The sequence below is a fragment of the Cherax quadricarinatus genome, unplaced genomic scaffold, assembly GCF_038502225.1.
Source record: "Cherax quadricarinatus isolate ZL_2023a unplaced genomic scaffold, ASM3850222v1 Contig820, whole genome shotgun sequence".
Classification (NCBI taxonomy): Eukaryota; Metazoa; Arthropoda; class Malacostraca; order Decapoda; family Parastacidae; genus Cherax; species Cherax quadricarinatus.
The window spans coordinates 22,501-129,403 of record NW_027195846.1 but is presented as its reverse complement, the minus strand read 5'-3'; the positions used below and the strand labels follow the sequence as shown (position 1 = coordinate 129,403).

Genomic DNA, 106,903 nt, shown 5'->3' with positions numbered 1-106,903 from the left:
GGTTAATGCTTTTGTTCAATAAATGTATGAAAGAGGGGAAAGTACCTAGGGATTGGCAGAGAGCATGCATAGGTCCTTTATATAAGGGTAAGGGGAACAAAAGAGAGTGTAAAAATTATAGAGGAATAAGCCTACTGAAGATACAGTAAGGCCCTGCTTTACAGCGTTTTACCTTACGGCGTTCTGCTAACACGGCGATGTCAAATTATGACTAAAATTTGCTATACGGCAAGCGGTGTTTTAAATACGGTGGCCCCCACCCGGTTCGTTTACATTTTCCGTGACCACATCTATTATGTCAGGAAACTTTCCAAAATTTCAAGTGTTTTAAAGTTACTGCATATTTTATATGTACTCTGATAATTATACTTATGTGTACCTGTACTTAAATATACTTACACACTGTGCTGGTGTGCAGGTACAAATTAAAATCGCTAAGTCTCTACTCATGACGCCAATACTACGTAATAATAATCACTCTTGGGCACACTAAATGTCTTATTTTACATCAATATAGGCATTTTCATTAATCCATCTATGATATTTTCCTCAAAATTATATATGAAAGCCATTACATAGCATGTAAACATGATACATACACTCAGAATAAAAATTGATGTAAATATGAGATTTGTTTACAAAGCAGCTGTGTAGGTAGTGTCGAAAGAATTACGTTTTCTCTAGTCAAACACTGGAAGGTGACTGTAGAAAAATATTCTTTTCGTATGCCTTTACTCTATGTATAGCAATTCACGACCCTTGTGGGTTTAGTGCTTTTTATAATTAATAATAATAATTATTGTTATTATTAATAATATTATTATTATTATTAATATTAATAATAATAATAATTTTATTATTATTATTATTATTATTATTATTATTATTATTATCTTCATTCACTCTAAAAATGGTGTGTTGCTGTTTGTTTATTCTGAACTAACTTGTACAACTTGTACACAATGTAAGAGTATTTGTATTGTGAGGTAATTATTATTAAAATAAAAAAATATTGAGGTAAATGTTTTACAAACTCTTACAAGTGGACGTGAATAAACTAAAAGTAGACACATATTAATACACATTTATTTCACCTGACCAAGTGATCGTCCACTACCTGTTCAGTTTGTGTTCTTACATTGTCTCAAGTCTGTATCTTGTTCTCTCTCTCGTTTACTCTTTCGTTAACTAGTTGGCTCTCATTGACGATGGCGTCTAAGGTTAGCTGTAATAAAAAGAGAAGTAGTAAGCCTCTTGCTTTAAGTGCCAAGTTAGAGGATGATGGTGTGCCATTCTGATTTTATTCAATAAACACCCTGCCACTCACCTATCACACATTATTATTAATATTTTAAGGTAAGTAATAAGTGTACTCTGTGTGTATCTTACCTTTTATTGTGTTTTTAATGCCTATGTATTTTGCTAACTTAATATAAGTTAGTGTAAACTTGTTGTCTGGCATTTATTGCATATTTTATATGCTCTGATAATAATACTTGTGGAGCTGTGTGGTAGCCGGGTGGAAGGACAACATTACGTTTTCTCTGCTCAGCCATCAGAGAAAACGTGTATGAATCTGTGTTTGGCCCAGCCACTCCCCCACTCCGCTTTTGTTTACAATTTTCAGCATTAATTATTCATTACTTCTACCTTCGTTTATGATGGCATCTAAAGGTAGTTGTTAGAAATGATTAAATTCAGTGAACAAGGCATGTCGATGTTAATAATATGGCTCTTGGCCACAGTGTAGGTAGCCGGTAGGTGTAGCCCAGGCACTACACCTACCGGCTACCTACACTGACTTTATACAAATAAATACTACTCACCTATCTTCCTATATTAAGACTACACATTTTAAGGTAAATAATGAGTGTACTGTATGTGCATTTTACCTCTCTGGGATGTTTTAAATATCATATATTAAGTATAAGACGGGGAGCCAGTGCTACCTACACCTGGGCTACCTGCACCTGACTTCCTACAAATAAGTACTACTCGCCTCTCTCCCTACATTAAGATTACAAATACTTTAAGATAAGTAATGAATTTACTGTGACTGTATTTTACTTTGTGTGTTTTTAATTTAGGGTCTGTCCCGTAGATCTACAGCTTTACGTTCAGGGTCGAAACCGTAGATCTATGCCAAAATTCTAGCGGCGCCAAATTTAGCACGAGAAGGCTGGTAGGCCTACATCTGAGAGAATGGGTCTGGGTGGTCATTGTGCACACCATAGAAAAAATCTGGACGCCCACATGGCATTGTGGGAACGCCGGCAAAGTAGCTTTGTTCATAGTGCCTGGCGGCAAGGAAGCTCTCACTCCCCACTCACTCTCGGGGCAAATTCTGACTCTCCTCTTCACAACTTACAGTTCTAAGACTGATGGAAGTGGAGCTGAAGACGAATTCTATGGTTTTGAACCATATGGTACCATTGTGCCATATGGTACAATGGTACCATATGGTACAATGGTGCATGTCATACAATTGTATCATATGGTACAATGGTATCATATGGTACAATGGTACCATATAGTACATTGTACCATATGGTACATTATACCATAGGGTACAGGGACCCTAATGGAAATAAGTCTGTCTGACTTTTGTGGGTTATCCTAGGTTCTCCAAACATATGCTGCTAAGTATGATATTCTATGTAACTTTATTTGTGTATAACTAAATAAACTTACTTATGATGCCACATGCACTTGAGAAAGTTTATTCAGGTGTACAGAAATACAATTGCGTAGATTATCATACATAGCAGCATACGTATAAAATCCTAGGATAACCCAAAAAAGTCAGGGTGACTTATTTCCATAGGGATCCTTGTGTCTGCACCATATGGTGTCCTGTACTGTATTGTACCCTGTACCATATGGTACCCTGTAACATATGATACCATGTACCATATGGTCAATAGGTGTTGGTGGCACGAGACACCAGCCAAGACTGAGTGGCGACGCAAGCTAGCTACTGACTCCACAGTTTCCGAGACAAAGTGCTTTGTCATCCACCTCAAGGAACACGTCAGGTTCATGTACATTTGTAAATATATAATAGAACATTACTATTATATAACATTTTTGCATATTTTTGTTGTAAACAACTATTGTAAACAAAATAATAATGAAAATATTAATGTTTATTGTGTTGAATACAACAGTACCCTATGGTACAATGAACCATATGATATTGTACTGCATGGTACAATGTACCATATGGTACCATTACACCATAAGGTACCATTACACCATAAGGTACCATTACACCATATGGTACCATTACACCATATGGTACCATTACACCATATGGTACCATAAGGTACCATTACACCATATGGTGCCATAAGGTACCATTGCACCATATGGTACCATTGTATCATATGGTACCATTGTACCAAATGGTGCCATTGTACCATATGGTACCATTGTATCATATGGTACCATTGTACCATATGGTACCATTGCATCATATGGTACCATTGTACCATATGGTACCATTGTATCATATGGTACCATTGTATTATATGGTACCATTGTATCATATGGTACCTTTGTATCATATGGTACCATTGTCATGTGCCATTGTGCCATATTGTACCATATGGTACCATTGTATCATATGGTGCCATTGTACCATATGGTACAATTGCACCCTATGGCACCATTGTACCACATGGTACCATTGTATTCAACACAATAACCATACTAATATTTTCATCATTTTGTTTACAATAAACTTGTAAACAAGTTTTGTAAGCAATATAATGATAAATTAGTGCAGTTATTGTGTTGAATACAATGAGTGTACACTCATACAATATACATTATACTGGTCTCACAGGCCACAAATGTTATTAGAAAAAGAAAAAATTAGAAAAGAAAAGAAAAAAGTATAAAAAACGTAAAATAAAAAAATGGGATTTTGCGGAAGTCACTGATGTTGCCGCCACCCGGTCATTTTGGGTCAACTTCCCGCCACTGTATCTCGGTAAGTACTGATCAGAAATTTTTGTTTTTTGTCTTATTACCTTCACAAAAATATACTCTTTAATTCTGTAAGAAAAAATATTTTTTTTTTTTTTTTTTCAAAATTTCTTGGACACTGGAGCACCACTTCAGATTTTGGCCTTGGACCCTCAAGGGGTTAATGCCTAGTTCTATTACTAACTTAATATAATTTAGTGTAAACTTGTTGTCTGGCATTTATATGCATTTATAAATGGAAAAAAATGGAGTTCTGCCTTCCGGCGATGTCTGCTTTCCAGCGACAGCCTGGAACCTAACCCACCGTATAAGTGGGGCCTTACTGTACCAGGTCAAGTGTATGGTAGAATTGTTATTGAAAGAAGTAGGGATAAGATGGAGAGCAGGATCACAGATGAACAGGGAGGCTTTTAGTAAGGGTAGGGGACGTATAGACCAAGTGTTTACATTGAAGTATATAAATGAACAATATTTATTAAAAGGTAGGGAAGTTTTCATCACTTTTTTTGATTTAGAAAAGGCATATGATAAGGTGGATAAGGGAGCAGTGTGGCAGATGTTGCAAGTATATGGAATAGGTAGCATATACCTGGAGAGGGTTTTGGAGGTCAAAGCCCCCATGACCCGGTCTGTGACCAGGCCTCATGATGGATCACAGCCTGATCAACTAGGCTGTTACTGTTGGCTGCACGTAAACTGACATATGAAAAACAGCCCGGCTGATCAGGTACTGACTTTAGGTGCCTGTCCAGTGCCTTCTTGAAGACAGCCAGGGGTCTATTGGTAACACCCTTTATCTATGCTGGGAGGCAGCTGAACAGTCTTGGGCCCCTGACACTTATTGTGTTGTCTCTTATCGTGCTAGTGGCACCCTGCTTTTCATTGGGGGAATGTTGCATCGTCTGCCAAGTCTTTTGATTTCATAGGGAGTGATTTTCGTGTCCAAGTTTGGTACTAATCCCTCTAGGATTTTCCAAGTGTATATAATCATGTATCTCTCCCGCCTGCATTCCAGGGATTACATGTTTAGGAACTCAAGATGTTCCCAGTAATTTAGGTGTTTTTTCGCACTTATGAAGGTTCTCTGTACATTTTCTAGGTCGGCAGTTTCACCTGCCTTGAAAGGTGCTGTTAGTGCGCAACAATAGTCCAGCCTCAATAGAACAAGCGACCTAAAGTGTGTCATCATGGGCTTGGCATCCCTAGTTTTGAAGGTTCTCATTATCCATCCTGTCATTTTGTCTAGCAGATGCAATTGATACAATGTTGTGGTCTTGGAAAGTGAGATCCTCCGACATTATCACTCCCAGGTCTTGTATATTAGTTTTTCGCTCTTTTGTGTGGTTAGAATTTGTTTTACACTCCAATGTAGTTTTAATTTCCTCGTGTTTTCCGTATCGTAGTAATTTAAATTTCTCATCATTGAACTTCATATTGTTTTCTGTGGCCCATTTAAAGATTTGGTTGATGTCTGCCTGGAGTCTTGCAGTGTCTTCAATGGAGGACACTTCGTGCAGATTTGGCTGTCATCTGCAAAGGAAGACACGGTGCTGTGGCTTACATTCCTGTCTGTGTCAGTTATGAGGATGAAGAACAGGATGAGGGCAAGTACTGTGCCTTGTGGAACAGAGCTTTTCACAGATTCTGCCTCAGACTTTACTCTGTTGACTACTACTATTTATGTTCTGTTTGTTTGGAAATTATAGATCCATCTACCAACTTTTCCTGTTATTCCTTTAGCATACATTTTGTGTGCTATTACACCATGTTAACACTTGTCAAAGGCTTTTGCAAAGTCTTTATATACTACATCTGCATTTTGTTTGTCTTCTAGAGCATCCAGAACCTTGTCATAGTGGTCCAGTAGTTGGGACAGGCATGAGCAACCTGCTCTAAACCCACGTTGCCCTGGGTTGTGTAACTGATGAGTATCTAGACAAGTGGCGATCTTGCTTCTTAGAACCCTTTCAAAGATTTTCATGACATGGGATGTTAGTGCTATCGTTCTATTGTTATTAAATGCTGTAAAGAGTTTTTATGAGGCTAGTGAGGCTCAGGTTAGGGTGTGTAGGAGAGAGGGAGATTATTATTTACCAGTAACAGTCGATCTTAGACAAGTATGTCACTGTAGTTGTTTAACCCGTTAACTGTTCAGACATAGATCTACTTTCTCTCTCCCAGCGCTCCAAATACAGTGGACCCTCAAATTTAGTAGTGCCATTTCTGTATGCAAAACTATTTTTATCTATAAAATGTATTTTCTGTTATTATTTTTGGGTGTCTGCAATGGTTTAATTGAATTTACATTATTTCCTGTGGGAAATATTAACAAAAAATACATTTTATAGATAAAAATAGTTTTGCATACAGAAATGGCACTACTAAATTCGAAGGTCCACTGTATTTTGAATTTTTTTTTTTTTTTTCTAAATTTAAGAGGGCAATTTTCTGTGTGTAATAAGACCAGAAACAAAATTTTAGGGTCAGTACTTACCGAGATATAATACCATGAAGTTGACGCTGGATGCTCACCTAATGGCAACATAGAGTCCTGCTGCTTGCAGAAATATTGCCGATGAAGATAGGGAAGCTGTGATTTCGTGTATAGGGCAAGGAGGAATAACATCTTGTAGGAGTGAGGAAGAGCCAGTTGTGAGTGTGGGGGAAGTTCGTGAGGCAGTAGGTAAAATGAAAGGGGGTAAGGCAGCTGGGATTGATGGGATAAAGATAGAAATGTTAAAAGCAGGTGGGGATATAGTTTTGTTGTGGTTGGTGCAGTTATTTAATAAATGTATGGAAGAAGGTAAGGTACCAAGGGATTGGCAGAGAGCATGCATAGTTCCTTTGTATAAAGGCAAAGGGGACAAAAGAGAGTGCAAAAATTATAGGGGGATAAGTCTGTTGAGTATACCTGGTAAAGTGTATGGTAGAGTTATTATTGAAAGAATTAAGAGTAAGACGGAGAATAGGATAGCAGATGAACAAGGAGGCTTTAGGAAAGGTAGGGGGTGTGTGGACCAGGTGTTTACAGTGAAACATATAAGTGAACAGTATTTAGATAAGGCTAAAGAGGTCTTTGTGGCATTTATGGATCTGGAAAAGGTGTATGACAGGGTGGATAGGGTTGCTATGTGGCAGATGTTGCAGGTGTATGGTGTAGGAGGTAGGTTACTGAAAGCAGTGAAGAGTTTTTACGAGGATAGTGAGGCTTAAGTTAGAGTATGTAGGAAAGAGGGAAATTATTTCCCAGTAAAAGTAGGCCTTAGACAAGGATGTGTGATGTCACCATGGTTGTTTAATATATTTATAGATGGTGTTGTAAGAGAAGTAAATGCGAGGGTCTTGGCAAGAGGCATGGAGTTAAAAGATAAAGAATCACACATAAAGTGGGAGTTGTCACAGTTGCTCTTTGCTGATGACACTGTGCTCTTGGGAGATTCTGAAGAGAAGTTGCAGAGATTGGTGGATGAATTTGGTAGGGTGTGCAAAAGAAGAAAATTAAAAGTGAATACAGGAAAGAGTAAGGTTATGAGGATAACAAAAAGATTAGGTGATGAAAGATTGGATATCAGATTGGAAGGAGAGAGTATGGAGGAGGTGAATGTATTTAGATATTTGGGAGTGGACGTGTCAGCGGATGGGTCTATGAAAGATGAGGTGAATCATAGAATTGATGAGGGGAAAAGAGTGAGTGGTGCACTGTTACGTTGGTTTCCCTTATTTCTTGGATGGTAAGGTTCTCACTACATGTTCTAGTGTGGGGTAGCTTTTACTTAATGGCCTTATTTGTCTAGGGGTAATACTTACATCATGGCTGATCATCTTGAGTGTCTCTGATACCCTTTCACCAGCCCTCTTCACAGGTTATGTAAACTACTACTATAAAAATATAATTGTATTCTCAATAGATATGTACAGAATATACAATCACAGCCTCCATTTTCAAAACAAAATCTACACACTCCATGCCTGTGCTCCACATGGTGTGTTGCAACAACTCTTGTCCTTCACTCTTCCTGACATAACTCTGGGCTAACCAGTGTTTTGACACACTTTAGTCACCCTGGGTATGGTGGCCAAAACTTAAATTATAAAAACTCACCCCTGGAGCACACATGATGCCCCAAAAGATAGGAGAAGGACCCAGAGATCCTGCCAGGTTGAAGGTCACCCACAGAGAGAGAGAGTCAGTGAGAGGGAGAGAGAGAGAGAGCCTGGCTAAGCTCCTCCCACCAAAACAAAAGACTGTTGCCAAGCACAATTCTCCAGTTTCCACAATTCTACCACCTCTTAATTTTACTTTTACAAAAAGAAATACAACTTTATAAACTACTTATTTAAATTGTGTGTTTATGTGTCTATAGTATAACCTATTATATTGAGAAAAATAGGTTTGACCCAGCTGCCTCTCAGTCATAAGGTTGATCAGTCCTTCCGACATTTAGAGCAAAGTCCCCATCAATTCAATATAATTAGGTATTATTATAGTAACTGTTACTTATAAATACATGTTGGGTCCTATAGCCCCATAACACCCCCACCTCCAGACGAAGTCTCACAAAAGCTAGCCGTGTCCCTCAGGATACGGCTAGTAAAAAGTATATTGCTTAAGTCTGAAGGCGGTAAACAAGACTACTAGAAATGCTACATATTTCCTAGCACCATAACTACTCTTCTCTTTACTGTTATTTACAACAGATTGCAGAATTTTTTAGAAAAGCATTTTAACCATACCCATATACTCAAGGGTGTAACTATTTACAATTTTAGTGGCTTTTAAACAATACACATTACAATGCAAAAATTTGCACACAATGCCCACTGTGAAAGCCCGCACCAACAGGCCTGTGCCTCTGCTACGGTAATCCAGCAAGCAACTGGTACTCCAGGGTGGCATCTTCCTGATCAGGAGACGAGAGTAGAGCCAAACCCAGAGCAGTCAGGTGTACACCAGGCAGGAAACTTCACAAAACATGTCAAGGTGTCTCTCACTTGGTGGCCGAACCAAACAGTGAGACTTCCAGTCAACACTCACGATCCTTAACATGGTCAGGCACTCAAGCCCATCTTCCGAGGTCCCACTCCACACAGATCCTCCAAACTTATGAAGAGGAGGCTGACATAGAATATGGAGGGGTCCAGGGGACCACAAAGGCAAACCGTCGGGCCGTTTTGTATATAGAGCACACCAAGACACAACATCACATACCTTCCTGAACGTCTCATGTTACCGAAGGTTGTCAACCACTGCCTCAACTCACATTTAAGTACACCCTGACCCTCGTCACACTTTTGGCTCTGACTCGACTCCTTCACAGTCAGATGGCTGGTAGAGAGTACTCAGGCTCACTGAGAGTTCACCACTGCAAAAACAACAAGGTCAGCACAAGACAAACACTATGTACAAAGTACGCACCATGCATCTACATGAAACATCTAGAGAGAGCATCAGCAACCACATTCTCTGAGCCTTTTATATATTTGACTTCCAAATTAAAAGGCTGTCGGAACCAAGCCCATTCTAAGAGTCTGATTTTAGTCACCATACACAGGAACAGGATGAAGAGATCCTGAGACATGTACAAATGCTGAATAGCCAGCCCCAAAATGAAAATTTTCTTTCCTGTGGTAAAATGTTGACATTTAAACTTAGAAGGTTGTTCATAGACAGTAACAGTTCTGCAACCTCTTGCAGTGCAACAGCAAACACCAAAGACATCTCTTTGCACCCAGGTTGGATACATCAAGTTTACACAAACACCATCACGTTCCATCTCACACACAAATTTTAAACACACAATGAACACAATTTGCATTACACACATTAAAATGGTGCTTGAACACAGACCATGGAAATCACATCTTCCATGTTTTAGCTTATTTAAAATGTTTGCATCTTTTAGTGCATAAGTATCAATCTTTCTAATTCTGTAAACCTTAGTTGTTAAACGTACTCTGTGGTAGTCAGTGTTTATGCCCAGGGTGCCATCTAATTTGGGAACCATGAAGCATGGGAATGCCCACTGACTCTCACTAAGCACTACAAACTGGTGTTGGAAGAATTTCACTTCTTCCTCCATCTCCAATTTTTCATACAGATTTTTCCCACACAAAAATTGTTGAATTGGCTCAGTTTCCTTAACAATTTCCTCATGGAGTTTCAATTTTTCCCCAATACTGACATCCCAAACTTTTATAAAGTTCCAAGGTGGCTGAGCCAACTCTCCAACATTTTTCTCATTAAACCCAAGCATGCATTTCCCAAAATCTTTTACACACATGTTATTTCTTAAATACGCTTTTGGTATTTCATACAGATTATTGTTTTGCAGCCCTTTACATTCCATTAAAACATTGGTCTCTCTGAATTTTTGACAGAACTTCAAACCCTTTGACCGGTTACTGTGTACATTATACTCATTCTTTTTCTGCTCAGGGGTGTGGGTTTTATATCTAACCCCTGGGAACTTCCCCCACAACATGTTCAGCTCACAGCAACTTGCCATACAGATTTTCACATGAATTGGCTCCAGTATCAGCACTTCCTCTCCAGCCTCCAGAGTATTATGGTCCACATTATGGTCCCACATCATCATCCTGGTCTGGTTGATGAGCACGTTCACTGGTACCATCCACCTCATACGAGCCAAACAGTATCTGAAACTGAGAAAAAGCTCCGAGGGGGGAGCATCACCATCCTCCCCAAGCCAATAGCTCAGAGATTCCAGAGTGCTTCCCCACTCAGCAAATACAAAGAAAGGGATCCTCTCATCCCAGTTGTTAGTATTGTCTATACCATAGGCTTGCATCATTGTCTTGAGGGTTTGATGTAATTTCTCTATTTCCCCTTGAGATGGAGAGTGATACACAGTTGAACACTGAGGCTCTACTTTTAGTCCCTTCAAAACATTTCTAAAAGACTTTGAGGTAAAGTTAGATCCTTGATCTGTTTGTGCTGCTTGAAGAAAACCAACATGACAAAAGAACTTCATCAAAACCCTTAAGACTACATGAGCAGTTATCTTATGCAGAGGGACTGCTTCCAGGTACCTGGTAGTGGAGCAAATTATTGTTAGTAAATAATTATTTCCCATTCTGGTCCTTGGGAGTGGGCCAACGACATCCACTACCAGCTTGCTGAAGGGTTCACCTGGTGCTGAAATCGGCTGAAGGGGAACAGGTTTAATACTTCGACTAGGTTTCCCTATAATTTGAAAGGCATGATAGGTCTCAATATGCTCTCTGACAGTCTCCCACAGCTGAGACCAGAAGAAATGCCTGGAAACCTTGGACATCACCACCTGGGGACAAAGCCCTTGTTCTCCTTCCATCGATACTGCAAACAGAGGTGAATTCTTTATAAGAGTTTCCTCCCTGAAATGAAAACACTTATTTAACTGTAAAATCTCTTCCTCAGCAACAGCGACATTTTCCTGCACAGAAATTAATTGCACCCTAGCAGGTGCAGCCTCTCTCACACTATTTAACTGATCCATTCTCCAATCATGCTCAGCTCTGGCTGGAACATCCTTTTCTTCAGTAGACTGCAGTTCAACATCAGAAAGCAGAGTTACCAAACTTAAGCCCTCACCATCCTCATGAGAAATATCATGAAGACTGTTGGTAGCATGATCATGAACCATACTTCTCATGGTGGAACCATCAGGGAGAAGGTCTGGCAGGGTTTTCCTAGCCATTTCCTCCCAACATTTCGGACTTGGTTTCCCCCAAACTAGTTGTTCCTCACTGTCTAACAGGCCCATAACATTATTCCCTAATAAGAGGTCGACCCCTTCGAAGGGAATTTCATCGGAGATACCTACAGGGAGATAGCCAACTTGGTATGCAGATTCTACCCATAATTTGTGTACAGGTGTCCTTATGGTTGAACCCGTAATACCCTTCAACAATATATCTACCCCAGTATAGGTATCCTTAGACACTGGCAGCACTCCAGCACGTAGCAAAGAGTAGGTGCTACATCCATCTCTCAAGGACAGTATGTTCTCAACTCTGCCTACATCCTTTTGCAAACCAACTGGAGACCTACTAGAAAATATACACATCCTGGGGTCTAGATCCAAAGGTTCCTCCTCACCTTGCCTTGAAGACCTAATGCAGGCAACTGGATGTATCTCTGCAGTTAGAGTCCTCTGGGGTGGTTCCTCCCTTTCCTGATCTCGCCGCCTTGACCAGCAAAACTTTTGAGTGTGTCCAGTTTTGTTACAGTAATAACAGATAAAACTCTTAAAGGTATTTTTACCATTTGGTGTAGGACTGGTACTGTTTACTCGAGGACCTGAAACATTATCTGATTGTCTAGGTAAACTTTGAACTCCAGCTGACTTACCTTTTCCTTCTATTTTATAGGGCACCTCAGCCTTCATTTGTTCCTGAAAATTCTTGTCCCACTTACCTTTATGACCATAGGACTTGAAATAAGGTTTAGAACGAGTGGGGAAATTTTCAGAAGCAGCATGACTGTTTTTACTTACCAATTCCCTGCGAGCCAAGAATCGGTCACCTAGATCCAGTGCTTCTGAAAGATTTTCTGGGTTTTTGTCCTCCAAATATTCTCTGAGGTCAACAGGGATTGTATTGTACAATTCCTCATGAACCATCAGATCTACTAATTTGTTATAGTCTTTATTAACTCCTTTGGAACAAACCCATTTCTTAAAAAGGAACAGTTTCTCATTCCCAAACTCAGTTAAGGTCTGCCCATCCTGAAATTTTTGATTCCTGAACTTTTGTCTATATTTCTCAGGTATCATTTGGTATGCAAGCAATACTTCCTGTTTAATCTTATCATAATCAGAAAAATCTTGCCCCTCCAGAGTCTCTACTCTCTGGAATCCTTTACCCACAAGTTGTGTGCGAACTAGGGTAGCCCACTTCTGTTTGGGCCATCCTTGCTCCAAAGCAGTCTTCTCAAAAAAAGAAAAATATCTATCTGGGTCACTCTCTGTAAACTTAGGGACAAAATTTGCAGCTTTAGTTATGTTAAAGTACTGCTCAGGCTCTTGTTCTGAACCTCCTAACCTCTGACGCTCTTCCTCCTTAGCTTTCATTAATTTCATTTCAGCCTCTAGTACAGCTAATTTCAGTCTCATTCTCTCCATTTCCATATCACCTGGAGTAGGTGATCCCTCATGTTCACTGTTAACAGGCATGTTTACTGATGAATTATTACCTTCTTCCCTGAAGCCTAAAAAATCTGAAGACTCATCTTCTGACATAGTTTTATCTTTAAACACTTGCTTCCCTCTTACAGTATCAGTGGACAAAGTTTTCCCACAGGCACATAAAATAACACAAATTGAATGTAAACTATGCACATAGCACTTACCATAACCACAACAAAAATGTGTTACTCCCTTTCCCCCACCTTAGGAGAAAAACAACCTGTAAACTAATATATGAAAACAACACTTCCACTGACACCACCTTGGTAAATCTTCTACCAGAAACATGCAACTGTTATTACCCCATACCAGCACATATAGTTCAAAGAATGTTTTGAGTTATTTTAGCAGTCAAATAACTCTCCCGGTCAAGCTCCCATGTTACGTTGGTTTCCCTTATTTCTTGGATGGTAAGGTTCTCACTACATGTTCTAGTGTGGGGTAGCTTTTACTTAATGGCCTTATTTGTCTAGGGGTAATACTTACATCATGGCTGATCATCTTGAGTGTCTCTGATACCCTTTCACCAGCCCTCTTCACAGGTTATGTAAACTACTACTATAAAAATATAACTGTATTCTCAATAGATATGTACAGAATATACAATCACAGCCTCCATTTTCAAAACAAAATCTACACACTCCATGCCTGTGCTCCACATGGTGTGTTGCAACAACTCTTGTCCTTCACTCTTCCTGACATAACTCTGGGCTAACCAGTGTTTTGACACACTTTAGTCACCCTGGGTATGGTGGCCAAAACTTAAATTATAAAAACTCACCCCTGGAGCACACATGATGCCCCAAAAGATAGGAGAAGGACCCAGAGATCCTGCCAGGTTGAAGGTCAGCCACAGAGAGAGAGAGACAGTGAGAGGGAGAGAGAGAGAGAGCCTGGCTAAGCTCCTCCCACCAAAACAAGAGACTGTTGCCAAGCACAATTCTCCAGTTTCCACAATTCTACCACCTCTTAATTTTACTTTTACAAAAAGAAATACAACTTTATAAACTACTTATTTAAATTGTGTGTTTATGTGTCTATAGTATAACCTATTATATTGAGAAAAATAGGTTTGACCCAGCTGCCTCTCAGTCATAAGGTTGATCAGTCCTTCTGACATTTAGAGCAAAGTCCCCATCAATTCAATATAATTAGGTATTATTATAGTAACTGTTACTTATAAATACATGTTGGGTCCTATAGCCCCATAACAGATGGGTCTATGAAAGATGAGGTGAATCATAGAATTGATGAGGGGAAAAGGGTGAGTGGTGCACGTAGGAGTCTGTGGAGACAAAGAACTTTGTCCTTTGAGGCAAAGAGGGGAATGCATGAGAGTATAGTTTTACCAACGCTCTTATATGGGTGTGAAGCATGGGTGATGAATGTTGCAGCGCGGAGAAGGCTGGAGGCAGTGCAGATGTCATGTCTGAGGGCAATGTGTGATGTGAATATAATGCAGAGAATTCGTAGTTTGGAAGTTAGGAGGAGGTGCGGGATTACCAAAACTGTTGTCCAGAGGGCTGAGGAAGGGTTGTTGAGGTGGTTCGGACATGTAGAGAGAATGGAGCAAAACAGAGTGACTTCAAGAGTGTATCAGTCTGTAGTAGAAGGAAGGCGAGGTAGGGGTCAGCCTAGGAAAGGTTGGAGGGAGTGGGTAAAGGAGGTTTTGTGTGCGAGGGGCTTGGACTTCCAGCAGGCATGCGTGAGCGTGTTTGATAGGAGTGAATGGAGACAAATGGTTTTTAATACTTGATGTGCTGTTGGAGTGTGAGCAAAGTAACATTTATGAAGGGATTCAGGGAAACTGGCAGGCCGGACTTGAGTCCTGGAGATGGGAAGTACAGTGCCTGCACTCTGAAGGAGGGGTGTTAATGTTGCAGTTTAAACTGTAGTGTAAAGCACCCTTCTGGCAAGACAGTGATGGAGTGAATGATAGTGAAAGTTTTTCTTTTTCGGGCCACCCTGCCTTGGTGGGAATCGGCCAGTGTGATAATAATAATAATAATAATAATAATAAAAAACATCTTTTTTCTCATTTTTTTAATTTATATAATTTTTATGTTCAGATAATTACAATTTGTAGTAGTCCTTGTTATTTCATAGCCAATGTTTGTTCTGACACTAAGTGTAGGATCTGAAATTGTTCTCAAATAGTCAAAGACACACTGACAAGTTGAGCATTTTCACCTGCCTTAGTCACATACTATTGTCTAGAAATATATAAAGTATTTAAAGGTCCCAGCAATGTTTTAGACATGCTGGAGTATACATATATATGAAACTTCTTGAAGCACGGTACACTGAGTGTCACCCCCACTGCTAACAGTGCAGCAGTGGAGTGACACTTGATGATCGTGCACTGCATGGCTTTGTTTGTTTTCACAGTTACATATAACTTGTCTGTCTGTCTGTTTGTTTGTCTTTTTGTCTGTCTAGCTCTGGCTCTTTATCTCTGCTTATCTGTCTTTCTGTCTTCCTGTCTCTCTGTCTGCTTGTCTCTCTTTCTGTCTCAGAGAGTTTCTCATGAATCAACAGGTATTACACATGTTGCAGAGTCGTCACATCTGATTCCTGATCAAATGAAAATGTGTATTATTTGCCAGTCATGCTTATTATGCCTTATATCTACAAACACAGTATAGCAATTTGTCTGGATTTTTTGGGGCTATCCTAGGTAATTTACACTAAGTCTTATAACTATTTATGTGTACCTGTGAGACAGAGACAAAGATACGGAGACAGGCAGAGATTGATACAGACAGAGATAGAGACAGCCAAAGTCAATCAGCCACCCACCCAGGCAGCCACCAAGCAGCCAGCTACATGGCCAGCCAGCCACCCGGCCAGCCAGCCACTCAGCCAGCCAGCCACTCAGCCTGCCAAACACGTATTAAACATGTTCCAGAATTGTTTCTCTTTATTTAGGGCATAGGTTATGGGACATTCTGGCAGGATGACACTACCAGTAGTATCAAAATTGAAATGATGTTGCACAAATGTTGCATGTAGGTTATTATCGAGGTTTTTGATATTTCCTCGGCCACTTGTGGTCACATCCACCTCAAAGTCACTAAACTCAGAGTCAACATCACTTTCCTCTTAACCCTTTCACGGTCGGCAGGCCCTCTCCTAAACTTGTTCTCAGGGTTGGAAATTTTTTGAAAAAAGAAAAATTAGTTTTTCTTTTGAAATGATAGAGAATCTTTTCCCGATCATAATGACACCAAAAGTATGAAATTTGTTGGAAAACTTATGGAATTATGCTCTCACAAAGTTAGTGGTCTCGACGATGTTTACTCATCGGCAATTTCGCCCACTTCAAGCCTTATTTTCGGCCAATTCCAATGTATCAGTCAACAAAAATCATACCTATTTCGCTAGAACATCATTTTTTTCTATGGAATGAGTACAAGAAACCACCCATTTACTGATTTCAGCTATCTATTAAAGTGGTCAGAATTTGGCAATTTCACACAAATTTCAAAAGATGCTAATTTCCAAATAGGGTCCAGAATAAACAAGACAGACATTCCTGGCACTAAAATAACATTTCATCTGTTCATTACTCACATCCCCGGGCCTCTGTTACATTTCTTTTGCTTTCCACTTTGAATTTTTATTCTCACAAAAAATATTTATTTTTTTATTTTATGTCTTTGCAAACAGTACATTGAGATTTTATATTTACAATAGTGAGTTGCAATGCAAAGAGAGCCTCTATTATGCCTAGGCATTATGGGCCAACTTAACATTATTGGCTTACAGACTACTTAACACTAAGGATTTTATCATAGTTGTTCAGTAGGACAGTAATTATTTCACAGTTAAACAGTAGATTATTAATTATAAGTGAATTAAATTTTTTAAGAAAAAGGATATATTCTTATAGTCTAAAATGCTTCTTGTGGAAAACAATGGTTCAATTATATTCCTGTCAACAATGGATAAAAGGTTCAAAGTGATTGTTGAAGTTATGATGTGGGAGTACGTAAGTGAGTATGTGTGTACTGAGTATTTAGCATTTAGTCTTAGGTGATTAAGTAGCTTTTGAGAAGAGTCTTCAACTGGTTTTCAGACTAGGTTACTTTAATATCTTCTGGTAATGAATTCTATATTTTGGGGCCCTTTATGTGCATAGAGTTTTTTTCACAGTGTGATATGGACACGAGGTATATCAAAAAGAGATCTGTGTCTTGTGTTGTGGTCATGTGTCCTGTTTAGGTTGGTGAGGAGAAGTTTGAGTGGAGGGTTTATATTTGCATGTATTGTTCTGTGTATGTAGTAGGCACATGAATAAGTATGGATGTTCTTAATGGTGAGTAGATTCAGACTTTTGAAAATTGGTGGAGTGTGCTGGCAGGAGTGGGAATTCATTATCATTCTTACTGCTGCCTTTTGCTGGGTTATGAGGGGTTTTAGGTGATTGGATGTTGTTGATCCCCATGCACAAATTCCATATGTAAGATAAGGGTATATGAGTGTATGGTACAGTGCCAGAAGAGCTGATTGTGGAACATAGTACCTTATCTTTGATAGTATGCCTTCAGTCTTGGAGATTTTCTTGGTGATTTGTTGTATGTGTGTCTGGAACTTAAGGCTACTGTCAAGGTGGATACCTAGGAATTTTCCTCTCTGAGAGTCTTGTGACTGATGATCCATTTAGCGTTATGTTAATCGGATCATTTGCAGCTTTGTTTCCAAACTGAATGAAATAGGTTTTATCAGTATTCAGGGTGAGTTTATTAGTTATCATCCAGGCAGATATTTTCTGCAATTCGGCATTGACTGTGTTTGCTAGTATGACCGTGTTTGGGTGGGAAAAGACATATGTAGTGTCATCTGCAAATAATATGGGTTTGAGTAGCTGTGATGCATTCGGTAGATCATTGATGTAGATGAGAAAGAGGAGTGATCCAAGGATGCTTCCTTGTGGGACTCTTACTGTGATTGGTTGGGTGGAAGAGTTTGCATCATTTGCATACACATATTGAGTTCTGTTACTAAGGTATGATTTTAGGTAGTTGAGGGAGTGGCCTCTGATACCATAGTGCGTTAATTTGGAGTACAGCAATTCATGGTCGACTGAATCGAAAGCTTTACGTAAATCGACAAAAATGCCCAGCGGGACTTCTTTCTTTTCGAGTGCGGTATATATTAGTTCTAGCATGTGTATGATAGCATCATTTGTGCTTTTATTATTCCTGAATCCAAACTGACAAGGGTTTAATATGTTGTGTGAGATGAGGTAGGAATAGATCCATCTATGCATTAATTTTTCAAAGATTTTAGAGAGCAGTGGTAAGTTAGATATTGGTCTATAGTTATTCAAGTCAGCTTGGTCACCTCCTTTGTGGATCGGAGTGACCCTCGCTATTTTGAGGATTGTTGGGAAGGTAGCTGATTCAGTGGATTTGTTAAAGAGCGTTGCAATAATTGGTGACAATACAGTGGACCCCCGCGTAACGTTGGCATCGCATAGTGTTAAATCAGCATAGCGATACATTTTATCACTAAAATTTTGCCTCCCATAGTGCTAAAAAATTCGCTTAACGCGATTCGTCCGAGACACGTCCATGCGACCTGAAAAAGCCTCACTTGTTCTGCCAGTGGCATTGTTTACAAGCCAGCCTCCGCAGTAACATTCAAGCATACAATCGGAACATTTTGTATTATTACAGCCTTTTTATAGTGATTTCACCTGAACAATAAGTGACCATGGGCCCCAAGAAAGCTTCTAGTGCCAACCCTACAGGAATAAGGGTGAAAATCACTATGGAGATGAAAGAGATCATTGCTAAGTATGAAAGTGAAGTGCGTGTCTCCGAGCTGGCCAGGTTGTATAGTAAACCCCAATCAACCATCGCTTCTATTGTGTCCAAGAGAACGGCAATCAAGGAAGCTGTTCTTGCCAAAGGTTTAACTGTGCTTTCGAAACAGAGATCACAAGTGATAGAAGATGTTGAGAGACTGTCATTGGTGTGGATAAACGAAAAACAGATAGCAGGCGATAGCATCTCTCAAGTGATCATAAATGAAAAGGCTAGGAAGTTGCACGAGGATTTAATTAGAAAAATGCCTGCAACTAGTGGTGATGTGAGTGAATTTAAGGCCAGCAAAGGTTGGTTTGAGAGATTTAAGAGGCGTAGTGGCATACATAGTGTGATAAGGCATGGTGAGGCTGCCATTTCGGACCAAAAAGCAGCTGAAAAATGTGCATGAATTCAAGGAGTACATAGACATTGAAGGACTGAAACCTGAACAAGTGTTTAATTGTGACGAAACAGGCCTGTTTTGGAAGAAAATGCCAAGCAGGACCTACATTACTCAGGAGGAAAAGGCACTCCCAGGACATAAGCCTATGAAAGACAGGCTTACTCTTCTCATGTGTGCCAATGCTAGTGGTGATTGCAAAGTGAAGCCTTTATTAGTGTATCACTCTGAAACTCCCAGAGCATTCAGGCAAAAGAATATCCTCAAGGCTAATTTGTGTGTGCTGTGGAGGGCAAACAATAAGGCATGGGTTACTAGGGACTTTTTCTATGACTGGTTACACCAAGCATTTGCCCCCACTGTGAAAAATTACCTAACTGAAAAGAAATTAGACCTTAAGTGCCTCCTGGTGTTAGACAATGCCCCTGGTCATCCTACAGTCTTGGCAGAGCGACTTTGTGGGGACATGAGCTTCATTAAGGTGAAGTTTTTGCCTCCTAATACCACTCCTCTCCTGCACCCCATGGACCAGCAGGTTATTGCAAACTTCAAAAAATTGTACACAAAAGCTCTGTTTGAAAGGTGCTTTGTAGTGACCTCAGAAACTCAATTGACTCTAAGAGAGTTTTGGAGAGAGCACTTTAATATCCTCAATTGTGTAAACCTTATAGGTAAGGCTTAGGAGGGAGTGACTAAGAGGACCTTGAACTCTGCTTGGAAGAAACTGTGGCCAGAATGTGTAGACCAAAGGGATTTTGAAAGATTTGAAGCTAACCCTGAGAATCCTATGCCAGTTGAGGAATCAATTGTGGCATTAGGGGAGTCCTTGGAGTTGGAGGTTAGTGGGGAGGATGTGGAAGAGTTGGTGGAGGAGGACAATGAAGAACTAACCACTGATGAGCTGCTAGATCAACTTCAACAGCAAGAGGCCACACCTGAGGAAATTGCTTCGGAGGAGAGGAGAGAGAAATTGAAGAAGTTGCCTACTTCAAAGATTAAGGAAATCTGTGCAAAGTGGCTTGAAGTGCAAACCTTCATGGATGAAAATCACCCTCAGACAGCTATTGCAAGCCGTGCTGGTGACTATTACACTGACACTGTTGTGAAACACTTTTGGAAAGTCATAAAGGAATGAGAGGTACAGGCCATTATGGACAGATATGTTGTGTGACAGAAGTCCAGTGACTCTGAAGCTGGTCCTAGTGGCATTAAAAGAAGAAGGGAAGCTACCTCAAGTGCTAATGGAAGGGGATTCCCCTTCTAAACACTAAAACCATCCAGTCTCCCCTCCTCCCATCCCATCAATCATCACCACATCTTCAATAAAGGTAAGTGTCATGTAATTGTGCATGCTTTCATAAGTTTGTGTGTATTAAAATTAATATTTCATGTGGTAAAAATTTTTTTTTTCATACTTTTGGGTGTCTTGCATGGATTAATTTGATTTCCATTATTTCTTATGGGGAAAATTAATTCACATAACGATAATTTCGCATAACATTGAGCTCTCAGGAACGGATTGATAGCATTATGCGGGGGTCCACTGTACTTGAGAAGCTTTTTTGTACATAAAAGCATGCAAGCTGTTTATGTCTCCTGCCTTGTTTTTAAGGGTGTTTATGATGAGTGTAACTTCTATAGGGTTGGTTGGAGCTAGGAATAGTGTATTTGGTTAGGTACCTATGAGGTAGTCTGATGGACAGGTGTTTACGCTTGGTATTTTGTTCGCTAGATTTTTACCTATGGTGGAGAAGAAAACATTAAGTCTATTTGCTGTTTCAGTAGGTGTGAGTAGGGGTTCATCTGATTTTGTTGGTTTGATTGTTTTGTTTTTGGATAAATTTTTATTTCCAAGAATTTCAGATAGAGTTTTCCAGGTTTTTTTCATATCACCTTTGATGTTATGTAATCTATTTTCATAATACAATTTTTTTAGATCTTCTTATCAGGCTGGTAAGTGCTGACGAGTAATGTTTAGACTGTTCTCTAGTTATTTGACCCATTCTATACTGTTTTTCATATTTGTGCTTTGTGTTAATGGATTTGAGGATGCTTGGTGTTAGCCAGGGATTATTCAGTCTCTTTGCTGTGATCTGTTTAGTTTTCTGGGGGCAATGTTTGTTATAGAGGCTTTGGGCTTTGTTTAGAAAATTATTTATACATTCATTCATATCTGTACATGTTTCGAGCTCATTTTGCCAATCGATGTTATTCATAGCTGCTATAAAGTTGTTAACTGCTGTCTCGTTATGTAGTCTGAAGGTTACTTTAGTAATGTCTTGTGGCAGTTTGCCCAAATTAGTTATGAGAAAGGTTGGGTTGTGGTCTGTAGTGTTGTCTGTGATTATGCCTGATTTTAAAGGGGATACGATGTTTGTCTAGATGTGGTCTATTAAGGAGATACTTGTCTCGGTGATTCTTGTAGGTTTAGATATTGTTGGTAGCAGCAGGCAGTTACTCATTGTGTTTGTGAATTCGGTTACTTGTGGGTCCTGGTCATGTAGTATGTTTATGTTGAAATCTCCTGTTAGTAGTAGGTGGTCTTTATTCATGTGTGCATCAGTAATCATGTTTCCTAGTTTTTCACTAAAGTGGTAAATGTTTGACTGTGGTACTCTGTATATATTTATAATTGTGAGGGGTTTTTGCAGGTCTTTTGATTTAAATTTAGCTATGATATATTCTCCATGTTCATCTCTTGTGCAGGATTTATCGATGTATTCGAGTTGATTTGAGTAGTATATGACTGAGTAATGTCTTTGCTTGGTCTGCTGTATAGTAATTACAGTTGCTGTTTGATTCGTGTAATTCATTTAGTAAAAGGTTTACATCAGGGTCTATGTCTGTAATCATAGGATGAGAGTAATTTTACAAACTACATTTTCTGAGTAAAATAATATAAGAGTTATATTGAATCTACAACTAGACTTATGAATAAGACTCTGTAATTATTCTAAAACTTGTAAAAATTTAAAAGAAAAAGGGATTATTACAGTACAGATAATTCAGTTATACACTGAAGCATCTAATAGCACCTTAATTGTTTCAATAAATGTGAGTTTATGAACTACGATAGATATTTACAGCTAGAATAAAGGAGCTAGTGAATATAATAATAAAAGAATGTATTAAAACAAAATCAGTAGCACCTGAGGTAGTCAGTAGCACCTGAGGTAGTCAATAGCACCTGAGGTAGTCAGTAGCACCTGAGGTAGTCAATTGCACCTGAGGTAGTCAGTAGCACCTGAGGTAGTCAGTAGCACCTGAGGTAGTCAATAGCACCTGAGGTAGTCAGTAGCACCTGAGGTAGTCAATAGCACCTGAGGTAATCAGTAGCACCTGAGGTAGTCAGTAGCACCTGAGGTAGTCAATAGCACCTGAGGTAGTCAGTAGCACCTGAGGTAGTCAGTAGCACCTGAGGTAGTCAGTAGCACCTGAGGTAGTCAGTAGCACCTGAGGTAGTCAATAGCACCTGAGGTAGTCAGTAGCACCTGAAGTAGTCCATAGCACCTGAGGTAGTCAGTAGCACCTGAGGTAGTCAGTAGCACCTGAGGTAGTCAATAGCACCTGAGGTAGTTAGTAGCACCTGAGGTAGTCAGTAACACCTGAGGTAGTCATTAGCACCTGAGGTAGTCAGTAGCACCTGAGGTAGTCAGTAGCACCTGAGGTAGTCAATAGCACCTGAGGTAGTCAATAGCACCTGAGGTAGTCAGTAGCACCTCAGGTAGTCAGTAACACCTGAGGTAGTCAATAGCACCTGAGGTAGTCAGTAGCACCTCAGGTAGTCAGTAACACCTGAGGTAGTCAGTAGCACCTGAGGTAGTCAATAGCACCTGAGGTAGTCAGTAGCACCTGAAGTAGTCCATAGCACCTGAGGTAGTCAGTAGCACCTGAGGTAGTCAGTAGCACCTGAGGTAGTCAATAGCACCTGAGGTAGTTAGTAGCACCTGAGGTAGTCAGTAACACCTGAGGTAGTCATTAGCACCTGAGGTAGTCAGTAGCACCTGAGGTAGTCAGTAGCACCTGAGGTAGTCAGTAGCACCTGAGGTAGTCAATAGCACCTGAGGTAGTCAGTAGCACCTGAGGTAGTCAGTAGCACCTGAGGTAGTCAATAGCACCTGAGGTAGTCAATAGCACCTGAGGTAGTCAGTAGCACCTCAGGTAGTCAGTAACACCTGAGGTAGTCAATAGCACCTGAGGTAGTCAGTAGCACCTCAGGTAGTCAGTAACACCTGAGGTAGTCAATAGCACCTGAGGTAGTCAGTAGCACCTGAGGTAGTCAATAGCACCTGAGGTAATCAATAGCACCTGAGGTAGTCAGTAGCACCTGAGGTAGCCAGTAGCACCTGAGGTAGTCAATAGCACCTGAGGTAGTCAATAGCACCTGAGGTAGTCAGTAGCACCTGAGGTAGTCAGTAGCACCTGAGGTAGTCAATAGCACCTGAGGTAGTCAGTAGCACCTGAGGTAGTCAGTAGCACCTGAGGTAGTCAATAGCACCTGAGGTAGCCAGTAGCACCTGAGGTAGCCAGTAGCACCTGAGGTAGTCAATAGCACTTGGAGTATTTTAATAAATGTGACTATAAGGACAAGAGGGAAAAAAAAAATATTGAATCTCCTGAAAGTTACTCTTTAACTGTTGTTAGAACTAGGAGTATAGCAATTACTGAATAAAGGACAGTACAATGTATTGGTATATAGAGAATTATTTCAGGAGAAATGTAAAAAGGGACTAAATTAAGTAGTGGTAAAACAACCTTTAAATAGATTGACACTATGATATGAAATTAATCTGAGAGTAGGATTTACCTTATAACATAAAGTTTGAGCAATTAATATCACTAAAGAAATATTATTTGAGGTAGTTGATACTAGTTAGTGGAAGATGGTACAAGGAATTGCACAGTAGTGTAGTAGGAACATATACTAGTTGGTTATTTGTAGTTTAGGAGCAAAGGGAAAATTAGGTAAGATTATATGAGAATTATAACAGTGCTTAAGTAGGAATAAATGGTAATACAGATATTATTAAAGAGTATCTTATTAACAAGTAATAAATTGTGAAAGGGAAATCTGGGAAGATAACACAAATTGGGTCACACAAGGAACTGTGTGGGACACCTGGGATAATGAGGTAGTAAATACTATCCAGGAGGTGATAGTACAGGGATTAGTTCAATAATGGCATAACATACACTAACGTAGTATACATGATTTGGTCACTAATATCAGTCAGACTCGGTAATGCTTGCATCATGAAGGAAGTTTGCTAGTTCATTTTCATTTGTAATGTAGTACACACAGCCTACATTTGTTTTTCTTACTAGAATTTGTCCATCACGTACAAAGCACTGGTGAATTTTATCATTATTCTCACGTTTCAGTTTTCTCACTCTGTACAGGAGGTTCTGTTGTTTTCTTGTGAGACTCATTTATGTATATATCTTTTTTGCTTTAATAGATGAACTTATTAGGTCTTTTTTTCTGTCTTGTGTGTGAAATCTGTTCATAACACTTTTTCTCCCTTGGTTCCCTAGTATCCGTGATTCTTTAATTTCTGACACTGGCACATTAACCTGTAGGTGGTCGTGTATGATCTGGAGAGCTGTAGCTATGCAGTTGGTATGGTTTAATTTACTAGGAAAGAGTTGACTGTTAATTACTACTGCATTGGCTAGCTTATCTTGCTCTGCCTTGACGTCTTGGTAAGCAAAATAATTGTTCAGTTGGGTATCCATGTTTGTTTTCCAGCCCTTGACAGCATCTTCAATCTTCATGTTTAGGGAAGCTATTTGATCTGTGTGACTGGCTATGACTGATTGGAGGGTCTTGCCAAAATCAGTCGTGCCAGTTGATGTTAGTTGTTGTTCAAGGTTGTTGATATTATTCTCAAGGTGAGGTAACTTAGATTCATGGTTCGTTATTGTTGCACGGAGAGACTTATTTTCAGCACGAAGATTCAAGTTATTCGCCGTTAGGGTGGTGATGTAATTCTTTAGAGTGTCAGGATCATTAGTCAGTAAAGCAACAGCAAAGAACTACAGACCAATAGCACTAACATCCCATATCATAAAAATCTTTGAAAGGGTCCTAAGAAGCAAGATCACCACCCATCTAGAAACCCATCAGTTACACAACCCAGGGCAACATGGGTTTAGAACAGGTCGCTCCTGTCTGTCTCAACCATTGGATCACTATGACAAGGTCCTAAATGCACTAGAAGACAAAAAGAGTGCAGATGCAATATATACAGACTTTGCAAAAGCCTTCGACAAGTGTGACCATGGCGAAATAGCGCACAAAATGCGTGCTAAAGGAATAACAGGAAAAGTCGGTCGATGGATCTATAATTTCCTCACTAACAGAACACAGAGAGTAGTCGTCAACAGAGTAAAGTCCGAGGCAGCTACGATGTAAAGCTCTGTTCCACAAGGCACAGTACTCGCTCCCATCTTGTTCCTCATCCTCATATCCGACATAGACAAGGATGTCAGCCACAGCACCATGTCTTCCTTTGCAGATGACACCCGAATCTGCGTGACGGTGTCTTCCATTGCAGACACTGCAAGGCTCCAGGCGGACATCAACCAAATCTTTCAGTGGGCTGCAGAAAACAATATGAAGTTCAACGATGAGAAATTTCAATTACTCAAATATGATAAACACGAGGAAATTAAATCTTCATCAGAGTACAAAACAAATTCTGGCCACAAAATAGAGCAAAACACCAACGTCAAAGACCCGGGAGTGATCATGTCGGAGGATCTCACCTTCAAGGACCATAACATTGTATCAATCGCATCTGCTAGAAAAATGACAGGATGGATAATGAGAACCTTCAAAACTAGGGAGGCCAAGCCCATGATGACATTCTTCAGGTCACTTGTTCTATCTAGGCTGGAATATTGCTGCACACTAACAGCACCTTTCAAGGCAGGTGAAATTGCTGACCTAGAAAATGTACAGAGAACCTTCACGGCGCTCATAACAGAGATAAAACACCTCAATTACTGGGAGCGCTTGAGGTTCCTAAACCTGTATTCCCTGGAATGCAGGCGGGAGAGATACATGATTATATACACCTGGAAAATCCTAGAGGGACTAGTACCGAACTTGCACACGAAAATCACTCACTACGAAAGCAAAAGACTTGGCAGACGATGCAACATCCCCCCAATGAAAAGCAGGGGTGTCACTAGCACGTTAAGTGACCATACAATAAGTGTCAGGGGCCCAAGACTGTTCAACTCCCTCCCAGCATACATAAGGGGGGTTACCAATAGACCCCTGGCAGTCTTCAAGCTGGCAATGGACAAGCACCTAAAGTCGGTTCCTGACCAGCCGGGCTGTGGCTCGTACGTTGGTTTGCATGCAGCCAGCAGCAACAGCCTGGTTGATCAGGCTCTGATCCACCAGGAGGCCTGGTCACAGACCGGGTCGCGGGGGCGTTGACCCCCGGAACTCTCTCCAGGTAAACTCCAGGTAATACCTGGGAGCATATCAGATGGGTTAAATCCTATGAAGGTAGTAGAGGCAGAGAGGGAGTCAGTCACGGTTGGTGTTGTAGTCGAGATGCCTGGGTTGGTGGGTGAGGGTGAGTCGACCATGTTTGTTGTTGGTGATGCGTCGCTCTGGGTGGTGAGGGGGGGGGTGGATGAAGCACCGGCATCCTGCTGGGTCGTCTTATGGAATAGTCGGTTTCTAGGTGCTGCCTTGCTGTTCTAGTGCTCTTTCTTCTATGAGTTGGTCTCATAGTAGTACAGGAGTTGCTATGGTTGGTTGAAGAAACTGAATTAGTTAAGAACTTGGAGTTGATAGTCATCTGGCAGCGGGGCTGTGCTTGGAGTTTGAGGGGCAGTCTTCGCTTCAATCGGTAATTTTTCGGTTTGTAGGTATCACTGTTGTTTATCTTGGGTCATACTGGGTTCTACATATGTTAGTGCAGTTATGATTGCAATTAGGCCATCACAGAAGTGTTGATGGGCTCTGCAGATGATAAAAATGACAGAGCTTGCTGCCGCTGCCACTGCCACAATAATGATTTATGTTATGCATACTACTGCATTAGTGTACAAATGGTATAAATAATATCAGCGTACTTGTGAAAGAATATTAGACTCATCAGTTGACGTGTATTGGATGCGTGGCATGATTTGTTTACCTTTGAACTTTGGTAAAAATCGAACATTTCTGCTACTTTGAGCTCAGTTTCAAGGTACTTTTCATTGTGAAACCAATCAAAATCATCTCAATTTCCATAATGTCTTCCATTCTATAAAATGAGACCAGGAAAACTAGAATACAACCATAAATAGCATACGAAAATACACTGCAAAGTAGCTGTTTTAAACCAAAAACACGGTCGGAGTTTTTTTTTCTCATTATGCACTGTGTGCTGCAGGATTTTTTTTTATACTGTGCACACTGACCACATAGACCCATTCTTTCATATGTAGGCCTACCAGCTTTCTCTCACTAGATTTGAAGGCGCTAGAATTTATGCGTACTAGTACTACACCAACCCAGAGAAGGTTAAAAGGGGAGTGTTAATACGACATGACATCAGTGAATCCCTGGTGTTTGCCATGCTCTTTGCTCTAGGTGGCACCCAATTGAACTGGTGCTCCCACAAGATACTAAGTGGTCCCAGATTTTTTTAATGCTGCACACACCAAGTGTTAAGACCCATTCTATACTGACCAGGCATCTCAGGCCAATCCTGCCAAATTTGGAGGCAGGAAAATTAAACATTGATCTACGTTTGGACAGTTAAGGGGTTAACACACAGTGGAACCCCGGTTTTCGTCCTTAATCCATTCCAGAAGGTCAGTCGAAATCCAAAATGGACGAAAACCGAATTAATGTTCCCTTAAAAAATAATATAAATGCAATTAATCCATTCCAGACACCCAAAAATATTAACAAAAAATACATTTTATAGTTTTACATACAGAAAATAATGAGAAAGAAATATAAATGACTAATTTTAATGGATAAATGAACATTTAAATCACTATTACTTACCTTTTTTGAAGACTCTTGTTGGCGTATGGAAGAAGGCTAGGAGAAGGAGAGGGAGGAGAGGTTATTGTTTGGAAGGGGAATCCCCCTCCATAAGGACTTCAGGTATCAAAGCCCTATCCGGAGTTACTTCCCTTTGTCTTTTTCTGACACGAGGACCAGCTTGAGAGTCACTTGGACTCCTGTCGCACAAAAAATCTGTCCAGAAAGCTCTGTTTCTTGCATCTCTTTAAGATTTGCCTAAAATGGGACAAGGCATTGTCATTGAACATGTTGCAGATATGGCTTGCAGCAGTTTTGTTAGGGTGATAATTCTCCACAAAACTTTGCACCTCACTCCACTTAGCAGAACTGTTCTAAATCACTGAAGGCACATTCTCCCCTCTCTCTTCTCCTCCTCTGAAGCAATTTCCTCAGCTGCGATCTGTTGCTGTTCCAGTTGAAGGTCTTGCAGCTCTTCAGTAGTTAGCTCTTCCCTGTGGTCCTCCACCAACTCTTCCACATCCTGTCCACTCACATCCAACCCCATGGGCTTCCCCAAAGGCACAGCACATTCAGGGTCAGCCTCAAAACGTTCTCGAGGACACATTCTGGCCACAATTTTCTCCAACTTTCTTTGGCCCCATGGTGGCATTTTTTTGCAGTCGCACTCAATAAACAAGCACAAAAAAAATGGCTTATTACAAAATGTTTCGGATGAATACGAGGAGTATTGCTCATTGAACAAGTGACAGAGGCAGACTGAGTCATGTATGTGTGAGCGGCCACGTCCTGGGTGAGTGGACGTATCTGATACAGACAATTTCCGAGCAGAGGTATGAAACCTGGGGTAAAATTTTGCCCAGAAACGTAGTCAAAATCCGAATTGTACAATATCCGCACTGGACAAAATCCGGGTTCCACTGTATTTATAGATAGGGTTGTAAAAGTATGCCCAGGTGTTGGAGAAAGGTGTGGGATTAAAATATGTGGATTTTACTGGAAAATGGGAGTTTTCACAATTGCTTTTTGCTGATGATACTATGCCTTTGGGAGATACAACAGAGAAGTTGCAAAAGTTAGTGGATGAGTTTGGGAGTGTGTGTAATGGAAGCTGAAAGTGAACATAAATAAGAGTAAGGTGATGAGAGTATCAACCAAGTTATTTAATGAAAATTTGTTTATCAGATTGGAGGGAGGGAGTATGGAGGAAGTGATTGTGTTCAGATATTAGGAAGTGGACGTGTTGGCAGATGGGCATTTGAAAAATTAGGTAAACCATAGAATTGATACAATACAATTTTTATTTCTTTGCAAGTTTACATTGAGATTCTGTAGTTACAGTAATGACAGTAATGAGTTGCAGTGCAAAGAGAGCCACTATCATACCATGGCATTATGGGCAGACTAAATTAATTCAGTTAAATTAAGGACTTACAGACTACTTAATACTACTAGAGAAATTTATTATAGTTTAAGTTGTACATCTGTTTTTATTTAAAGCAGACAGTAAGTTTACACAAGTTACAATCTCTGGATATTACATTAGGACATTTTGAAAGTACTTTGTAGTTTGTGTATTTTTTATTTTATTAACACATCGGCCGATTCCCACCAAGGCAGGGTGGCCCGAAAAAGAAAAACTTTATCAAATTTACTCCATCACTGTCTTGCCAGAGGGAGGCTTTACACTACAGTTATAAAAATGCAACATTAACAACCCTCCTTCAGAGTGTAGACACTGTACTTCCCATCTCCAGGACTCAAGTCCGGCCTGTCGGTTTCCCTGAATCCCTTCATAAATGTTACTTTGCTCACGCTCCAACAGCACGTCAAGTATTAAAAACCATTTGTCTCCATTCACTCCTATCAAATACGGTCATGCACGCTTGCTGGAAGTCCAAGCCCCTCGCACACAAAACCTCCTTTTCCCCATCCCTCCAACCCTTCCTAGGCCAAACCCTACCCCACCTTCCCTCCACTACAGATTTATACACTCTCAAAGTCATTCTGTTTTGTTCCATTCTCTCTACATGTCCGAACCACCTCAACCCCGCTTCAGCCCCCTGGATAATAACTTTGGTAATCCCACACCTTCTCCTATTTTCCGAACCACGAATTCTCTGCATTATATTCACACCACACATTGCCCTCAGACATGACATCTCCACTGCCTCCAGCCTTCTCCTCGTTGCAACATTTATCACCCATGCTTCACACCCATACAAGAATGTTGGTACAACTATACTCTCATACATTCCCCTTTTTGCTTCCACGGACAAAGTTCTTGGTCTCCACAGACTCCTAAGTGCACCACTCACCCTTTTTTCCTCGTCAGTTCTGTGATTCACCTCATCCTTCATAGACCCATCTGCTGATATGTCCACTCCTAAATATCTGAATACATTCACCCCCTCCATACTCTATCCCCCAATCTGATATCCAGTCTTTCGTCACTTAATCTTTTTGTTATCCTCATAACCTTACTCTTTCCTATATTCACTTTTAATTTTCTTCTTTTACATACCCTACCAAATTCATCCACCAACCTCTGCAACTTCTCTTCAGAATCTCCCAAAAGCACTGTATCATCATCAGAGAGCAACTGTGACAACTCCCACTTTGTGTTTGATTCTTTATCTTCTAACTCCGCACCTCTTGCCAAGACCCTAGCATTCACTTCTGTTACAACCCCATCTATAAATATATTGAACAACCACGGTGACATCACACATCCTTGTCTAAGGCCTACTTTTACTGGGAAATAATCTCCGTCTCTCCTACATGCTCCAACCTGAGCCTCACTATCCTCTTAAAAACTCTTCACTGCTTTCAGTAACCTACCTCCTGTACCATACACCTGTAACATCTGCCACATTGCCCCCCCTATCCACCCTGTCATATGCCTTTTCTAAATCCATAAATGCCACAAAAACCTCTTTACCCTTATCTAAATACTGTTCACCTATATGTTTCACTGTAAACACTTGGTCTACACACCCCTACCTTTCCTAAAGCCTCCTTGTTCATCTGCTATCTTGTCTTACTCTTAATTCTTTGAATAATAACTCTACCATACACTTTACCATGTATACTCAACAGGCTTATTCCCCTATAATTTTTGCACTCTCTTTTATCCCCTCTGCCTTTATACAAAGGAACTGTGCATGCTCTCTGCCAGTCGCTAAGTACCTAACCCTCTTCCATACATTTATTAAATAATACAGTGGACCCCCGCATACCATTGGCCCTACATAACGTTAAATCCGCATACCGATACATTTTGTCGCTAAGATTTTGCCTCGCATACCGCTAAAAAACCCGCTCAACGCTGTTTGTCCGAGACGCGTCTAATGTGTGGCCTGAGCCAGCCTCACATGTTCCGCCGGTGGCATTGTTTACAAGCCAGCCTCCGTGGTAACATCCAAGCATACAATCGTAACATTTCGTATTATTACAGTGTTTTTGGTGATTTTATCTGCAAAATAAGTGACCATGGGCCCCAAGAAAGCTTCTAGTGCCAACCCTGTGGTAAAAAGGGTGAGAAATATTATCGAAATACGTACTGTGGTACCATGGTCAATTGCTGATGCTGCTGCTGCTGTAGCACTGTCAGCTGCTGCTGCTGTTGTAGTACCGTCTGCTGCTGCTGTAGTACTGTCTGCTGCTGCTGTAGCATCATCTGCTGCTGCTGTAGCATTGTCTGCTGCTGCTGTAGCACTCAGCTGCTGCTGCACTGTCAGCTGCTGCTGCTGCTGTAGCACTGTCAGCTGCTGCTGCTGCTGCTGTACCACTGTCAGCTGTTGCTGCTGCTGCTGTTGTAGTACCGTCTGCTGCTGCTGCTGCTGTAGTACCGTCTGCTGCTGCTGTAGCATCGTCTGCTGCTGCTGTAGCATCGTCTGCTGCTGCTGTAGCACTGTCAGCTGCTGCTGCTGCTGCTGCACTGTCAGCTGCTGCTGCAGCACTGTCAGCTGCTGCTGCTGCTGTAGCACCGTCAGCTGCTGCTGCTGCTGTACCACCGTCAGCTGCTGCTGCTGCTGCTGCTGTACCACCATCAGCTGCTGCTGCTGTTGTAGTACCATCTGCTGCTGCTGTAGCATTGTCTGCTGCTGTTGTAGTACCATCTGCTGCTGCTGTAGCATTGTCTGCTGCTGCTGTAGCACTGTCAGCTGCTGCTGCTGCTGTAGCACTGTCAGCTGCTGGTGCTGCTGTAGCACTGTCAGCTGCTGCTGCTGCTGCTGTACCACCATCAGCTGCTGCTGCTGCTGTACCACCATCAGGTGCTGCTGCTGCTGTTCCACCGTCATCTGCTGCTGCTGCTGCTGCTGTAGTACCGTCTGCTGCTGCTGCTACTGCTGTTGTAGTACCGTCTGCTGCTGCTGTAGCATCGTCTGCTGCTGCTGTAGCACTGTCAGCTGCTGCTGTAGCACCATTGTTGGTGTGGCTTATTGAGAATACCAAGAAACAATTAACCCCAGAGGGTTAGCCACCCAGGATAACCCAAAAAAGTCAGTGTCATCGAGGACTAACTTATTTCCATTGGGGTCCTTAATCTTGTCTCCCAGGATGCAACCCACACCAGTCGACTAACACCCAGGTGAACAGGGAAAAACGCCTGGAACTAGTGCTCATATTGGTGAATTTAAAGCCAGCAAAGGTTGGTTTGAGAGATTTAAGAATCACTGTTGCTGGATCAGTCAGCTGTTGCTGGACCAGTCAGCTGTTGCTGGACCAGTCAGCTGTTGCTGGACCAGTCAGCTGTTGCTGGATCAGTCAGCTGCTGCTGCACCACAGTCAGCTGCTGTTGCACCATCAGCTGTTTCTGAACATGACTCGTCCCGAACCTGTCCGTCCAGCCTGAGCGCCTGCCTTGCCGTCATTGTTTACAAGCCAGGGTGGCTGGTTGCATGCATACATTCGATACATTTTGTATTATTCCATTATTTATAGTGCTTGTAACTGCTAAATAAGCCACCATGGGCCCAAAGAAAGCTTCTAGTGCCAACCCTGTGGTAAAAAGGGTGATAAATACTATCGTACCACAGTCAGCTGCTGCTGCACCTCAGCTGCTGCTGCACCTCAGCTGCAGCTGCACCACGGTCAGCTGATAAATTAGACCAGTCAGCTGTTGCTGCACCACAGCTGCTGCTGCTCCACAGCTGCAGCTGCACCATGGTCAGCTGTTGCTGCACCCAGCTGCTGCTGCACCATGGTCAGCTGCACCACAGCTGTTGTTGTTGCTGCACCACCATCAGCTGTATTACTCGAAGATGTGGAGAGTGTGTTGTTGGTGTGGCTTAACGTGAAACAATTACAGAGAAACAATTAACCCCAGAGGGTTAGCCACCCAGGATAACCCAAGAAAGTCAGTGCATCATCGAGGACTCTCTAACTTATTTCCATTGGGGTCCTTAATCTTGTCTCCCAGGATGCAACCCACACCAGTCGACTAACACCCAGGTGAACAGGGAAAAATGCCTGGAACTAGTGCTCATATTGGTGAATTTAAAGCCAGCAAAGGTTGGTTTGAGAGATTTAAGAGTCGTAGTGGCATACACAGTGCGATAAGGCCTGTTCTGGAAGAAAATGCCAAACAGGACCATGAGTACTCAGGAGGAAAAGGAACTCCCAGGACACAGTGTCTCATCAGTCATTGCTGCATCTTCAATTAAGGTAAGTGTCATTTATTCTTCATTTAGTAGAGTAGTACATGCACAATATATATTGTGCATGTACTACTCTACTATTGTGCATGTATCCTTCTCTTTGTGTGTAGGAAAATGTATATTTCATGTGGTAAAATTTTTTTTTCATACTTTTGGGTGTCTTGCATGGATAATTTGATTTCCATTATTTCTTATGGGGAAAATTCATTCACATAACGATAATTTTGCATAACAATGAGCTCTCATGAACGGATTAATATCGTTATGCGGGGGTCCACTGTAGCACCAACCACTCCAAAACTATATCCCCTCCTGCTTTTAACATTTCTATCTTTATCCCATCAATCCCAGCTGCCTTACCCCCTTTCATTCTACCCACTGCCTCACGAACTTCCCCCACACTCACAACTGGCTCTCCCTCACTCCTTCAAGATGTTATTCCTCCTTGCCCTATATACGAAATCACAGCTTCCCTGTCTTCATCAACATTTAATAATTCCTCAAAATATTCCCTCCATCTTCTTGATACCTCTAACTCTTCATTTAATAACTCTCCTCTCCTATTTTTAACTGTCAAATTCATTTGTTCCCTAGGCTTCCTCAACTTATTAATCTCCTAAACTTTTTCTTATTTTCAAAAAATTTGTTGATAACATCTCACCCACTCTCTCATTTGCTCTCTTTTCACATAGCTTCACCACTCTCTTAACCTCTCTTTTTCTCTCCATATACTCTTCCTTCCTTGTATCACTTCTCCTTTGTAAAAACCTCTCGTTTGCTAACTTTTTTTCCCTTGCTACTCTCTTTACATCATCATTCCACCAATCGCTCTTCTTCCCTCCTGTAACCACAAACTTCTGCTGAACACTCTAACACTACATTCTTAAACCTACCTCATACAACTTCAACCCCATTGCCTATACTCTCACTAGCCCATCTTTCCTCCAATAGTTGTTTATATCTTACCCTAACTGCCTCCTCTTTTAGTTTACACACCTTCACCTCTCTCTTACTTGCTGCTTCTATTATCCTTGTATCCCATCTACCTTTTACTCTCAGTGTAGCTACAACTAGAAAGTGATCTGATATATCTGTGGCTCCTCTAGAAACATGTACATCCTGCACTCTACTCAACAGCCTTATATCTACCAATACATAGTCCAACAAACTACTGTCATTACACCCTACATCATATCTTGTATACTTATTTATCCTCTTTTTCTTAAAATACGTATTACTTATAACTAAACCCCTTTCTATACAAAGTTCAATCAAAGGGCTCCCATTATCATTTACACCTGGCACCCCAAACTTACCTACCACACCCTCTCTAAATGTTTCTCCTACTTTAGCATTCAGGTCTCCTACCACAATTACTCTCTCACTTGGTTCAAAGGTTCCTATACATTCGCTTAACTGCTGGTCTTTCCTCCAGAACTGCCCAGCATCAGTGTAGGTCCTTCCTCCAGAACCACCCAGCATCACTGTTGGGTCCTTCCTCCAGATCCACCCAGCATCAGTGTAGGTCTTTCATCCAGAACCACCCAGCATCACTGCTGGGTTTTTCTTCCACAACCACCCATCACTCCTGTCTAACCAACTAAGCCAAACAACAAACAACTTCATTTCATTTTACAGTATACAAAATGTAGTTTACATGTTATAAAGTATTGTTAAGCACAAAGAAAGCCATTAATATGCTGTGCATTTTAGGCAGACTAATCCTAATGTTTACACACTACATAAAAACTAACATACTAATGCAATATAAAAAATAAATCTGGGTTTTAACCAATCTTTACCATAAATTTGTGAGGTCTTCATACATGTTCTCTCTACATCAAAATTAATTCTTAAGTTGTCCAAATGTAAATCTACGCTTGTACTATTAGTGCTCCAAACATAGATCTATGTTTTATTTTTCCTGCCTTTAAATTTGGCATGGTAGGCCAGAGTGGCCTAGACATGAGAGAATGGGTCTGCACACTCAGTGTGCACAGTATGAAAAAATCAGGGATGCCGCAGTACCACATGGTACCACCAGTTAGTTTCATCTGTATCTTGAGTCAACATCGTGGCAAACCCCTGTGATTCACTCACATCTCGGTGTATTAACACTCTCTTCCTCAAGGAAAGTGATACAGAATGCAAGTTTAGTGGATTTGGCTCCAATATGGCCACTAATGATCAAGGAATTAGTGAAAATGTTGGTGATAACCCAGATGACCCTCAGCCCAGCACTTCTGGGGTGGCCAGTGTGGCGAATGTGGCCAGTGTGGCCACAACACACCCTCAGCCCAGCACGTCTGGGGTGACTAGTGTTACTACCGAAAGGCAACTACACAAGGAGAAATTGTCATTTTCCCACGGTTTTGGTGTTGACGATAGTGAAAGTGATATAAGTGATGATGAGATTGATTTTATGCCCTTAGAGGATTCGTCGAGTGAAAATGATATTTATTATTCCCCAGTGAAACATACTTTTAGGCGTCATCGCCTACATTCAAGCAATGTGCCGTATGCAGTCTGCAAGGGTTGTGGGAGGTTAGGATCCAAAACCCTAGCCACTGATAGTGATACTGATCATGAAGGAGAATATGCTGGGATGGAGGAAGAGGAGGTGGGTGGCATGGTGCCTGGACGTCATGGCATGGTGGGTGGACAGACAAAGGACCACCCGGCACCCTCTCAACCATGTGCTGCCTCAACTCCTATCCCTCCTCCTGCTCCCCCACACCCCATGCCTCAGGTCCACCCTGCACCACCAGACTGCGAATGGAACTTGACAGAAAATACACCATTTGTGCCACATCCTAGCAGTTTTTATGCCAGTGGAAGTGGCATTATGCCAGAATGTCCCATCACAAATGAGTCTACAGGATTAGACTATTTCCATCTACACTTTGATGAGCCTATAATGAACTTGATTGTCACCCAGACTGACAGTTGCTACTGGTATACAATTGTCAACACAGAAATATATTTATTCCTTGGCACTGTCATGCTTATGCCACATACATACAAGCACAATATAGCACACTACAGGTGCACAGACTACTTCATCAGTACTCCAGTCTTCCGTGACCTTCCCTGCAACAGATTTACTCTGTTGCTACAAATGTTGCACTTCTCAGACAGAAATACACCGAACAGAAATGACCGATACAAAATCCGGAATGTGTTTATGTATCCGAATAAAAAATTCATTGCCTACTTTTATCCATTCAAGAACGTTGTTGTTGAGTCCTTGGTTCTGTTTAAGGGACGACGGTCATTCCAACAATATTATACCAAGCAAACATAATCGCTTTGGTATAAAATTCTGTTATGTATGACTGTGAGACTGGTATTGTGTTGGATGTCATTATCTACACAGAAAAATACACTCAACGATACCAAGCGGATGTTGGGCATTTCTGGGGATGTTGTTCACAAGATGATGGAGCCATACCTTGGCAAGGGTCATACATTATACACAGACAACTGGTATACAAGCCCTATGCTCGCTGATTTCCTCCGTGTGAAAAACTTATATATGTGGAACAGTGAGAAGTAAAATGAACATATGCCAAGGTTCACTGGAGGCAGTGCTGAAGGTGCAGTGCAAGTGACACATGCCAATGACATCATGGCACTGATGTGGCATGACAAACTGGATGTGACGTTGCTGTCAATCATCCACAGAAACAAGATGGTACAAACATACAGAGTGAACAAGGACACCAATAAACATATTGTAAAGCCAGCTGCTATCATCAACTATATGAGCAACATACGACTAGTCAATAAGTGTGACATGCAAATATGGTTCGTTGATCGTGTGCATAGGAGTCACAAGTGGTATGTGAAAGTGTTTTTCCACCTTGTAGACATTGCAATGTTCAATTCTTTCAACATGTATGAAATAAAGAATTGGAATCAACAACACTGCAGAATTCACCCTCAGTTTCATAAAGCATATAGTAAAAAAGTATGGTACCACACCTGTACCTGTCTCTCAACAGCAACCTGTCCCCCCACCACAACCACAGGGTGACGTGCCAAATCGAATAATTCCTAACAGTCACTGCCTGATACAGATACCATCTACTCCAAAGAATAAGTATTCTCAGAAAAAGTGTGTTGTGTGCAAACACTAACAAAAAGACACAAGATTCATATGTCAGCAATGTTGGGTGGCACTGTGTATGAATCCATGCTTCATAGAGCATCATACAATATGGGGTGGCACTGTGTATGAATCCATGCTTCATGGAGTATCATACAATGTGGGGTGGCAATGCTTCATGGAGTATCATACAATGTGGGTTGTCACTGTGTATGAATCCATGCTTCATGGAGTATCATACAATCCATGCTTCATGGAGTATCATACAATCCATGCTTCATGGAGTATCATACAATGTGGGTTGTCATTCTGTATGAATCCATGCTGCATGGGGTATCATACAATCCATCCTTTATGGAGTATCATACAATCCATGCTTCATGGAGTATCATACAATGTGGGTTGTCATTCTGTATGAATCCATGCTTCATGGAGTATCATACAATGTGGGTTGCCATTCTGTATGAATCCATGCTTCATGGAGTATCATATAATCCATCCTTTATGGAGTATCATACAATCCATGCTTCATGGAGTATCATACAATCCATGCTTCATGGAGTATCATACAATCCATGCTTCATGGAGTATCATACAATGTGGTGTGGCACTCTGTATGGATCCATGCATCATGGAGTATCATACAATTCATGCTTCATGGAGTATCATACAATCCATGCATCATGGAATATCATACAATCCATCCTTTATGGAGTATCATACAATCCATGCTTCATGGAGTATCATACAATCCATGCTTCATGGAGTATCATACAATCCATGCTTCATGGAGTATCATACAATCCATGCTTCATGGAGTATCATACAATCCATGCTTCATGGAGTATCATACAATCCATGCTTCATGAAGTATCATACAATCCATGCTTCATGGAGTATCATACAATCCATGCTTCATGAAGTATCATACAATCCATGCTTCATGGAGTATCATACAATCCATGCTTCATGGAGTATCATACAATCCATGCTTCATGGAGTATCATACAATCCATGCTTCATGGAGTATCATACAATCCATGCTTCATGGAGTATCATACAATCCATGCTTCATGGAGTATCATACAATCCATGCTTCATGGAGTATCATACAATCCATGCTTCATGGAGTATCATACAATCCATGCTTCATGGAGTATCATACAATCCATGCTTCATGGAGTATCATACAATCCATGCTTCATGGAGTATCATACAATCATGCTTCATGGAGTATCATACAATCCATGCTTCATGGAGTATCATACAATCCATGCTTCATGGAGTATCATACAATCCATGCTTCATGGAGTATCATACAATCCATGCTTCATGGAGTATCATACAATCCATGCTTCATGGAGTATCATACAATCCATGCTTCATGGAGTATCATACAATCCATGCTTCATGGAGTATCATACAATCCATGCTTCATGGAGTATCATACAATCCATGCTTCATGGAGTATCATACAATCCATGCTTCATGGAGTATCATACAATCCATGCTTCATGGAGTATCATACAATCCATGCTTCATGGAGTATCATACAATCCATGCTTCATGGAGTATCATACAATCCATGCTTCATGGAGTATCATACAATCAGTGCTTTGTGGAGTATCATACAATCCATGCTTCGTGGAGTATCATACAATCCATGCTTCATGGAGTATCATACAATCAATGCTTCATGGAGTATCATACAATCCATGCTTCATGGAGTATCATACAATCCATGCTTCATGGAGTATCATACAATCCATGCTTCATGGAGTATCATACAGTCCATGCTTCATGGAGTATCATACAATCCATGCTTCATGGAGCATCATACAATCCATGCTTCATGGAGTATCATACAATCCATGCTTCATGGAGTATCATACAATCAATGCTTCATGGAGTATCATACAATCCATGCTTCATGGAGTATCATACAGTCCATGCTTCATGAAGTATCATACAATCCATGCTTCATGGAGTATCATACAATCCATGCTTCATGGAGTATCATACAATCCATGCATCATGGAGTATCATACAATCCATGCTTCATGGAGTATCATACAATCCATGCATCATGGAGTATTATACAGTGTGGGTTGTCACTCTGTATGAATCCATGCTTCATAAGAACATAAGAAAGAAGGAACATTGCAACAGGCCTACTGACCCATGCATAGCAGGTCCATGTCCCTCCCCCCTGGATTAGCCCAATGACCCTCCTCCCCCGGATTAGCCCAGTGACCCCGCTCCCTGGATTAGCCCAATGACCCACCCAGCCTGGTCACCTCCACTGATGGAAGGAGCATGACACCAGACCCAGCAGCACAAGCTAGTCAGGTCCAACTCGCACCCATCCACACCCACTCATGTAATTATCTAACCTATTTTTAAAACTACACAACATTTTAGCCTCAATAACTGTACTCAGGAGTTTGTTCCACTCATCCACAACTCTATTACCAAACTAGTGCTTTCCTATATCCTTCCTGAATCTGAATTTTTCCAACTTGAAACCAATGCTGTGAGTCCTCTCTTGGCTTGAAATTTTCAGCACGCTATTTACATCCTAGTGTGGGGTGGCACTGTGTATGAATCCATGCTTCATGGAGTATCATACAATGTGGGGTGTCACTCTGTATGAATCCATGCTTCATGGAGTATCATACAATCCATTCTTCATGGGGTATCATAAAATGTGGGCTGGCACTGTGTATGAATCCATGCTTCATGGAATATCATACAATGGTGGACTTCTAGAAACATAAATGAGACCTGTAAATACCTTGTACTATACATGTACAGAGGACCCCCGACCTACAATGTCCCCAACCTACATTAAAACTGGCTTACTATGTTTTACAGTGTAAAAATGCGACCCCGACGTATGTTGAAAAACTCCATCTACAGCATTCTTCCGGTACGCGTCCACGTGTCTGACTACCCTGAGCGCACCTGAGCTGGTCTGCCTTCAGTTAGTGTGCCAGTGTTTACAAGCTAGAGAGGTCGCTCCCATGCATACATTCGGAACATATTGTATTATTCGAGTGTTTTTAGTGCTTCTAACTGCTAAATTAGCCAGAATGGGTCCAAAGACAGCTTCTAGTGCCAACCCTATGGTAAAAAGGGTGAAAATTACTATTGAAATGAAGGAGGAGATAATAAATAAATAGGAAAGTGGAGTACGTGCCTCTGAGCTGGCCAGGTTGTACAACAAACCCCAATCAACCATCTCTACTATCCTGGCCAATAAACAGGCAATCAAGGAAGCTGTTGTTGCAAAAGGTGCAAATATCTTTACGAAACACAGATCACAAGTGCTCGAAGATGTTGAGAGACTGTTATTGGTGTGGATAAACGAAAAGCAGATACCAGGAAATAGCATCTCTCAAGCGATCATATGAGAAAAGGCAAGGCAGTTGCATAACGATTTAATTAACCCTTTCAGGGTTGACAGGCCCTCTCCCAGACTTGTTCTCAGGGTCGACAAATTTTCAAAAAAAACAAAAAAAAATTTTCTTACGAAAAGATAGAGAATCTTTTACCAATCATAATGACACCAAAAGTATGAAATTTGATGGAAAACTTACAGAATTAAGCTCTCGTGAAGTTAGCGGTCTTGACAATGTTTACGCATCGGCGATTTTGCCCAATTTAAGCCCTATTTTCGGCCAATTCCAGTGTACTAGTCGACAAAAATCATAACTATTTCACTAGAACTCCATTTTTTCTATCGAATGAGTACAAGAAACCACCCATTTACAGATTTCAACTATCCAATAAAGTGGCCAGAATTTAGCAATTTTGCAAATTTCACACAAATTTCAAAAGATGCCAATTTCCGAATAGGGTCCAGAATAAATAAGAAAGACATTCCTGGCACTAAAATCACATTTCCTCTGTTCATTAGTCACGTCCCCATGCCCCTCTTACATTCTTTTGCTTTCCACTTTGAATTTTTATTCTTACAAAAAATTGATTTACTGCTATGCAGACTACTGCATTAGTGTAGAAATGGTATATATAATATCAGAGCACTTGTGAAAGAATATTAGACTCACCAGTTGACGTGTATTGGATGCGTAGCATGATTTGTTTACTTTTAAAATTTGGCAATAATCGAAAATTTCTGCTACTTTGAACTCAATTTCAAGGTACTTTTCATTATAAAACCAATCAAAATCGTCTTAATTTCTGTAATATGTCTTCCACTCTATAAAATGAGACCAGGAAAACTAGAATACCATCATAAATACCATACGAAAATACAGTGCAAAGTCACTGTTTTAAACCAATAACACTGTCAAAGTTTTTTTTCTCATTACGCACTGTGTGCTGCAGGATTTTTTTTATACTGCGCACATCAAAGTCGAGAACAACATCCAGTATTGGGCCCCTACTTAAACAAGATGGGTCCTACACAGATGACAGGAAGGAAATGAGTGACCTACTCAAGTCCTAATATGACTCAGTTTTTAGCAAGCTGCTAACCAGACTGAGAGTCGAAGATCAAAATTAATTTTTTTATGAGAGAGCCACAAAGTTTGGTTAACACAAGCCTATCTGATATTATCCTGATGCCAAATGACTTCGAACAGGTGATAAATGACCTGCCCATGCACTCTGCCCCAGGGCCAGACTCATAGAACTCAGTGTTCATCAAGAACTGCAAGAAGACCCTATCACAAGCTTTTGCCATCCTATGGAGAGGGAGCATGGACACGGGGGTCGTCCCACAGTTACTAAAAACAACAGACATAGCCCCACTCCACAAAGGGGGCAGTAAAGCAATAGCAAAGAACTACAGACCGATAGCACTAACATCCCATATCATAAAAATCTTAGAAAGGGTCCTAAGAAGCAAGATCACCACCCATCTAGATACCCATCAATTACACAAGCCAGGGCAACATGGGTTTAGAGCAGGTCGCTCCTGTCTGTCTCAGCAACTGGATCACTACGACAAGGTCCTAGATGCACTAGAAGACAAAAAGAATGCAGATGTAATATATACAGACTTTGCAAAAGCCTTCGACAAGTGTGACCATGGTGTAATAGCTCACAAAATGCGTGCTAAAGGAATAACAGGAAAAGTTGGTAGATGGTTCTATAATTTCCTCACAAACAGAACACAAAGAGTAGTAGTCAACAGAGTAAAGTCTGAGGCAGCTACAGTGAAAAGCTTTGTTCCACAAGGCACAGTACTCGCTCCCATCTTGTTTCTCATCCTCATATTTGACATAGACAAGGATGTCAGCCACAGCACCGTGTCTTCCTTTGCAGATGACACCCGAATCTGCATGACAGTGTCTTCCATTGCAGACACTGCAGGACTCCAGGCGGACATCAACCAAATCTTTCGGTGGGCTGCAGAAAACAATATGAAGTTCAACGATGAGAAATTTCAATTACTCCGATATGGTAAACATTAGAAAATTAAAACATCATCAGAGTACAAAATAAATTCCTTCCACAAAATAGAGCAAAAAACCAACGTCAAAGACCTGGGAGTGATCATGTCGGAGGATCTCACCTTCAAGGACCATAACATTGTATCAATCGCATCTGCTAGAAAAATGACAGGATGGATAATGAGAACCTTCAAAACTAGGGATGCCAAGCCCATGATGACACTCTTCAGGTCTCTTGTTCTATCTAGGCTGGAATATTGCTGCACACTAACAGCACCTTTCAAGGTAGGTGAAATTGCTGACCTAGAAAATGTACAGATAACCTTCACGGTGCGCATAACGGAGATAAAACACCTCAATTACTGGGAGTGCTTGAAGTTCCTGAACCTGTACTCCCTGGAATGCAGGCGGGAGAGATACATGATTATATACACCTGGAAAATCCTAGATGGACTAGTACCTTGCACATGAAAATCACTCACAACGAGGGCAAAAGACTCTGCAGATGATGCAACATCCCCCCAATGAAAAGCAAGGGTGTCACTAGCACGTTAAGAGATAATACAATAAGTGTCAGGGGCCCGTGACTGTTCAACTGCCTCCCAGCATACATAAGGGGGATTACCAATAGACCCCTGGCTGTCTTCAAGCAGGCACTGGACAAGCACCTAAAGTTGGTACCTGACCAGCCGGATTGTACGTTAGATTGCGTGCAGCCAACAGTAACAGCCTGGTTGATCAGGCTCTGATCCACTAGGAGGCCTGGTCACAGACCGGGCTGCAGGGGCGTTGACCCCCGGAACTCTCTCCAGGTAAACTCTAGGTAAACTGACCACATATACCCATTCTTTCATATGTAGGCCTACCAGCTTTCACTAGAGTTGAGGGCGCTAGAATTTAGGCGTACTACTACATCAAAAACCCTGGTGCGTAAGTCGTACTAGTACATCAGAAACCCTGAAAGGTTTAAGAAAATGCCTGCAACTAGTGGTGATATGAGTGAATTTAAGGCCACTAAAGGTTGGTTTGAGAAATTTAAGAATCGTAGTGGCATACATAGTGTGATAAGGCATGGTGAGGCTGCCAGTTTGGACCAAAAAGCAGCTGAAAAATATGTGCAGGAATTCCAGGAGTACATAGAGGCTGAAGGATTCAAACCCCAACAAATGTTTAATTGTGATGAAACAGGCCTGTTTTGGAAAAAAATGCCAAATAGGACCTACATTACACAGGAGGAAAAAAGCACTCCCAGGACACAAACCTATGAAAGTCAAGCTTACTGTTTTGTTGTGTAGTAATGCTAGTGGGGATTGCAGAGTGAAGCCTTTACTCATGTATCACTCTGAAACTCCCAGAGTGTTCAGGAAAAACAATGTTGTCAAGGCTAATTTGTGTGTGATGTGGAAGGCAAACAGTAAATCATGCATCACTAGGGACTTTTTCTATGACTGGTTTTAACATGTGTTTGGCCCCACTGGGAAAAATTACCTCCTGGAAAATAAATTGGACCTTAAGTGCCTCCTTTTATTAGACATTGCTCCTGGTCATCCTTCAGAATTGGCTGAGCGAATTTCAGGGGACTTGAGTTTTATCAAAATCACGTTCTTGCCTCCTAATACCACTCCTCTCCTCCAGCCCATGGACTAGCAGGTCATTTCAAATTTCAAAAAATTGTACACCAAAGCAATGTTTCGAAAGTGCTTTGAAGTGACCTCAGACACTCGGTTGACCCTAAGAGAGTTTTGGAAAGATCACTTCAGTATCCTCAGTTGTGTAAACCTTATAGGTAAGGCTTGGGAGGGAGTGACTAAGAGGACCTTGAACTCTGCTTGGAGGAAATTGTGGCCACAGTGTGTACAAGAGAGGGATTTTGAAAGGTTTGGGGCTTACCCTGAGGAGCCTGTGCCAGTTGTGGAATCTGTTGAGGCATTGGGGAAGTCCATGGGGTTGGAGGTTAGTGGGAAGGATGTGGAAGAGTTGGTGAAGGAGGACGATGAAGAACTAATCACTGATGAGCTGCAAGAGCATTTGCAACAGCAACAGGCCAGACTTGAGGAAATTGCTCCAGAGGAGGGGAGAGAGAAATTGAGGATGTTGCCTTCTTCAAAGATTAAGGAAATGTGTGCAAAGTGGGTTGAACTGCAAACCTTTATGGAAGAAAATCACCCTGACACAGCTATTGCAAGCCGTGCTGGTGACTTTTACAATGACAGTGTTGTGAACCACTTTAGAAAAATCTTAAAGGAACAAGAGGTACAGAGCTCTATGGACAGATTTTTGGTGCGACAGAGGTCCAGTGACTCAAGTTATTCCCAGTGGCATTAAAAGAAGAAGGGAAGTAACCCCAGAAAAGGTCTTGCTACCTAAAGTCCTAATGGAAGGGCATTCCCCTTCCAAAAAATAACCTCCATCATCTCCCCTCCTCCCATCCCATCACTCATCAACAGATCTTCAATAAAGGTAAGTGTCATTTATTCTTCATTACACAATAATATATATTATGCATGTCTCCTTATTTTGTGTACTAAAATATATATTTCATGTGGTAAACATTTTTTTTATATACTTTCGGGTGTCTGGAACGGATTAATTTGATTTCCATTATTTCTTATGGGGAAAATTAATTCAACCTATGATCATTTCGACTTACGATGGGCTCTCAGGAACGGATTAATATCGTAGGTCGGGGGTCCACTGTATATATGTAGACAATAGTATGTGATTGAATCAGGTGTACAAATTCATCTATCAGTGTGAACATGTGTGTTTTGACAGTATGAATACTAATTCAGTACCAAACATTTGTGTCTAAGCAACAGTTGGCTATGAAATCAAATGATCTGCAACAAAACATTATTATCATGACAAAAACTATGAAAATTATGAAAGAATTGAAAAAAAAATGATAAATCTTCAACATTTCTGCAAGTGGCAGCACTCCATGTTGCCGTCACCTGAGCATTCAGCACCAACTTTGCGGGTTTATATCTCGGTAAGTACTGACCATAAAATTTTTTTTTATCTTGTTACATATAGAATAATGCCCTCTTCATTTAAAATATTCGGAGCGTTGGGCAAGAAAATGTAGATCTATGTTTGGACAGTTTAAGAGTTAATAAGCATACACAAAATTTGACTGTATCTGGTTAAAAATTATGGGAAAAAAATTGTAAATCATCTCTAATAAAAACATAAGTATTTTTTGTACAGTTATTGTTGAATCTTTAACCAACAAATATGAGTCATCTGTACAGACATAAAATAACCATCAAAAAGTATGAATTCATTTGGTGAACACTAACCAAAAACATATATTTATAATTCATTCTTAAGAACAACATAAATGCATGTATTGTCATTCTGACATTGTAAGAGCGAGAAATTGCTTGCAAGTAATTACAGTGGTACCCTGAGTTTCAAACTGCTCCCAACTTTAACAGTTATGTAAGTGTATTTGTGTAAGCGCATTTGTAAGTGTATTTTTGGGGGTGAGTCTGAAATGGACTAAACTAATTTACATTATTCCTTATGGGAACAAATTCATTTGATATTGGCACTCGAACAGCATCCTGGAATGAAATAAGTTCGAAACTTTGGGTACGACTGTAATTGGTTCCAAAATGCCAGTGTCTAAATACAAAACCTTGGGACTCAGAACGTTTTAAGTCAGGACCCCTACTGTATGTTTGGTATGAGTTCCTACATGTTTGGCTTGTTTTTATTGATGTTGACAGCAGATGGTGGTGACTACTGATGCTGCCAGCCACATGTTTGTACATACACTGTAAAGGGCCACACCGATCTCTTCATACATTTAAAGATCAAGGTGTAATGGAAACTACAATGTAAGACATAAAATTTAATAAATTATATCATCTTAAAAAACTTTGGCATTTTTGGAGGTATTTGAAAATCAACCTGTATACTCTTTGGTTCACCTAATGTTATTTCTCTTATAGTGGAGGTTTTCAGTAATGTAATCTTCCTTTTAATTAGCATTCTGCTGTATTAATATTAGGCTTTATTATCTGTGCTTTCAGTTCATCTATTATATTTTACATGGGAGAAATAAATATTGTAAAATTGACATGATGTGTTTTAGGTTGTGGCGTAAATCTGTCAAACAGTAACCCAACATACTGTATAAATGATGCTGTTCGAGAGTACAACAAGGAGCACAACACGTCTCTCCCTGAACTTGACAGAGAAACATATTTGGCCAGAGTCTTCAACTATTTTGAAGATCTTATTGATATTTTCCAAACCAAAGGTCCTGGAGCAGTTCAACCCATCTATTACAAGTACTGGCTACATAGGTAAGACATATTCTTGTTCTTCAATGTATTACTTTGCATTTTCCTACATTCTGGCCTCAAGGAAAGCCAGGGTTATTTGTGGATTGTTATACCTAGTGTGGTGTACAGTAGGTGTCATAAATATGCATGCCCATAAGTATGCCTTTAGTAGACTATTTGCTGACAGTTTTGAGAAATGCCGTGGCAACTTTTGTATGCCTTAACAACTGGCCTGGTAACTCGCCAGACTTACATCCAGTAGAGAACATGTGGAACATTATTAAGCATAAGCTTCATGACATGAATATGTCCTCTATCCCCAAACTATCAATTGCCATTAAGAAGGTGTTAACAGATTGTCAGTTAGCAGTTTGAGAACAATATGAAAAGAACTGACACCAGTCAGTCCATCTAGCATTCTATCATGCAGGAGGAGCCATATGTCTGTGGTGCATCCAACAAAATAAGCAAACTCTCGGACGTCACTACCGCCCAGCTCTGGCTGGGTTATAAGTATCTTTGGCAGGCTAAATCACCACCACCAGATGATGTAGAACAAACGAAATTTAAACTTTGCCAGATGGACTATTGTCATACCCTGCATCATTATGTACTGGAGTGCAATAAAATTAATGAATTCAGAGACAACTCACTCAGTAATGTTCAAGAAATTGCAAAGTATTTTATCCGTGGTGTATTTTAAACCATTCTAGAAAAATACCCTGACCTTGCTCACTGTAAATAAAGCATTACCAGTGTGTGTGTGTGTGCACGTGTGCTTGTGTGTTCATGTATGTGTGCTCGTGTGTGTGTGTGACCCATTTAATATTTACACTAATAGCTCATTACAGTTGTGACCAGGTGTGGACATGTGAATGACTCATTACTTTGTAATTTGTTCATGATTGTGACCAGATATAGACATGTAAAAGTTCATTACCATTGTAACTTGTTTGGCTATTAAAACTTTGGGGCCTAGTCCCTGGACCCATTATGTACTTCTGTAATCTTTTGACTACTGCCGACAGGATGGGTATGGGGTGCATAATAAAGATATTAAACTAACTAACTAGTGGGTAGTGACTTAACTGTTCTGCATACTTTAGCTTTATCAGTGCCTAGGAGATTATAAGGAATGCTTCAAGAGGAAGGGTAATATTATGAAATACTGACTCAGGTGAGTAACTCGTACATATTTCAGTATTTTGTTTAAAACAATAATTTACAGTTGAGATTTCTTATTATCTATGTGATGAGTTTGTGTGTGCATGTATGTGATGTGTACTGTACTTAGCTGCTTTCACTGTCTCCATAATGATGCCTTATTTATTAGTACTTATTTTCAGTACTAAAACCAATCAAAATCACCTCTATTTCTGTAATATATCTTCCATTCTATCAAATGAGACCAAGAAATCGCAAATACATCTATAAAAAACATGCGAAAAAACACTGGAAATTCGCTGTTTTAATAAAAAATTAAGGTCTCATTTTTTTCTCTCATTATGCACTGTGTGCTGCAGGATTTGTTTTATGTGGTGCACACCTACCACATAGATGCATTCTCTCATATCTAGGCCCAAATTTACCGCTTACAGCTTATCTGAGTGAGCTGAGCTCATGGCGTAGATCAACGGTTTGGACCCTCAACAAAAAGCCTTAGATCTACGGCACGGACCCTGAAAGGGTTAACCCTTTGAGGGTTTCAGCCATACTAGTACGGCTTACAACCCAGGGTTTTTGAAGTACTAGTACGCCTAAATTCTAGCGCCCTCAAATCTAGTGAGAGAAAGCTGGTAGGCCTACATATGAAAGAATGGGTCTATGTGGTCAGTGTGCGCAGTATAAAAAAAATCCTGCAGCACACAGTGCGTAATGGGAAAAAAAAAACTTTGACCGTGTTTTTGGAATAAAACAGCGACTTTGCACTGTATTTTCGTATTGTATTTATTGTTGTATTCTAGTTTTCTTGGTCTCATTTTATAGAATGGAAGACATATTAGAGAAATTGAGATGATTTTTGACTGGTTTTACAATGAAAAGTACCTTGAAATTGAGCGCTAAAAAGCAGAAATGTTCGATTTTTACCAAAGTTCAAAAGTAAATAAATCATGCCAAGTGTCCAATACACATCAACTGGTGAGTCTAATATTCTTTTACAAGCGCGCTGATATTATTTATACCATTTCTACACTAATGCAGTAGTCTGCATAACAGTAAATCTTCTATTTTTTGTAAGAATAAAAATTCAAAGTGGAAAGCCAAAGAAATATAAGAGGGGCCTGGAGATGTGACTAATGAACAGAGAATTTGTTATTATAGTGCCAGGAATGTCTTTCTTGTTTATTCTGGACCCTATTCGGAAATTGGCATCTTTTGAAATTTGTGTGAAATTTGCAAAATTGTTCAATTCTGACCACTTTATTGGATAGTTGAAATCAGTAAATGGATGGGTTCTTGTACTCAATCCATAGAAAAAATGGCGTTCTAGTGAAATAGTTATGATTTTCGTCGACTAGTGCATTGGAATTGGCTGAAAATAGGGCTCAAAGTGGGCAAAATCGCCGATGCGTAAACATCGTCGAGACTGCTAACTTTGCGAGAGCATAATTCCATAAGTTTTCCATCAAATTTCATACTTTTGGTGTCATTATGATTGGGAAAAGATTCTCTATCTTTTCATAAGATTTTTTTTTTTTTTTTTGGCCGACCCTGAGAACAAGTCTCGGAGAGGACCTGTCGACCCTCAAAGGGTTAAACAAAATAATTTCTTTTATATGAAATATACATTTCCCTACACAGAAAAAATGATACATGCACAATAAACAATACTGAAATGACACTTACAGGGACTCCAATGGAAATAAGTCACTCTGACTTTTTTTTGGGGGTTATCCTAGGTTCTTCACACACATGTTGCTATGTATAACCTATGTAACTGTATTTATGTATACAGTGGACCCCCGGCATTCGATGGCATCGGTATACGTTAAATCCGGTATACGCTACATTTTAACGCAAAAATTTTGCCTCGCCCCTCGTTAAAAAACCCGCCACATGCGATTCGTCCGGGACGCGTCCACATGTGGCCTGAACTGCCCCGTGTGTGCCAGTGTTTACAAGCCAGCCAGTGTGCTCGCATCTAAGCATACATACGGTACATTCCATATTATCACAGTGTTTTTGGTGCTTGTTTCTGCAAAATAAGTCACCATGGGCCCCAAGAAAGCTTCTAGTGCCAACCCTGTGGTAAAAAGGGTGAGAATTAGTTGTGGAATCCATTGTGTCTACTTCAAAATTTAAGGAAATGTGTGCAAAGTGGGTTGAACTGCAAACCTTCATGGATGAAAATCACCCTAACACAGCTATTGCAAGCCATGCTGGTGACTAGTATTACAATGACAGTGTTGTGGCCCATTTTAGACAAATCTTAAAGGAACGGGAGGTACAGAGTTCTATGGACAGATTTGTTGTGCGACAGAGGTCCAGTGACTCTCAAGCTGGTCCTAGTGGCATTAAAAGAAGAAGGGAAGTAACCCCGGAAAAGGACTTGGTACCTCAAGTCCTAATGGAAGGGGATTCCCCTTCTAAACTATAAGTTCGAAACTCTTCCCTCCTCCCATTCCATCAATCATCACCAGATCTTCATTAAAGGTAAGTGTCATGTATTCTATTGTTAGTAGAGTACTACTAACTGTGCATGTCTTCTTCAGTTTGTGTGCATTAAACTTAATATTTCATGTGGTAAAACTTTTTTTTTTCATAGTTCTTTTGGGTGTCTTGCACGGATTAATTTGATTTCCATTATTTCTTATGGGGAAAATTAATTCGCCTTCCGATAATTTTGGCATACGATAAGCTCTCAGGAACGAATTAATATCGTATACTGGAGATCCACTGTACTTGAATAAACTAACAAACTTACGATACCACATGCGCTCAGGTAAGTTTATTCAGGTATACACAAATACAGTTACATAGATTATCATACATAGCAGCATATGTGGAGAGATCCTAGGATAACCCAAAAAAAGTCAGAGTGAATTATTTCCATTGGGATCCCTGTATCATATGGTACAAAGTACCATATGGTACCCTATACTATATGCAGTTCCAAGGGGACTGAGTATATCCCATGGCTCTACACTTGGAATAGACAGTGAAAGTGACGATGACGTGACTATAATTGGGATGGATAGACCACATGCACCAGTAGGTGGTGGTGGTGCCACCAGCATGCAAGTGTGCAGCATGTGGCACCAGCCCAGACTGGGAGTGAATCTGGGACCCAAGCTGCTGACTCAGCAGTTCCAGGACAAAGCTCATCTTCATCCACAAACAACAAACAAACAAAATTTATTTCTTTGCAAGATTACATTGAGATTATGAAATTACAATAATGCGTTGCAGTGCAAAGAGAGCCACTGTAATGCCTAGGCATTATGGGCAGACTTAATGGCTTACAGAATACTAATAAATTTATCATAGTTTGTTGAAGTTGTACATCTTTTTTATTTTTATAATTGACAGTAATTTTACTCTAATTAGAATAGTTTCAAAAATAAATATTGAAATTATATTATGGGAATATAACAGTGTGAATTGTTGAAAGTTGTTTACAGTATGAGAATGCTACAAATTGGGTGTAAGGCAGTATTGTTTTGGGTAATACGTAATTGGGAGATTTTTGGTAAAGTTAAATACTAAGTATTGAGTATTTAGTTTAGGGTGAGTAAGTGGGTTTCAACCCTTTGACTGTCGCGGCCGTATATATACGTCTTACGAGGTACCGTGTTTGACGTATATATACTCATAAATTCTAGCGGCTTCAAATCAAGCAGGAGAAAGCTGGTAGGCCCACATGTGAGAGAATGGGTCTGTGTGGTCAGTGTGCATCATATAAAAAAAATCCTGGAGCACGCAGTGCATAATGAGAAAAAAAAACTCCGACCATTTTTTTTTAATTAAAATGCCGACTTTGTGGTCTATTTTCGTATAGTATTTGTGGTTGTATTCTCGTTTTCTTGGTCTCATTTGATTGAATGGAAAACATATTATAGAAATAGAGGTGATTTTGATTGATTTTACTATAAAAAGAACCTAGAAATGGAGCTCAAAGTAGGGGAAATGTTTGATTTTTGCCAATGTTCAAAAGTAAACAAATGATGCCATTGTCCAATAAATGTCCAACTAGCCATTCTAATATGCAGTCATGAATGGGTTGATGTTATTTATACAATTATTACAGTATTGCAGTAGTCTGAATAATAGTAAGTCTTCTATTTTTTGTTTGAATAAAAATTCAAAATAGAAAGCAAGAGTAATATCAGAGGGGCCTGGAGACATGACTGATGAACAAAGAAAATATTATTTTAGAGCCAGGAATGTCTGCATTGTTCATTCTGGACCTTATTTTGAAATTGTCATATTTTTTAGTTTTCGTGAAATTGGCCAAATTGCAAATTTCTGACCACATTATTAGGTAGTTGAAATCGGTAAATGGGCAGTTTCTTGTACTCAATCGATAGAAAAAATGGAGTTCTAAAGAAATAGCTATGAGTTTGGGCGACTGGAACAATGGAATTAGCTGAAAATAGGGCTCAAAGTGGGCGAAATCGCCGATTTGTAAACAGCGCCGAGGTCGCTAACTTCGCGAGAGCATAATTCCGTCAGTTTTTCATCAAATTTCGTTTTTTTGGTGTCATTACAATCGGGAAAAGATTCTTTATCATTTCATAAGAAAAAATAATTTTTTTTTTTTTTTAAATTTTGCGGAACCAGGAGACACCTCAGGATTGGGGGTTGCGACAGTCAAAGGGTTAAGAAAAGCCTTAAATTGGTGTGCAGACCTGGTTGCTTTAGTATTTACTGGTAATGAATTCCAAGTTTTGGGGCCCTTTATATGTATAGAGTTTTTACAGTGAGATATGGACACGGGGTACATCAAAAAGAGATCTGTGTCTTGTGTTGTGGCCGTATGTCCTGTTAAGGTTGGTGAGAGGAAGTTTGAGTGGAGGGTTTATGTTTGAGTGTAGTGTTCTATGTATTTATTAGGCACATGAATAAGTATGGATGTTCTTAAAGGCGAGCAGTTTTAGACTTTTGAATATTGGGGGAGAATGCTGTCTAGAGTGGGAATTTGTTATTCTGACTGCAGCCTTTTGCTGGGTTATTAGTGTTCTTTGGTGATTTAATGTTGTTGATCCTCATGCATAAATTCCATATGTGAGATAAGGGTAGATGAGTGAATGATACAGTGCAAGGAGAGCTGATTGTGGAACGTAGTACCATATCTTTGATAGTATGCCTACTGTCTTAGAGATTTTCTTAGAAATTTTTGTGTGTGTCTGGAATTTGAGGCTACTGTCAAGGTGGATTCCCAGAAACTTTCCCTCTGTGAGTCTTGTGATGGGTGATACATTTAGCATTATGTTTAGTGGAACATTTGCAGCTCTGTTTCCAAACTGAATGAAATAGGTTTTGTCAGTACAGTGGACCCCCGGTTAACGATATTTTTTCACTCCAGAAGTATGTTCAGGTGCTAGTACTGACTGAATTTGTTCCCATAAGGAATATTGTGAAGTAGATTAGTCCATTTCAGACCCCCAAACATACACGTACAAACGCACTTACATAAATACACTTACATAATTGGTCGCATTCGGAGGTGATCGTTATGCGGGGGTCCACTGTATTGAGTGTAAGCTTACTTGTCATCATTCAGGTAGTTATTTTTTGCAATTCGGCATTAACAGTGTTAGCCAGTATGACTGGGTTTGGGTGAGAAAGACGTATGTTGTGTCATCTGTAGATAATGTGGGTTTGAGTAGCTGTGATGCATTCAGTAGGTCATTGATGTAAATGAAAAAGAAGAGTGGGCCAAGGACACTTCCTTGTGGGACACCAACTGTGATTGGTTGAGTTGAAGAGTTTGCTCCATTTGCTTATACATATTGGCTTCTGTTACTAAGGTATGGCTTTAGGTAGTTGAGGGAGTGCCCTCTTATACCATAGTGCGTTAACCCGTAAATGGTCCAAACGTATATATTCGTTTTTTCAACATTTGAAAGTATGTAAAAAAAGTAGATCTTCTTTTTGTTTTTTTTACATTTGAAAATGTGTAAAAAAACTTTGATCTTTTTTTTTTTTACATTTGAAAATATGTAAAAAAAAAGTTGATCTACTTTTGTAGCACTACACATGTGAACGTAGATCTGCTTGGACCATTTATGGGTTAATTTAATGTGCAGCAAATCATGGTCAACTGTATCAAAAGCTTTATGTAAATCAATGAAGATTCCCAGCGGGACTTCTTTCTTCTCGAGAGTGGTGTATATTAGTTCTAGCATGTGTGTAATAGCATCTTTTATGCTTTTATTAGTCCTGAATCCAAACTGACAAGGGTTGTGTGTGGTATGAGATGAGGTGAGAATAGATCTGTCTATGAATTAATTTTTCAAAGATTTTAGAGAGCAGAGGTAGGTTAGATATTGGTCTATACTTATTCAAGTCAGTTTGATCACTTCCTTTGTGGATCAGGGTGACCCGCTCTATTTTGAGAATTGCTAATTATGTTATTGTTGGCTCTGAGTAATGTCTTTGCTTGGTCTGCTGTAAAGCAATTACAGTTGCTGTTTGATTTGTGTAAGTCTTTTATAAAAAGGTTGAGATCAGGATCAGTGCTTGTAATCATAAGATTGTAAGTGACTCTACAACTAGACTTTTGAATAAAGTGTTAGGTTAAACTTAATAATTATGATACTAAGCTAATTTATCTTACTAGCTAATGGATTGTTACAAGTAGTTTTAAAAAAATAGAGACACAGTTTACTCTTAATATGGTACCGATTTGATGATTTAATATTGAACGGTTATAGTTTTAGAGGTTGACAAAAGTTGCAGATATAGGATAGAAGTTTACTGAACACAATAAAATTGCTTAGTACTGGAAGTACTAAGCAATTTTAGATCTATGGCTTTACGTTGAGGGTCCAAACTGTAGATCTACGTCATGAGCTCAGCTCACTCTGATAAGCTGTGAGCGGTAAATTTGGGCCTAGATATGAGAGAATACATCTATGTGGTATGTGTGCACCACATAAAACAAATCCTACAGCACACAGTGCATAATGAGAGAAAAAACTGAGACCATAATTTTCGATTAAAACGGCAATTTTGCAGTGTTTTTCGTACGTTTTTTATAGATGTATTTGTGATTTCTTATTCTCATTTGATAGAATGAAAGGTGTATTACAGAACTAGAGATGATTTTGATTGGTTTTAGTATCGAAAATGGCTTGAAACTGAGCTCAAAGTAGCGGAAATGTTAAATTTTTGCCGATGTTCAAGAGTAAACAAATGACCTCACACGTCTAATACACGCCAGCTGGTGAGTCTAATATACGTTTACAAATGTGGTGATATTATTTATACAATTATTACAATATTGCATAACAGTAAATCTTCTATTTTTTGGTTTGAATAAAAATTCATTATGTGAATTAAAAATCAAAATGGAATTAATTTGTAAAGCCTGAAAATGTAACTGATGAACAGAGGAAATGTTAGTTTAGTGCCAGGAATGCCTGCATTGTTTATTCTGGACCATATTTTGAAAATGGAATATTTTGAACTTTGCATTAAATTGGCCAAATTACCAATTTCTGATCACTTTATTTTGTACTTGAAACAGTTGACTTGGCAATTTCTTGTGCTGAATCAATAGAATAGAAGTAATACTAGTGAAATAGCTAAGAATTTGGTTGACTGGAATAATGTAATTGGCCTAAAATGGGAGTCAAAGTTGGCAAAATCGCCGTTGCGTAAATATCCCTGACACATCAAAATTCGCGAGAGCATAATTTCGTGAATTTTCCATCAGATTTCGCTTTTTTTTATTATTGCCTTTAGAAAAAGATTCTCTACCATTTCATAAGAAAAAATAAAATTATTTTTTGAAAATTCTTGGACACTGGTGTGCACTTTGAAATTTGGCCTCTGGACCCTGAAAGGGTTAAAAGTCTGCAGGTAATGATAATTATAAGGAAATAGGAGAAAACAAAAATGATAGTTTATAATAGTAGATTATGCTAACTCTTATTATGGCACAAGGTTGACAATATAATATTGCACTGGTTATCAGTTCTATAATAATAGTTTATAATAGTAAGCAAGTAATGGTAAATTAAAAATTGTACTGAAGTAAAACTTGTAATAAAGTAAAATGGACTAATAGTAAATATAGTGGCGAACAAAATTAAAGTAAGTAATATTAATTAAAAAATATAAAAAAAGAAAAAATAATTTGTTACAAGTATTATATTTTTATTAACAACTATTAGGATTCAGTATTTCACTGGTAGTAATAATAGAGCTTGTGAAGGCAATACAAAGTATTTAAAAGTAAAAAACTACACTAAGAAAATAAAATGAATAATTGTATAAAGTAGAACGTACCTGATAGTAAATGTGGTATTAAAACAAGTTTTTAGCAGGTAATGGTAATTAATAATATGTAAAAAGAGTACAAAAGTAAAATGGACTGATAGTAACTGTGGTATTAAAAAGATTTTTAGCAAGTAATAGTAATTAATGGTATTTAGAAAATGGGGTTGCAAAATGGACAGATAGTACAGGTCCGCCATCACAAATCCGGCAATCAGTTATTCGGTTCCTTCAGTTATACGGCACTAATTTTGGCTAGTATAATTTCAAATTTCCAGGGTCGCCACACCAACCTGCTGCTACTGTTTGGTGGCGCTACTTGCTGCATAAGTCATTCCAATTTTTTTTCTCCATTTATTGTTTTAACCTGCTTACTTTTAGCCCTAGCCATGGTTCCAATGAATAAAAGAAATGCTTCTCATTATGTAAAGCACTGACACAGTACATTATCCATTAACCCTTTGACTGTCGCGGCCCTATATATACGTCTTACGAGGTACCGTGTTTGACGTATATATACTCATAAATTCTAGCGGCGTCAAATCAAGCAGGAGAAAGCTGGTAGGCCCACATGTGAGAGAATGGGTCTGTGTGGTCAGTGTGCACCATATAAAAAGAATCCTGGAGCACGCAATGCATAATGAGAAAAAAAAAACTCCGACCATTTTTTTTTAATTAAAATGCCGACTTTGTGGTCTATTTTCGTATAGTATTTATGGTTGTATTCTCATTTTCTTGGTCTCATTTGATAGAATGGAAAGCATATTATAGAAGTAGAGGTGATTTTGATTGTACTCAATCGATAGAAAAAATGGAGTTCTAAAGAAATAGCTATGAGTTTGGTCGACTGGAACAACGGAATTAGCCGAAAATAGGGCTCAAAGTGGGCAAAATCGCCGATTTGTAAATATCGCCGAGGTCGCTAACTTCGCGAGAGCATAATTCTGTCAGTTTTCCATCAAATTTCGTTTTTTTGGTGTTATTACAATCGGGAAACGATTCTCTATCATTTCATAAGAAAAAATAATTTTTTTTTTTTTTGAAATTTTGCGACGCCAGGAGACACCATAGGATTGGGGGTTGCGACAGTCAAGGCATTAAAGATTAAAGATAAGGTTGGTTACCATGAGCTCAGTCTCATGAAGCAGGAGAATATGCTTTATTATTATGCTAATATCAACACTACAGCTTATTTGCCTATCACAATTGATCTAATATGACATAATAAACGATATAAATAACATAAAACATGTTAAATACTCCAGAATGAATAATATTTGGCATAATACCGAGCAGTTCGACGGAGATATTGTAGACAGCCTGTACTGTCTGCACAGACAGCCCATGCTGTCTGCCAGCTTAGTTCATATTTCGCGCCATGCTGGTGCTGCCACCTATAGGCACTGCCACTTCAGCCTGCCTGCCCTTGCCTCGCTCTCACTCACACAGCGGCCTAGCAGCAAGACACAAGGCCTACTCTTAGCTCTCTCTCATGGGATGGCCCTGCCCGGGTCATGGGCACAACACACAAGCCTGTGTACCCACCACGACTTAACAATAAAGTAAGAAGCCTCCGAAGAAGATATATCATTAACCACCCACTACCAGAATACCAAACAAGCTCGTTTTAAATGGTGGAAAGCGGTGGTCGCAGCAGTTGTTTGCCCAGAGAGAGGAAGGAAGAGGTATGAAGTCATCTTCACTTCATCATCCCATACAACAAGCATCCGCCTCTCAACGAGTTATCCTGATGTCGTGTCTGCACGTTTGAGCATCCAGACACAGGTACAAGCAGGATCCAGGCCGAAATTTGCCAAAATTCTCCGAGAATTGTAAGTGACCCCACGCTACAGCGTCCCACGCTGTTTCTCAAGTCACATGTTCAGCGTCACTTGTATGTTGCTGTTGTTGTTCAGCTCAGCACAGCTGCTTCAGCAAGCCAGAGGTGAGTTTCGTGGTGATTTCTGTGTCCAGTGTGTTTCCCTGTGTTTGTGGGTGGGAGGAAGAGGAATGGCCAGATGCTCCCTTGCCACACACTCATCCATGCTCCTCGCCACCACACTACCATACACCACTCACCACTACTCACTCCCTCTGCTGTGTTTTCTGCTGTTTTCTGTGTGAATTCATTGCCAAAGATGTGTATCCGAGTGCCCGAGGCCACTCGAAGCTACGTGGATCAGCATGCCACGTAGACCAGCATGCCATGTAGATCACGACGCCACGTGGATCCCGATGCCACGTTGGGTGTGGGCGATGTCACGTGGATCTACCAGCCACGTGAGTTACCAGATGTCCCAGGCTACATGCTGTGGTCTGCTGCCCGCATCACATTGACGTCACCGACGATGCTGCCCGACTTCATGACGTCACGATGTCTGCCTGACGTCACCTTGAGATGTCTGCTGACGTCACCTCGCGACATCACGCCTGACATCACATGATGTCACCATCGAGTGTTCAGTAATTATTAAAATATTGTCGAGAAGACTAAGAGAAGATATATGTCGTTTGTTAATTAATTCCTCTCAGTCAGTGTTCTCACATTTTAGTATATGTCTTAGTGTCAGTTTTATGCACATAAAAGCATCATTTGCTAGTTTAAGCCATGTTGTACCGCATGTACCGCGGGTGTGTTTAAAGTTTCCGTGTGTCCAGTGAGGTCTGAGCCAGACCTGAGTAGCACCACTGTGCTAAGTCACCCGATGTGACCAGTGTGTATGACAGCTGATGTCAAGACAGCCCCGAGTGACCGAGCCCTCTTGTACAGAAAGCTTTTATGCTCATCACTCATGATGTTCTGCAGAATCGTACCTGCTACGATTCCCATCGAGATTTGTTTCACTTCACCTCCAGACCTTCAGAATGCAGTTATATGTAGAGAAACAAGTCTGGGGATGCTTAGACTAACCTCTGTTATAACTCCAACTGTCGAGAGAATGACACACTGTGTCAGCCTCGTGTCACAAGCTTCAGTGAGCAGCCTGCACAAAGAAGATGTCACTTTGACTGCTAGCTCTCTCACTGCAGTCTCGTGTATGATGTTACGACTCCCAGATGTTTCACCCAGTCGTCTCTGCCATGACTCGCTCCACAACTCACTCCACGCTCGCCGGCAGTGACAGCCCAGCGACAGTACCAGTCGAGAAGTGTCCTCCTGAGTCACTTGCCAGAAGTCCTGCCCAATTGCCGAGTTTTGTCGACGCCTCACTCGAGGTCACCAGCATGTTGTGCCCCAGGTTGAGTGAAAACCTGCAGCGACTCCTACTATGACTGCTTCACCGTTCCAGAGGAGACCGTACCCTGTTACGTCACAGCTCAGCCGCAGCGATGTCTCCTGTGTTGCAGTACCTGTCCAGACGCAGGAAGGCGTGCAGTGATGCCCTTCGACGCTCACTGCCTTTGACCACGATGTTTAGCACACCCCACATGTTTTTTTCTTCCCTCCCTGTAGGAAGTTTTTTTTCCATGTCCATATGTATATATATGTTTTTATTTTGTGTTCTGTGCCGTGTTCCTACGAGAGAGAGACCGAGTTCCTTTTACCACCAGTATTGTCGCGTCGGGACGACGTGCAGTAGGTGGCCGAGCGTATGTAGACAGCCTGTACTGTCTGCACAGCTTAGTTCATATTTTGCGCCATGCTGGTGCTGCCACCTATAGGCGCTGCCACTTCAGCCTGCCTGCCCTTGCCTCGCTCTCACTCACACAGCGGCCTAGCAGCAAGACACAAGGCCTACTCCTAGCTCTCTCTCGTGGGATGGCCCTGCCCAGGCCATGGGCACAACACACAAGCCTGTGTACCCACCACGACTTAACAATAAAGTAAGAAGCCTCCGAAGAAGATATATCATTAACCACCCGCTACCAGAATACCAAACAAACTCGTTTTAATATGAAGAGGATATGGTATACAAATACCATTCTCCTATCCCTGTCTGTCTTTTTTTTTTATTAACACACTGGCCGATTCCCACCAAGGCAGGGTGGCCTGAAAAAGAGAAACTTTCACCATCATTCACTCCATCACGATGGTGAAAGTTTTTCTTTTTCGGGCCACCCTGCCTTGGTGGGAATTGGCCTGTGTTAATAAAAAAAAAAAAAGACAGGGATTGGAGAATGGTATTTGTACACCATATCCTCTTCATACCTCCGTCGAACTGCTCGGTATTATGGGGCTTATATTAGAGAAAGCGGAGTATAGCACAGGGCTAACTGTGATATACACTCATACTGCACCATAAACCTGAAACAAAAAAGTTATTTTCTCTATGTAGATTATCACACATAGCAGCATATGTGTAGAGAACCTAGGATAACCCAAAAAAGTCAACATGGCTTATTTTTAGTACCTGGCTTGGGTTAGCCATATTTGATTTTTGGTAAATATTCGATTCCCAGCCAGGGTAGAAACATTAGGCGTGTTTCTTTACACCTGTTGTCTATGTTTACCCATCAGTAAATGGGTACCTGGGTGTTAGCCGACTAGTTTGGGTGTTATCCTGGGACACTGACCTAATTTTCTTGAAATACAGTGGACCCCCGGTTAACGATATTATTTCATTCCAGAAGTATGTTCAGGTGCCATTACTGAACAAATTTGTTCCCATAAGGAATATTGTGAATTAGATTAGTCCATTTCAGACCCCCAAACATACACTTACAAATGCACTTACATAAATACACTTACATAATTGGTCACATTGGGAGCTGATCGTTAAACGGGGGTCCATAACAAGCGGCTTACTATATAGTAGTATGTCACTGATGTCAGTTAGGCCTGTATACCTTGTACATGTACGTGTAGTAAATAAAGATATTACAGTAGGGCCCCGCTTTATGGCGTTTTGCTTTACGGCGTTCCACTAATACAGTCATTTCAAATTATCACCAAAACTCGCTATGCAGCTCCCCCACCTGACTTTCTAATATGGTCACCATGCCCCACCCGGTTTGTTTACATTCTCCATGAGATCCGTAAGCACTAAGTCTCTCCATTATGTCTGGAAACTCCAAAATTTCAAGTGTTTTTAACCCTTTGAGGGTCGACATGCCCTCTCCGAGACTCGTTCTCAGTGTCGGCCAAATTTAAAAAAAAAAAAAAAAATGTGAAAAGATAGAGAATCTTTTCCCGATCATAATGACACCAAAAATATGAAATTTGATGGAAAACTTATGGAATTATGCTCTCGCGAAGTTAGCGGTCTCGGCAGTGTTTACGGATTGGCTATTTTGCCCACTTTGAGCCCCATTTTCGGCCAGTTACACTGTACTAGTCGACAAAAAACATGAATATTTTGCTAGAACTCCATTTTTCCTATTGAATGAGTGCAAGAAACCACCCATTTACCAATTTCAACTATCCAGTACAGTGGTCAGAATTTAGCAATTTTGCCAATTTCACACAAATTTCAAAAGATGCCAATTTCCGAATAGGGTCCAGAACAAACAAGAAATACATTCCTGGCACTAAAATGACATTTCCTCTGTTCATTAGTCACGTCTCAAGGCTCCTCTTACATTCTTTTGCTTTCCACTTTGAATTTTTATTCTCACAAAAAATAGAAGATTTACTGTTATGCAGACTACTGCATTAGTGTAAAAAATGGTATGAATCATATTGGCGCACTTGCAAAAGAATATCAGACTCACCAGTTGACGTGTATTGGATGCTTGGCATGATTTGTTTACTTTTGAACTTTGGTAAAAATCGAACATTTCTGCTACTTTGAGCTCAATTTCAAGGTACTTTTCATTGTAAAACCTGTCAAAATCATCTCAATTTCTATGATATGCCTTCCATTCTACAAAATGAGACCATGAAAACTAGAATACAACAATAAATACCATACGAAAATACAGTGCAAAGTCGCTGTTTTATTCCAAAAAAATGGTCAAAGTTTTTTTTTCCTCATTATGCACTGTGTGCTGCAGGATTTTTATACCGTGCACACTGACCACATAGACCCATTCTTTCATATGGAGGCCTACCAGCTTTCTCCCACTAGATTTGAGGGCGCTAGAATTTAGGCGTACTAGTACGTCAAAAACCCTGGGTCGTAAGCCGTACTAGTATGTCCGAAACCCTCAAAGGGTTAAAAGTTATTTCATATTTTATATATACACCTACCATCCGACTTAGGACTGAGTTCGGTTCCGAGAAACCGATTGTAAGTCGAAATGGTCGTAAGTCGAACTTTACTACTGAATATCAACAAAACATTTTTGTAAAGACTTTATTTTATTGTTTTATTTTGGTATTTCATGTTTTACTTTACTTTTTATGTTGTTAGTATTGTATTTTATACTATAAGGTTTAGGATAAACACTGTGTACAACACAAATAGTTGTTTATTTCCCAGAAATTTGGCATAAAAAACACGGTCGTAAGTCGAGTGGTCGTAAGTCGAGCAGGTCGTAAGTTGGATGGTAGGTGTACTCTGATAATTATACTTATGTATACCTGTACCTAAATAAACTTACATACTGTGCTGGCATGCAGGTACACATTAAAATTACTGAGAGTGTCTTGTGTCTCGGGATGTCATATTAGCAATAATAATCACCGAGTCTTATTTAAATGTCGTATATTACGTTAATATACACATTTTCATTAATCCATCTATGATATTTTTTTCAAAATTATATAATAAACATGCTGCATAACATATAAAGATGATAAATACACCCCACAGTAGAATAAACATAAATATGAGATGTGGTAGCCAGACAACTTGCACAAATGACGCCATATTTGAAATAATAATAATAATAATCACCGAGCCTCATTAAATGTTGTATATTACGTTAATATACACATTTTCATTAATCCATCTATGATATTTTTTTCAAAATTATATAATAAACATGATTCATAACATATAAAGATGATAAATACTCCGCACAATAGAATAAACAAACATAAATATGAGATGTGGTAGCCAGATAACTTGTACAAGTGACGGCAAGAATAACATTTTCTCTAGTCTAGCATAAGAGAAAATGTGTTAATGGGGGTAACTGTAGAAAATTATTCCTTTTTTATGTATTTATTTCTTTATTTATTTATTTATTTATTTAATAATTTAAACATACATACAGAGGTACAAAAAAATACAGGTAAGGGCAGCATGCCAAAGCCACTTGTATGCATAGCATTACGGGCAGGCTTAAAATTAACTTAAGATTAACTAAGCAATGCAATCAGAGATAAAACATTATTGTAAACAGATAACAATAAAGCGCAAGTGAGTATTACAAAGGCAGGTCATATGGTTGCATACATTGCTGTACATTCAGTAGAATGGAGTAATCTGTTAGGTAGTGTATTTAAAAAAATAACAAAGTTAGATTGGGTCTTAGGTTTAACATTTATGTGATATAATTGTGAGAAACATTTAAGATATACAAATTATAAGGTTCAGTTATTCAGTATTTATTTGGTTTTGGGTGAGTAAGTGATCTTTGAGAAGAGACTTGAATTTATAAACAGGTAGTGTTTCTTTTATATTTACAGGTAATGAATTCCAGATTTTAGGGCCTTTTATGTGCATTGAGTTTTTGCATAGCGTGAGATGGACACGAGGAACATCAAAGAGTGATATGTGCCTTGTGTTATGGTCATGTGTTCTATTGAGGTTGGCAAGATGTGTGAGGGGAGGGTTAATATCTGAGTTAAGTGTTCTATGTATGTAATAGGTGCAGTAATAAGTATGGATGTTTTGTATGGTGAGTAGGTTTAGTGTTTTGTATATTGGTGGAGTGTGCTGCCTGTAGTGGGAATTTGTTATCATTCTGACTGCAGCCTTTTGTTGGGTAATTAGTGGTCTGAGATGGTTAATTGTTGTTGAGCCCCATGCACAAATTCCGTAGGTGAGATAGGGGTAAATAAGAGAGTGATATAGGGCCAGGAGGGCTGACTGTGGAACATAGTACCGTATCTTCGATAGTATTCCTACAGTCTTGGAAATTTTCTTAGAAATTTGTTGTATATGTGTATGAAATTTGAGTCTATTATCAAGGTGGATTCCTAAGAATTTTCTCTCTGTTAGCTTTGTGATAGGTGATCCGTTTATCATTATGTTAAGAGGGACATCTGTAGCTCTGTTACGAAACTGAATGAAGTAGGTTTTGTCAGTGTTTAGAGTAAGTTTGTTAGTCCTCATCCATGTAGATATTTTCTGTAATTCGGTATTTACAGTATTGGCTAGCATGACTGGGCTCGGGTGAGAGAAGACGTATGTAGTGTCATCTGCAAATAGTGTGGGTTTGAGTAATTGCGAAGCATTTGGTAGGTCATTTATGTATAGGAGAAAGAGAAGAGGGCCAAGGACACTTCCCTGTGCGACACCAACTGTAATTGGTTGTGCAGAAGAGTTTGCCCCATTTGTGTACACATATTGGCTTCTGTTGCTGAGGTATGACTTGAGGTAGTTGAGGGAGTGCTCTCTTATACCATAGTGTGACAATTTTATGTGGAGCAAGTCATGGTCATCTGTATCAAAAGCTTTACGTAAGTCAATGAAGATCCCCAGTGGGACTTCTTTTTTCTCTATTGCAGTGTATATATGTTCTAGCATGTGTATAATAGCATCATTAGTATTTTTATTAGGCCTGAATCCAAATTGGCAGGGGTTGAGTATGTTTTGGGAGATAAGGTAGGAGTAGATTCATTTATGAATTAATTTTTCGAAGATTTTTGAGAGAGGGTGTAAGTTGGATATTGGCCTATAGTTATTCAATTCTATTTGGTCTCGTCCTTTATGGATCGGGGTGACCCTTGCTATTTTGAGAACTGTAGGGAAGGTAGAGGATTCAATGGATTTGTTAAAGAATGTTGCAATGATTGGTGATAGCACTTGTGACACTTTTTTGTATATAAAGGGTGGTAAGGTATTTAAATCTCCTGCCTTGTTTTTTAGTGTGTTGATAATAAGGGAGACTTCATATGGGTTAGTCGGCGCTAGGAACAGTGTGTTCGGGTAGTTGCCAGTGAGGTAGGCATTGGGTGGGGTATCTGAGCTTGGGATTTTATTGGCAAGGTTTTGTCCTGTAGTGGAGAAGAAATCATTGAGTCTGTCTGCTGTTTCTATTGGTGGGAGTTGGGGTTCATCTGATTTTGCTAATTTAATTTCGCTATTTCGTGATACCATTTTTGTTCCTAGAATTTCTGATAGGGTTTTCCAGGTCTTTTTTATATCACCTTGTAAGTTGGATAATCTGTTCTCATAATACAATTTTTTTGCCCTTCTTTTCAGGCTGGTTAGGATTGACAAGTAACGTTTTGTTTGGTCTCTGGTTATGTGACCCATTCTGCACTGTTTTTCATATAGGTGTTTTGTATTTATGGATTTGAGAATGCTGGGTGTTCGCCAGGGACTGTTCAGTCTCTTAGCTGTCATCTGTTTAGCTTTTTTCGGGCAGTGCTTGTTATAGAGGTATTAGGTCTTTTATAGAAAATTATTAATACATTCATCGATATCTGTATAGATTTCTAGCTCAGTGTGCCAGTCAATGTTTGTTACTGCTGTTGTGAAGTTATTAATGGCTGCCTCATTGTGAAGTCTGAAGGTGACTTTAGTAGTGTCCTGGGGTAATTTACCAAGAGTTGTTATGAGGAAAGTAGAGTAGTGGTCTGTGGTATTGTCTGTAATTATGCCTGATTTTAAAGGGGATATGGTGTTGGTCCAGATGTGGTCAAGTAGGGAAACACTAGTCTCTGTAACTCTTGTAGGTTTTGTTACTGTTGGTAGCAACATGCAGTTACTCATTGTGTTTGTGAATTCAGTAACGTGTGGGTCCTGGTCTTGCAGGAGATTTATATTGAAGTCACCTGAGAGTAGTAAGTGATCTTTGTTCATGCATGCATCAGTTATCATACTTCCTAGGTTTTGACTAAATCAGCTAATGTTTGACTGTGGAACTCTGTAGATGTTTATCAATGTGAGAGGTTTTTGTAGGTATTTGGATTTGAATTTAGCTATTATATATTCCCCATGTTCATCCCTTGTGCAAGTATTAGTAATACATTCTAGTTGGTCTGAGTAGTATATAGCTGTGCCACCCCCTTGTTGGTCTGGCCTACAGTTGTGTATGGCTGTGTAACCAGGAATGGCTTAGACATCTGTAGTATCAGGCTTTAGCCAGGTTTCAGTTAGTGTAATGATGGACATATTGGCATGCAAGGAATTTAGTAATGCTAGGAGGTCATCATAATGCTTGCTTAAAGATCTGATATTGTAGTTAAAGACAGTTATGTTTTTGTTGGCTCTGAGAAATGCCTTTGATTGTTCTGCTGTGTAGTAATTACAGTAACTGTTTGATTCATTTAAGTCATTAAATAAGAGGTTGGTATCAGGATCAATGCTTGTAATCATAAGATTTGTAGTGAATCTATAGTTAGAATTAAGTGTAAAACAAAGTAAATATTCTAAAGCTAAAAAAATAGCACCTGAATTATTTAACAAATGTAAAAAAAAATGAGCTAAAGTAGTTTTTTAAAGCTAAAATAATGGAAACAATATAAGAGTGACTAAAATAATTTGTGGAGAACAAATAAAGTGATGATCAAATAAGCTAAAATAAAGGAGACAATATAAAAGGGACTAAAATAATTTGTGGTGAACAAAAAAGTGATGATCAAATAATGGAGCTTGGGAATATGATAGTAGGTAGTACTTTAAAGGTAATTCTTTAAAGTTAGAATTAGGGAAAACAATATAAAAGGGACTAATATAAGTTGTGGCGAACAATAAAGTGGTAATCAAATAAATGAGTTTAGGAATATAATGGCAAAATTGTGAACTTATTACACTTCAGCAAGTAAGTTTATTCAGATATACACAAATACAGTTACATAGATTATCATACATAACAGCATATGTGTAGAGAACCTGGGATAACCCAAAAAAAAGTCAGACAGAGTGACTTATTTCCATTGCCTTCACTCAGAGTGTCATTTCTTCTAAAAATGGTGTTACATGAGAATGGGAGTGTTCTTCTTTATTTATTCTACCGTATCAATGTAGAGACAACTTGTACACAATGTAACTTGAACACAAACCAGATGTGTACACTTTGTCTGTTTACAAAACTTACGTTCGCCTCTTTTGTTTACATAACTCTGCGCCTGTCCTCCCTCGTGTACTCATTCTCTCTCTCAATTATTCGTTTTATCTTGTTTACTCACCCCTGACCCTACATTAAGACTACAAATATTTTAAGGTAAGTAATGAGTGAACTGTATATGCATTTTATCACTCTGGGATGCTTAAATATCGTAGAATAGTATGTGCGGGTGGAATGGCCTGGTATGGTAGCCCGGCTGACTACCATACATACCACACTTGATTTACAATAAATACTACTCATTTCATCCTAGATTAAGACTACAAATATTTTAAGGTAAGTAATGAGTAAACTGTATATGCATTTTATCGCTCTGGGATGCTTAAATGTAATAGAATATTATGTGTAGGTGGGGTGGCCTGGTATGATAGTCCGGCTGACTATCACACTTGATTTCTTACAATAAATACTACTTGTCTCACCCTAGATTAAGACTACAAATATTTTAAGGTAAGTAATGAGTGTACTATGTGTGTATTGTACTTTTTTATTGTTTTTGATGCCTAGTTCTATTGCTAACTTAATATATGTTAGTGTAAACTTGTTATCTAGTATTTGTATGCATTTATAAGGGGAAAAAAGGGGTGTTCCACTTCACTGCGATTTCCGTTTTACTGCGGTAGCCTGGAACCTAACCTGCCATATAAGTGGGGCCCTACTGTGTTATTATTATTATTATTATTATTATTATTATTATTATTATTATTACTATTACTATTATTATTATATTTTCTCAGTTGTTTATTGGGTTATCTTATTCAAACTTGGGCAATGTATGATGGAAAGATACTTCTTAGCGTACACCAAAAATGAAAGAAATCAGACCATAAATAGCGGAGTTCACTTCTCAGTCATTAGCGGCCCCTTAGCAGTATATTTTTATATGTTTTTTTATGGTTATACGTATTCTCATTTTTTCGGTCTCATTTGATAGAATGAAAGGTATATTATAGAAATAGATATGATTTTGATTTCTTTCATGACGAAAAGTACCTTGAAATTGCACTCACAGTAGTGAAAATGTTCTGTTCTTTAGCGAAGCTCAAGAGTAAACAATACCTGTCCAATACCTGTCTGCCTGCCAGTCCAAATTCCAATACGTAGTCAAGAATGGGTTGACATTATACGATTATTACAATAATGCAGCAGTCTGCATAACAGTAAATCTTCTATTTTTTTGTGAATAAAAATTCCAAATGGTAAGCAAGCGTAATATAAGAGGGGCCTGGATTCATGACTAATGAACAGAGAAAATGTTATTTTAGTGCCAGGAATGTCTGCATTGTTTATTCTGGACCCTATTTTGAAATTGGCATCTGTTGAAATTTGTGTGAAATCGGCCAAATTGCCAATTTCTGACCACTTTATTGGGTAGTTGAAATAAGTGAATGGGCGGTTTCTTGTACTCAGTTGACAGACTAGAAGTAAATAAGTTTATTCAGGTATACACAAATACAGTTTCATAGATTATCATAAATAGCAGTGTATGTATAGTGAACCTAGGTTTACCCAGAAAAGTCAGACAAAGTGACTTATTTCCAGTACGTACCTGGCTTGGGCTTGCCATATATGATTTTTGGTAAATTTTTTTTTTTCCTTGGTTGTTTGTTGGGCTATCTCATTGAAACTTGGGCAATGTATGATGGAAAGATGCTTCTTAACGTACAACAAAAATAAAAAAAAAAAAGACGGACGATAAATAAGGGAGTTCATTTCTCAGCCATTAGCCGCCTCTTTGCAGTATATTTTCGTATGGTTTTTATGGTTGTATTCTCATTTTTTGGACTCATTTGATAGAATGGAAGATATATTACAGAAATTAACATGATTTTGATTGCTTTCACGACGAAAAGTACCTTGAAATTGAGCTCAAAGTAGCGGAAATGTTCGATTTTTGCCGATGTTCAATGAACTTCGTGTAAGTCAAGTTGGTTAATTTTATTAAGTGTATTCTAACCTAACCACTCTGTAATCCGGCAAACTCAGTAATCCGGCACACTACAGGTCCCAATGATGCCGGATTTATGATGGAGGACCTGTATTTATTAAGCAAATTTTAAGCAAGTAATATTTTAAGAAAAATAATAACATAAGGTAGCTAATTCTCACTAGTAAAATCACATATACTGAGGTAGTTGATTTTGATTATTAAGAGATAGTACTGTGAAATTTGTACAATAATGGAGCAAAACATACACTTCATGTAGGCTTTTGGTTTGGACATTGTTTAATCAGTCTGTAAGATTAGTATCCCGAAGGAATCATGAAACACCTACCATCCGACTTACGACCAAGTTCAGTTCCAAGAAACCGGTCATAAGTCGAAATGGTCGTAAGTTGAACTTTACTACTGAATATCAACAAAACATTTTTGTAATGACTTTATTTTATTTTTTTATTTTGGTATTTCATGTTTTACTTTACTTCTTTTGCTGTTAGTACTGTATTTTACACTGTAAGGTTTAGGATAAACACTGTGTACAGCACAAATAGTTGTTTATTTCCCTGAAATTTGGCATAAAAAACACAGTCGTAAGTCGAGTGGTGGTAAGTCGAGCAGGTTGTAAGTCGGATGGTAGGTGTAGTTCATTCTCATTTGAGATAGTATACAGTTGGCCTACTTTTATTTTCTTCACTAGAATTTTCCCATCCCTTGTGAAACATTGGTGGATTTTTTCAGTGTTCTCCCGCTTAAGTTTTCTGACTCTAAACAGGAGGTTCTGCGTTTTTTGGTTAGACACTCGTTTATGTATATCTCTTTCTTTGCTTTAATAGATGCACTAATAAGGCCTTTTTTCTTGTCAAGTCATTCAGTAACTCAGCCAAGTCATTCAGTCAGTCAAGTCATTCAGTAAGTTAGTCAAGTCATTCAGTAAGTTAGTCAAGTCATTCAGTAAGCTAGTCAAGTCATTCAGTAAGTCAGTCAAGTCATTCAGTAAGTCAGTCAAGTCATTCAGTAAGTCAGTCAATTCATTAAGCCAGTCAGGTTGTTCAGTAAGTCAGTGAAATGATTCAGTAAGTCAGTCAAGTCATTCAGTAAGTCGGTCAAGTCATTCAGTAAGTCAGTCAAGTCATTCAGTAAGCCAGTCGAGTCATTCAGTAAGCCAGTCAAGTCATTCAGTAAGTCAGTCAAGTCATTCAGTAAGCTGGTCAAGTCATTCAGTAAGTCAGTCAAGTCATTCAGTAAGCCAGTCAAGTCATTCAGTAAGTCAGTCAAGTCATTCAGTAAGTCAGTCAAGTCATTCAGTAAGTCAGTCAATTCATTAAGCCAGTCAGGTTGTTCAGTAAGTCAGTGAAGTCATTCAGTAAGTCAGTCAAGTCAGTCAAGTCATTCAGTAAGTCAAGTCATTTGGTAAGTCAGTCAAATCATTCAGTAAGTCAAGTCATTCAGTAAGTCAGTCAAGTCATTTAGTAAGTCAATCAAGTCTTTCAGTAAGTCAGTCAAGTTGTTCAGTATGTCAGTCAAGTCATTCAGTGAGTCAGTCAAGTTGTTCACTCAGTCATTCAGCAAGTCAGTTAGTTAAACAAACTTATATTTACCTCTTTTTATGTGTACAGTGGACCCCTGCATAGCGACTTTAATCCGTGCAAGAGGGCTGATTGTTATGCGAAATGTTCGGTATGCGAATGAATTTTCCCCATAAGAAATAATGGAAATCAAATTAATCCGTGCAAGACACCCAAAAGTATGAAAAAAATTTTTTTTTACCACATGAAATGTTAATTTTAATACACACAAACTGAAAAAGGCATGCACAATTACATGACACTTACCTTTATTGAAGATCTGGTGATGATTGATGGGATGGGAGGAGGGAAGAGAGAGTGTTAGTGTTTAGAAGGGGAATACCCTTCCATTAAGACTTGAGGTGTCGAGTCCTTTTCTGGGGTTACTTCCCTTCTTCTTTTAATGCCACTAGGACCAGCTTCAGAGTCACTGGACTTCTTTCGCACAACATATCTGTCCATAGTGGCCTGTACCTCTCGTTCCTTTATGACTTCCCTAAAGTGTTTCACAACATTGTCAGTGTAATAATCACCAGCACGGCTTGCAATAGCTGTGTGAGGGTGATTTTCATCCATGAAGGTTTGCACTTCAAGCCACTTTGCACAGATTTCCTTAATCTTTGTAGTAGGCAATTTCTTCAATTTCTCTCTCCCCTCCTTCGAACCAGTTTCCTCAGGTCTGGCCTCTTGCTGTTGAAGTTGATCTATCAGCTCATCAGTGGTTAGTTCTTCATTGTCCTCCTCCACCAACTCTTCCACATCATCCCCACTAACCTCCAACCCCAAGGACTTTCCCAATGCCACAATGGATTCCTCAACTGGCATAATCCTCTCAGGGTTAGCCTCAAATCCTTCAAAATCCCTTTTGTCTACACATTCTGGCCACAGTTTTTTCCAAGCAGAGTTCAAGGTCACTCCCTCCCAAGCCTTACCTATAAGGTTTACACAATTGAGGATATTAAAGTGCTCTCTCCAAAACTCTCTTAGAGTCAGTTGAGTTTCTGAGGTCACTACAAAGCACCTTTCAAACAGAGCTTTTGTGTACAGTTTTTTGAAGTTTGCAATAACCTGCTGGTCCATGGGCTGCAGGAGAGGAGTGGTATTAGGAGGCAAAAACTTGATGTTAATGAATTTCATGTCCCCATGAAGTCGCTCTGCCACGTCTGTAGGATGACCAGGGGCATTGTCTAACACCAGGAGGCACTAAAGTTCTAATTTCTTTTCAGTTAGGTAATCTTTCACATTGGGGGCAAATGCATGGTGTAACCAGTCATAGAAAAAGTCCCTAGTGACCCATGCCTTGCTGTTTGCCCTCCACAGCACACCCAAATTCTCCTTGAGGACATTCTTTTGCCTGAACGCTCTGGGAGTTTCAGAGTGATACACTAATAAAGGCTTAACTTTGCAATCACCAGTAGCATTGGAACACATCAACAAAGTAAGCCTGTCTTTCATAGGCTTATGTCCTGGGAGTGCCTTTTCCTCCTCAGTAATGTAGGTCCTGCTTGGCATTTTCTTCCAAAACCGGCCTGTTTCATCACAATTAAACACTTGTTCAGGTTTCAGTCCTTCACTGTCTATGTACTCCTTGAATTCCTGCACATATTTTTCAGCTGCTTTGTGGTCCGAACTGGCAGCCTCACCATGCCTTATCACACTATGTATGCCACTACGCTTCTTAAATCTCTCAAACCAACCTTTGCTGGCCTTAAATTCACTCACATCATCACTAGTTGCAGGCATTTTTTTAATTAAATCCTCATGCAACTTCCTAGCCTTTTCGCTTATGATCGCTTGAGAGACGCTCTCTCCTGCTACCTGTTTTTCATTTATCCACACCAATAAGAGTCTCTCAACATCTTCCATCACTTGCGATCTCTGTTTTGAAAACACAGTTAAACCTTTGGCAAGAACAGCTTCCTTGATTGCCTTTCTGTTGCCCACAATAGTAGCGATGGTTGATTTGGGTTTCTTGTACAACCTGGCCAGGTCGGCGACACGCACTCCACTTTCATACTTATCAATGATCTCTTTCTTCATCTCTATAGTAATTCTCACCCTTATTCCTGTAGGGTTGGCACTAGAAGCTTTCTTGGGGCCCATGGTCACTTATTTTCTAGATAAATCACCGAAAACACTGTAATAATACGAAATGTTCCGATTGTATGCTTGGATGTTACCGCAGAGGCTGGCTGGTAAACAATGCCACCGGCGGCACATGTGAGGCTGGCTAAGGGCGCACATTGGACGCGTCTCGGACGAAGAGCGGTGAGCGGGTTTTGGGGCGGTATGCGAGGCAAAATTTTTGCGAAAAAAGCGAGCGGTATGCAGATTGTACGGTATGCGATGCGTACGGTATGCGGGGGTCCACTGTACAAAGTAACACTTCATTATGGCCACAGGATATCTTGTTTAATATCTTTGTTTCCTTCGTTAATTCTAAGACTTAAATGCTTACACCTTGTCTTGCCACTTTGAGCAACACTGATGTGCTTACTGGGTGTCATGATTGCTTGGCAGATACAAGATATAGCAATTAAAAGATCAAAACACAATTCACAATCACAAGCTTGTAGCAGAGAAATTGGACTGGACACGTATGAAGTACAAATGCTTGGATGGTGGGGTGGTGTCGGGGGGTGGCCGGGGGCAGCGGGAGGTCTCCCCCGCTTGAGGAAAAGGGAAGTTTTTTTCCTTCCCACAAACTGAACCATGTTAAATTCATCTTAGGATGTGTTACATAAAATTGTGCCGCAATTCTTCAATCGTGTTATACCTAAATCGTGCCAAATAAACTCGTGCTAAATGACGGTCTACTGTAATAGTGATTTAAATGTTTATTTATTTATTTTATTTAGTTCTCATTGTTTTGTGTATGTAAAACTATAATTAATCTTTAAAAAATGTATTTTTTGTTCATATTTTTGGGTGTCTGGAATGGATTAACTGTAATTACATTAATTTTTATGGGAAATATTATTTCAGTTCGGCCATTTCGGTTTTAGGCCAACCTTCTGGAGCGGATTAAGGCCAATAACCAAGGGTCCACTGTAATAATAATAATAATAATAATAATAATAATAATAATAATAATAATGAGTGAGTTTCAGAACATCGCCACTAGGTGGCACAGCCACCGCCACAACATCAGCTGAGCTGTGCATTATGTTAATGTCAGTGGAAGCATTTCTCGTGTCATTGCCAAATTTCTTTTAACCATGGGTCCTAAGAAAGTAAGTGCAAAGGACAGTGCTGAGAAGAAAAAGAGGATGATGTCCATGTAATTACAGCATGAACTCAAAGATAAACAAGCAAGGTGTGTGGTGACAGTAGGAGCTAGTAGCAAGTAGCCTATCTTCCACTCTCCACCTCCACCTCCGTCAGCATACATACACTTTATAAAACCACTTTATTTCTTTACATTCTCTATTATGTTTTTATACAATATTTCTTATTTATGAAACTAGTGCAGTTAGCCTCACAAAAACTCTGTTTTCTCTTATAATAAAAGCATGGGAAGATATAGTAGTTATATCATATTAGATGAATTGTGATAGATAAATAAGCTGTAGAGTTGATATTAGTGTCACATTGAAGTACAGTGGACCCCCGGATTAAGTCATCATTGGAATAAGCAATATTCAGAATAAGTAACATTTTTTCATCAAAATATTGGCTCAGTGAACATCACTGAACTTGGTATAAGTCATTCGTCTGGAACGTGTCCACGCGGCCTGAGTGGCCCCGACACTCCATGTACAGCCAATGTGCCATTGTATACCAACCAGCAAGGAAAATTTCACACGTTCATACGATACATTTTGTATTATTCCATTTTTTATGGCTTGTAACTGTTAAATAAGCCACCTTGGGACCAAAGAAAGCTTTTAGTGCCAGCCAGCCCTTTGGTAAAGGGCTGAGAGAGAGGGGAGAATGTGCCTTTTTCAGTGATTCTGCAATATGTACGATACTAAAGCAGCAGGAGTCTATAATGGCTATAGCGCCAGCCAGCGATAAAGTGTAGCATTAACAGTGTAGCAAGTAAGTTAAGCGATTAATCGATAGAAAAAGGACAGCACAAAAGTGACTTCTCCATTGTTGATGGAGGTATATAGGGCTACTGACTAACACCGCCGCCTCTGCTGCCGCCTTCACCACCACTATATAAGGCTTATCTTTCAGTGACCCTTATACACCCAACAACAAACACCACATCACCACTCACGACATTGTTAATGCCATATTTTATTCATTATAGAGTATATATCATGTTTCTATTTATTTATTTTTATTTATTTACTTATTTATTATTAATTTGGACATGATACATAGATGTACAAAGAAATACAGTGGTTATGTGTAACATGCCAAAAGCCCCTTGTATGCAGAGCATTATGGGCAGGCTTAAAATTAACTTAAGATTAACTAACCCTTAAACGGTCCAAACGTATATATACTTTCACTTGCACAGCGCCCCGAATATTTTGAATTTTTTTTTTTATAAATAGGAAAAAAGAGCACATTTTTTTAAGTATTTTAGAATAAAAAATTTTTTTTTAGGGTCAGTACTTACCGAGATATGAGGCCGAGAAGTTGGCACTGGATGCTCATGTGTCAGCAACATCGAGTCCTGCTGCTTGCAGAAGTGTTGCCGATATGCCTTTTTTTCTATTTTTCATATTTATGTAATTTTTATGTTCTGATAATTACAATTTGTAGTAGTTCTTGTCATTTTATAACCAATCTTTGTTCTGACACTAGTATTAGGTACTGAAATTGTACTCAAATTGTCACAAACACACTGACAGGTGGACATTTACACCTGCCTTAGTCATTTACTATTTACTATTGTCTTGGAATATATACAAATTATTTATATGTCCCAGCAATGTTTTTAAACTGCAACATTAACACCCCTCCTTCAGAGTGCAGGCACTGTACTTCCCATCTCCAGGACTCAAGTCCGGCCTGCCGGTTTCCCTGATATAAATGTTACTTTGCTCACACTCCAACAGCACGTCAAGTATTAAAAACCATTTGTCTCCATTCACTCCTATCAAACACGCTCACACATGCCTGCTGGAAGTCCAAGCCCCTCGCACACAAAACCTCCTTTACCCCCTCCCTCCAACCCTTCCTAGGCCGACCCCTACCCCGCCTTCCTTCCACTACAGACTGATACACTCTTGAAGTCATTCTGTTTCGCTCCATTCTCTCTACATGTCCGAACCACCTCAACAACCCTTCCTCAGCCCTCTGGACAACAGTTTTGGTAATCCCACACCTCCTCCTAACTTCCAAACTACGAATTCTCTGCATTATATTCACACCACACATTGCCCTCAGACACGACATCTCCACTGCCTCCAGCCTTCTCCTCGCTGCAACATTCATCACCCACGCTTCACACCCATATAAGAGCGTTGGTAAAACTATACTCTCATACATTCCCCTCTTTGCCTCCAAGGACAAAGTTCTTTGTCTCCACAGACTCCTAAGTGCACCACTCACTCTTTTTCCCTCATCAATTCTATGATTCACCTCATCTTTCATAGACCCATCCGCTGACACGTCCACTCCCAAATATCTGAATACGTTCACCTCCTCCATACTCTCTCCCTCCAATCTGATATTCAATCTTTCATCACCTAATCTTTTTGTTATCCTCATAACCTTACTCTTTCCTGTATTCACCTTTAATTTTCTTCTTTTGGCAACTTCTCTTCAGAATCTCCCAAGAGCACAGTGTCATCAGCAAAGAGCAGCTGTGACAACTCCCACTTTGTGTGTGATTCTTTATCTTTTAACTCCACGCCTCTTGCCAAGACCCTCGCATTTACTTCTCTTACAACCCCATCTATAAATATATTAAACAACCACGGTGACATCACACATCCTTGTCTAAGGCCTACTTTTACTGGGAAAAAATTTCCCTCTTTCCTACATACTCTAACTTGAGCCTCACTATCCTCGTAAAAACTCTTCACTGCTTTCAGTAACCTACCTCCTACACCATACACTTGCAACATCTGCCACATTGCCCCCCTATCCACCCTGTCATACGCCTTTTCCAAATCCATAAATGCCACAAAGACCTCTTTAGCCTTATCTAAATACTGTTCACTTATATGTTTCACTTGGAATATATACAAAGTATTTATATGTCCCAGCAATGTTTTGGGTATGTGGACGTGTATAATAACAACGAGGAGGAGGAGGAGGAGAAAGAGAAGGAGGAGAAAGAGGAGGAGGAGAAGGAGGAGGAGGAGGAGGAGAATAATAATAATACATAATAATAATAATAGGTAATAATAAGTTCACTTGAAGCATGAAAAACAAAGTCCACCCCTGACAGTGACATGATAAGATGAGATAACTGATAAGAGCTGACGTTTGATGAGCAAACACGAGGGTGGGGGAGGGTGCACCTGATAAGAAAAGATTAGAGGTGATATTTGATGAGCATTGCCCTCACTTTGTTTTCGCTGGTACACAAACATGTCTGTCTGTCAAGCTCCTGTCTACTGTCTATCCGTCTAGCTCTCTCTGAGATAGCCACAAGACTGCGTCGTCATCACATTTACTCACATCTTCAAGCAGAGAATAGCACTTTGTCTGGATTTTTTGAGTTATCCTAGGTAATTTACACCATGTATACTTGTGGTATTTATGTGTACCTGTGAGACAGAGATAGACAGAGAGAGAGATTGAAAGAGATACATAGACAGATAGACAAAGACAGAGGTAGACAGAGACAGAGATGGACAGACAGACAGAGGAAGACAGAGATAAACAGAAATAGAGATAGATAAAGATACAGATAGACAGACAGAGATACAGACCCTAAACTTGGGGTTAACATCACTTTCCTCTTAAACGAGGAGTGTTAATATGACATTACATCAGTGAATCCTTGGTGTTTGCCACGCTGTTTGCTCTAGATGGCGCTCAGTTTAACTGGTGCTCCCACAAGGTACTAAGTGGTCCCAGATTTTTTTAATACCATGCACACTGAATATTAGGACCCATTCTATACTGACAAGGCATCTCAGGCCAATCGTGCCAAATTTGAAGGCAGGAAAAATAAAATGTATATATACGTTTGGACTGTTTAACCCTTTGACTGTCGCGGTCGTATATGTACGTCATAGGAGATACCGTGTTTGACGTATCTATACGCATAAATTCTAGCGGCTTCAAATCAAGCAGGAGAAAGCTGGTAGGCCCACATGTGAGAGAATGGGTCTCCATGGTCAGTGTGCACCATATAAAAAAAATCGGGGAGCCAGTGGTGCATTGTGGGAATACCATTTCAGTCGTCCTTTTTCAGCATGTCTAGCGGTAAGAAATATGTGACTTCCCTGCAAATCTGGGACTCTTCTCTTCCCAAGTGATGCTCTAACACAGATGGAAGTGTCAATGAAGATCAATTTCATGATTTCGAGGAGTTTGAGACCAAAAGCAATGGAGGAGGAGGAGGAGGAGGAGGAGGAGGAGGAGGAAGAGGAGGAAGAAGAGGAGGAGGAAGAAGAGGAGGAGGAAGGAAGGAGGAGGAGGAAGGAAGGAGGAGGAGGAAGGAAGGAGGAGGAGGAAGGAAGGAGGAAGAGGAAGGAAGGAGGAGGAGGAAGGAGGGAGGAGGAAGAAGGAGGGAGGAGGAAGAAGGAGGGAGGAGAAAGAAGGAGGGAGGAGGTGGGAGGGAGGAGGAGGAAGGAGGGAGGGAGGAAGAAGGAGGGAGGAGGAGGAAGAAGGGAGGGAGGAGGAGGAAGGTGGAAGGTGGAAGGAGGAGGAAGAAGAAGAAGAAGAAGAAGAAGAATAAGAAGAAGAAGAAGAAGAATAAGAAGAAGAATAAGAATAATAATAACACCTAATACCTAATAATAATAATATGTAATAATATGTTCCCTTGAGGCATGAAAACAGTTCACCCCATGACAGTGACAAGATAAGGGGAGATAACATCTGATAAGAGCTGACCTTTGATGAGCGTAAACGAGGGTGGAGGGAGGGGGGCAGCTGTCCATCTGTCAAGAGCCAGGAGGAGGAAGAGAAGGAGAAGGAGGAGGAGGAGGAGAAGGAGGAGAAGGAGGAGGAGGAGGAGGAGGAGAAGGAGGAGGAGGAGGAGGAGGAGAAGGAGGAGGAGGAGGAGGAGGAGGAGGAGGAGGAGATGACGACGAACAAACATTTGTCTGTCTGTCTATTTGTCTGTCTGCCAAGCTCCCTGTCTATCCGTCTAGCTCTGTCTCAGAGAGAGCCACAAGACTGTGTCATCACGTTTACTCACATCTTCAAGCAGAGTATAGCACTTTGTCTGGATTTTTGGGGTTATCCTAGGTAATTTACACTATGTATAGTTGTATTTATGTGTACCTGTGAGACAGAGAGAGAAAGAGAGACAGATTGAAAGAGATAGAATGAGGGAGAAAGATAATTAGATAGAATGGAGGGGGAAGCAGCATCCGACCCCATTGTTTTGACAGCGGTAGGGGGTGTGAGTAATGAGCCAATATGTCACTTTGACAGCTGCCGACTCCTGACTCAAAACAATTATAAGCCAATTATAAGCAGTTTTATGAAAGTATCTAGTGACTATATATGTGTATATATATTATAGAAACCAGAAGCAAGAAGGGAAGGCAGGAATGAAGGAAGGACTAGATAAAAGGAAGGAAAAAAGTAATGAAGGACAGATGAAGGAATGTAGGAAGAGAGGTGGAATGCCCTCCAGGTAGCCTCCAGGTAGGAAAGGAATGAAGGAAATTAGGAAGGAATGATGACACACGACCATTTACCTAGGATAACTACATAACAAAACTGCCTGCTCAGACGAGGTGTTTTGTCTTTGCACATAAAAAAAAAATTCAACAAAAATGCACACACACTGATTTTATGTGTGAGAGTGTAAAACACCATTGTGTATGACACCATGTTTTATGTGTGAGAGTGTAAAACACCACTGTGTATGACACCATGTTTTATGTGTGAGGAGTGTAAAACACCACTGTGTATGACACCATGTTTTATGTGTGAGGAGTGTAAAACACCACTGTATATGACACCATGTTTTATGTGTGAGGAGTGTAAAACACCACTGTGTATGACACCATGTTTCAGAGAGTTCCACAAGCTGCAGAACTTCTAGGAGTATGTTCAGTGACTGTATATTGGTATATATATTATAGAACAATAGTAATAAACAATTTTTTGTATTGTTTGTTTTTGTAAACAAGTTTTGTAAACAATATATTGATAATTATGTTTGTGTGCTTATTGTGTTGTATACAACGAGTGTATATATGTACATTGCACCTTACTTTGGTCTCACAGGCCACATAAGTTATGTGAAAAAATAAAATAGTGAAAAAAACAACAAACCTTCAAATACAAGTAAACTAAAGTTTACCGGGTGAGTGGCAGTCGCCGCTGTTGCCATACGCGGCTTATTTTCTGCAAACTTCATGCCTCTATATCTCGGTAAGTACTGATGGGAAAAATTTTTTTTTGGGACTAAAACAATCAGAAAAATAATCTTAACATTTTCATAAGAAAAAATAATTTTTTTTTTTTCGAATATTTTGCGACACCAGGAACAACTTCAGGATTGGGCCCTTCGACAGTCAAAGGGTTAAGGGCTAAGCAATGATATATTCAGTGGTAAAAATTATAGTAAACTAATAACAATTAAGCACAAATGAGTATTTCAAAGTCAGGTCAAATGGTCATTTGCTGAGTTGCTGTGCATTCAATAGAATGGAATATTCTATTAGGTAATGAATGTAATTTAAAAAAAAAACAAAGTTTGATAGGGTCACAGGTTATACATTTATGAGATACACTTATTCAGTATTTATTTAGTTGTGGGTGAGTAAGTGATTTTTAAGAAGAGACTTGAGTTTATAAACAGACTGTTTTTTTTATATTCACAGGTAATGAATTCCAAATTTTTGGGCCTTTTATGTGCATTGAGCTTTTACGTAGTGTGAGATGGACACGAGGAACATCAAAGAGTGATCTGTGCCTTGTGTTATGGTCATGTGTTCTGTTTAGGTTGGTAAGGAGACGTTTCAGGGGAGGGTTTATATCTGAGTTAAGTGTTCTATGTATGTAGTAGATACAATAATAAGTATGGATGTTTTGTACCTTGAGTAGGTTTAGAGTTTTGAATATTGGTGGAGTGTGCTGCCTGTAATGGGAATTTGTTATTCTGACTGCAGCCTTTTGTTGGGTAATTAATGGTCTGAGATGGTTTATTGTTGCTGAGCCCCATGCACAAATTCCATAGGTGAGATAGGGGTAAATAAGTGAGTGATATAGGGCCAGGAGGGATGACTGTGTAATATAGTACCGTATCTTCGATAGTATGTCTTGGAAATTTTCTTGGAAATTTGTTGTACATGTGTTTGAAATTTGAGTCTATTATCAAGGTGGATTCTTAAAAATTTTCTCTCTGTGAGCTTTGTGATAGGTGATCCATTTATCATTTTGTTAAGAGGGACATCTGTAGCTCTGTTTCCAAACTGAATGAAGTAGGTTTTGTCAATGTTTAGAGTAAGATTGTTAGTCATCATCCAGGTAGATATTTTCTATAATTCGGTATTTACAGTATTGGCTAGCATTGGGCTTGGGCGAGAGAAGACGTATGTAGTGTCATCTGCAAATAGTGTGAGTTTGAGTAGTTGCGATGCATTTGGTAGGTCGTTTATATAAATGAGAAAGAGAAGAGGGCCAAGGACACTTCCCTGTGGGACACCAACTGTAATTGGCTGTGTGGAAGAGTTTGCTCCATTTGTGTACACATATTGGCTTCTGTTGCTGAGGTATGACTTTAGGTAGTCAAGGGAGTGCCCTCTTATACCATAGTGTGACAAGTTTTTACGGTCAGCTGCATCAAAAGCTTTACATAAATCAATGAAGATCCCCAGTGGGACTTCTTTTTCATCGAGTATAGTGTATATTTGTTCTAGCATGTGTATAATAGCATTATTCATATTTTTATTAGGCCTGAACCCAAACTGACAGAGGTTGAGTATGTTGTGGGAGATGAGGTAGGAATAGATTTGCTTATGAATTAATTTTTCGAAGATTTTAGAGAGAGTGTGTAAGTTGGATATTGGCCTATAGTTATTCAAGTCTGTTTGGTCTCCTCCTTTATGTATCAGGGTGACCCTAACTATTTTGAGAATTGTAGGGAAGGTAGAAGATTCGATGGATTTGTTAAAGAGTGTTGCAATGATTGGTGACAGCACTTGCGATGTTTTTTTGTATATGAAGGGTGGTAAGGTATTTAAATCTTCTGTCTTGTTTTTTAGTGTGTCGATAATAAGGGAGACTTCTCTGTTGGGTTAGTCGGACCTAGGAACAGTGTGTTCAGGTAGTTGCCAGTGAGGTAGTCATTGGGTGGGGTATTTGAACTTGGGATTTTATTGGCAAGGTTTTTTCGTATGGTGGAGAAGAAATCATTGAGTCTGTTGGCTGTTTCAGTTGGTGGGGGTTGGGGTTCATCTAGTTTTGTTAGTTCAATTGCACTTTTTCCTGATATCTTTTTTGTTCCTAGAATTTCTGATAGGGTTTTCCAGGTCTTTTTTATATCACCTTTTAAGCTGGATAATCTGTTCTCATAATACAATATTTTAGCCCTTCTTATCAGGCTGATTAGGATTGATGAGTAACGTTTTGTATGGTCTCTGGTTATATGACCCATTCTGTACTGTTTTTCGTATAGGTGCTTTGTATTTATAGATTTGAGGATGCTGGGTGTTAGCCAGGGACTGTTCAGTCTCTTAGCTGTCATCTGTTTAGTTTTTTTAGAGCAGTGCTTGTTATAGAGGTATTGGGTCTTTTTTAGAAAATTATTAATACATTCATCAATATCTGTATAGATTTCTAGTTCAGTGTGTCAGTTGATGTTTGTTATTGTTGTTGTGAAGTTATTAATGGCTGCCTCATTATGAAGTCTGAAAGTGACTTTAGTAGTGTCTTGGGGTAATTTGCCTAGATTAGTTATGAGGAAGGTAGGATAGTGGTCTGTGGTATTATCTGTGATTATGCCTGATTTTAAAGGGGATATGGTGTTGGTCCAGATGTGGTCTAGTAGGGAAACACTAGTCTCTGTAATTATTGTAGGTTTTGTTACTGTTGGTAGCAACAAGCAGTTACTCATAGTGTTTGTGAATTCAGTAATGTGTGGGTCCTGGTCTTGCAGGAGATTTATATTGAAGTCTCCTGAGAGTAGTAAGTGATCTTTATTCATGTGTGCATCGGTTATCATACTTCCTAGGTTTTCACTAAAATGGCCAATGTTTGACTGTGGTACTCTGTAGATGTTTATCACTGTGAGAGGTTTTTGTAGGTATTTGGATTTGAATTTAGCTATTGTATATTCCCCATGTTCATCCCTTGTGCATGTATTATTGGTACATTCTAGATGTTCTGAGTAGTACAGTGGACTCCCGACATTTGATGGCATCATCATTCGATAAATCCGACATTCGATGCATTTTAACACAAAAATTTTGCCTCGACATTCGATGGAAAACACGACATTCGATACGATTCATACGAGACGTGTCCACGTGTGGCCTGAACTGCCCCGTGTGTGCCAGTGTTTACAAGCCAGCCAGTGTGCGTGCATCTAAGGATACATTCGGTACATTCCATATTATCCATATTATCACTGTTTTTGGTGCTTGTTTCTACAAAATAAGTAACCATGGGCCCCAAGAAAGCTTCTAGTGCCAACCCTTCGAGAAAAAAGGTGCTAATGACTATTGAAATGAAGAAAGAGATAATTGCAAAATACGAAAGTGGAGTGCGTGTGTTGGAGTGCATGATGATTTGGTAAAGAAATTGCCTGCAACTAGTGGTGATGTGAGTGAATTTAAGGCCAACAAAGGTTGGTTTGAAAGATTTAAGAATTGTAGTGGCATACACAGTGTGGTAAGGCATGGTGAGGCTGCCAGTTCAAGTCCTAATGGAAGGGGATTCCCCTTCTAAACACTAACACCATCCACACACTTCCCTCCTCCCATCCCATCAATCATCACCAGATCTTCATTAAAGGTAAGTGTCAATTATTCTATTGTTATTGTAATTATTCTATTGCATTAGACTTAATAATTTCATGTGGTAAAATTTTTTTTTTCATACTTTTGGGTGTCTTGCACAGATTAATTTGATTTCCATTATTTCTTATGGGGAAAATTAATTCGACTTTCGATATTTTCGACATTCAATGGCTCTCAGGAATGGATTAATATTGAATGTCGGGGGTCCACTGTATATAGCTGTGCCACCCCCTTGTTGATCTGGCCTACAGTTGTGTATGGCTGTGTAACCAGGAATGGCATAGACATCTGTAGTATCTGGCTTTACCCAGGTTTTGTTGAGAGTAATGATGGACATACTGGCATTCAGGGACTTTAGTAATGCTGTGAGGTCATTGTAATGTTTGCTTAAAGATCTGACATTGTAGTTAAAGACAGTTATGTTGTTGTTGGCTCTGAGAAGTGCCTTTGTTCTGCTGTGTAGTAATTACAGTTACTGTTTGATTCATTTAAGTCATTCAATAAGAGGTTGGTATCAGGATCAGTGCTTGTAATCATAAGGTTTATAGTGAATCTATAATTAGACTTCAGTATAAGACAATGTAAATATTCTAAAGCCAAAAAATAGCACCTGAATTATTTTAACAAGTGTAAGTATATGAACTAAGGTAGTTCTTTAAAGCTAAAATAAAGGAGACAATATAAAAGGGACTAAAATAAGTTGTGGTGAACAAATAAAGTGATGATCCAATAAAGGAGCTTGGGAATATAATAGTAAAATAATAAACGTATTACACTTTAGCACCTGAGAATAGCACCTTGATTATTTTAATAATTGTGAATATATGAACTAAGGTAGTTATTTAAAGCTAAAATAAAGGAGAAAATATATAACGGATTAAACTAAGTAATGGTAAACAAAGTTAAATGGACAGATAGTCACTATGATATAATATTGATTTGGGAGTAAGATCTGACTTGTAATATATAATAAGTTGAGCAATTAATTGCACTATAAAAAGTAAAAAAAAAAATGTGAGGTTGGTACTAGCTAGCAAATGATAGTTTTGGGAATTGCACAATAATGTAATTGGAATATACACTAATTACACACACAATATTAAAGGGAATAAAATAAGTTGTGGTAAACAAAATTAAATGGACAGATAGCAACCATGAAGAACATTAATTTATGAGTAAGATTTGACTTGCAACACAAAATTTGAGTAATTAATGGCAATAAAAAGAAGTAAAAAGTATTTGAGGTAGCTGGTAGTAAAGAAAATAAAAATGCTCAGTAATGTAATAGTAACGTACACTATATGCACCACATGTATATATGTGTTAAGGACATTTCTCTAATCTGTTACAGAAATGTCAGCTTTTCTAAGGAAGGTAGAGAAATCATGTTCATTTGAGATGGTGTATTGTTGTCCTGTTGTTGTTTTCCTAACTAGTATTTTCCCATCTCGAGTGAAAAACTGATATATTTTATTTTCGTGTTTAAGTTTTCTCAACCTGAACAGAAGGTTTTGACATTTTCTCATTAGACACTCGTTGATGTACACTCCATTTTTCATTGTAATTGCTGATTTAAATAATGAGAAAAAAAAAACTTTGACCATTTTTTTTGAATAAATCAGCGACTTTGCAGTGTATTTTCGTATGGTATTTATTGTTGTATTCTAGTTTTCTTGGTCTCATTTTATAGAATGGAAGACATTTTACAGAAATTGAGATGATTTTGACTGGTTTTACAAAGAAAGGTGCCTTGAAATTGAGCTCAAAGTAGCAGAAATGTTCGATTTTTACCAAACTTCAAAAGTAAACAAATCGTGCCAAGCGTGCAATACACGTCAACTGGTGAGTCTAATATTCTTTCACAAGTGCACCAATAATATTTATACCATTTTTTACACTAATGCAGTAGTCTGCATAACAGTAAATCTTATATTTTTTGTGAAAACAAAAATTCAAAGTAGAAAGCAAAAGAATATAAGAGGGGCCTTGAGACATGACTAATGACTAGAGGAAATGTCATTTTAGTGCCAGGAATGTCTTTCTTGTTTATTCTGGACCCTATTCGGAAATTGGCATTTAAGTCCCTTCTTTCATCGTATGAATGAAGTCTGATCATGATACTGTGTCTACTACCTTGCTTTCCTAGCAAACATGTTCTATGTTATTAATATTATTTATTATGTCATATTAGATGAATTGTGCTAGATAAATAAGTCATAGAGCTGATATTAGTGTCATATTGAAGGACTATCTTGTCCTGTCTCCCAACACAATTCCTAACATACGCCAGAAACAAACCTCTCTGGAACACTTTCTTGAGCGACAGGGGTCCACTGACTCTCCAGCTGGTCCTAGTGGCATTAAAAAACAAGGAAGAGAAATAATCTAGGATAAGGACTTAGTACCTGAGGTCTTTATGGAAGGGGATTCCCCTTCCAAACAATTGTAAACTACTCCATCCTCTCTCCTCCTCCCATCATCTGTACATCACCATGTCTTCAATAAAGGTAAGTGTGATGTTATTATTGTTTTATTCTTCATGTATCACTGTTGTCTGTGTAGGTAAATGTATATTTCATGTAGAAAACCTTTTTTAATACTTTTGGGTGTCTGAAATGGATTAATTGGATTTCTGTTACTTGTTATGGGGAAAATTAATTTGGAATAAGTCAGATACGGGATAAGTCACTCTCTCTGGAATGGATTAATTATGTAATCCAGGGGTCAACTATACAGTGGTCCCTCAATTATCGTCCTTAATCCGTTCCTGGAAGTGGGACTATTATCAAAATAGACAATTTTCGAATTAATTTTCCCCATAAGAAATAATGTAAATACAATTAATGCATTCCTGACACCCAGAAGTATTAAAACAAAAAATTTTTTTACATGAAATATAGATGTAGTGCATAAACAATACAATGGGACATGATGAATGACACATTAACAGTATAACACTTACCTTTATTGGCGATTCTTCTTAGTGTATGGAAGACTGGAGGAGGAGGAGAGATTGAATTACTGTTTGGAAGAGGAATCCCCTTCCATCAACACCTCAGGTACCAAGTACTTTTCTGGGGTTACTTCTCTTCTCTGTTTCTTAATGCCACTAGGACCAGCTTGAGAGTCACTGAAGAAGTCCTGTCTCGCAAAAAAAAAGTGTCCAGAGAGCTCTGTTTCTGGCGTCTCTTTAAAACTTCCCTAAAATGGGCCAAGCCTCTGTCACTGTACAAGTTGACAATATGGCTTGCAACATCCTTCTCAGGGTGATGTTTCTCCATAAATCTTTCCATCCTACCCCACATTCCAAAAATCTCCTTAATTTCTGAAGAAGGCATCTTCTTCAATCTCTCTTCCTCCTCTGCAGGAAGATTCTGAGCTGCGATCTGTTGCTCTTCCTGCTGAAGCTCTTGCAGTTCCTCAGTAGTGAGCTCTTCGTTGTGGTCCTCCACCAACTCTTCCACATCCTCCAAACTCTCATCCAACCCCATGGAACTCCCCAGTGCCACAATAAAGTTCACAACTGACAGGCTCATCAGGGTCAGCCTCAAACCCTTCAAAATCCCTCTTGTGGACACAATCTGGCCACAAGTTTCTCCAAGCAGAGTTCAAAGTCCTGGTAGTCACTCCCTCCCAAGCCTTACCTATAAGGCTTATGCAATGGAGAATACTGAAGTGTTCTTTCCAAAAATCTCTTAGGGTCAAGTGAGTGTCTGAGGTCACAATAAATCACCTTTGAAACATTGCTTTGGTGTAGAGTTTTTTAAAGTTTGAAATGACCTGCTGGTCCGTGGGCTGGAGGAGAGTAGTAGTATTTGGGGGCAAGAACTTTACTGTGATGAACCCAAACTCCTTCAGAATTAGGTCATCCAAGTTTGGAGGATGAGCAGGTGCATTGTCCATTACTAGGAGGCACGTGAGATCCAATTTCTTTTCCTGGAGGTAATTCTTCACACTAGGGCCAAACACTTCATTGAACTACTCGACGAAAATTTCCCTCGTGACCCATGCCTTACTATTAGATTTCCAAAACACACACAATTTACTCTTCATAACATTGTTTTTCCTGAACATTCTGGGATTTTCAGAATGGTACACTAGTAATGGCTTCACTTTGAAATCCCCACTAGCATTAGCACAGAACATTAGCATCAGCCTGTCTTTCATAGGCTTGTGTCCTGGCAGTGCCTTTTCTTCCTGAGTAATATATGTCCTCTTTGGCATTTTCTTCCAAAAGAGGCCTGTTTTGTCATAATTGAACACTTGTTCAGGTTTCAGTCCTTCAGCCTCTATGTACTCCTTGAATTCCTGCACATATTTTTCAGCTACTTTTTGGTCCGAACTGGCAGCCTCACCATGCCTTATCACACTGTATGCCAGTATGCTTCTTAAATCTCTCAAACCAGCCTTTGCTGGCCTTAAATTCACTCGCATCACCATTAGTTGCAGGCAATTTCTTTACCAAATCGTCATGCAACTGCCTAGCCTTTTCACAAATAATCGACGTCATAAGACTATCTCCTGCTAATTGTTTCTCGTTTATCCACACCAATAATAACTTCTCAACATCTTCGAGTACTGGTGATCTCATTTTTGTCAGCATGTTTACCCCCTTTGCAACAACAGCTTCCTTGATTTCATTTTTCTTGGCTATGTTGGAAGATATGGTTGTACGGGATTTGTTATACATCCTGGCCAGTTCGCCCACACGTACGCCACTTTCATATTGTTCAATGATGTTTTTCTTAAATTCAATCGTATTTCTCACTTTACCAAAGGCTTGGCACTAGGAGCTTTCTTTGGAGCCATGGTAGCTTATTTAGCACTTGCAAGCACTAAAATGAATGGAATATTAGGAAATATTTTGTATGAACACATGAGGGGACTGTCGCTCACTGGTAAACAATGGCACACTGGCTGGGAAGGGAGGCCGACGCGGCTCAGAGCCATGAGTACGGGTCCAGGACGAAAGACGATTAGCGAGTTAACAGACCATTTGCAAGCCAATGTTTAGACAAAATAACGCGACTATTTCCAAAATGGACGACTTTCAGGCCGGACGATTATTGAGGGACCACTGTATTTTTGTCCTGCCTCCCAGAGCATGAATTCTGCTGGAATGGATTAATAGCATTTCAATTAATTTAAATGAGGAAAATTGACTCACCATATGAGCAGATCAGGATATGAGCAAGCTTACGGAACAGATTAACCCTTTCAGGGTCCAGAGGCCAAATTTCAAAGTGTGCTCCAGGGTCCAAGAATTTTCAAAAAATAATTTTATTTTTTCCTATGAAAGGTAATAAAACAAAAAGTACAAAATTTGATGGAAAATTGATGAAATTATGCTCTCATGAATTTTTGTGTCAGCAATAGTTACGCATCGGCGATTTTGCCAAATTTGACTCCCATTTTAGGCCAATTACATTATTCCAGTCGACCAAATTCTTAGCTATTTCACTAATATTACTTCTATTCTATAGATTAAGCACAAGAAATCACCAAGTCAACTGTTTCAAGTACAAAATAAAGTGATCGGAAATTGGTAATTTGGCCAATTTAATGCATAGTTCAAAATACAGTGGACCCCCGGTTAACGATATTTTTTCACTCCAGAAGTATGTTCAGGTGCCAGTACTGACCGAATTTGTTCCCATAAGGAATATTGTGAAGTAGATTAGTCCATTTCAGACCCCCAAACATACACGTACAAACGCACTTACATAAATACACTTACATAATTGGTCGCATTCGGAGGTGATCGTTATGTGGGGGTCCACTGTACTTCAATTTCAAAATAGAGTCCAGAATAAACAATGCAGGCATTCCTGGCACTAAACTAACATTTCCTCTGTTCATTAGTTATGTTTTCAGGCTTTACTAATGAATTCCATTTTGATTTTTTATTCACATAATGAATTTTTATTCAAACCAAAAAAATAGAAGATTTACTGTTATGCAATATTGTAATAATTGTATAAATAATATCACCACATTTGTGAACGTATATTAGACCCACCAGCTGGTGTGTATTAGACGTGTGAGGTCATTTGTTTACTCTTGAGCATCGGCAAAAATTTAACATTTCTGCTATTTTGAGTTCAGTTTCAAGCCATTTCCAGTATTAAAACCAATCAAAATCATATCTATTTCTGTAATATATCTCCCATTCTATCAAATGAGACCAAGAAATCGCAAATACAACTATAAAAAAACATAAGAAAAAGCACTGCAAAGTCACTGTTTTAATCGAAAATTATGGTCTCAGTTTTTTTCTCTCATTATGCACTATGTGCTGCAGGATTTGTATTATGGGGTGCACACATACCACATAGATGTATTCTCTCGTATCTAGGTCAAAATTTACTGCTCACAGCTTATCAGAGTGAGCTGAGCTCATGACGTAGATCTACAGTTTGGACCCTCAACATAAAGCCATAGATTGATGGCACGGACCCTCAAAGGGTTAAACACATAAGCTGAGGTTCTGTTGTACATTGTTTTATGCACAGAGCACTACTAGAGACACATTGATGAACACCGTTACAGTTAAAGGGTTAACATACTCACAGTAAGTAAATATTTTAAAAGTGTCATATTTCCAGATCCCATGTACATCATTTTTGAAATATATTAGTATACAATGCTAATAAGTAGATGAGTAAGACACAGGTGCAACAGTTGGGTATCTGTATTGTAAATACACTTCACCTACACAGTAGGCTTCTTTAATCAAATACAGAGACAGAAGAAACAGTGGAACGGTTACTATGATGTGATCAGTCCATCAACTTCTTGGCAGCGGCGGTGGTGGTGATGGCGGTAGGCAGTTTCATTACTGTTTCAAGAGTGATGAGCCCATCGCTCTTGAAATAGTAGGTGTGAGGTCGTCAGTAACTCAACTTGGAGAAATGTTCAACTTCATAGTCTTGAACAATATGAAGATGAGGCATGAGGATAAAAGCCTTTTATACTGTCAGAGGTGAGGCATGGAAAATCTAGATGATGCCACAGAAAGTTGGGCCCACTAGTAGAAGCAACAAGGTAGGAATTGAGGAACAATACAGCAGGCCTACCTGCTTAGCATGGGCTGGTAGACTTGCTGCATTGTTCCTCAATGCCTTCCTTGTTGCTTCTACCAGTGTATCCTGCCTCTAGATTTTCTGCATCTCATTTGGCAGTTTAAAAGGCTCTTATCCTTATGCTTCAACTTCACATTGTTCAAGACTATGGAGATGAACAGTTCTCCAGGCTGAGGGACTGACAACCCCATAACTACTATTTCATGATGGGACTCATCACATCATCTTTACCTCTCCACTGTTTCTGCTGTTTCCTTTGTATTTGACTACAAGAAGAATAATTAGACATGTGTGCAACATTTGGGTATCTTGAATTTGTAAACATTTCACCATCAAGTGACTTAATTGATACAAGGACGTAATGTGAAGACTGTAAAATTATATACAAAAGACAAGGTAATCAGTCTCTTGGCCTAGAAGATGATGAGCACCATAATCTTGAATCTGAAACACAGGCAGGAAGATTGGCACTTATATACTGTCATCAGATAAGGGAAGTGCAGCAGATGAAGGTATTGCCACCATTTTTAATTTGTTAAAATATAAAACTCCCTCCATCTACCAGATTCTAAACTTGTGTTCATTCAAACTAGTATTTCCTAGCAATTTGTTTCATACTTCATGTGTCCACTCCATTTCTTACTCCTCTTGTCCTCTCCAGTAGCTTGGTGAAACTGGTCACTTCCTTTCTGACAAACTTAACCCTTTCAGACCATACCACGGGTGGGATTTGAACCCTCAGTCAGAGAGTCTCAAAACTCCAGACCGTCATGTTAGCCACTGGACCAGCTAGCCACAGTAAGATTCGTCCAACTAGCTGGTCCAGTGGTTAACGCGACGGTCTGTAGTTTTGAGACTCTCTGACCGCGGGCTCAAATCCCACCCGTGGTATGGTTTGTTTGCAATCGTGTCATTACGATTTCGTGAGTCATGTTAACCCTTTCAGGGTTGGTGCCGTACTAGTACGCATAAATTCGAGCGGCTTCAAATTAAGCGGGAAACAGCTGGTAGGCCTAGATGTGAGAGAATGGGTCTGCGTGATCGGTGTGCGCAGTAGAAAAAAATTCTGGGACCCAGTGGCGCGTTGTGGGAATGCCATTTTAGTAGACATTGTTCACCATGCCTTGTGGTAAGAAGCTCCTCACTCCTATGTGAATTGGGACACTTGTTCCCCAGTGACAGTTCTAATACAGATGGAAGTGCCAGTAAAGATGAGTTTCAACATTTTGATAAGGTTGTGACCGAAACTAATGACCATAACACCGGTAATAGTGAGGAAAACCCAGACGACCCTCAGCCTTCCACCTCTGCTGCTGGGCCGTCTTGTTAACATTCAGTTGTACCAGAATCAAAGAGGAAACTCCTATTTTCCCAAATCCCGGGCTCAGATGTGAGCATTGGTGATGATAGTGATAGTGAATATGAACTACAAGCTCTTAAAAACAGTTCCAGTAGTGATAGTGAAGTGGAATATTCTCCAGTGAAGCATCAATATATACAACCGTATATGCGCTCTGGTAGTGTGCCATATGCTATTCCAAGGGGAAAGAGTACATCTCGGAGTACATCCCGTGGCTGTACAACAGGAACAGACAGTGAAAATGAAGATGATAGTGTTGCAGTTGGGATGGAAAATGTGCATGGTGGTGGTAGTGGTGGTGCCAGCCGTGAGGCACCAGCAGTGGGCCATGCTGCCACCCACGCTGCCACCCACGCTGCTGCCTCAGCTAATCTACAACAAAGGCCACCATCCCCCACCCACCCACCACACCAGCCTCCACAACCACAACCTCCACAACCACAACCACCTGTCAATATCCAGTACCCACCAGCAGACTGCACCTGGGATTGGCAGGAAGCTGCCAATTTTGTTCCCAATCCCCCATCACTTTGATGAAAGTCAAAGTGGAATACGGCCATCTTGTACAATTGGGAACAATGCCAGTGAACTGGAATGTTTCGAGTTATTCTTTCATGAACCCCTGATGGAAATTACTGTCAGGGAAAGCAACAGATACTATGAGTACACCATGGCAAACACAACACTTTCATCTAACTCACGCTTACACCAATGGAAGGAGACAACTGTGGCTGAGATGTATCTTGTTTGCCACAATAATGCTTATGCCACATGTGTATAAGCATAGTGTGAAATCATATTGGTCAACAGACAGCCTGATTGCAACCCCAGGTTTCAGTGATATAATAGGAGTGAATCGATTTGTGCTACTATTACGTATGCTTCACTTTTCAGACAAAACCAGGCCTCACAGAAACAACAGGTTATATGAGATTAGGAATGTGTTTGTGTATCTAAAACAGAAATTCAAAATGTATTTTTTTCCCTTCAGGAAGCTTGTTAAAGTAATCAATATAATCAAAATAATTATAATAATCACTTCTCTCGTGTACAGTAGTATTGTGCTGAAGGCACATATCACATCTTAATGGCTTTTAAGTATTGTCTGGTACATTGTTAGCAATTAATAACATAATACAAATATATACAAGTAAGTTTGTGTGTATGTGTGTAAGTGCTCTAGGTAGTTCGCTATGTCTCAAGACTCGGCTAGACTTAACCAGTGACTGACTAAAAGTCCTCACATAAACTAACTTCTTGACCAACCTGGCAATCAGAACAGCTTGCTTGAACAATAAAATGACTGATAAGCCGAACAGCAATATAACAAGCAACAGCGACACAGAATCAGGAATAAGGAGATAATATAACGACACTAAGTAGGGACCATCTGCAGATCCTCCACAAAAGTCACAAAACTCCCATACTACTGAATCTAAGTTCAGCATTAGAAAATCCCCGACTGTGACATTACACAGATACCAGTACAAATTAGGTCAGAAGCTACAGCTCAGGACTTGAGTTTCTCAGAGTGTCTATGTGACACACAACCTCAGTACAATGTCGAAAATCACTAAGTCTAGGCTATGTTCTGTGAACGGAGTTACACAGAACCAACAACAAGAAAGCGACAGAGACGATCTTCCAACAAGGGCCAGTAAGGAAGACATGTCTTGTCGGAAGCCAAGCCAAAACAGAAAAGAGGGTGAATCAAAGCAAGACAGTCTCACCCAGGTGAGGTGTGATCACCCCCCATCCTCATCACATGATTGCTCCATGGACTGCTGCTGCCCAGCAACACAGAGAAGCCGGCAGCATAACGTGCATAACGATTGTTAGACCATTGTCTAACAATCGTTAGCTACTTAACACTCAAACTATGAGCACTGAATAATATATAAATGTTACATCCTACCTAATAAATATAACTAAGTCAAATAATAATATAAAGCAATATATTTACGATTTAGCTATTATCGCAAATATAAGCAATATAAAATTATATGAACAGGTAATATACATTATATACATTGTGACCCATTCAGGGGTCGCAATACCGTGTAAGTGGGGCCATACTGTATTACTGTATGTACAAATAAGATTGCATTATACTTATAGACTAATATTTTTAAATGTCTGTAGTTCAGTCTTTTAATTTCAGCAATGCAACAGTAACAGTTCAGAATGAACATCGAAGGACAGAATCTGCTGTCATTGTTGGAGTGGACAATTATGGGTTTTTAGAAGCCCAGCTTGTCTCAGGCACAACTATCACCCTTCAACCTGATGGAAACTCATTCAACATGATGGATGGACTCATCTATTCTAAACTTCACTAAACTTCTCATGGAAATTGAGAGAAGGATTATATGAACACAGTTTTTGTTTTAAATTGTGAAGAACAGCATTGTATGCCACTGAACATGACAAAGCAAGAAAAATAAAAAGGTAAGTAAATACATTATTTTGACATAATCTGAAAATTAATACAGTATTAATATTATTTACTGATAATATGCTGAATAGCATTTTGGAACTGAAGCAAAATGTTGCGTACAATGCTTAATACATCATGCAATTTTTCTTTTCAGTGCTTGTGAAAGATACATACCTGCTTTGTGCACAAGATATTTAGTCTAAAAATGTGCTTTTTTGAAGTTTAAAAGTGAAAGTAAGCTGCTTAAATTGTTATAAGCTCAACTGGTTTGAGCAAATTTTTTGAAGTTTATCAACAGTGAAAAAAAGGCAAGAATTGTACTATACTTAAAAGATACTTGTATACAAGACCTATGTCAGTGTGACTTAGTGTTGAGAAGTCAGAAATTTACTGCTTGCAGGCTATGTTGATAGAGTCAGCTGAGTCATACAGTAACACAACATATAGAAGTATAGAATAGAAGCATTCCATGTACATTTTGAATTTAAAGATGAACTTAATGTATGTACATTCTCTCAAGTGTGAACTGTGAGGTTTGGTTATTATAATAGATGCAGGATGATGTTAGGAGCACATGTAGTTGGACAACTTAGTGGAAGCTGCAGATTTTAACCCTAGTTTGTGTTTTATGTTCTGGCAGTATGATTAGGGTTGTTAATAGCTTGACTAATAATTCCATCAATATTCAAATGCAAAGAAGAGAAAGCTGTTTATTGAAATCTTCTCCAAGAATTTTAACAAATAATCCTATAAAATTCTTTTGAAATTAATGGAATGCATTTTATAAGTAAGTTCAGTATCAGCTCATCTTCCAACCATCTCATTCTCTTGTTACCTGCAAAATGGGTCTAAAAAGGTCAGTTTGTAAATACTAATACCATGTTTCAGTGCTGTTAAATAAATGTTTGACCATTCATTACTCCATGGTAGCCTCCATTATACTTGTCACTTCCACTTACATTACCAATGTCTGCATATGGAGCTATAAACACTTTAAGTTTCATGTTCATTAAAAAATAATGCAACCTAGTTTTCTTTTGAGCAGTTTTTCTTGGTAGTGGATTTTGGTAACTAGATCAGAGCATCAGTAATTCAGTAACCAGCTTTTCAGAATGATCAGTTTGGAAAATTTTATGCCAAAATTAGTATAATTAGTTGCCCAGGAAATCACATTGTTCAGACATTATTGGAAATGTTTTCTATAAAGAGACAAGCAGGGTAAGGTAGGTGTTTTGTTAGTATAAGAATTTTTACATTCCTGTTCATCTGTGAATTTTTAATCTCTAAAACTTTCATTAGCATTAAAAATGTTCTAATTGTAAATTTTACTATGAGGTGTATTGAAGCCACAACAAATGTACAGTAGAACCTCGGCTTACGAGTTTAATCCGTTCTGTGACCTTACTCGTATCCCAATCTGCTCATATGCTGAGTCAGTTTTCCTTATTTAAGTTAATTGAAATGCCATTAATCCGTTCCAACGGAATTCCTGCTCTCAGGAGGCAGGACAAAAATACTTCAATATGACGCTAATATCAACTCTGCGGTTTATTTATCTATCTATCACAGTTCATCTAATATGACATAATGAACAATATAATTAATATAGAAACATGATATATACTCTAGAATGAATAAAATAGGCTTTAATATGGCGAGTAGTGGCAGCGGCGTACATTCCCTCTCCCGCTCTGACTATATCTTCCCATGCTTTTATTATAAGAGAAAATGGAGTGTTTGTGAGGCTAACTGCACTAGTTTCATAAATAAGAAATATTGTATAAAAACATAATAGAGAATGTAGAGAAATAATGTGGTTTTATGAAGTGTACATACGCTGGTGGAGGTGGAGAGTGGAAGATAGGCTACTTGCTACTAGCTCCTACTGCCACCCCCTCGTTTGTTTATCTATGATTTCATGCTGTAATTCCATGGACATCATCCTCTTTTTTTTCAGCACTGTCCTTTGCACTTACTTTCTTAGGACCCATGGTTAGAAAAAAGAAATTTGGCAATAATAACATGAGAAATACTTCCACGGCAACATAAACACATTGGACACCTCAGCTGATGATGTGGCATTGGCTGTGCCACCTAGTGGCAATGCTCTGAAATTCCTCATTATTATTATTATAATTATTATTATTATTAATTTAGGGGACTGGTGCACAGATCCAATTCCCTAGATCAAGAGCCCCTCACCAGCATCAAGGAACCTCCCTTGAGGGGGAAACTCGCATCCTGAATTTTTGCTCATATCCAGAAACAAAAAATCAACCGAGCGACTGCTTGTATCCTGAAAAACTTGTATGGTGGGGCACTTGTAAGCCGAGGTTCCACTCTATGTGTATGTGTGTTGACAGTCAGCTTGAGTTTTGGAAGCATTTGGCTTTCATGATATTTATTTCTACATTCCTACAATGTGAATTGTGATATAATCCATAGATCTTCTGTAATGATGCAGTGTTATTTATAAACTTCTGCATTAAGCAACAAATGCAATATATTATATGAGCCCCCTGAACGTGGCATTGCATTATCTGCCAAATTTTCAAGCACTTCAGTATTTTTACAGCTCTGTGTAGTAGTTGATTAGACCACTAATTTATGTTCTCAGTTGTAATCAGTGTCAGTGCAGAGTTACAAAGTTTTCTCTATAGTAAATAGCTTCAGATATTTTCTTTTTTCAAATGACACAGAGTGAAATATCAAGGTAACACATGACACAAGTTGGGTGAAATATCAAGGTAATACTTACATGACACAAGTTGGGTGAAATATCAAGGTAATACATGACACAAGTTGGGTGAAATATCAAGGTAACATTTATATGACACAAGTTGGGTGAAATATCAAGATAATGCCTATATGACACAAGTTGGGTGAAATATCAAGGTAATACATGACACAAGTTTGGTGAAATATCAAGGTAAGATTTATATGACACAACTTGGGTGAAATATCAAGGTAACACAGTTATTATATGAAACAAATGTGTGATTTTGGTGAAAGTATACTCCATTATTTATATAAAATTCACCATCTCTTATTTTATTTGACATTTTATATTCCTTATTTTATTCATAATTTGCTCAGGACTTAATTTTTCAACCAGGAGAATACTTTGCTGTATATACTCTATCTTTATATATTTTCATGAAAATTAATTGAATATTTTGACACAGAGGTAATGCAGACAGTTGTTAACCCAATAATGCAGACAGTTGTTAACCCAATAATGCAGACAGTTGTTAACTCAGTAATGCAGACAGTTGTTAACTCAGTAATGCGGACAGTTGTTAACTCAGTAATGCAGACAGTTGTTAACTCAGTAATGCGGACAGTTGTTAACTTAGTAATGCGGACAGTTGTTAACTCAGTAATGCAGACAGTTGTTAACTCAGTAATGCAGACAGTTGTTAACTCAGTAATGCAGACAGTTGTTAACTCAGTACTTGAAGATGATGATTGGTTGTCCAAATTAATCTAAAATTAGGGCATTGATTGATCCCATGCATTCTGAATTCCTGATGCTCTAATTACTGCATAATGTGTTATGTCAATCTGCTGACTTCCCATAATCTTTGGATATAGACCGAGGTATATATTCTTCAGTGCCTTGAATTTGTTGTGGCAACTATAAAACTTGTTATCTTACACATGCCTTTAGTGTAATAATTTAACTTTGTGCCTGATTTTTTCCATATACTACATGTGGTGAAAGTAGTCTTTACATTTAATCAAAGGCAATGCATTGTTGTCAATTTGTTGTGGAGTGAGTGAATCCCAGCTTTGTATTTATTTAAAATATTACTAGATGGTACTGTCAAGCAAATAACTGGCAAACTGAAGGTGTTTGTAGAGAGGAAAGAATGAATTTGATTAATTTGATGAGCTCTATCATGAGGTAGATACTGGGTCTTTGTGCACCTGTGTGCAGTTCAGTTTATTCTACAATGAACCCATAGGCAACTTCGAAATGTGATTGTCTTTTGGTTCCAACAGTCACCTGGAAATGTCAGGTTAGTATTTTACATTGTAAAGATGTAACTTTTATATAAATGTTGTGGTCACGACTAGTTATTTGCCTGTGCTTTGTAAAATCAGATGGTTTTAGTAAGGTGGGGGGGGGGAGGTAAGCAGTCTGTTTTCAGATTTGCTTCTGTTTTAGCGTTTTAACCTACATTTCAATTTTCCATTTCAACATAGTAATGCATATGTGATTTAGTGCAAAATTCAAGCAAAACATTAACAGGTTGTTATAATCATATACTGTCACAACCAGCTCACTAACTGAAGATGAAACTAATGTAGATAGCTGTGAATAGTTCTACTATCAGTATTGTCTCTCTCATTCTTCATTTCTGTTTTCTTAGAGTGAAGAATAAGAAACATAGTACCGATAGTGGAGTAATTCACACCTATATACATTAGTTTCAGTTTCAGTTAGTGGTCTGGTTTTGTGTATGCGTGTGTGCATGCTTGTGCATATGTGGGTTCATATGTGTCTATATGTGTGTGTGTATTTATTTTATTTATTTATTATCCAAAGAGAACATTCATATTAGCAACATTTAAGACATAGATTGTGTATGAGGATTATTACTGTAACATTTTTCCTGGGTCTTTCCATTTGAAATGTTTTTCCTTTTCTGGTATCCTGGGTGCTCATCCTCACCTACCAGTATATTGGTGTAGTACCTGGGTGTTAGTCAAGTGGTGTAGGCTGCTTTTTCAGAGATGATCAAGTGCTTGACTTGATAGACCTTGATAGCCAAAGGCTTCCTGCCCTGAATGTGGGTATTAAGTATCATACCTGTCTACAGCAACACTACAGAGAGTAGAAAATATATTTAAAAGATACTTAGGTTTAGCACTTCCTCTGAATTAATAGTACAATAGAGCCCCACTTATATGGCAGGCGAGGTTCCAGGCTACCACTGGAAAGCGGACATCGCTAGAAAGCAGAACACCATTTTTTCCCACTTATAAATGCAGATATACGCCAGATAAATTTACACTAACATATATTAAGTTAGCAGTAGAACTAAGCATTAAAAAACAATAAGTAAAATACACACACAGTACACTCATTACTTAAAATATTTGTAGTCTTCATGTAGGGTGAGAAGTGAGTAGTATATATTGAAAGAAGTCAAGTATGGTAGGTATGGTAGCCCTCCTGGCCACCCCACCCACATGTAATATACTACAATATTTAAAGCTCCCTAGAGTGATAAATGCATGTATTGTACACTCATTACTTACCTTAAAATATTTGTAATCTTAATGGTCTTAAGGTAGGGTGAAAGGTAAATAGTATTTATTTGTAGAAAGTCAGGTGTGGGAGGTATGGTAGCCCGCCTGGCCACCCCACCTACTACGACATTTAAAGCACCCTAGAGCGATAAAATGCATATACAGTACACTCATTACTTTCCTTAAAACATTTGTTGAGAGAGAGAGAACAAATAAATGAGAGAGGACAGAGCCACAGAGTATGTAAGTAAATAGATGAATGCATCTGGTTATGCCATAATACAAACACCTTACATTGTGTACAAGTTGTCTCCACATTGGTAGAGTAGAATAAATAAAGAGCAACACTCCCATTCTCATGTAACACACCATTTTTAGAAGGAATAACACTGAGTGAAGGCATACGAAACATAATTTTCTACATTTACAGTGTACAGTTACAGTACACATTTTCTTTGGTGTTGGACTAGAGAAAACGTTATTTTTTCCAACACTCCGACAAGATGACTGGAAAAAACATCTTACATTTATGTTGATTTATTCTACTGTGGGGTGTATTTATCATGTTTATATGCTACGTAGCATGTTTATTATAAAATTTTGAAAAAATATCATCGCTGGATTAATCAAAATGTCTATATTAAAATAATATACAACATTTAACCCTTTGAGGGGTCTGTCCTGTAGATCTGTGGCTTTGAAACCAGGGTCCAAACCGTAGATCTACACCATGAGCTCAGCTCACTCGTATAACCTGTGAGCGGTAAATTTGGGCCTAGATATGAGAGAACACATCTATGTGATAAGTGTGCACCACATAAAACAAATCCTGCAGCACTGTGCTGCAGGATTTTTCGATTAGAACAGCAACTTTGCGGTGATTTTTTGTATGTTTTTTACAGATATATTCATGATTTCTTGGTCTCCTTTGAAAGAATGGAAGATATATTACAGAAATAGAGAGGATTTTGATTGGTTTTAGTACTGAAAATAGCTTGAAACTGAGCTCAAAGTAGCGAAATGTTCAATTTTTGCCAATGTTCAAGAGTAAACAAATGTCGTCAAGAGTCTTATACACGTCAGCTGGTGGATTTGATATACATTCATGAATGTGCTGATATTATTTGTATAATTATTACAACATTGCATAACAGTAAATCTTCTATTTTTTGGTGTGAATGAAAATTCATTATGTGAATAAAAAATCAAAGTGGAATTCATTTGTAAAGCCTGAAAAAGTAACTAATGAACAGAGGAAATGTTAGTTTAGTGTCAGGAATGCCTGCATTGTTCATTCAGGGCCCTGTTTTGAACTTTGTGATAAATTGGTCAAATTGCCAATTTCCGATCACTTTATTGGGTAGTTGAAACAATTGACTGAGCGATTTCTTGTTGGCAAAAATTAAAAAAATTCTTGGACCCTGGCTGTCAGTCTGAGATTTGGCCTCTGGACCCTCAAAGGGTTAATGCACCTCAGAGTGATTATTATTGTGTTATTATCATTATTTTCTTATTTTCCTCTTGATTATAATAATAATATTATTAATATCATTATTAATGTCATTATTAATATCATTATTAATATCATTATTAACCCTTTGAGGGTCGACAGGCCCTCTCCGAAACTCGTTCTCAGGGTCGGCCAAATTTTAAAAAATAAAAATTATTTTCTCTTATGAAAAGATAGAGAATCTTTTCCCGATCATAAAGACACCAAAAGTTTGAAATTTGATAGAAAACTTACAGAATTATGCTCTCGCAAAGTTAGCGGTCTCGGCGATGTTTACACATCGGCGATTTTGCCCACTTTGAGCCCCATTTTCGGCCAATTTCACTGTACTAGTCGACAAAAAACATGAATATTTCGCTAGAACTCCATTTTTTCTATCGAATGGGTGCAAGAAACCACCCATTTATGAAATTCAACTATCCAGTACAGTGGTCAGAATTTAGCAATTTTGCCAATTTCACACAAATTTCAAAAGATGCCAATTTCCGAATAGGGTCCAGAATAAACAAGAAAGACATTCCTGGCACTAAAATGACATTTCCTCTAGTCATTAGTCACGTCTCAAGGCCCCTCTTATATTCTTTTGCTTTCCACTTTGAATTTTTATTCTCACAAAAAATATAAGATTTACTGTTATGCAGACTACTGCATTAGTGTAAAAAATGGTATAAATATTATTGGTGCACTTGTGAAAGAATATTAGACTCACCAGTTGACGTGTATTGCACGCTTGGCACGATTTGTTTACTTTTGAAGTTTGGTAAAAATCGAACATTTCTGCTAATTTGAGCTCAATTTCAAGGCACCTTTCATTGTAAAACCAGTCAAAATCATCTCAATTTCTGTAATATGTCTTCCATTCTATAAAATGAGACCAAGAAAACTAGAATACAACAATAAATACCATACGAAAATACACTGCAAAGTCGCTGATTTATTCCAAAAAAATGGTGAAAGTTTTTTTTTTTCTCATTATGCACTGTGTGCTGCAGGATTTTTTTTAGACTGTGCACACTGACCACATAGACCCATTCTTTCATATGAAGGCCTACCAGCTTTCTCCCACTAGATTTGAGGCCGCTAGAATTTATGCGTACTAGTACGTCAAAAACCCCTACGCGTAAGACGTACTAGTACGACCAAAACCCTCAAAGGGTTAATATGGCATCTTCAAAGTTATTTAAAAATATTTTTATCCAATTAAAAATCACACACACACACACACACACACACACACACACACACACACACACACACACACACACACACACACACACACACACACACACACACACACACACACAGGAGACGATGGAGGCAAAGAAGATGAATTAAGAGTCAGAAGGTGAAGCTGCAGAAGCCTAGATATGGGCCCTAGAAGACAAAGTAAAAATGCTGAAGTGAGATACAGGGCCAATAACCAGAGGGGCCATGGCATCTAGAGCAAGTACCCAGTATTAAATGAGGGGTCCAAAGGAAAGGAGACAAATCTTGCATTGAGGCCCTAACAGGTCACCAGGAAAGGTCGAGGAACGAAGGGGGCATACTGTTGAGTGCAGGGACAGCAGTATGTTAGGGGAGGGGCAGGTGGAGGAGACAGGCCCAATGCAGAGGCACAACCAGACCACTAGGAGATACAGGAACTAATAAAAGAGATGATAGCTATGTATAAACAGAACCCAGAGACATGGAGGGAGGAGGAGAGGAAGAGGTCAATCTTCATCCATGAGCATCAGGAGAGCGAAGGGAAGACGTATGATGAAAGATGGCAGAAAGAAAAACAAGAGATTGAAAATATCAAACATACATGACAAGAGGACATGTCTGAGCTAATAAATTTTCAGAGAATAGGGGAAGGCACTTGAAGGAGAGAAATTGGCCATTCAAGCTGACTTTCAAGACAGAAATGGTGAGGAACAGGATCCTGCAGGAGAAACCACAGCTAAAGGAATCAACAGCATACTGGTGGGTGTTCCTAGACCACGACAGAATGAGGACAGAACAACAGCTGAGAGATAGGACACAGACGAAAGGGGCAAGAAAGAGAGACAAGGGTAGAGTTACTAGAGAACAACCAAAGTTGAGTGGAGCAGTGTGTGCAAACACCCACAGAACTACCATCAGAACCTCCACAGCCAAACACACACCCCATACTCTCAACCCCCACACCCCACACTCACAACCCCTACCCCATAATATGCAGCAGAATCCTGTAGCACCCTGCCAGGACCCCCACTCCCCACAAATCCCCTAGAATACAGTGTTGGAGAGGCAACTGAAGGTATGATACACCACTGCTGATGATATAATGAATGAGTGGGAGGTGTGGCATGCAAGAATCACAGAGACATCACCAGACACCATAGCCCTCACAGAAACCAAGCTTTCAGGAATGATGATAAATGCCATCTTTCCAACTGGATATCAGATCTTGAGGAAAGACAGAAGGAACAGGGGAAGGGGGTGGAGGAGTGGCACTGCTCATCAAACACCAATGGGATTTTGAGGAGTTGGAGAGAGGGGACAGAGGAGAAGCTAGGGACTATATAATAGGAACACTTCGGACTGGAGGTCCCAGGGTGGTGATTGCGGTGATTTATAGCCCACCACAGAATAGCAGGAGGCCAAGACAAGAATATGATGAGAGTAGCAGGGAGATGGTTGATACAGTGGCTGAAGTAGCCAGAAGGGCTAATGTGGGCAGGGCAAAACTACTGGTTATTGGTGACTTCAGTCACAAAGAAATCGACTTTGAAAAATCTGGAGCCACATGGGGGCCCAGAAACATGGAGGGTTAAGATGTTGGAGTTGGTACTGGAAGCCCTCATGCATCAACCTGTTAGGGACACTGCCAGAGAGAAGGAAGAGGATGAACGAGCAAGACTGAGCCTAGTATTCACCTTGAGCAGTGCAGATATTGAGAACATCGTGTATGAAAAGCCCCTCGGGGCTAGTGATTACATGGTTCTAAACTTTGAATACATAGTAGAGTTACAAGTGGAGAGGGAGGCAGGAAGAATGAAGCCAAACTACAAGAGAAGGGACTATGCAGGCATGAGGAATTTCCTGAACAAGGTCCAGTGGAACTGAGAACTGGCGGGGAAAACAGTAAAAGAGATGATGAAATATGTGATAACAATATACAGTGGGCCCCCGCTTAACGATCACCTCCCAATGCGACCAATTATGTAAGTGTATTTATGTAAGTGCGTTTGTACGTGTATGTTTGGGGGTCTGAAATGGACTAATCTACTTCACAATATTCCTTATGGGAACAAATTCGGTCAGTACTGGCACCTGAACATACTTCTGGAATGAAAAAATATCGTTAACCGGGGGTCCACTGTACAAGGGAGGAGAGGAGAGGTTTGTACCCATGGTCAGGATGAGCCCTTGGTTCACCCAAAGGTGTGGAGAGGCTAAAACCATGTGTGCTAGAGAATAGAAGTATAGAAGGCAAAGAACCCAGAAGAACAAGGAAAGTAGTCAAAGAGCAAGAAATGAATATGCACAGGTAAGGAGAGAGGCCCAATGACAATATGAAAATAACAACCTGAAGTTGTTGTACAGTCACATCAGGAAGAAAATAACAGTCAAAGACCAAGTAATCAGGCTGAGGAAGGAATGAGGGGAGTTTACATAAGAACATAAGAAAGGAGGAACACTGCAGCAGGCCTGTTGGGCACATACTAGGCAGGTCCTTTAAAAGGTCCTTTACAAGAAACAACCTTGAAGTTTGTGAGGAGCTCAAGATAAGATTCAAAAATGTATTCACAGTGGAGACAGAAAAGACTCCAGAAAGATGGAGAGATGGAATATACCAACAAGTGCTGGACACAATGCATACAACTGAGGTGGTGAAGAGGCTGCTAAGCGAACTATATATCTCAAAGGCAATGGGGCCAGATAACATCTCTCCTTGGGTCCTAAGAAAGGGAGTAGAGGTGCTCTGTCTGTCACTAACAACAATCTTCAACACTATCGAAACAGGGTGACTGCCTAAGGTATGGAAGACAGCAAATGTAGTCCCAATTTTTAAAAAAGGGAGAAGATTATCAGGAGAAGAGTGGTGGACCACCTAAAAAGTAATGAGCTTATAAATGACAACCAGCATGGTTTCAGAGACAGGAAATTCTGTATCACAAACCTATTCAACTTCTATGTCAAGGTGACAGCAGTAAGACAAGAGAAGGGTGGGTAGATTGCATTTTCTTGGGCTCTAAGAAGGCTTTTGACAAAGT

General features: G+C 39.4%; 1 long non-coding RNA gene across 1 annotated transcript; it reads left to right on the top strand.

Moving 5' to 3' along the window:
- The first annotated feature begins 47,460 nt into the window (after positions 1 to 47,460).
- LOC128687526 (uncharacterized) lies at positions 47,461 to 103,966 on the top strand. Its single transcript, XR_011391258.1, has 3 exons — positions 47,461 to 47,896; positions 95,618 to 95,904; positions 96,048 to 103,966. It is a non-coding gene; the product is annotated as an uncharacterized lncRNA (long non-coding RNA).
- Positions 103,967 to 106,903: the final 2,937 nt, after the last annotated feature.